Below are 144,179 nucleotides of genomic sequence, written 5' to 3'. Positions count from 1 at the left end.
CTCATTGTGGTTTTGATTTGCCTTTCTCTAATAATTAGCATGATGAGCATCTTTTCAAAAACAGAATTCTTTAATAGCCGTGGATTTGGCAAATCTTTCCAACTGCTTACAGTCCAGAAGCCACGACATAAAAGATGGATAAAAACCAACTAGATTCTAAAAACAATAACGACACGTTTGCACTGTGAAACGAAAACACCAAAGAGAGGGAAAAAACTAGGAAAACTTCTCAACTCTTATCACAGATATATGGCTAATAATACGTTAACATGTAAACTTACAGAAATCCTAAAAAAAGAAATCAACAACACTGTAGAAGAATCAGCAACACTTCTAAATGGACAGCACACACACAAAAGGAAATTTAAATGATTCTAAAACATGTGAAAAGATGCTCAACCTCATTCACTCAGTAAGAAAAGTAAAAATGTACTATGACTGTGAAACCTCAAAGCAGCAAAGATCTAGAATCTGATCACATGCTGTGGGTTACAAAACGACACAGTGTCTGGGAGGGGCAATTTGGCAGTTCAGATAAATTTGCATTCCTGGTTATACACTGTAGATTTGTGCAAAGAGCAAAAGATGAGAAACTGTGGTGCCCATCAATAGGGGGCTCATTAAGTAAGTTATGGGGTACTGTGTAGCAAATGAGGAGGCTGTCCAGTGTGCCTTTATGGAAAGATCTCCAGGAGGCCATTGCTAAGGGTACTTTACATCTGGGTATAAAAGGGAAAATAAGCATTTATTTATATTTGCTTGCATACAGAAAACCTGTAAGGACAAACAAGAAACTAATAACTGACTGTTTTTTCACTGTGAACCTTCTCCCACTTTTTAGCTTTATTCAAATCACGTGAATGCAGAAATTAGAAACATAAACTGGATTTGGAAAGACTGTACTATGGGCTCAGTCCAGAGTCACCTTTGCAGACCAAGTTCTGGCTTTCTATATGACATCTATTAGCAGTATAATTTTATATGAATTGAGTAAAAATCCAAAAATAACAGTTAGGTCATTTGAAAACTTATGCCTCAGGTGCCCACTAAATGTGCTTTTCAATATATGTTTTGTTCAGAATGTGGTCAGACCGGCCCTGGATGGGTACTTCCATTAAGTAAGATACTGTGACTGTTCTGAGGGGAATGCTGCTCCGTTTGCCCATTGCTCTGTCACTTCATCACCTGCCCCCGGCCCAGCCAGCTGCTCTGTTAAATATGAATGCCACGTATGTCTCAAAACTACAGGTGAAGAAATTCAATGAACTGTCTGGCCATAGATTATGTCATGATTCTGGGGGGTTTTTTTCCCCTGCCTGGAGCCAGAGGTCTTTTACTTGGGTTGAGACTTCAAGAATTTACTTGCTGAATGCCCTTTCATTTTCTTTTTTAAAAGCTGCCAATTAGCACCTACTTTATTGACATCACTACCACCCCCCCCCCCCCCCCCCCGCCAGACAGAGCTCCTTCTTTGAAAGACAAAGATGACTGTTTCTTAGTCTTTCTGGAAACAAAATTACTAACTTCTCTCCTCCTCTCCATTTACTTTTTTCTTTGTAAGGAGGAGAAGGTTAGAAATCTTATTCATGCTTTCATTCTCTGCATGAGGTAAGAGACTGAGCTAGAAGGGCAGGGTGGGTGGCGATGCTTCACAGTTATTCCTTCACCTGGGACTGAAGGCCATTCGTGTCAGCAACTCTGTCCTGCTCAGTCAGCACTTGTTTTTATTTAAGTCCAAAGAAAGGCACATCCAAGGAAGGGCAAGAAGGTACCCTGAGCAGAGCCCAGGTGTCTAGCCCTTAAGACATCCTCCCTTGTCATCTTACTAGGAATGAAAATATTTTAAATAGTTAAAAAAAAATTTTTTTTTGTATCTCTCCCCCCCTCTTGAAAGTTAGATTTAGTCAACTTTCAGACTTCACAGTTTGCATCTTTCGACATTCCATTGCAAAGCTAGGAAAACTGCAGTTTACAAATTCACACGGTTTACAGGTTTTCCGTTAGGAGGCGTGACCCCACAAGCATTTATATTATATTTATGAGTGGAAACATTTGCATTTTTTTCTTCCAATAATCATTCTGGTGGTGACCGTTTAACCTGCCCCAGTCCTTTTATGGATGCTCCCAGCCCTTCTGGGCAGGTGGAGGCAGGAGGCAAAGACAAGGCAGGCAAGGCAGTGGTGCTGGGAGACGTACCAGTCTGGGCCGCTTCAGGAAACACCCCAGTGTGTTCTCCTTGCTTGTAGGTTATCGCAAAATAATCCAAACTGTGTTGGCGTGGACAGCATGTCTTTCGTCGGTGTTTAGGATTGCTAATAGCTCCATAAATTGTTAAAAGCAAGAAGGGTGGAGTAGAAGCTAATAATAGGGGCCCCATGTTTTGAAAGCACACAACCAAATCCGTCACCTAGATCCCCAGCACTGTCACTGATTTGGGCTAAGTGGGGTTTATAGTGAGCCTGACAGGCAGGGAACCGGTGAAAAGAGAAACAGAAGCGTGTGAAGCAAACTGGGGCATAGGGATCCCAGCGGGCCTCACACGCACAGGTGGTGACGTAGACAGGAGTCTGTGCGCATGCGTGCACCCCGGAAACGAGTTGGGGAAGAGAAGAAACAGATGGAGAGGGGTGGGAAGAGGGGAGTGTGCAGGGGGCAGTGGGTGATGCCACCAGGTAACGGTACCTCAGCAGCCTCCACAGAGCTGAGTGCTCTGTTCTGGATGTGGGCGTCCTCCATCCTTGGAACGACCTTCTGGCCTCCATCGTTGAGGGGATAATTGACCTACGAGTCCCATAGCTGGGGAACAGCAGAGCTGGGGTTTGAACTCCTGTCCGTCTGAAGAGCCCAGACCCTTAACCTCCGGGCAGCTCTTTGCATTAAGTGGCATCTGTGGCACGTCATTGGTCACCTCTCCAGAGCTAAAAGCTGAGGGTTCAATCCTGAAATGGGCCAAGGGCAAGACCTTCATAATTCCCTTGCCGATCACATTTCAAGCTTAACGCTCTCCGAAAATTGGGGCCAGAAGGGGCCACGTGCTGGGGTGAAAGTGTAGAGCGTGGCGGGCCTGAATACATGGCCTCTTTCGGAGAAATACGTTACAATGCAACTCTCCCTAATAATAGTTTAGAAGCATCCTTTTCACAGATCAAGAACAGCCCATCTTGATCTTTATAATCACTTTTAGTTCCAACTCTGGGCTTTGGGAAGTCTGATATGTGCATTGGTTTTAGATTAAAACGTGACATGTGGCGTTTTGGAAAACAAAGTGGACAAATAAAACTCTAGGGGGGATTTTTTTTTTTTTTAAATGCCTTTTCTTGGGAACTTATTTGTGCTGGTGTTGTTAGCGATTTTCCTTGGATGACAAACTTATATAATTGTAGTAAGATACAATTGTATCTTAGTAATTGTAGTAAGATGTTTCTGAGATACCGAGGATGAAAACCGCGACAAAATATAAACCTTTCAAGTCAGCACGTGAGTACTGTATATTAATGCAGAAACGGAGCCAGGGAGGGGGATTTTAAAGAACGAACATGGCAGATATCAGGGGTGCCCTGCGTCCTGTGGTTATATTGTATGGGATTTCTAGAAGTGAGTTGCTTACCATCTGAGTGTTAGAAATAAACCAGAACATGATCATAGAATGCATTAGTGTAACTTGGGTCAGCCAGTCCTTCTAATTAAAAGCTCCTTCAAAGGCTCTCACAGCACAGAGCCCTAGGAGGCGGCTGTATGCCAATGCAACAGTGGGATTTTAGTTAGGATGACCTGGAATTGTCTCATCCGCTGCTTTCCCTGGTTCACTGGAAACTCATTGGTTGTGTTTTTTTCGTGATTCCGGTCCGTAATGTTTGAGTGAGGTCCTTTATTCCCTCAAGTGCTGGGACTGATAAAATTCAAATCGCGTATTGTCTAATAATATTTGTTTAAATGCACCACCACGCAACAAACTTTACTATGAAAATGATGCTGGTGTTTAAAAAAAGAACCTGAGTTCTTACGGCCTCGATTTTGCTGCTGCTGCCCTCGTGGCCAACCTGTACGTTCCTCCATCAAAAGAGCCTGTTCAGTTAGCCTCGGTTCTGACCCTGGGCTGTACCCTGAGTCACCTGGGGTGCCTCACAAGATCCCTGAGCCTGGGTTCCACCTAGAGATCCTGGGGCCATGAGTCTGGGTGTGGCAGGGGCGGGAAAGTCTCCAGACCCTGGGAAGAGTCTCACCCTCAGCTCTAGTGGAGAAACTAAACCAGAGGATTTCTACAGCCAGGACTAACCCTAAAGGTCACCTGACCTCGAGGTCCTAAATGAATGTGACTGCCCCTTTCTGATTTCTAGCCTGTGTCATATATAACTAATGTCCAGAGTTCAGTTGAATTTCTCAGTGATCCTTGTAAGAACCTCGCCTAGCCCGAAGTACTCAGTAGTGACGCATCTTTTCTGCCACTTGCAGTGTCATTTTGTCAGTTCATTCATGGGCTACATGTAAATGATATCCTAATCCTGCCTGCATTCAGCCTAGCAAACCACACAGAAGAGGACACGTACGAACATGAGATCTATACTTGCTTAACAACTTACATTGGCTGTAAATTACATTCGCCCTGTGGCCAGGGATCTTTCATCTCTGGTGAGAAACCCAATTCTTGTCCATGTGACCTCCTGGGAATTGATTTTATTATTTTGCTTCCCACCAGAGGACTGAAAAAAAAATTTTAAAACAAAGACTGAGCAAACACTGGAGAAAAAAAAAAAAAAAAAAAAAAAAACGACAGAGATTCTTGGGATTCAGAACTTGTTGTAAATTTTCTGGGCTAGACAAAAAAAAACAGCTATTATCCTGTGAGTTTGCCTGAGGGTCAAAGTGAGGCTGAGGAGTGAAGCATCGTCCTCAGTGTTGGGATATCAGTCCCTCACAGTCTGCCTGAGACCCATCCCTGACTTGCTGAAACTAGTTATTGCAGAGATGAAATATTCCTGCTTACAGAGCACTGTTTTTTCTTGGCCACATCAGCGTGATCAAATATTTCTAAAGCTAAACAGAATGACATACTGGTTTGCAAGGATTCTCCACACCCTCCCATCAATTTAAAAAAAAAAAAAAAAAGGAAGAAAGAAAGAAAAGCTGCTGAGAGGAGTAGGGCGAGGCAAATTTTGTGCTCAGAAAGGTGCCCTGAGGCAGCCGTAGATAGTATTGTTCTCCTTCAGCTTTGGCTGGGCTGCTGTGTTGCTTTATTAGCTCATGTTCCAAATCTGTCACCAGAAGAATGTAGTGAGAATCTTGTTTCAATCTTTTGTCTCTCACTTCTCCCTTTCCTCAGAGTCCAGCATCTACACAGCCATGATCGCCAAGACTCCAAAGCAGCAGTTTTGAATAAAACCTAACAGGCTTTTCACATGATTCTTAAGAAGAAACGGTGGTTTTTCTCCCACTCACCCCAGACACACGTTTGCAGGCCCTTTTTCCCACTCACCCCAAAGGTAGTGGCTGCTGAGTTTTAGAACACGTGGGATCATCCTTTCTGTGGTATCTGCAAGTCTCCATTGAGGCTGGAGTGAGGGGGAAAGAGAGAGAAGGGAGGGGGAGAGAGAGAGAGAGAGAGAGAGAGAGATTGCAATTCAGGCTGGTCATCTCTGCCTTTAAGAGCTCAAGCTGGAATGCAGGGACCACACAGCGCTCCCTCCACCATGTACAGAACCCACTGGTTAACTGTTTGTTTCCCTCATCTCTCAACGAACGCTGTGTTTTTAACATCTGGAGGGCAGTTTTGTGACCTGTGATATGGGGGTGGATACCCACCGTCGTGGCGGCAGGCTCACCTGAAGGCAGGTGCACTTAAGCACGTTGTAAATTAGAGAACGCTTTACTGTGAAGTGCAGCTGGGGGCAGCGAAGATGAGATGAGCCACCGAAAGCACTGTGTCTGCAGTTAAGACGGGTTCCAGTCGTGAGGAGATAGGGAAGAGGGCAGTGCGGGAGAGGATGGGGTGACCCCCTCTGGCCGGACAGCCAGTGGGCCGGACCCCGATACCTCTTTAGCTGTGGCATCACTTCCCAGACCCCTTGACCTCTCCACGGCCGATGGCTTGCTGAAATGCTCCCACCGTGAGCTCTGCATCCAGCGGGAAGGGACTTTTCTAAAGACAGAGGCCAGGTGGGTGCACCCAGCACAGCCGAGCTCTGACTGGAGGAGGGGCTCCCCCAAGAAAAAGGGTCACACGGCACAGCCTGTGTACACTCAGACGTGAGACCCACTGCCCGAGCCATCGCTGTGAAGACAGGGCAGTTAACCCCGCAGAAGAGGGAGTCCTGGACCCTTCGCTGAGCACGGCCTGCCCAGGGATGAGTCCACAGGCTACGGGGCCACCGGGCGGGAAGGACAGCCACCGTTGCCCGAGGGGCCTCTGCCCCGGCGCGGGTGAAGGGGCCCGGGTGATGGCTGCGGGATACAGCAGGAGCGCCTGGGCCGGGGCCGTGGAGGGTGCAGCAGGTCACGCGCGTGAAGCAGGCACGTGAGGATGCATGTGTCCCAGTGGGGCGCAGACCCAGCCATGTGGCAGAAACAGGGAAGCACCGAAATGCAGAACAAGGACCAGCTGTAGCGTCCCCTTTGCCATGTGTATTTTTGTCTTGAAAAATAAGTTTAAAAGGTCGGCCCGCCAGAACGTGTTTTGCTCTGTTTTTACATCATCAGTTGTTTTTCTTCCCCCCATCAAGAAACTGGTTAGAAGGATGAGTGGGACTCGCTTGCTCTGCCCCTCGACTGGACGGCTCTGGCCCGTGTGTTCCGACGTCACCGTCCTTTGTAAATATCGTAACATCCTTTGTCGGTGCTGCCGGGGCCCCGTGCCCTCGGCGTGGAGGGGCCGAGCCCAGGCGCCCTGCCTGACTGCCCCTGCACGCCCGCCCAGCCGAGCCCGGGGCGGCCAGCTCTCTGGGTGAACCTCACTGCACTGCTTCCCGGGCAGCTGCGGTAGCCTCAGGCTTCAGCCCGAGAAGCGTGGAGGGGGCTGCTTCCAGGGGCCCCGCGTGCAAGAATCCATGAGGCGGAGGCCCATCTAGCGCCGACGCTCACGTCCCGGGTTAGCTGCTGTCAGGTAGCAAAGACAAACCTTAGGGGACGCCAGGGTGTCCTCCCCCACCCGACCAGCTCCCCATCCTCTCTCCCTGGTGTGGGCTTAACTTTCCAGAAGCTTCTCAGCAGCTTCTCACCAGGGGCTGGGGGATCAGACAGCCAAGCTCTTTAGAACTGGGTGTGCATTAAGAATAAAAGGACTTCTTGAATCTCCAGGGATAGGAATTTGGAGTCAATGCGTTTAACAACATACTGTTTTTTTAAAAAAAAAAAATCTATAGGATTTATATGTTGACTGTACCTTAATATGTGGATAGTATTAAATATTCTTAGTGCAATTTGACACATGGTCCAAGATACCATGTTGCTAATCTGGGCAGTTCCATAATGTATTGTTCTTTCATTAGAGAGTTTGGGCTGCAGGTGAAAAGCGCTGTGAATTCCTGCAAGTGATAAAGGAAGCAGGGCAGCCAGGGGAGCAGGCGTCTGGCTTGTCTGGGTTTGGATAACCAGCCTGGCCAGAGGTTAGTGAAGACAGCCCGGTTTCTGAGGACCTCAGTGTGATGGGCAGGTAACCGGGACCGCCCCCCCCCCCCCCCCTCCATGGCTTCCCTGGAGTCTCCCTGGAGGGCAGGAAGAGCGTGAGATGAAGCCCTCAGGTTGCCAATTGAAATACTTCGGGAATTTCAGGGACAGAAGCCTGTCTTCATGGAAAGGTTTCAGGACCAGCTTCAGGCACTTACCAGTTTACCTCCCACTGCCATCGGCTCCTGGCAGAGCCCACAGGGGACCGGAGGACAGTGTGTGCCTGGTTTGTACTTTTAAAATAGTGTGAAATTTTTCTAAGACGTTGCATCATAATACAGTTTTAGTTTAAAATTACAGAACCCCTCCTTTTTCGCAAGTGCCTCTTAACTACACAGATGATTAGCACGGCTGTGATCGAAAACTGTAACCATAACACAGAGATTAAATAATCTTCAGATATGTTTAGGCCTGGATCACCATACTTGATGACTTTCAATGTGACCTCAAATATCCAAAGTCCTGCTATTATTTAAAATTACAGTTTAACAAATCAATCATTTAAAACCTGGGAGATATTTTGCTTTCAAGATAGACACTGAGTTGAAATTCAACGTTATTTCCAGCCACCCCTTTTATAGCCGTAAAAAACGAGGCAGAATCCAAAGTGAGTAGAATGAAGTTTAACCTAGGCCTTAGCCATGAAAGAAACATTTAAGTAAATTATTTGAAGTTTGTTTGGACTTCCAGTGTGATTGTCACACAGATTTCGCTTGAAAATCAACTTGGCTCTTTTTTCCAAGACGACATTTTACCCAACAAAACTCACTCTGCGTATTTTAACAGTGGTTGTCGGTGTGTGTGGTTAAGTTGGATCACGTGTTAGGTCTTGCAGAATACCACCTTCCTGCATAAGTGTCAGAGATGGAACCGTGGGCCCCTTGACGTTGAAAGCTGCATCCTCACCCTTCACTGGAACCATCTTGGCAAGAGGAAGCTGAACAGGTTAGGGTTGGGGTTAGTTCAGGTAGGATTTCGACGGAAGTGAGAATCTCCCTGGACTCAGCTTTTGTGAGAGTTTATGCTCCTAAGGGACTCTGTTGCTCCTCGTGAAATATTCAAGTGGCTTTATTTTCTTATCTGAAGATATGTAATAGGTTGAAAAAGAGAATATGTGTCTGGCACTTAGGCACTTAAAAACGTTAGCGCTGTTTCCAAGAACCTCTTAACATGCCTGAGCGTTAGAGCGCTACCTAGGACTGGTGTAAAGGAGCAGAGATGGGTGGTGTGGCAGGTACCCTGCCCGTCCCCCCCTCTGGGCCCAGGGCTGATGTCAGCAGCCACCCAGCGAGCACTGGGTTTCCCCACACGCGGCTGGGTAAGACCCCGTGTCGGCGTGGGCTTCACACAGCCAAGACCTGGGTTTCAAAGTGGCAACAGCGTGCTCTCGGCCGCCCTGGTGTGTCCTGTAACCCCCGGTGTTCCCACATTCTGTAAGAACTCACACATTTAGGACCATTCGTTCTGACGCTGCCAGCTTAAAAAAAGAGGAGGATGGAAGGAATAAAGCAGTAGCGTCTGCCGCTTTGGAATTTATGATTATTGTTTCATCAGCTGTGCGATTCTGGATACAATGTCCCCGGCATGGTAATGTTTATCTACCAAAGAATATATGATTGTGGTGTATTATTGCCTTAGACCTGGGACTTTTTTATGAGCTACCTCAGCTTTCTAGCTCTCAGTATTTTAGTTGATAATAAGGAGAGCTGGGAACAGTGAAAGCCCTTTTAGTTCGCTGGTCACGAAGCCTTGTTAGTTTGGATTGCATACGGGTACTTACAGGCCACAGTCATTTTCTTCAGCAGATACTGAGGTCGCAGGTGGAAAGTTCTGGGCCTGCCTGGGAAGAAGGGAGGTAAAAGCAGGTGGGGAGGACAGTCCAGGAGTTGAACCTGCAATCCAAAACCAGTAGCGTTTCAGAGTATTTGATATTTAGGTCACGTAACATACGTTTCGTGTACATTAAAATAAAAGGCCACTGGGCATGTGGGACATTATGTCAGACCTTTGTTTTAGTTGTTTATTGCTAGAACGGAACCTTCTCACTGTATCCTCCGGAACGGGGCTTGGTCTGTAGGGTGCTCAGCGCACATTTGTTGAGTAATTGAATGAAGTAATTTGCTAACATTTAAGCCTTCCATATCTTAGAGACATTAAAGCTGCTATAAACAAAATTGTCCTGACTTCAGGCTTTCCACGAAGAGTGGTATTTGTAAAATTGACTTGGGGAAGTGCATCAACTCCTCTCCGCCACTAGGGGACGACATAGGGCAGTTAAGGAATCCAGTTTCAATGACTTTTTTAAAGAGAGGTGAGTACTTGAACTGATACTTGTGGATGTGGGTAACTGACTAGTAAATCAGTACTGCAGGAGGAGGTTTAACGCTATATCAGCATATTTTGCGCTGAACATGGGATAAGCGTGTGCCCAGGTTAAAAACATATCCATAAAAATAGCCTGATGATGTGCTTAAAAATCAAGTATTTTATGAAAAGGTGGCAAGTGAAGCTTTAGTGCTTACTCGTTTTCAAATCGCTTTCTGCCACCCAATCAAATTGCATCTATGGTCTAATAGCAAAACAGCTGTAATGTAATGTTAAAGAGAACGTTCTTTCCTCTTCTGAACAAGAAAAGATCTGATAAAAATCCCTCATCTGCTGATTTCAGGGGGGAAATGCAGTGGTTCTAGTTCTGCTACATGGCTGTTGACTAAATATATACCTTCAAAACCGAGTGTCAGCTGCTCGCCTAGCGTAGTCAAGTCTATGAATAGATCTCTTGTGTGGAAACCCGTTGGACAACCCGCTGAAGACAGAAGTGCCCATGGGAGGCGAGGTCAGGGAGTGTCTGCACTGTTAAGGACAGGGTCACAGGAACAGGGAGGGAGGGATTTTCTCTCATTATGACCTTACGTTTAATTAGCATAATCGTGAGATTGGCTCAGTAGTCTTGGCTGGTAATCTGAGAAATTTATTCTTTTTTCCTCTCCTCCAGCCTTCAGTTTATCATTCCGACCGTCCTGAGGTGCGGCCTCCTAACCTCTTGCAGGGCAGATTCAGGCCACCCCAGCCTCTTGCTGCAGCGTCCTCCCTGCAAGGGGTCTCGGTGGACAAAGCACGTGGCCGGTAGCTAAGGCCTCTCGCCTTTTTTCTTTTCATGGCCTCGTCCCTGGTGGAGGGCTAATTCGGAATCGGACAGCCGCAGAGCTGTGGCGCTGGAGGGAGGAGGGGGTGGGTGCAGCAGTGGCCTGGCTCTCTCACTGGGCCTTAAATAATGGGAATTAAGCTTCATGGGAGTAAAGTAATCGCAAAAGCCAAGCGGTTCAGGGGTTGCCAGCTCGGGCTGCCTTCCCTTTCCAGGGGTGACGGGGATCCGAGAGCAGCTCTCCGCCCCTCCAGGCTCTGGCCCTGCCTGGCCCTCCCCTGCTTTGCGTGATTCCAAGGCCATAAAGGAGAGAGCGAGCCAGTCCCGTCAGAGTCCAGGTCGCAAGGAGGGCAGCGGCAGGTTTGGGCCAGGTGGGGGTGGATGGTCCTTTCTTAAACTCTGCATTCCAAGGCTGCTCCCAAGCTTTCCGTCTTCAGTATCACCCTTCTCACCCTCTTGCTCTTTGCCAGGAATATCTAGACAGGAATTTCCTAATATCTCTGTTAGAGAATCGCCCCCGCCCCCGGGACTGAATAGGTAAACGCTGGATTCATGGAAACCAAAACTTGATCTGATATTTACATGCCCAGCACTTTAGCACGGACGAGGCCTCCGTTTCTCGTGACTCTGGTTTCAGCCCCTCCGAACTCCATTCCTGTGAGAAGCAAGAGGACGGCTGCTCTGTGTTCACTGGGGCTCTGAGCCATTCAAAAGGAGGCCAAGTTCACAGGGAAAAAGTTCACGTTGGACGTGAGCACAAGGGGGAGGGTGGAAGGATGTGGCTTTTGGGTTAGTGTTCTTTGCCGTAATCCATCAGCATCTCGGCTGTATATGTGGCTTCACGTGTGAACGAGTGGTTGGGGTGGGGGGGACCCGTCCTCCAGGTTTGCTGTTTCCTGCTCCCTGACCCCTCTTTATCTCGCATCGGCAGTCCACTGGTGAAACTCGGAATTCTGGTAGCGTTGGAAACTCTGTGGGGACGTATCAGATTTGGGTGAGCCAGCAGGTGGACCACCTTCTGAAGGACAGACCGATGGCTAAAAGCAAAAGGCAACTGGAGCCACGGGTGAACGTGCTGTCATTAATCACACAGACACGGTCTCGTCCTTGTATGCGTAAGAGTCCAAGGCGCCCAGACCGGAACAGAAATGGAAGTAAGGAATGCTGGTATTCAGGTGTGGTTTGGCTAACAGTTCACACTCTTTATTTGAAAATACAGGAGTTTATTTTCCCAGAATGCTAAGCGTTGTTCCTACACCTGACCCACTGACCCCCTTTTAAGGACCCAGGACACGCAACCTATTTGGAGACAGTCAGCAGCTGTTTTTGAAGTCGGGGTGTCTGGGAGAGTCAGGATGCATGCCACAGAGGTTGCTCCAAAGCCAGCCGGTGCGCGCTCTCTGACGGAGCCTGGAGGGGCCCGGGGAAGGCAGAGGCAAAGAGGTTTCCCTTGCACAGCCTCCCTGGCCCCAGGCCCCAGCTGAAGTTCCTTTAGCCCAGAAAGCCATCAGATCTGGAGGCTGGCAGACTCGGCAGCAGGCTCTATTATTATGTAAATGGACCAACTGGGCAGGCTTTTAAGAGCTTTGGCAAAGGGTGACCCTTTGTCTGCCCAAAGGTAGGCTCTGGCTTTGCTTGTGAACCTCGGAGTCTGTACGGTGAACAGTGGGTGACCTAAAAGCCAGCCAGCCCGTCAACTTGCACACGGCCTCATTAGGCAGACCAGCAGGCCGAGAAGGCCGGCGCCTGGGGACAGGCCAGCGCAGCGAGTGGCGGTGGGCTGCGTCCTGTGAGGAGCCCAGACCCTGGAGACGCGGCCTAGTACTGCTCAGTTAATTCTGGGGCGGTGATGTCAGAACAGGCACGCTCCTTGGCAGACACGCTTTATGGTGTGGCTGGAAAAGAGGAGGTGACTTCCCAAAGGACAGAGGGGCATGGCTCGTTTTCCTGGTGCTCCACTTACTGTGAAGCTTGTGCTGTCGAGTCCTGGGTCAGGACTTACTCGATGAAGTGTGGACTTAACCAGGAAACGTTTAACGGTTTCCTTTAAGTCCAGGATGTTCTGGCAAGTCAGAATCTTGCTGGCGTTTTATTGTCTTTCTCGGGGAGAGGTCACGTGTGGGGGAGCTGTCACCGGGCAGCAAGGTGGCACCGTGCAAAGGACAGTCCTGGGAGCAGGGGACCTGAGTTCTAGGGCTGCCACAAACGGGCATAGGACCTTGGATCAGTCACTTCCATTGCTCCCTGTAAAATGCAGGTTTGACTGACAAGCTCTGAAATGACCTCTCCATGGAAATTTCTCTTCCAAAATGACGTTCCTTACATCCTCTTTGTTTCTCTTCAGTAATAAGGTCTAATGAGCCTTGGTGGATGGTAGCCACAGCTCAGCATCCAAGGGAAATATCTAACTTGATTGAACTTTTTACGCTGAGTCCATCTTTTTTTTCTCTTTTGCATTTTTTCCCCCCAAAACTGGATGCGGTAGCTAGAAAGTAGGGAAGACGGCGCTTTTCTATACTGAAACTTTTGCTCAGGTGTCTCACGTTCCTGAGTTTACGCAGCTGCTGACCCAGAGCTGTGGGGGACGGGGAGGGGCGGGATTGGCCAGAGGAGAGTTCAAGCTCGTGTCTCTGCTCTAAGCCGGTTCCTTCTCTCCCGTCTGCACCTGATGCAGGCGCTGGACCACCCGCCAAGAAGGAAGGCACCTACAGCAGGTGTTCCAGCTGCCCCATCGCCCGCTCAGGTGACTCCCTCCAGAAGCTCACCGACCGCCTCTGTGAACAAGGGACTCTCTTCCGCCTGGGGTCAGATTGGGCTCCTGTGTGTGGACTTTCACCGCAGGGCCAGAGGGCGTGTTTGACCTTGTTAGCGTCCTTTCATCGACTTACCTCTGCTTCTTGTCCTTCAGGAAAAGGGTGAAATGCCTTTCCCCTTCCTGTTAAAGAAATCCTTTCTTTTTTCTTTTCCTGTTTAAAGTGTCCATTTCCATCTCCGTGGACTCTGCTTAGCTGATTGGCCCCCCAAGGCATGGGCTGTGGCTTTGAGATACTTTTCTTAATACATAAACCTCTGACCTCTTCAAAAAGGGACCTGTTAGCTTGGTGCTGAGCTCTGCCGGGACGTTATAAGACCCTGGGACTCGATGCCAAGCTCATTGCCCAGGGGGAAAATGATTGCCCTTCAGATTTTTTTTCAACATCTTTATTGGAGTATAATTGCTTTACAATGTTGTGTTAGTTTCTGCTGTATGACAAAGTGAATCAGCTGTACATATACATATATCCCCATATCCCCTCCCTCCCTATCCCACCCCTCTAGGTGGTCACAAAGCACCGAGCTCATCTCCCTGTGCTATGCAGCTGCTTCCCACTAGCTCTCAGTTTTACATTTGGTAGTGTATGTAAGTCCATGCCACTCCCTCACTTCGTCCCAGCTCACCCTTCCCCCTCCCCGTATCCTCAACTCCATTCTCTAGCAGGTCTGCATCTTTATTCCCGTCTTGCCCCAGGTTCTTCATGACCACTTTTTTTCTTTTTAGATTCCATATATATGTGTTAGCATAGGGTATTTGTCTTTCTCCTTCTGACTTACTTCACTCTGTAGGACAGACTCTAGGTCCATCCAGCTCAGTACAAATAACTCAGTTCCGTTTCTTTTTATGGCTAATATTCCATTGTATATATTGCACTTCAAATTTTAAAGAGAAGAAGATGAACTGTGTCTAGGGTGAGAGGGAGCAGAGAAGTCTCTCAAGTGGGGATGTTTTCTTTATGCCTCACAAAGGTGTCGGGAGAAGGGAAGAGGCTTCCCGTAAGAACGTGCAACGTGAGGCTGTGTATTAGAAGCCGCAAAAGTCTGCTGCATCGTAAGTTCCCAGACTATCGCTTGAAGCTTTGACATCCTAGGTACGTTGAATGTGGAAGTTAGAATTTTAGCGGGTGGGCAACTGAGTTTTCCCATTTGATTTTAAAATACATGGATATCGCTTTAATGATAAATGGGTGTTTGATTTTGAGGCATAGTCACTGGTTTTGCAAAGTGGAAGTGTCGCCTTTTTCAAAGAGGAGGAAAATGACTTAATCACTGACTCACGTCGATCGTACTGCTTTAACCAACTGTGTTTGATTAGCCCTTGATCACCTCAATAAGTGATTAGCTACGGTGGAGCCACAGTAAATATTCACTCCAAATCAGTCTAAATGTAGAAAGCCATACGATAATTTACTTGTCTAGGGCTCCACAGTTACGTGCTTACTTCCATGCTCTGTCACAGCGGAAATGCTTCAGCTCGCGTCACTGGGTGGGTTGAAGGCCAAGAGGAGGAAGACGGAGTCGTCGGTTCTCTGTTACGGGGACTGAGTCCCTGCAGGACCCCTGCACTGTTTTCCTTCAATTCCGCTCGTGCTCTCGGTTGGTCTAAAGCTCGTGGAACGTCCTCTCATTAGACCCAGGAAGAGTAGCGTACCTGGGAAGACAAATGCACGTACTTGATGGGAGTAATGGAAGAAGCAGGGAAACTTTCAAAGAGTCGGAGATACCAGGGGGAAAAGGACTGTGGTGCCATGTACAAGCATCCACCCTTGATGGAGTAGGTGATTTCCTCATCCCGACTGTGAACTGATTCACGGTACCGACGCCCTGGTGCCTGACCTCTAGCAGTTGCTCAGTGAATCCTGTGTGAGAAGAGATGGGACCAGAGGTCTAAAGACCTCTGTCTCACCGGCTTCAAGTGGCTGGGACGTGAAGGCTGGCTGGTCACGTCTAATGCAGATCAAGCCCCAGGAGCGCTGTGGGCAGCCAGGTTGGGGAGGGGTCACAGTCCCGAGGTTCTTAATCCCCAGAATGTGGTTTGTAGAAGCTTTTGCATTTCACTGTCTACAGTCCCATTTCAGAGGCTGAAATGCTAAGAGGCACACAGGCCACATGTTAGGAGATGTCGGCCAGCCCCTCTCTGTTCCCGAGAGAGGGTTTGTTCTCTCTTCACCTGCAGACCGTGCAGTGTGACATTTCAGCTTGGTGTCCGGCTGTGAAGGGGACCCGACATTTCTTTTTCTGCTTGGGCTGCAGTGACAGCTCCCATGTTTCTTCACAGCACATGTATTCCCCCATCCCAATCCAGGAGGCTCTCTGTTGCAACCCCTACCTCTGAATGGCCTGGTGGGGCCCCCCCTCAGCTCCTGGATGGGGCTCCATTTAAGCTCGCACCTCCTTTAAGCATCATTCTCATCCCATTTCCCATGCTTTTGTCCCCTCCTCCTCCTGCCATGTCCAGCCCTCTCCTCGCCACTCGCAAGGCTCACCAGTCACCGTATATAGAAACCTTCCTTCATCAAACTCGTCCTCTGATTCTATTTCCTCACCTCACAGATGGCATGGACCAGTGGTTTCCGAACTTCCGACCATCTCGGAATCGTCTGCGGCAGGGGGACCTTCATTTTATTTTTTTAAATATAACTACAGCTCTGTTATATATATTATATATATAATTATAATTATATATATAATCACAGCTCTGTTATATATATTATATATATAATTATAATTATAATTATATATATAATCACAGCTCTGTTATATATATTATATATATAATTATAATTATATATATAATCACAGCTCTGTTATATATATTATATATATAATTATAATTATAATTATATATATAACTACAGCTCTGTTATATATATTTTTTCTTTTTTAAAATTTTTTGGCCACAGCGCGCAGCACTTGGGATCTTAGTTCCCCGACCAGGGATCGGACCCGCTCCCCCTGCATTGGGAGCACAGAGCCTTTTTTTTTTTTTTTTTTTAAGATTATTTATTTATTTATTTATTTATTTGGGTTGCATTGGGTCTTCGTTGCTGAGTGCAGGCTTTCTCTAGTTGCGGCGAGCGGGGGCTACCCTTTGTTGCGGTGCGCGGGCTTCTCGTTGCGGTGGCTTCTCTTGTTGCGGAGAAATTCCCATCATGATTTTGCCCTGGATTTTTAGGCCAGCTCTAAGCCTTGGGATCTCAGAAGGACCTCTTACCTTCATCTTCATTTGTGCTTAATTGTTTTGATAATTATAGAAGCTATTCATGCCTATTGTGGAAACTTTGGAAATAGAGAGGGGAAAACATGGAGAGTGTTATCTCTGAGTTGGGAGATAATTAATGCTTTGGGATGTTTATTGTCTTTTTGATAAGGTCTGTGTGTGTGTGTATCTCACATATCATGAAAGATTTTCAGATCACCAGTGGAGTTTCAGATCTGGTTTTCTTGTGTGATTTGTTTACCCATTCTCCACGGCCCCCTGTGTGGGCTGGTTCCAGCTTTATACGTGTATAAACACAACTGTGGTAACTATCCTTCTCCTCCTTCCTTGGGTACATTTCCAGAAGTAGAATTCCTGAGTCACTGTTCTATACACTCTTCAAAGTTGCTAATAACATCTGTACCTTGTCCTTCTGCCATAAGGTGAGGGCCTTGGGAAGGGGAGGAGAAATCAGAGACTTACCAGCCGCCTACTTGGTTCGTGACACTCACCCACACCAGGCACGTTGGCTTCCGTCTTTGCTTTGGGTCTCAGATATGCCCTAGTTACTCACGTCTGGAGTCAACAGCCCTGGTCTCGATGAACATCTGTGGCACCAAAACCAGACCAGGAAATCACGTGAGATTTGTAAAAAGCAGCCAGCAGCTGGCTTGCCTCCTCTTCTTGGGGTCAGACTGATCTTTTTGCCAATTAAGGCAACCCGGGCTCTTGGGCTGGGGGACACCATGACGTCAGTCCAGGACGAGTTTATAGCAGTGACCCCCGTTCTTTTGTGCCCAGGCTAATGTGGGACTCACCCTGGGGAGAGTGAGAGGGTGTGGACTTCCAGCCTGGCATTGCCACACCACGAGCTGTGTGGTCCTGAGAGAGTACTCTGACACTGTGCAAAAAGAAAGGCAGGTGTGGGAATGTCAGCTGGTGCAGCCACTGCGGAGAACAGCACGGAGCGTCCTCAGAAAACTAAAAATAGAGCTACCCTACGATCCTGCAATCCCACTCCTGGGCATATATCTGGGCAAAACTGTGATTTAAAAAGATACATGCATCGCCGTGTTCATAGTAGCTCTATTTACAATAGCCAAGACATGGAAACAACCTAAACGTCCGTCGACAGAGGAATGGATAAAGAAGATGCAGGGAATGTATATACACACAGTGGAATACTACTCAGCCATAAAAAAGAATGAAATGATACCATTTGCAGCAACATGGATGGACCTGGAGATTATCAACAAAGGGAAGTAAGTCAGAAAGAAACAGACAAATATCATACGATATCACTTTTATGTGGAACCTAAAATATGACACAAATGAACTTTTCTACTAAACAGAAACAGACTCACAGACATAGAGAACAGACTGGTGGCTGCCAAGGCGGGGAAGGATGGATTGGGAGTTTGGGGTTTAGCAGTTGCAAACTAGTATGTATAGAATGGGTGAAAAACAAGGTCCTACTGTATAGCACAGGAAACTATATCCAATATCCTGGGAGAAACCATAATGGAAAAGAATATGAAAAAGAGTGTATGTATATGTATAACTGAATCACTTTGCTGTACGGCAGAAATCAAACACAACATTATAAGCCAACTATACTTCAATAAAATTTTTTAAAAATTTAAAATAAAAATAAAAAAGAAGGGCAAGTGATCAGAAAGGCCTCTTCAGCTCCAGTTGTCCCAGACTCCAAGATTTTGGGTTTACCAAGGCCTGTTCAGTCGTCTTACTGATTCCACTGTGGGACGTCGGCATCTTGGTGGCCCATCCACAGTCCTTCCTGGTCATCTAGCGCCCCTCCAGCCACCACCCACGCGTCCTGACACGACGTGCCCAGGCCTGCGATGGCGACCTCCCTCCGCCCCTCCCGTTCACACATTGATGCCCCTCGTGCCACAGCTTTTCTGCATGCTCATCTACCGGAAGCTTAAGCATTGGCTTCATTCCTTTTTAACGTCAAGATTAAAACTTCAAAAACATCCAATAAAATATTTACTTCCATAAAGAATTGCTTCTGAGTATTGCAGGTTTTAGCGCTTTGAAAAAGGAAAAGAAGTGTTTCTCAGTGGACCTAGTGGCAGAGAATTGTGTGTGTCTCGTGTACCACCAGTAATTCCATGATGTTGCTGGAAAGGAAATGCGGTATTTCCCCTACACACGAACGTTCGAGTTGCGAACTTTCAAAGTTGCGAATGTGCCCCCGTGTGCCAGCTGTTGTGCTGCTCTGCTGTACTTTCCGAGGTACTGTTTTGTGAGATTAAAAATGTTTATCTTTTGTGTTTGTTTTTTATGTATTGTTTGCGTGAAAAGTATTATAAACCTATTACAGTACAGTACCGTATAGCTGATTGTGTCAGTTGGGTACCTAGGCTGACTTTGTTGGACTTAGGATCAGAACTCGCTCGTTTGTAGGGGGCTCACTGTACAGCACCATCACAGTTTTAAATTAAGATATCTTCTCCCTGAAATTTAAGAAAATCACAGTCACAACTTACAGCTTTCTCTTCAGATCAGTAGAACATGTTCACCTACAAAATGATGTAAGGAAACGGTTGCCTACTTTGCAGCTCCCTGTGTGAAAGAGCCAGCCTAAAATAACATAACAATTATTAAATATATAATTATTATATTATTATTCATAGTATTATTTCTAATTATTGGAGAGTGAATGAAAAAATTCCATGGCCACTTTCTACTGATGTAAGATGTAGCTTTCTTTGTAGTCTTTTCTGGTTTCATATGGATGGGGTACTCAAATAGGTCAAGTTGCATATCCGTAGTTTAATAAAGACTTTTGTGCTTTTTCTTTTTAACCATGAAGCCGTATTTAAATCTGTGTGCTTTGTATCCTAACTGATGGGCGAGGTAGGTCATCCTAGGAAGATCCCATGACCAATTTAAAGAGAATATCCAAATTCATTTTATTCTGTACTGGAATTGCATTTTAAAAATTTAAGCCAGAATTATTCCATAATAATAATTCGAAAGAAACATTTAGAGTCACTTAGGATAATTCTAATTGAGAGTAGTTTTCAGGACTGTAAATACTGTGCTTTATAAATGAAATTCTTTACCAAGGGTTCTTTATAAACACAGACATCATTCCATCTTATCTAATTATTCATTTTCAGAATCAGTTGCTCCTACAGTCCCCCCTCCTCTTTTTCCTACAGCTCCTTTGCCTTCTTTCTCCTCCTTTAGCCATGGCCTGACAATAAAGTTTCCGCTTCGACTATCCGGAGCGCTTCTGTTGTTCCTTGCTGAGTTTTCTTCACCCGCCCTATTTGCCATTTCATCCCAACTTTAGGAGAGTTGGAGTGATCAGCGGTAAAGAGAAAATGCCAAATGCCACTGCTGCCCCATGGAGCGGCCAGTGTGCCTTCCGTTGCCGCGCCTTAATGAATTTGCCGCATAAGTCTTCCTTTCCACGTGAAGTTTGTCGCTTAGAAATCATTTTAAATCAGTCTGGCTTGAAAGCAGCATATAAATTCAATGCAAATCATTTTAGAATGGCACCTCTAGCCTTTAGGAAAAGAGTATTCCATTATTTCCTATGACCGTTCAGCAAACATCCACTGCAGGCCAGCTCTGCAGCAGGTACGTGTTCAGTACTAAACATACAAAGATGGACCGACTCAGGGTCGCTGCCTCCTGGAGCGGGGTGGCGGTGAATGGGGGCAAATCATGTCTCCATCCCACCTCTCCCCTCAGGACCCTACGGCTCCATCACTCAGCAAGTGTGTACCCAGCACAAGTTGCTTCTCTAGTCCTCTGTTTCCTCCTCACCTTGTGAAGGAGACGATTGTCCTAGGCTCTCTTCAGTGCTCCTTTTGGCTGTCAGATGGTCAGAGTCCCTAATCATTGCGTGTTTGTCTTGGAGTTGCCTTATCACTGCTTAGCCCCACCAGCTACACGTTGCGGTTAAAAATCAACAGCAGACTCCAGCATTTCCGGTTCTGCATGTAAGGAGCTTGGAAGTCACCACTTCATCCCAACAACAAGTACAAAGCTGAGCAGACGGAAAAATCAACAGTTCTTCTTGGGTCCGTAAGAATTGGGAGGAGCAAACCACTGCCTCTAAGATTAGCGATACAGGCAGATACAGGGAGTCGTGTCTTACCTAAAGGAGCAGAGACTCCCAAGCAAAACAATGGAGCAGACATAGTTTCTTCAGCCAGCGGTGCTGGGACAACTGGACATTCACATGTTTAAAAAAAAAAAAAAGAATCTAGACACAGACCTTACACCCGGCATGGAAAATAACTCAAAATGGATCATAAACGTAAATGTAAAACACAAAACTATAAAACTGCCAGAAGATTACCTAGGAGAAAACCTCGATGACCTTGGGTATGCTGATGCCTTGTTAGATGCAACACCAAAGACACGATCCATGAAAAAAATAATATAATGCACATCGTTAAAATTAAAAACTTCGGTTCTGGGAAAGACAATATCAAGAGAATTAGGAAAACCACAGACTGGGAGAAAATATTTGCAAAAGATGCATCCGATAAAGAACTGTTATCCAAAATATACAAAAGACTCTTAAAACTCAACAATAAGAAAACAAACAACTGAATAAAATTTGGGCCAAAGACCTGAACAGGCACCTCACCAAGGAATAGATACAGATGGCAGATAAGCCCTTGAAAAGGTGCTCCACACCATAGGTCATCAGGGAGATGGAAATGAAAGCAACAGTACGATGCCACGACACACCTATCAGAGTGGCCAGAACCAGAGCACTGACGCCACGCGATGCTGGCGAGAGGCTGGGGAGCAACAAGAGCGCTCGTCGCTGCTGGGGGGGCGCAATGGTGCAGCCACTCTGGGAGACACTTCGGCAGCTCCTTACAAAACTAAACACGCTCTTACCGTGAAATCCGACAACCACACTCCTTGGTATTTACCCAAAGGAGCTGAAAATGTATAGCCTACACAGAAACCTACAGTGGATGTTTAGAGCAGCTGTATTCATAACTGCCCAAACTTGGAAGCAACCAAGATGTCTTTCAGTAGGCAAATGGAAAAATAAACTGTGCTACACCCAGTTATAATCCAGAATATTATTCAGCACTAAAAAGAAATGAGCTGGGCTTCCCTGGTGGCGCAGTGGTTGGGGGTCTGCCTGCCGATGCAGGGGACACGGGTTCGTGCCCCGGTCCGGGAAGATCCCACATGCCGCGGAGCAGCTGGGCCCGTGAGCCATGGCCGCTGAGCCTGCGTGTCCGGAGCCTGTGCTCCACAACGGGAGAGTTCGCAACAGTGAGAGGCCCGTGTACTGCAGAAAAAAAAAAAAAAAAAAAAAAAAAGAAATGAGCTGTTAAGCCATGAAAAGACGTGGAGCACCCTTAAGTGCGTACTACATACAAAGTGAAAGAAGCTGATCTGAAAAGGCTACGTACTGTATGATTCCAACTCTATGACATTCTGGAAAAGGCAGAACTATGGAGACAGAAAAACATCAGTGGTCTCCAAGGGAGGGAGATGAATAGGCAGAGTGCAGAGGATTTCGAGGGCAGAGAAAACGATGGGTACGTGTCATTGTATGTTTGTCCAAGCTCATAGAATGTACAACACCAAGAGTGAACCTTGCGGTTAAACTGTGATGATTATGATATCAGTGTTACCAGGGTTCACCCTTGGTAACATATAGCATCTGGTGGGAGATGTCGAAGATGGGGAGGGCTGTGTACGTGTGGGGTGGGGAGTATGTGAGAACTTCGCTTTTGTAGTAAACCCAAACCTGCTCTAAAAAATGTCCTTAAAGCAGGTTTGGGTTTACTACAAAACTGAAGTTCTCACATCCTGGTGGCGCAGTGGTTAAGAATCCACCTGCCAATGCAGGAGACACGGGTTCGAGCCCTGGTCTGGGAAGATCCCACATGCCGGGGAGCAGTTAAGCCCGTGTGCCACGACTACTGAGCCTGAGCCCTAGAGCCCACAAACCACAACTGCTGAGCCCGCGAGCCACAACTACTGAGGCCTGCGTGCCACAACTGCTGAGCCTGAGCTCTAGAGCCTATGAGCCACAACTACTGGGCCCATGAGCCACAACTACTGAGCCCATGAGCCACAACTACTGGAGCCCGTGCACCACAACTACTGATCCTGCGAGCCACAACTGCTGAAGCCTGCGCGCCTAGAGCCCGTGCTCCGCAACAAGAGAAGCCACCGCAATGAGAAGCCCACACACCGCAATGAAGACCCAATGCAGCCAAAAATAAATAAATAATAAATAAATTTAAAAATGTTTTTTTAAAAAGTAAAATAAACAGGGTCAGTGGAATAAGTAATTCTTAAGAGCTTCTGTCTCAAATTAAAATTTTTGAACCTCTAGTAATATCTGTCCTTTCTTTTCCCACAATTTCACTCATATGTTGTTCATAATCTTAACTCTTAACTATGGGATTTTGGCTCCCTGTTCGGTAAAGTATTTCATTGAACTTAGCCAAAGCCAGACTCGGAGCGGCCTGGGAATAGTTAGGAGTCTTCCCTTCTTCCCAGTACATGGAGAGGCTTTGTATGGTTTCGTTTTTATTTGTTTGTTTCTTTTTAAGGCAGGGAGGAGTTGTCCTGACTCTCCCCATGGTAGTTAGGTTACGGCATTGTCTCCTAAGCGGAAGCTGTGATTTGCCCATGGCTTTGAAGTAGTAACCTCATAAATGTCCCATCCCTGGAATCCAGTCTATTTCAGCATCCACAGGCCTAATTTCTGCTTGTAATCTGATTACGGGGTTTGAGCTCTTCTAGCCTGCAGTCTCTTGCTTTGCGTTTACTATACTGTCAAGGACACCAGTGCCTGATTGCTGTAGCCCTGCGCTGGGAAAAGCTCAACCTAGTTTTGCTCAGACAGGCCGCAGGCCGTGGCTGGTTGAGAATTAGGTGTGGAGCAGGCTCTGTCCCTGAACTTTCTGTGTGCAACCATGTTCAGAAGCCCAGGGATTTCTAGCTACTTGGGAGCTTTCAAGTTCTCTGAGAAACAAGGTAAGGCAAGAGAAATGCAAAATGCACTGAAGTGTCTATTTCGTGACGTTGGGAACGTCTTGCATTCTCCATCGTATCTTGGATGCCCCTGTTACACGGTTCTGTGGTTTTCTCAAAGGATACCTTAAATGTCTCATTGACTTGATAAGTTAGCTTATCTTGTGATTGCTGAGAAACATGACTTTTTTTTTTCTGTTGTAAGTTAAAGATATTGCTAAACCCCTAAAGCCTTTATGGAGGAAACACTGCAGATTAAATTGGAATGCCCAAACTTTGGATTAAGTTCTGGATGTGCTGTACTTTGGCTAAAATATTTTTCTAAACCAAATGTTATATCTACTAAATTATTTCCAGTAGGCAGTGGTGGTTGTCTTTTTACGAAATCTTCATGGGAGACTGTTTGGAACAAAATGTTGTCTTTTTAGTGGCTTCCTTTTGAGCCCAGAGGAAAAGATGTGCTTTCGGTGTAACTACTGAAGTGACATCTCAGATTCAGTTCACTGATTAAACCAAAAGGAGATGCTTAGGTTATCTTGAATGACACATTGGAAATTCAGCCATTGTCTATAAAAGCATTTTCTAGCCCAAATGCACGGTTAGGAAGTGATTTGAACAGTTGAGGCATCAGATTCAGGAATTTTCTTCTACAGTATTTGATAGCTTTTTTTTTTTTCAACATCTTTATTGGAGTATAATTGCTTCACAATGCTGTGCTAGTTTCTGTTGTACAGCAAAGTGAATCAGTTATACGCATACATATGTCCCCATATCCCCTTCCTCTTGAACCTCCCTCCCACCCTCCCTATCCCACCCATCTAGGTCGACACAAAGCACCAAGCTGATCTCCCTGTGCTTTGATAGCTTTTCGAACTGAGTTCTCTTTTTCTAAATGTGACACAAAGATATTTGTGTAATTAGCAGAAAAGCCTAGATGTTTAACTGGCAATATACATTTCATTTTACTGTATGTCTCTAGTTGGTCGGAATTTCCAAATTCCGGGATTCAGGGTGTATTTTAATGACTAATGACATGTCGGCATCTGGTATATCTTGTACCTCCTTTTCCTCAAGCTTCTGCCCCCAAATATTAAACAGTAAAAGGAATTTCCATGGGGGAAAGAATTTCTGTAAGTGGTCTAATTGTGGTTTTCTGGGTGGACAAACGGTTGCTATATGCCAAAACTTGTAAAACAGATTACTTACCCAAGGCTGGCTGTACATTTGTCTGTGCCTGGTTTTCATTAACCAACTCACTCAATGTGTGTTTTTGCTGGATGGGATTGTTACCAGCTGTCTTTGCATAATATGTGTCTTGTCTTCAAAAATAAATAAGTGGCGAATTCGATGTATTGTTATTATTTAGATCTTAATGAAGGCAATAAAAACACACCTGAAGTGCTCCCGCCCCCCATTCATCAGCCCCTCACGTGCCTGCCCCCCACCATGCATTCTTTAAAAGCATCTCAAATAGATCAGGCAGTGATGACTTTCAACCTTCCTGGTTACCTGGACCAAAATTGTTCAATTTTTTTCACTCCTTTTTTTTTTTTTTTTCCTGAGGATAATATCCATGTTTTTCAGTATTTAATTGCTTTGAGTTACTCTTGTAGCCATAGAGAATTTAAATGATAGCATTGAACTATGCCAGAATTTTTTTTTTTAACCCATGGAGTATCTTGGCTACTATCAACCAAAACCAAAACCAAAAATACTTGCCTAAGCAAAATGTATGTGGTGGAATTTGATTCATAAAGGTGTCCTTTTTGTATTCACATTTCTGGTTCATGGTTTCCTTTTTCTTAAATGCTCTCAAAGGGAGGCTGAAGAATTTTTTTTCCCATTGGAGTGTTTTCTTTTGGTCTTAACTGACTGTGTGGGTATTTCAATCTTATATTATTTCTTTCCCCTTAGATTTGAACAAGAAAAACGTAAGCCTTGCTGGATTCCCACGTCAAAGAATAGTTCCAAGGTAAAGTAGTCTTTGCTCAAGGAATCTTAAGTTTTGAAGATTTGTAAGAGCTTTTGAAATTATTCTCCTACATTCCTAATTCATGAGTTTTAAATGTTTGAAAAAAAAAATGTTTTTTTCCCCAGAGTTTGACTCGTTAAAACATGCGAAGCGAGCTGACTTAGTACACTCAGCTAGCAAAGATTCTTTTTGTGTTTAATGCCTTTTATGGGAACTATTTGCAAAACCGGCTATTGGTATCTCTATAATTACAAACTTGTCAAGGGCTATTATCTTTTCTGTCTCACACCTGCCTCTAAGCATGGGATGTCCTTATCGCAGTCTATCCCTCCAGTAAGGGAGCTCTTCATTTTTTAAGAAAGGATCTAGCCTGTTCCTCCTCTCTCTCTCCCTTCCTTCTGCCCTTTCTTCTCCCCTTACTTCCCTCCCTCCACCCATCCACCCACTCCCCTGTCCAGGTGAGTTCTTGCTGCCTGGTCTCTTAACCTTTCTGCACTTCAATTCCATTGGCTGCAGGATGTTATGGGTGCTAATCTGATTTACCTGATGCAGTACATCATAACTGATATGAGATAATACAAAAATTAAAAGTTTGTACCAAACAAGGCAGCTGTATCTCAGGTGCCTCCTGGTACATCGCTGTCCCTAACGGGTTTTGAGATTTTCAATTAGAGGCACAAAATAACTATCTCTTACACAGCCAGGTGTGGCTTTCAACATACACTTTATTATGCTAGAAGGACCCAACCCAGATCTACCCCTCATTCCACACGGATGTGCTTGTTCCTAATGTGTTATGTAAGACATCGTTTCTTTCCTTGAAAAGTCTGTATCTCAGTAGCATCGGGATAAACAGTTGTGTCACCGCTGTCCTCGTCAGGCGGAGCCTGGCTCTGTGTTTGAAAATGTTAGCATTGGCCTTAGTGAACGCACTGGACGGGGTAAAGCTTTGATGAATTGCGTGCACATCTTGGCGTCAGGTGGGGAGGCAGAGTTATCAGTAAGGTTGTCTTACCTGACTCATGAAATCTCACTCTTGTGGTGCTTGACACAATCTCCCGTATTTCTCATCTTCTCCATCTTTTTAATAGAAGCTAAGGCTTATGTCTTAGTTCGTCCAGGCTACCATTGACTGGGTGGCTGATAAACAATAGAAATTTATTTCTCACATCCAGAGGCTGGAAGTCCAAGATCAGGGTGCACCGCGGTGGGGTGAGGGTCCTCTTCCGGGTTGTCCACTGCTGATTTCTTATATCTGCTCTTAGTGGAATGGGCCAGGGAGCTCTCTGGGTTTCTTTTTATAAGGGCGCTAATCTCTTTCATGAGGGCTCCACCGTGATGACCTAATCACCTTCCAAAGGCCCCACCTCCTAATACTATCACCTTTGGGTGTCAGGATTTCAACCTATGGATTTGGGGGAACACAGACATTCAGGCCACAGCAGCTTCATTCCCGATACGTCCCTAGCAGGTTGGTTTAGCTGTAATAGACCTAATAAGTGACTAAGAGAATGGAACAACAGGAAGGGAGTTGGGAAGGAGAAGTATGAACTATGAATGCAGGTCAGTCACTTCAGTGGAGAGGGACTCAGAGGACACAGCCGTTCTAAAACGGTGTTATTTCACGTGTACCTATTAAAACAGTGGCCCCCTTGCTATGCTCCTAAGTGTAAACTGGGCTGGAAATACAAGAACCTGCCTCCTTCAAAGAAATCTAGTCACCCAGACACCAGAGGTGAGAATACGAGGTAATGGATTTCATCTGTCTTGTAACTTAAACTGCAATAGAAGAGTGAGCAGATGTCGGGGAGCCCTTCACTGTGTGGATATGCTGAACAGTTACTGTAATACTGTATCCCACGTTGTGTAAAAGATAGGAGGTAATGACAGCAGGATATCCTGCTCTCACTTTAATAAAATTTCCCCTTGTTGCTATTGCTGGGCATTTAAGTAGGTTAATGGGACACATTAAAAAAAAATTATCATGGAAGCAAAGGGCAAGCTCTTTTTAGATTACTGAAGCAGACGGAAAGAGCTAGAAGCATGAAAATAATTAGTCATGAAGAGTGAGCTCCATTTCAGAGGAGATGAAGGTAAATAAGACATATTAAAGGTGTTTCTTCATACTAGAAGCTTTTGAAATTATAATTCCAAAAAATGAAGACTGTAGCATGTCTTCATTATATATGGAGAGATAGTTTCATGCTGAAATAGAGGATCCCACCTGGAGCTGTGGCAACCCACCAAGACCCACAGAGGTTGTCCAGGCGGAGACCCCTGGTCCCCGGGTGGGTGACGATGAGGAAGAAAGCAACCCAGCATCCAAAACTTAGGTTTGGAGTCGCCAGCTGAAGATGGGCTCCACCAGTGAGGCTGCTCTGGGTGCCTCTGATTCAGAAAAGCAAGAGGACGCGCTGTTAGGACTTTGGGGGAGGGGCGGCCTTTGTAAGTGTCTCACCGGCCGTGGTGATCAGAAGGGGTGACTCATTCATGAAGAGTCCATACTTCTTTACCAGCGTGTCTTGCAAGCATTTTCGCTGCTGCCTCATACCCTCAGGCGTCGAAAGTCCAGGGCAGAGACGTGACCTTTTTCAAAACCTGGTTCCACGTCGATTTGGGGGATCTTGTGTCAGTCACAGCTCTGTGACAATCTCAAGTCAGGGTCATTGGTTCCGACCCATCCTCCTTATTCGTTCGACCTGCTCATCTGCTTCCTCAGAAGTTAGCAGCCGTTTGGTGGACACAGGAGAGAGAGGCAGTAGAAGCAAGAACAAAATGTGACGATGACATGTGGATTCCAATGAGAAAAGTTTAGCTCGAAGATGGAGACTTGAAAAATGGAATACTTCATACGCAGGCAAACATACACATATTTTCATACGTGCATGCCAGGTGGGCAAAGGTAATAAGGAGAGATGCTTTCCCAATTATATGTTATTCTAAAGAAGAAAGGAGGAGAGGAAGAAAGGAAGGAAGGGAGGGAGAAAGCAAGCTTATAACTGATGTGATTGAATACGTGCCCTTCTAATTAGTCTCAGTATCTCTAACGCTGTTTGCCCCATCACATCAGCAGTGTATAAAATGTGTACGTAAAACACTTCAGAGCGAGTCATACTAGACATCTGAAATATTTTACTGGAGCCATTCCTTCATTCATTCCCTATACGTTTATTGATTTTTAAAAAATATTCTTAAAATCAGTAATTGAAAGTGAGCCACTTGTAATATGTTCTGTAAATAGGAAAACAGGGTAACACGAGAGAAAATAACAGAGGTGCATAATATAGACTCGGCTCTGGTGGGACAGACACTGGGTCAGAGGGTTCTTTCTTAAGGAAACAACCTTAAACTGAGGCCCAGACCAGAAGCAGGACTCAGCCAGGATGGAAGGAAGCAGGAGAGGTGAGAATTCACACGGAAACAGCATTTCCAGTGAACCACGCGAGGAGGCCGGAGAGATTTTCCTAATGTGCTCCTGGTTTTCCATTGGTTTCTGACCACCTGTAAGAGGCTGTCCTTCCCATCGGCACAAACACATTTGTAGTTTGTTTCAAGAAAGTAAGTGTGCGTGAAGCCAGGGGTGTAGGGTGATGGCTTGTGAACCCCACTCTGTAAAAGTTTAACTAGGGGGTAGTTTCTTAGTCTTTATTAGCGGCTTCATCGAGCTTTTTGATGAGCAGATGAAAGGGGAAAAGTAGAAACACACACGTTTATTTTTGAAAATATGAGATAATACATTTGTACCCCAAGGTTAGTGGCTACAGGACCTGACTGTTTCAGGGGCTGCCTCATTTCACTGTAATACAGGATTTTTTCCCTGAGATTTTCATTTCCCAAAGACAGTACAGAACTTCTTCCGGATATTCCAAGCATTTAAACAGTCAGTTCAAATAGCGTGCCATTCCTCAAGTAGGGTACCTTTCTGCAGTTGTTCAGATTTTTAAGTTTAGACTACATCATACCTCTGATAAAAACACTGAGAACGGTCACTGCGTTACGATTCACTCTTGAGAAGTCAGGGCTAATTCCTAGTTTCTGACCTCGGCAGGTGTCTTAGGATCTTCAGGCCAACTGGAGTGTGCTTTACAAACACTACTCATTCTCAAGTCTCTTGATGTGAACGTGGCACTCATCACCCATTCCCATTCCACATTTATAAGCAATAACTAAGGTTTGAGATGAGCTTGGCTCTAGGAAGACGGGATGGCCATATTTTGGAATGTGCAGGCGATCCTTGAAATTTAATTTAACTTACGTATGGGATGTAGGTAATCCACGCGCCCCCTCACATGGCACGCACAGCACTTCCTCAGTCTCCCCTCGGGCCTCTGTGGACACGCACCCTTGCCAGGCACAAGCACAGACAGGGGACCGTCAACAGGGAAGGTCGGCTTCGCGCTGGGTGTGTCTGCAGACCTGTTGCCGCCTCTCCAGAGGTGATCGTGTCGCTGGGGAAGATGGGTTTCCTGTTTCCCTAGGTTCGTTTTCTTCCTGCGAGGCAGCAGCTCTGTCTCGCCGAGCTCCAGCCACGTCCCCACGGAGACCTTGAACTTGTGGGTACTGAGTCTTGGGGCGACGGCACACAGTGTAGGAGCCTGAGCGAGATGTGCGCCTCATGTACTGTTCTCGCCGCATGGGCAAAGCCTCGAACGGTTTCGTGATCCGGAAGCCGAGGCTGACAGTAGTTCCGGGGGTGTTGGGACTGGCTCGCACCCCTCTCCCCCAGCGAGTGTGCCCCCGTCACTGAGCCACGGGGGAGCTGGGAGAGTGGCAGTGCCAGGGGAGGGGAGTGTTTACGCTACCAGCCAATGCTGCCCAACAGGTGCTTTGCGGGGCTGCGGGCAGGGTGGGCGGAGGAGGGAGTCGGCTGTTAAGCCTGCACCGGCACAGCGCTCAGGAGGTCACACCCCAGAGGGTCTTGTGAAGCTAGCTCCTACCCGGGATGGCTTCCTGTAGAAGGCAAGTGCGAAGCAAGCGCTCAGTTCCTTTCTTCGTCTCCCCTTTTCGATTCTTGTTTTTCCCAGACAAGTTTTCATCAACCTTTCAGACCTCTTCACCATGCTTTGATTTCTTGTTCGTTTGAAGGCATTTGTTCCTTTGATTTCAACCCAGAGGAAAGCATGTAGATCACCTAGACAAGCTGCTGATCTTCTGAGGAAGGCTGTAGCACAGAGAGGTTGAATGAGTAATCCAAGCTTGCACAGCTCTTGGTGACTCTTGAAGAGGTGGTCGGTCTGAACCAAGGCATTGGACTCCCAGCGCAGCCATGTTTCCACCCCCCTAGGCCACGCCCCCGCCTATGCCGATGTGATTATCTAGCTGCACCCAGAAATCATATTAGCAAAATCATAAATAATTGAGAAAAGGTACCAGTTAACTCCCCCAAACAAAACTGTTCACTTGTGATCTACACACACATGTTTAACTATGTATAACAGTAGCATAATGTTTACATTCTGCACTGTTTGGGTTCATATCAGATACCGGGGTTTAAAATGACTTTAAACATTTTCTTAATGGAATTCTTTTTAGCTTTCAGGAAGAGTTCTTGCTTGAAGACAAAGAACCGCTTGCTAACCACAAAAGAGGAATCGATGCTCAGCTTTTAGCTGCCCTCCCTAAAGGTGAGGCTTCTAGATGGTTGACAAGTGTCCAGTGTGTATAAGTGTTGTGTGACCTGACTTTCTTGAAGGAGGCCCCTACGCTGACCTCCAGCTCTGCTCTCCTCTGTGCACCTTTCTGTCTCTTCCAGGAATCAACCTCAAAGTACCTCTCTTGTTGCATGGTTAGACCTCACCTTTCCACAAGTTCCCTCCTTTCGCTTCAGGCAACCCTAGGTTTTCACTGGAGGCTGGTGCCGAGGATGAGAGCGGGCTTCTAGAATCAGCCTCACCTCATCTCTCTCCTACCTTTCACCTTCTCCACGGGTGGTGGGTTCCGCTCATTTGCCCATTTCTTCTCCACCCCTTCCCACTGCTTCCAGCCCCTGACGCTTTCCAGTGCTAGGAAAGGCATTTACACTTGATATCTCGCAGCTCCCAACTGGGGTACACACTGGGCAAGCAGTGCAGACTGCATCGGAAACATCTCTCTTCTCACCCAAGTAGGTACTCACACGTTTGGCGAATTCGTATGTTCATTGGGTTAGACGCATAAGCAGTCACATACGTGCATCAGCCACCAGCCCATGTGCCTAGTTCTGCCCGTGAGATGACGTGAACGTTACCTGGACTTCGTTTCTACCAGATGTAACACTGACGCAGGGGAGTGCCAGCTCACAAGCTGTCTTCATCCCAGATGAGCTGCGTAACCCTTACTTCAGAGGAAGCAGCTTTTCCAGCAATCCCACTCCTGGGCATATGCCCAGAAAAGAGGAAAACTCTAATTCAAAAAGATTCCGGCACCCCTGTGTTCATAGCAGCTCTATTTACAGTAGCCAAGACATGGAAGTGACCTAAATGTCCATTGACAGAGGAGTGGATAAAGAAGATGCAGTACATACATACGATGGAATACTACTCGGCCATAAAAAAGAATGAAATAATGCCATTTGCAGTAACATGCCTGGGCCTAGAGATGATCATACGAAGTGAAGTCAGACAGAGAAAGACAAATATCAGATATCGCTTATATGTGGAATCTAAACACTGATACAAATGAACTTATTTACAAAACAGACTCACAGACGTAGAAAACAAACTTATGGTTACCAAAGGGGAAAGCAGGGGTGGGGGGTGGGGATAAATTAGGAGTTTGGAGTTAATAGATACACACTACTATATATGAAATAGATAAACAACAAGGACCTATAGCACAGGGAACTATATTCAGTATCTTGTAGTAACCTATGATAGAAAAGCATCTGCAAAGTCATATATATATATGACTGAATCACTTTGCTGTACACCTGACACATTGTAAATCAACTCTACAACTATACTTCAATAAAAAATAAGTTAAAAAAAGAAGAAACAGCTTTGGTGAGAAGTCAGAATTTTTTTCTATTCTGAAAAAAAACAAAACCAAAAAAAAGCAGCAACAAAACACATGAGATCAAGCCCAGAAGAAATTAGACCAGAAAAAAAATAGTCTTTTAATAGAAACGAAATCCAGTTTATACAGGCCCACTGGCAAATTTGCATGTATCATTAGGAACTGAGTGGGTCGTACGCCCGGACACAGGGTGACAAAGATGGATACTTGAAGGACCCCAGGGATCTGGCCCGGTGGAAACAAACAGGGAAAATTTTTCAGTTTTCAAGTACTTAACAACACTGTCAGCTGAAATGGAGGCTTATTCTATGTTGCTCCGGAGGCCAAAGTTAAGAAGAATGTCTAGAATTACAAGGAGGCGGGTGAAATTTTGTGGGAGAAGGAAAATTCTGATAGTCCATAGTACGTCGAAGTGAAATGCACTGCGTTGTGATCTCATTCGTTCTGCGTTAACTGTTCAAGTCAGGTCATAAGCCACGTAGTCAAGGGTAGGACAGATGCCGTGAAGGGTTCCCACCTGGAACCCCAAGTATGAAATGGAAAGGTCCTTCTGATTTTTTAAGACTGTTCGTGAAAGACAAACTCAATTTAATCTGAGCCAAATGTAAAAGTCTATGAAGACGATCAAAGCAAAGAATAAGAATGAACGACTTGATTTTAGCGATAGCTTAGACTTGACTGATTATAAAGCTAAAGTTTTCCCTCTTCCTCTCTCCCCTGCCCCCAGCTCCTTGATGAATAATAGACAATATTAAGATCATAAAAATTAAGAACAGTATGAGAGCCTAGATTCCTTAAGCTTCAACGACTTGGAACTCTACATATATCAAAAATTTTAAATGCATAAGCTTATTAACCAGTTTAATTAAACATGTTACCATAATTGGTAATAAAAATCATGATTTTCACCAATCAAAGATCATTAACTTTATGTACTCACCAGATTTATGTTTCTAAGTTAACAAGGCCTTTAAAACATGCTTTTAAAGTGTCAGAGTCCCTGTTCCCCTGAATTTCGTCTAAATTCCCGTAGTCTTATTTTACAGTCTTTACTGTTTCTCAGTTTGGGCAGGCATGGTCGCAAAGACCCAGGTATAACCAGTGAACTTTCCACTTCCACGTTTGTTATTCTCCCGGTTCTTAGCAATAGCAGGTTAAAAGTAGGAATTGATTGTGACTTTTAGTGGCATGGAGTTACATGTATGTTTATAAGTTTACAGAAGTCTCTTCCTGTTCATTTAGTGAGGGGTTTTTGCTTCCGTGAAATTGAGCTCTAAAATGATCATTGATTTTTCTGTAAGGAACTTCCTTTAACTGTGTGTCACAAACAGGTAATCAAGGGATTAAGACGCTTTACCTGTGTAAAACTTATCATATTAAAATAGATTTTCCATTAAGGAATTATGAAATGGACCAAATATATGACTCTCCTTTTTTTTTAACAGTTTCACTGAGACGTCATTCCTATACCATACAATGCATCCATTTAAAGTGAGCAGTTCAGTGGCTTTTGGTAGAGTCACATAATCGTGCATTGATCGGCAGAGTCAATTTTAGAACATTTTTATTTTCCCCAAAAAAACCCTTCTCTTAGCCATCAGGTCTCCCCCTCATTCCTCTAGGTGCGTGATGACTTATTTTAGAAGTCGCTGGTCTTTATATTAGTGGCTGCCATCCACATGTAAAAGTTAAAGGGGATTTACTCCTGGAGAAGAAAGAGAAGTCTTCAGAATATTCTGGATCTGGCCTGTGGTATCAAATGCAGGCAGGGAGAGAGCTGTTCCTGGCAGTCCCCCTGCCACTTACACTTCTTTGGAAGATTCTGCTGTACTCAGGCTTGGGAGACTGAACTCAACAATAACTTGACCAGAAAGCCTGTTCTCAGAACTAACTGAAGAAACCATGTTTCCTAAAAAAAGCACCTAACAGAACCAATCATCCTGAGTATTGGTATTCTATATTATTACAAAGTATATGAGGCAGTTAAATATTTTTTATAAAGTATTATAGCCCTGATGTCAAAGTCCCTTAAACTGCCTTACTTGGAAAATGACCAACCCAAGGCCCAGCCGAAATAACTGAAGAACTAGACTCACAGAGTCCGTATTGTGAGACAAGGGCAGCGGACTAAAATCCCAGGTGTAAAGGGTAGAAGTCTCAATGCACTTGAAAGCGAAGTAGAAAATTTGTTACAACAGAAGTTAGATCAGCTGTGCTAGTTTCTCTCTGGATTTATGTTGATGAATATCACTGTTTTCTGAACCATGTTTTAGTTATATACATATGACACAGCATACCATCAATTGAATTATGGCTTTTGCATCTAATTTTTAAAAAATTCTTATTCCTTGTTTTGAGGAAATAGACACTGAAAAATTTAGAGGTAAAAAGGGCATCAGGCTGCAGCCTACTCTTAAATGATTCAGAAAGATTAATATGTAAATATGTGCATTTGTACGCATGTGTATATACACAAAAATGTACATATGGAGAGAGAAAAAGAGGGTCAAAAACTCAATCAAATGTAGTGACAAATGTTAACGTATGAAAGATGTCTTTTAATTTTTCTGAGTCTGAAATTATATAAAAATTTTAAAGGAAGGAAACCTTTTGGGAGATTATAAATAATAATAAACTATATTCAGGACTGGCAGAAGATAACAATGATAGAAGAGTCCGTGGTCTCTATACCTGATCCATGGAGTGATGACATGTTTCCACAGTCGGGGCAATTCCCATGGTTTTTTAGTATTAGCTTCTTTTCCAGTGTTTTATAATACACCCAACCAAAACTCGGGAGGGGGGCTGCCTAATAAGGACTGCACGTGCCCGTATGAAGGTGTTCTGTTTCCTGGAAAGGAATGAAAAAAGTGCACATACACATCAGCCATTGAAATAAAGCATCCTTCTCTTTTATACAACCGACATGTTTTCACATGGAATAGGTATACCTGAGTAATTACGTTACATGTGTGTTTTACTAAGTTTGCTTTTAAATGGTAGACTTGGAGAAGGGAAACCAAACTCCAGATGTCTCTCTGTTCCTTCTTCTTGCCTTCCACACCATTTCTTTTCTCTGTTGTCTCGTGTCTGTAGCAGTGAGGCAGGTCTTGGTCCTCAAGAATTAATTTGTTAGAAAGAATAGACGGAGAGGTAACTTATTTACTGGAGGGATTTTTTATTTTCCTAGAAGATTCACTGTAGATTTCCACGAAGAATTAACAAGCTCGCGGGCCCATTTAAAGTATAGCTTGGTTTATGACCTTATTTTGTTCCCCAGTAAATGATCAGGGACACTGCTCTAAGCCACACTTCCTCCAAAGGCAGGAGGTACCATGGTCACCAAACCCTTGCCTTTTACAGCAAACACGAGAAGCCAGACGCCCACCCCCAGCTACTGGTGCCTGTGAAGGCCACTGGACGGACAGACTTGTGAAGCCAACTGTCCTTTGAAAACAGTCAGTCCAGCTAACTGTTCAGGTGGCCGTCATTTAAAAACAAGTTAATAAATAGAAAGATGGCTGGTATCTCTGAACACAGTCAAAGGACAGTATAAAAGTCGTGTGTGCACGCACATGTGAGGTTTTGACTCACTACTAAAAATAACCACTTAGGGACTTCCCTGGTGGTCCAGTGGTTAGGATTCGGGGCTCTCACTGCCGTGGATTGGATTCAGTCCCTGGTCGGGGAACTGAGATCCCACAAGCCACGCGGCAGAGCCAAAAATAAAAATAACCGCTTAAAACAATCCAATGGAAATTGAAGCAGCTGAAAATTAAATTCTGTGCACTCATACCCTATCCTGTGAGTTTCGGCTTTGACTCAGCCTTGCAAATGTTTCGTGGGCCCCAGGGCTGTCACAGCCCTCTGTTCCTAGGACCTCGGTGGGAGCTGGTCAGACGAGCCCTTATGAATTCACGTGATTGAGGAGGACGCGAGGAGAGAGACCTCGATTCTCTGCCAAGTTTGGCCATTTCTCCAGAGAAACCATTGGCCTCTCAGTGCAATATCTCTGTGGCCAGTGTCACGGGAGACCCTCGCAACATGAGTAGGACGCTCGTCGATCTCCCAGCGTTGCCGGGAGAGTAGGGGCCATTACATTTTCCATCGTCCACCTGAATTACAGCCGGGAAGCAAATGTTAAGATTTCCTTCCAGGGAAAGCCTGTAAGGGGAGGCATGGGAACTGGGTTAATCTAAACTGTAGTTGATCAAGGTGTGCAGTCACGCACCGTTAGAAACCCCACCTGGTAGTTACAGATCTCTACAGGTCAGTGATGGGTGACGTAGGAGTGGTGTGAGCTCCTGACCGGTGGGGCTTGCTGGTGGCACATGGGGGTTCATAGTACTTTAGTCTCTACTTTTGCACGTTTGCAGTTTTGCATGATGGAAAGCTTGAACTGCTGTTCTAAACCTAATAAAACTGAAAAACAGGTAGCGAGATTTGTGCTGGCTGGAGAGGGATTCAGGGCTAGGCTTCCTCTGGCTCCCCTGGATGGAATAGAACTCTTATTACTCCATGGTTCTACTTCTTAGACCAGCCTGTGACGTGTGTGTGTGTGTGTGTGTGTGTGTGTGTGTACACGTACTCATCTGGTATCTGCCTCCCCCTCTTATAAGACAGTCTGCAGGAACTCTGTCCGTTTTGTGTATCACTGTTGCGTGGGAGCCATGAATCAATGAATGAACAAAATGAACGCATGACGACTAAACACTGGACTGTCTTTTTCTTCTTTATTGTCTCATTTTAGTTGCAGAATTAAGAAAACTCTTTGAACCAAAGAGGAAAGAATTTTCAGACATGAAAAGGTAAGGCGTTCGTTGTACGTAATCAGGAAGTAGAAGAGTTTGCAAAGCAGTGTCCAGTGTTGCCTGAGAACTGATGTCCGTGGCTCACCACGCCTTTGCTGGTGTCTTGCACAGAAAAGAAAGAATTGCCAGGCGCCTAGAAGGAATCGAAGCCGACACGCAGCCCATCCTCTTGCAGAGCTGCACGGGCTTAGTGAGTCATCGTCTGCTGGAGGAGGACCTGCCCAGATACACGCGCGCCACAGACCCAGCCAGTCCTCACATCGGTGAGCTTGCGGCCCGGCGGCCCGTCATCAGCCTTTTCTATCCAGCACTGCTGGAAAATGAGATGTTCCAAGAGCGTGAATTGTGTAGATGTAAAATGTGTATTAAATCTGTGGGTTTGTTCAAACCAGCAGCAACACCTGTGTCAGCTCTGCCACACGCCCCAGGTGTGGTCCTCCAGTGTCACAGAAATGACCCCCCAGTTGGTTAATTGATGCCCAGTCATTTGTCTCCCGCACCTCCACCCCCCACGCACACCGCCCCAGACCATCCCAGGGCAGGAACTGTGTCTCTCTCTCCACCCGCTTAGGGCCCCAGCTGTCAGAGACCCTCAGGTTTGTTTGGGAAAGGGCTAAGACAGGCATCTCTTACAGTAGATTTAAATAGAATGCCCAGATGCCCAGCACAGGACAGCGTTGCTCTCGGCAGGGAGCCTGGAAGAGCAAAGCTGGACCTCGAATGACTGGGGCTCTTACTCTGTGTGTTTAAGCATCCTATTTAAGTTATTTTAATAGGTGTAATTTTAAATGCATTGTGTATCTATCTCATGTTAAACAGTATGTCAGACATGACAGCTTTTCCTTGGTTACTCAGACGTTACTGTAGTATCAGATAATCCACGTGACCTCGGAAGAGGGTGACGCGCGTGGGGCTGCCCCTCCTGCCCTCCCCGTCCCTGGCTCTGCGGCTCTGTGCTGCTGCTCTTATATCCGGTGTTTTCTGGTTCCTTCGTCAGAGAGAGATGCTGGTCTCCCTTCGTGATGTGATAAGTTTGCCTGTCTCTACAGTTTCTTGTTTTCTGTGGTCAGAAAACTAGAGAACTAAGATTCTTTTTTACATACGTGAAGAAGCAAGAGTAGACAGGGTACCAAGATATATGGCCAGAAATCAACCCCAGTGTATATAACATGTTAATCCATGTATTATATGATCATTGAAGCATCACGTTAGTAAGAAAAGGAAGAATTATTTAATAAACCGGTAATGGGAAAAATGGGATAGCAGTGGGGAGGAACTATGCCCCCTCCTCACTTCCTACCCAAAACAAAAATAAGGTCCAATTAATCACGATTAATTTTAAGAGAATAATTAAAAACACGAAAACAAAGGTGAGTATTTAGTTCCAGCTGAATGGAAAAGGACTTTCAAAACACTGAAACAGCTGTAGAAATCACCAATGACTAGGTCAATTGACTTGACTACATAATAATTAACATCTGTGCTTCAAAGAAAATCTTTGACTTCACAAAAAATTAAGGAAGTTTAAAAATATCCATGAAGAAGATAAAGAGCTCATATTCCTATAAAATTTTACACAAAACAATAAAAATGACACTGTGAATCAAAAGAATATAGAGCAGTAAGCTTGACCAGATATTCCAGAGAAGAAAAAGATAATGATACAAATGGCTACTAAATAATTGAAAAATGCATGCATCCTCTTTTTCTAGTAATCAAAGGCAATTTTTAATTTAATTAAAAAAAATTTTTTTGAGAAACAGGACATCATGATAAACATTTTTTAAAATGTGGAACTGGGCTTCCCTGGTGGCGCAGTGGTTGAGAGTCCGCCTGCCAATGCAGGGGACACAGGTTCGTGCCCCGGTCCGGGAAGATCCCACATGCCGCGGAGCGGCTGGGCCTGTGAGCCATGGCCGCTGAGCCTGCGCGTCCGGAGCCTGTGCTCCGCAACGGGAGAGGCCACAGCAGTGAGAGGCCCACGTACCACAAAAAAAAAAAAAAAAAAGTGGAACTATTTATATAAATCCAAAATAGAGATATAAAAATGAAGTACAACAGATACAGATAGATAATAAATTATTTGATAGTCTCATGTATAGTTTTATATATTACGTATATGCTTTCTTAAATTTTTTAATTGAAGTATAGTTGATTTAAAATGTGTTAATTTCTGCTGTACAGCAAAGTGATTCAGTTATACATATGTATACATTCTTTTTCATATTCTCAAAGGCGAGTTTTAAAATTAACATTCGGTGTTAGTGAGAGCATACATTGCAGGTTCCAGTGTAAATCGATTCAAGCTTTACAAAAATTAATTTGACAGTCTAGCACGTGTCTTAGAATGATGTACCTACTGAGAAAGCAATTCCACTTTTATGCAACTATCTTTTGTAATAGTAATCAGAAAATAAGATGGGTTAAAAGTTAGAGTCAACTTCAGTGCCCAGAAATATGAGAATGGTTAAATTGATTCTGGAATGCCTATAGTATGAAATATTATGAAGCCTTAAAATGATGTCTTCAAAAAATGTTTTATGTAGGACATTAAGGTTACATAAAATATGAGTTATTTTATATAGAAAAAAAGAAAGCACATATATAAAAGACTAGAAAGAGTATATAGAAAAGTTTAGCAAATTATCCATTTATTTATTACTGATTATTGTATGTTAGTGATTATTGGTGATTTGGAGGTTAACCTTCCTGTGTTTTCACTGTAGACCTTTTCTACATCAAGCATGCAGAGTATAATTGGAAAAAGCCACTTCTGTTAAAAAAAATAGCAAAACGAAAAACACAGCCACACCTGGCGGATGTTGACGTGGACCATTATTGTTATGGTTACTATCAGATCCTGTGTGGTTTCCCATGAAAGCACTATCCATCACTCGTCAAATTACAGCAGTTCGAATATCTGTTATCTTTTCTAGAGGAGTCTGAACTCGTCCTCTGGCCTCACACATGAAACATTAAACTCAAAAGCAGAAAAGTAAATAAGGGGAAATAGGCACTGAACTAGAGCGAGGGCTGTCGGGACTGAGCTGTAGCTGCGGCCATGCTTGACCCAGCTTATGCAGCCCATAGAACGTCACAGCCTTTATGTATTTCACGGCAGACCTCAAACTTCTTCAGCATCCCAGGTAAATCATTTTAGGAAGCTGCACGTAAGTGAGAAATTAGACCTTCACAGCCTGGGCGCTCGGAGCATATCGTGTACGGAACAGAGTAGAATAACCACATTTTATTATTTGCTTGAAATCTGTGTGTGTGATCTTCTTGTAGGCCAATCAAATGAAGAGGAAGAAACTTTGGATTCTTCCTTAGAAAAGCAGACTCGATCCAAACACTGCACAGAATCCTCGAGCATCCATGGTGACTCCCCCTACGGTTCCAGCATCATGGACACCCAGAGCCTAGAATCCAAAGCCGAAAGGATCGCCAGATACAAAGCAGAGAGGAGACGGCAGCTGGCAGAAAAGTATGGGCTCACCCTGGACCCGGAAGGCGACGCCGAATCTCCATCTCGATACAGCAAGTCCAGGAAGGACCCTGAGACTGCTGAGAAAAGGGGAGGAAAAAGTGACCGCTCTGCTGAGTCCAGCAAAGATTCGGGCGCTTCCTACTCCAGGACCGAGATCCCGGGGCTCAGGAGCTGCGTGGCTGGGTCCAAGGACCATGCCCTCCACCGGCGCGATGGTGTTTCCGACACAGAGGTGCTGCTCAACGTAGAAAACCAAAGACGAGGTCAAGAGCCCAGTGCCACCGGGCCAGCCCAAGACCTGCCCCCCGCGGGGGAGGGCTCCGCATCCTTCCCATTCTCCGGGCGAGACTGCGCCCTCGGTGAAGTGCCAAGGTCCCCAAAGCCAATGCACAGCCTGCCCAGCCCGTCACCTGGGCAGCCAGCCTCTCCGAGCCACTCCACAGGTGACCTGCCACTCCCTGCCGAGGCTCGAGCCAGGTAAGTGCTGACCTGCGGACACCTGCGTCCCCTCTGCCACTGCTGTGTCTGGGATCTGGGGGTCCTCAGCGCTCTGCGGAAGTCTGGGCTCACCGCAGAAATAACGCGATTTATGGTTTTTTAATTTCCGTAGTCTCAGCACAGGTTCTACGGAAGCAGAAAGCTTCCTGGTCTTTTTGATTTATATAATTCTTGGTGTGTTCTTTTTTCAAAGAATAGATTGAACAGGTGTCATGGGGACACACTTTCAGGACCTTTTTCTTTTTTTAACATCTTTATTGGAGTATAATTGCTTTACATTGTTGTGTTAGTTGCCGCTGTATAACAAAGTGAATCAGCTTTACGTACACATATATCCCCATATCTCCTCCCTCTCGCGTCTCCCTCTTGAACCTCCCTACCCCACCCCTCTAGGTGGACACAAAACACTGAGCTGATCTCCCTGTGCTATGCGGCTGCTTCCCACTAGCTACCTGTTTTACATTTGGTAGTGTATATATGTCCATGCCACTCTCTCACTTCGTCCCAGCTTACCCTTCCCCCTCCCCGTGTCCTCAAGTCCATTCTCTACGTCATATGTTCCTATTATCATTTTCTTAACTGTTTTGGGTTTATTATTGTAGGTCTTTTCCTGCTCTTGTGTTTCCTGCCTAGAGAAGTTCCCTTGGCATTTGTTGTAAAGCTGGTTTGGTGGTGCTGAATTCTCTTAGCTTTTGCTTGTCGGTAAAGGTTTTAATTTCTCTGTCAAATCTGAATGAGATTCACGCTGCGTAGAGTAATCTTGGTTGTAGGTTTTCCCTTTCATCACTTTAAATATGTCCTGCCACCCGCTTCTGGCTTGCAGAGTTTCCGCTGAAAGATCAGCTGTTAACCTTATGGGGATTCCCTTATACATCATCTGTTGCTTTTCCCTTGCTGCTTTTAATATTTTTCTTTGTATTTAATTTTTGACAGTTTCATTAATATGTGTCTTGGCGTGTTTCTCCTTGGATTTATCCTGTATGGGACTCTCTGCACTTCCTGGACTTGATTGACTATTTCCTTTCCCATATTAGGGAAGTTTTCAACTATAATCTCTTCAAATATTTTCTCAGTCCCTTTCTTTTTCTCTTCTTCTTCTGGGACCCCTATAATTCGAATGTTGGTGCGTTTAATGTTGTCCCAGAGGTCTCTGAGACTGTCCTAGTTCTTTTCATTCTTTTTTCTTTATTCTGCTCTGCAGTAGTTATTTCCACTACTTTATCTTCCAGCTCACTTATCCATTCTTCTGCCTCAGTTATTCTGCTATTGATTCCTTCTAGAGAATTTTTAATTTCATTTATTGTGTTGTTCATCATTGTTTGTTTCCTCTTTAGTTCCTCTAGGTCCTTGTTAAATGTTTCTTGCATTTTGTCTATTCTATTTCCAAGATTTTGGATCATCTTTACTATCATTATTCTGAATTCTTTTTCAGGTAGACTGCCTATTTCCTCTTCATTTGTTTGGTCTGGCGGGTTTTTGCCTTGCTCCTTCATCTGCTGTGTGTTCTTCTGTCTTCTCATTCTGCTTATCTTACTGTGTTTGGGGCCTCCTTTTTGCAGGCTGTAGGTTCGTAGTTCCCGTTGTTTTTGGTGTCTGTCCCCAGTGGCTAAGGTTGGTTCAGTGGGTTGTGTAGGCTTCCTGGTGGAGGGGACTAATGCCTGTATTCTGGTGGATGAGGCTGGATCTTGTCTTTCTGGTGGGCAGGTCCACTTCTGGTGGTGATTTTTGGCATGTCTGTGACCTTATTATGAATTTTGGCAGCGTCTCTACTAATGAGTGGGTCTGTGTTCCTGTCTTGCTAGTTGTTTGGCATGGGGTGTCCAGCACTGGAGCTTGCTGGTCGTTGGGTGGAGCTGGGTCTTAGCGGTGAGACAGAGATCTCTGGGAGCACTCTCACCGATTGATATTACATGGAGCTGGGAGGTCTCTGGTGGTCCAATGTCCTGAACTCGGCTCTCCCACCTCAGAGGCTCAGGCCTGACACCCGGCCAGAGCACCAAGACCCTGTCAGCCCCACGGCCGGTATGTGGGGAGTTTCTTGCCTTTTGGGAAGTGTGAGGTCTTAGGTGTTCTGTAGGAGTTGTTCCACGTGTAGAAGTATTTTTGATGTATTTGTGGGGATTGCCACGTCTCACTCCTCCACCATCTTGAAGGTCCCCCTCATGACCTTTCTTCTTACTGTGTTTCTCGCTCGCCTTTAACAACTGTCTTTTTCTTTGTTTTTCTGTGGTCATACCCAAGACTTTGGGGCGATCGTTCTTGTTGCAGTCGTTTAAAGTCACCAAGCAGAAGGACACCACTAACCAATTTCCACTGGGTCTCAGTTTAGGGTATGAAGTGTGACTGTAATATACGCTGAATATAACTGTAACATATGTTTTGTAAGTATATTGGCACGCTAAGAAAACAGCTGTGTATACGAGCACCTCATTGAAAAGATCAGCCAGTAGGAGAAATCGCTGTGTCATAGGGTCAACCTATGGAAAATCAGAAAAGGAATAAAATCAAAAAGTCAGATGCCAGAGAGGGTATGTGTTTCTTTCTCAATTTAAATATCTAAATTTAAATTTAAGTTCAGTTTAGATATTTAAATCTGATAAGTGTGATGACCAATTAAAATGCAGTCTACTTAAACATCCTACATAACGGTTTGGGATAATTGTCTAGACAGACTCCGACATGTATTTTTTCAGTTCAAACAGGCATTAGCTTTGCAGATGAATTGAGGAAGGATGAGAACCCGAGATAAAGCAAATTTATTCTGGAAGAAAAAAAAGGATGTTGGAAAATACTCCTGTTTATTCCACATTGGAACGGAGCAGTAAATATGGTCATCTTCATATGGCAGTGGTATATCTAAAGCAGCTTATTTTAGTTATTGAAGTATGTTGACCTCAAGACCTGTCACCACTTGCTTGATCATCTATACTAGAATATTTAGGGATATTAGTTTCTAAGAGAATTCAATAGTATGGATCCTGATTGTATTTTGAGGGCCTTTGTTCAGCCTTTGAACTTAACTGCTTAAAATTTAGGGACCTATCGTCTCGTACTTTGAAAGGGAAGTCTGTTGTTTGGGAAATTTGCTTTTCGTAGAAGAAGCAGTGTTTTGGCGTTAGTTACGCTCTATCAAAGCAAACTCTTCATGGGCTGTGTGAGCAGGACAGACAAACTTAACATGGCAGTTTGATTACATGGCTTAAAAAATAATGAGGAATCTAATTTCTGAGTGCCATATCATGAAAACTGTTTATTATCATGGTGTCTAGGTTAACCGTCTAGATCACATATAGTAGATGAGATTTTGAAGCAGTTGTAATAATAATTAAAACCATGTTGAGTATTCCAGGTAAAATGACAGGATTCTTAATAGTTCTCTGTGAGTTAAAATCTCAATATTCAAAAATATATATCACTTAAAATCTCAAGAGCCCATTTCCTTCTAGATTATTTGAAGAGGCATGTTACCTGGAAATTTTCGTAAGCCTTAGCCTGACAGCACCTTACTTTTGTGGAAGAAAGGCTTAAAAGTATTGAGAAGTTGTAAAGGAGTTCACAAGGAAGCACGTGCCTTATTTTTTTTGAAGCCACTCAAGGCATACAATTCCATGACTTACAGGCAAAGAAACACAAATCACTTCATACATATAAGGAAAATACCTCAGATGTATTTACATTAAAAAAGGATGGAAAATAATGTGTGACAGGTATGATGTTAAAATAGCGTTGGGATTTATTTGGCAATGATTCTGTTTATTCACCTTTTAAAGATGGATTTAAATGGATGAACATTCTGCTAGTTGTCCTTTCTCTAGAGCCAGGAAATTCAGGTGTCAGAAGGTCATTGTTGTCTCACTTCCGTTTGGGGAGAAGAAAGACAAAAATTACTTTGTGAACTAAAACAGTAACCAGAGAACCCTCGGTGACTCAGTAACCATAAGTGAAAGTAAGATGGTGTCTGACCTGGAAATATGTGACAGAGAAGTTTAGAAGATTAAGGAATGGCCAAAACTAATTATCTACAGATAACAAAACAGTCGAATACCGTACTTAATCATGGATTTGTCCTATCACTGAAATGGAGTGTTTTTCTCACTGCTGTGTTTTACTTTCATCACCTAGCTCTACCAGGATTTGGAAGTATTCGTCTCTGAATTAAGTCATTCCCATTCCATCGTTTCATTTTGTGCTCACGAGAAAGAGGCTCTTTTTGTTTCATTAATTAAATAGGAATACATCACTCATGAACTATAACGTCAAAAGACTGCCCGTGGTGTCCTAAATTTCAAATGTGAGCCAGATATCGAGTGCATAGTTTTTGTATGTTCTCATATGTGCTAATGCAGAGATGTATGTACACACGGGGTGATCATTAGTTCTTTCGCTGTGCTATACTGTTTCTAAGCATTATAAGCTCCGTAACAATCTCTAGGGCAGTATTTAGCTGAGTAGTAAGTTTATTTTAGAATTATTTAACGTTCAGTTTATATGATAAAGAACATATGTATGTGTATGTGTGTATGTTAATGTATGTATGTGTATGTATGTTAGTCACAGGGTCTTCAGTTCAGAAACCCTGTTAGTTTCCCAGGAAGTCAGGTGAAAACATTGTTCTGTAGCAAACTAAGAATGTACGTAGTAACAGAGCAGTATATATATACCACATCATATATGTGTGTGTGTGTGTATGTATATATATATATATATATATATATATATATATATGCTATATTATATCAGTAATAGAGCATAAAACACCTCCCAACCACCATTCCCCCAATCCTGCCAAATCCTGTTAAGTCTGGGATTTCAGGAACTATGTTTTCTGACGAGGTGGTGTTACTGATACGAACCATTCTTTTGTTACTTTAGCCACTGTGAATTTTAGAATAAAATTCAAAGGGATCGGGGGCCTATGAATTATTATTCAAAAATTTAAAAATCTGAGCTCTATTAGAAATCCTAAATTCAAAGCTCTTGTTGAATTTGCTCCTTGGCGTGTCTCTTAATATTAAAAGCAATAAGAGGTACCATCTCGGTTACTTCTTTGCGTGAAGGGACTCAGTCACTACCCCGAGTCCCACAGCTGCTGTTCTCCTGAGCATCTATACTTCCCTACATGACTGGAAGGAAGAGAATCACACCTAATCTCCTAGCGGTGACCTGCTCTGGAAAACCCTTGTTTTTGTTTGTTTGTTTGTTTATTACTCCACTGGGATCCCCATCACACCTTCTCCCACATAGCAAACTGTATCGTTCGTGGCCAGAAAATGAGGATGGGGGTTTCATGCAGAGCTGATGCTGACATTTGACCGGGGGCAGCCGCCATTGGTGATTTGATGGTTTAGACTGGGCTTCCCTTGCAATGGAGCATTGGCCAGGAAGATAGGCCAGGGTATATCCTCCAGAATGATCTGTTTCTGCAACACTGTGGCGTGCAGACTCTGGCCAACTAGGAAGGAAGGGGGATTACGCTGCAGTCTTTCTTTCTTTTTAATTCAAAAAACTTTTTTTGTTTTGTTTTCAATTTTATTGAAGTTTAGTTGATTTACAAAGGTGTGTTAATTTCTGCTATACAGGAAAGTTATACATTCAGTTATACATATATTCAGTTATACATATACATATTCAGTTATACATGTATATATTCTTTTTCATATTCTTTTCATTGTGGTTTATCACAGGATATTGAATATAGTTCCCTGTGCTGTACAGTAGGACCTTGTGGCTTATCCATCATATTACATAATAGTTTGCATCTGCTCATCCCAAATTCCCAGTCCATCCCTCTCCCTCCCCACCTCCCCTTTGGCTACCACAAGTCTGATCTCTATGTCTGTAGGTCAGTTTCTGTTTTGTAGATATGTTCATTTGTGTCATATTTTAGATTCCACATATAAGTGATGTCATATATTTGTCTTTCCGTTTCTGACTTACTTCACTTAGTAGGATAATTTCTCGGACCATCCACGTTGCTGCAAATGGCATTGTTTCATTCTTTTTCAAGGCTGAGTAATACTCCATTGTGTGTGTGTGTATGTGTGTGCACACAGATATATACCACACCTTCTTCATCCATTCCTCTGTCGATGGACACAGGTTGTTTAAATGTCCTGGCTGTTGTAAATAGTGCTGCTGTGAACGCAGGGGTGCACGTATCATTTTGAATTAGAGTTTATTTCTGATTGTTTGGGCATCTCCCAGTGAGAGGTTTGCATCTAAAAACCATCTCCAGAGCCTGAAGCTCATTGTTTTGGTTAATTAGAGAGATGCTGAGGAAGGCACCTGCCTCTGGACCATCTGTGTTCCTGGGTCAGCTCCTGTCTCTACCAGGGCAGGAAGGTTCCTAACAGAGACTCTGCGTCAGGGCAGAATGTCATAAGAACAGAGATCTCCGAGGATCTACTCTCTAAAGAGACCGCTGGGTACTTCTCACGTGTCTATTTTTGTATCAGCACAGGATCGCTTTCACCTTTCAGTCCCTGTATCCCCAAACATCAGTCCTTGCCGTGTTCTTCTAAATTTGGGCTATTTTTATGGTTAACTCATTGCCATTTTTTTCCGTTTTATTCTATTTTCACTGGCAAGTATCCGTTTCTGTCCGTTGAAAGAAATAAGACTGCGTCACCCCCAGTACTAGCTGGTTTGTCCTAAAAATGCAAAAGTCTGCCAGATTTTAAAACGTAAAATTGGGCTTCCCAATTGGTGGCGCAGTGGCTGAGAGTCCGCCTGCCGATGCAGGGGACACGGGTTCGTGCCCCGGTCCGGGAAGATCCCACATGCCGTGGAGCGGCTGCGCCCGTGAGCCATGGCCGCTGAGCCTGCGCGTCCGGAGCCTGTGCTCCGCAACGGGAGAGGCCGCAACAGTGAGAGGCCTGCGTACCGCAAAAAAAAAAAAAAAAAACGTAAAATTGTGCCTGTGTGCGTGTGCCTTTTTGCACATTCGTAACGTATGCATAGTAGCGTACATACTCACTGCTAATGAACACAGAGAAACAGCTGTCAGCAAATAAACTTTTAATTTTAATGAGATGCCGAAGTTAACAACTGTTCTTCCTAAGCTGAACCATGTGTTATCATTAGGAGCTGTTATATAATTAGAGCTGGACACCCACAGGGTGAAACTAATTTTACTGTGCTGGATTTGACTTCATTTTGGTGGCAGGAAGCATTTTTTGTCTGTTAACTCTTAGGGGTTATTGGGAGTTAAAGCATGTCATCGTATTGTATACTTAGGGATACAAACCCAGAGCACCTCCTGTCTTTGACAGCTTTGGGTGAATTCTTATTTCTTGGTGATACAGTACTCTGCCAGACAGTTGCCACATCATTAAAAAGTTCTGTTAACACTCAAGGTCACCGTCGCATCCACAGTGATCCTATAGCCCTCTCCCGAGAGGTAACCTCTGCCCTATGGAGAGCTGGCTCACCCCAGGACCCCACAAAATAGATATCCTATGTTAAAGAACTTTAAACTCTCAGAACCAGAAGTAACCCGGGAGATTATTTAGTTTAAAAATCTATTTTATACGTGAAAAAAACTCTGAAGATTATATGGTCCATATAAGACCATATAGCTGAGTCCATGATCTGGTCATTCAAGGTCTCCGAGTCCATCAGAGTTCTTTCCATGACACGCTGCTCTTGTTATTAATGTCAGTTCTATTTTCCATCATAGTGGAAAAGAGGGTTTGCTGTTTTTGACCTTTGAAGGTTAGAAACTTGAGGAAAGAAGGTCAGGGATATTATAGAAACCACTTATGTGGATTTACATAAGGTATTTAAAAGCCTCATCCTCATAAACAAGATGAAAACATATAGTCTGAGGGAACTCAAACTCAATAGATATCTGTCCATCCACCCAGACCTCAGAAGTCTTGATTTATGGGTTAATTTCAGCTCTGAAGTAGTTTAAGAAAGCTGTCTTGTGCCAGGCACTATGCTCTTGGGTGGGCATGTCTTTTTTTTTTTAAGTGTGGGAGATACAGCTGCAACACAGCGAGGTTGATAAGGTTATACAGCTCAAGGCCGGGTGCCATGGGAACACCAAGATGAGGTATTCAACCTTCTCCCTTGGAGAAGCGGGCATAGTAGAACCAAGTCCTTAAGGATGTGGTGAGTTTGCTAGACGTGGAGGGGAGGCTGCTTCAGGTGACCTAGAAGGAGGGGGACGGGATGAAACAGGAGAGCCAGGTGGGGACCAACCATAGAGCATCTTACGACAAGGCATTTGGCCTTCTCCTTGTGGACAGTACAGCGGGAAGTGTCTGAAGGATTTTAAAACAAGTATGCTCGATGATGTACTTTAGAAAGATAGCGCTGGAGGAGTGGGGGGTGATTGGTCTGAAGGAGAATTGATTCCAGTCAGGGAGGTCACTAAAGAGGTGGTTGCAGTTACCCAGGCATGAGGTGATGGAGTCTCTGGTTCCAAGTTGGGCTTCGTCCTTAACTTGGTCCTGTTTGGCATTTCATTAGATGATCTGGGAGATGCCAGTGATAGGGTGGTCAGATTTCTAGAGGAGGGACTGTGTAAATAAATTGGATGATAGCAAAAGAGAGAGAGAGGGGAGAGGGAGGGATGGAGAGAGAAGAGATTAGAGGGAGGGTGAGAGAGAGAGAAGGAAGAGAGAACATGAGCATGGAGGCAAGAGAGCACATGTACCTGGAACGATGGCTGGAAACTAACAAGATGAAATTTAAGAAAGTCCTGTATTTAGAAGGGGAAAAAAAAATCAGTGTACAAGTTCAGGATTGGGGAAACCTGATTTAATAGCGGTTCCTGGGAAACAGACCTAGAACTTTTAGTTGACAGTAAGTCCTTTATTTGACTGCCAAAATGGCTAGTCCAATCTTAGGGACATTAATGAACATGAACCGTCAATAGCACAGGTAGCACTGGTCCACCTGTGCTCTGCAGTGCTCAGATCACATCTGGGGATCTCATTCTCCTCGGGCTATCAACCTATGAGAGCACGTTCAGAGAGTCCGCCTTCCCATCTGCCTGCTTTCTTGACCTCTCCAAGTTTGTATAACCTTTTGTCTGTCTTAGGAGAAACCTAAGAGTCATTTTGGGAGTCTCTTACACGTTCTCTGGTGCTTAGATTCCCAAAGCAGTCTGTTCTTCTCATTATCAGATTGTCCTTTTCCCAGCACGGTTATAAAGCTGTAGCTTGAATTGGTACAGGGAGCCCTAGTGTTACCAGTCTGGCCTCTGGTTGATGGTGATTCTGCCAAAAGGGGGAGAGGAGAGAAAGAGCTCAGGAGCCAAATGAGGCGTCTCACAAATGCAGCTTCAGCTACACCTCATGTCTCAGGAAGAGGGACATTTCAGTGCCCAACATCCTACAACAAAGCTGGCACACCCAGACAAGGACGTTCACGATTTTGTCAGGAGTCCCCCAAACATGGCGCCTTGAATCCGGTACTAAGCCGATCTGTAAGATTGGTAAGGACGATCTCAGTGATAGCATTGCTTTAGTAGAAGCCTTACAGGAAGGGTAGATACCGTGTCTCAGTCACTTTCCTATCCCCTTCCCAGCATCTAACACATACCAAGGGGCCCCATCAGTCATTTCTGAATGAATGTTCTGCTGTTTTCCATGTCTTCATAAAGTGTCAGGAGACGATAGCAGTGCCACCTGAAATAGCCAATCTGCAAATGGTTTATCAGCCCGCAACGTATAAGGGACTTGCAGGGAATGTAAGTCGTGGGTCATTTCCTTCCTCAGGAAAGCTGGGAAGAAGATGCCACGGAACTGCACAGCAGACTCAGGGATGGTCATTTACATTCTGGTCCAAGCCTTTCACCTGTGGACCAGGGACCCCAATCAGCAGAGTACGCTTGGAGTAGCCCTTGCTTATACCACCAGGCTCTTTCCACTTTGTCTGGGCTTAGAATCCTTATATGTGGTCTTGAGTCCACATAAATACTGTTCGGCTGTGAGTGGGGATCGTGATGCGTGAGCCAAGAAGCCGCTGGCTGCTTTGACAAGCTGCTGGCCTTGTCAATGCAATCTCCAGCCCCGAAAGGCTGATTCTAGGCTGGTCTCTGACCAAGGCAGTTGAATCCCTGCATTACTTTGCTTGGTTACTTCATTAGAAGCCAAGCGGGAGATGTGGAAACCCAAATGGATCTGGGAACAGGAAACTTGATCCCCCTCGGAAGGCCACTCCAGCCCCTGCCGCAGACTCAACCCTTCCCTCAGCCCTCCGTCCTTCCACCCTTTCTTGGCCGAGACTGCAGCGTTCAGCGTTTAGCACTGAGATGAGCGCCGAGGGAGCCTGGAAGAAATTGGTTATATCTCACACGTTTATCTTGCTTCTGCCCCAAGAAGACTCTATTTCTACCTTTTGATTACTCAAGAAAGCTTCACTCTATAATCTGGCGGTGAGATATTTTAAAAATAATTTTTGAGGTAGAGTTGATTTACAGTGTTGTGTTAATTTCTGCTGTACAGCAAAGGGACTCAGTTAGACACACACACATTCTTTTTCATCCTCTTTTCCATGATGGTTCATCACAGGATATTGAATACAGTTCCCTGTGCTCTACGGTAGGACCTTGTTGTGGATCCATCCTACACATAATAGTTTGCCTCTGCTCACCCCACACTCCCACTCCTTCCTCCCCACACCCGCTTGGCAACCACAAGTCTGTTCTCCATGTCCCAACAGTGACATATATATATATATATTTTTTTTTTTTGCGGTACGCGGGCCTCTCACTGCTGTGGCCTCTCCCGTTGCGGAGCACAGGCTCCGGACGCGCAGGCTCAGCGGCCATGACTCACGGGCCCAGCCGCTCCGCGGCATGTGGGATCTTCCCGGACCGGGGCACGAACCCGTGTCCCCTGCATCGGCAGGTGGACTCTCAACCACTGCGCCACCAGGGAAGCCCCAACAGTGATATATTTTTAAATTGAGGGATAATTTACATCAAACTGCATGTAGTATCTTAAGGACACAGGCTGGTGAATTGGGGAAATGTGTAAGCATTACCCCTGTCTAGAGAGAAAAAGTTTCGTCACCGCTGTGCCTCTCTCCACCTACATCGGTTCTTGACTTTGTAAGGACCTCACTTAGCTCTCCTACATAGGCTGGTAGTGTCATATATTCACCTCATTATGTTTGTATGACACTAATCCTTCCCACTGTTAGCTTGTTAACCGAGCGTAATTATTAAAAAAGAGTTAAGTGTAATGTTAAGAGAGATAAAATAACAACATCCATGCAAGATTTAAAAAACAAAGAGAAAAGAACCCGTGGCTTCATTGCCACTCTCCAGATGTGATCTCTTTTTTTTTCCCATATTTTAAAACACTCTCCTGCTATTATTATGTCTTCAAAACAATGCCCCCCCAGGCCCCAGAAATAAATTTTGTCCCTTAATAAAATGATGTATCTTTTCATCTGAGCCTGGGCCTCCCCTAGCTCCATGGTGGAGAGCTTGGTCCCAAACTTCCATCATGTTCCCTAGGTTTGGGAGCCTGTGGATTAGCGAGATCAGTGTTGCACTTCAATTCACCATTTTGGGGAGCCAGGGCATACCTTTAATCGAAAGGAAGAGACTGACACAGACATGGAGAACAGACTGGTGGCTGCCGAGGGGGAGGGGGCTGGGGGAGGGATGGAGTGGGAGTGTGGGGTGAGCAGATGCAAACTAGTGCCTACAGGATGGATAAACAGCAAGGTCCTACTGTAGAGCACTGGGGACCATATTCAGTATCCTGTGATAAACCTAACTGACTTTGCTGTACAGGAGAAATTAATACAACATTGTAAATCGACTATACTTCAAGGAATAGAAAATAATTCAATTTTTTAAAAATCATGATTAAAAAAAGGAAGCGATTGGGGCTGCTATTTGATATTAAAGTGGTTAGGAAAGTCTCTCTGATAAGATAGCAGTAGAGCAGAGACCGACATAAAGAGAGGTAGTGAGCCATGCAGCTCTGGAGGCGGACGGTTCCAGGGAGAAACAGCCCCTGCAAAGGCCCGAGTGGACACCACGTGTGGAGCGTTTGAGGCAACCCCCAGTCACCAGTGAGGCAGGAGCCTGGAGGGGGGTGGAGTGATGGGGTGACATCGGTGAGATGTGTCAGGTGAGGTGGGCAGATCAGTGGGGACCTATTGCCCACCGTGAGGGCTTTGGGTTTTGCTCTAGATGATGTGTGCAGCCATATAAGGGTTTCCAGGAAAAGAATGACCAGTCCGCCTCCCATTTTAAGACGATGACTGTGGCTGTGGAACTGGTAGGTGGGCAAGCATGAGAACAGGTAGAATAATTAAGAGGTCATCTCAGTAATCTAGGTGAGAGAGGGCGGTGGCTTGAACTTGCGTGAACGCGGCACAGGTCGTGAAAAGAGGTCATCTTTTGAAGGGAACCAGTAGGATTTGCTGATGGCTTGGATGTGACGCAAGAGGGAAACAGAGGAGTTAAAGGTGAGTCTCGGTTTTCTGGCCGGGGCAGCTCAGAGCAGGGCGTTGCCATTTGCTGAAATAGGGAAGACACCAGTACAAGCTGAGTTTGGAGGGAAATCGAGAGTTCATGTTTGGACACGTAAACTTTAAGGTGTCTGTTAGGTGCCCAAATGGAAATGAACCCAAGAGCCTGAGTTCAAGGGAGGGAGCAGATGGGGAGAAACCACTGGCAGACGGTCCGCAGGGGAGTGAAAGCTGGTGAGATCGTCACGGCCTTGATTATTGAGGAGGAAAGGAGACAGAGCCGTGGAGCCCCCTGAGCTTTAGAGGGGCAGGCGGGGAGGCAGAGTCGACAGGGACGGTGAGGAGTGAAGGAGGGGCAGGTGAAGGGGGCGACCGCCGGCTGCAGTGGGTGAGTCAGAGAAGGGTGGAGAAGCGGCCACACTCTGTGACACGGAGCAGACCAAGTGCCCAGGACAGCCTTGTGGACAGTGAACGTCTCTCCCCACCTGCCCCACCTTCTTTCTGGATTGGATGGCAGAAAACCTCACCCCAGTAAGTGCCTTGGCCGATCTCAAGGGTCCTGAAAGCCTTACTTGGAGAAATGCTCTTCCAAATCCCTCCTGCTTTGAATTGACTTAGGGCGAACTCAGGCTGGACCCACTCTCCTTACGTGTGGGAGGTGATTCACCAGGAGCTCACAGATGTGCAGTGCTGTGTCGTCTTGGAGAGGAAAGGCAAGGAGGAGACCAGCATCGTGAAGGGCTCACTGCGGTCAACACGTGATGTCTTCACATTCGTTTATGTCTTGTCACATACATTTGTGTTTATCATAGGTGAAGCGTCAAGCTTTGAGTACCCACCACGATGGTAGTGGTTATTTGGCTTTTTGGCTAGTCCCACATCTAAGTTGTGATGGATAAATGGGTCCCAGCAGATCCCCCAGGTCTGGGTATGATTTCATTTTACAAATGCTGACCTCAGCCTATTCTTAAACAACCCCCTGATAAGTTTGTTTGCTTTTGTTTGTCTTTGCTTTTATCTTTATTTTCTTCTTCTAGTTTTATTGAGATATAGTTGACATACAGCACTGTGTAAGTTTCAGGTGTGCAACGTCGTGAGTTGACGTATACACATCATGAAACGATGACCAGAGTGAGTGTACATCATCATCTCGTATAGATACAAAATCAAAGAGATAGAAAAAATATAGTCTTCCTTGTGATGAGAACTCTTAGGACTTACTCTTAACAACTTTCATATATAAAATACAGCAGTGTTCATTATATTTACCGTGTTGTACATTACATCCTGAGAACTTATTGGTCTCATAAGTGGCCTGATAAGTTTTTAGGGCAGTGCTGACCAAGGTTTATTCTGATTAATGAAGGTTATATTCAGAAAGTTGTATAGCATATGTCACAGTTTGCAAAGCATTCTATCGTACAAAAAGCATTTGAGCCTTAAAATGACTCTGGGATGTAGGCGTATGAGTTACTCACTGATGATTTCCAAAGCAGGCATCCATCGCTCTCACTTCTTCCTCTGTATCCGGAGCCACATCAGTTGCCTCCTTTCCGGGCCACAGAGGCTATGCCAGACTCTTCCTACGTTTAAATAAATGTCGAGAAATTAGACCCTTTATTGTTGGAAATAAGATGGCTTCCCATACATCTGACTTTTTTTATTTACCCCGGGCTAAATGGCTATAAGACTGGAGATGGGGAGGGGTGGAGAGGTAATTGCTTTGGGTGTAGCAAGACTGGGGAACACCTAGTTCCACACCTAGCTGTGACAGATTTCAGTGGCCGCAACAAGATGCAGGGTAGTGATGATCGACAGGTTCTTGCCTGTGAGCTCAAACCAAAACCCAAATTAAAATGATTTTAGAAAATTAAGAGAATTTTATTTTAATTATTATTCTATTCTATTCTTTTGGAAATTACTTTGATCTGAAATGTGTTTCCAGCCTGGTCTTGAAGGACTCTTACAGGTAGGTTGGCAAGGTTTTGAGCTGGTAAACATTTTAACTAGCCTGTAGAATTTCCATGCTTTCGTTTTACATTGTGAGAAGGTACAGGTCGGTGGTTTGAGTATTCCTCCTGTGTCTTGCTCTACATAATGACCACAAGGTTTTCCTTGCCTATGAGTTTTTGGTAAGATATCTTCAGCCTGGCGTTATTACTTTGTCACATTCAGGCTTGCATTATATTCGATTGTGCGTTGAGGAGTGAATGTATAAATCCTATTTTATCCTGCCTAGCACGGTGTAAGTTTTTTAATGGCCGGCATGGTACTGATTCACCTTTGCTACTTCTCAGAGCCCAGCTCAGTGCTTTGTACGTAGTTGGAACTCAGTAAACATTTATCAGATGGACTTGCATTAGTATTTGGTAACTGTTATGTTGGCTGCATTGTTCAATGACAAATATAAAAGGAAAATATAGACTGGCAATTAAAGATATGAGCTTATTGAATTTCTTTATTACCTTTATTTGATATGTACTATTTTGCATGGGCACTATTTTTTTTTTTTTTTTTTTTTTTTTTTTTTTTGCGGTACGCGGGCCTCTCACCGCTGTGGCCTCTCCCATTGCGGAGCACAGGCTCTGGACACGCAGGCTCAGCAGCCATGGCGCACGGGCCCAGCCGCCCCGCGGCATGTGGGATCCTCCCGGACCGGGGCACGAACCCGCGTCCCCTGCATCGGCAGGCGGACTCTCAACCACTGTGCCACCAGGGAGGCCCATGGACGCTATTTTTATATTTCGCTATTTACCAGTGTACCGTAACACAATTATAGGTGATAAATTAATTGATATTTTTAATCCAGCTTCTTACAAGAGAATTGTCTGCTATTTGTGGGCAGAGTGTGACTCCTGATACTTTTAAATGACCCAAAAAACACTTTATTTGGTGGCTTCAGATATACTTAGTCGATCTCTTGATTTCAGTACTGAACCAGACGTCCTAGAAATTCCGTGAACTGAATAGAAACCCCATGGCAAAACGTGCTTAGACATTTTCAAAAGCCAGAATTATTCTTTACTTAAGAAAAATCAGCCTTGAGAGTTTTTTAAATTATAATAATTAAGTCTGTGTATATGTCAACATTTTCATAGACATTACCTGAAGTTTTGTTTTTTGTACACAATAGTACCGGGAAACCCAAGCATGAGTGGTTTCTCCAGAAAGATTCCGAAGGGGACACACCTTCACTTATCAACTGGCCTTCCAGGTATCTCCCGAGCTCTCGGCTTGCGTTTAGCGACTGCATCTCTGGTCCAGCTGCCTTATGTCCCGCACATCACCGAAACTAACTCTTCTTTGCCCTCTTTTTGGTGGCAGGGCTTTTAAAAGTCATGTGTTCCAAAGGGGCTGCTGGAAATTACCTTCCAATCACTTGCTTTTCTCTTTCTCCTGCCCTAATCCCTGCTAATGTCAATAGTATTTCCCTCAGCTTCTCTTTTGGAAAATCTTTTGGCTACACCTCTGGCTTTTTCTCCTTTCTCACGGTCACGTGCTGCCAGGAAGGGGCAGTAGTGACGATGTAACCAGCATCTCTGGGCTGCTCCCCTGAACCAGGCTAACCGGCTAGTGTCCTGTCTTGTCAGCAGCTGCCCCTGCCCCGCCCTGCCCTGCCCATCCAGCCTCCTCCTCTCCGTGTTGCCTGTCCCTCAACCATCTGTTTCATTTGCACAGCTACATTTAGGGCATGTGGTTTTCAAAGCAGACAAAACCCCTCTCGTTTCATTGTTAAGGCTGGGGGCAGGGAGAGACAGAAGGAGTTAGAATGAATAAGTCATTGGGAGGACAAAACACCCGTATATTGAGTTTCTGACAGTCACTTTGTTCTTGGCCAAGGACAACGTTCAGATTGTCTCTGATGAGAAGGACACACATTCCGCAGGAGAACTTGAACCACGTTTCAGCCGCCTTTTGATTAACAAAGATTATAAATATGAAAACATCCCGCACTGGCTGGTCTCTGGGAAGAGTAACAACCCAGAATGCTTTCTTTCCCCCTCTGAATTGTTCACAGTAACTGCCTTTTAGGTGTCTTTGATTTTTTTTTTTTTTTAATGAAATATAGATAGATACCTTGCATCTTACGCTGAAAAACATGTAGGCATTTATATCAAATTTAGCAGGGTGCCTTTGTCATTTAAGGAAATAGTCCCTTCCAAAAAATAAATACCAGAAGCAATTATTCTTGCTGAGTAATCTTGAGTAAGTAAAGGTTTTACATTCCGCAAGAAATCGCTTTTCCCACTTCAAAAGCATTTCTTTATTTTTTAAAGATTATCCCCAGGAAGGAATCCATTCCTAAGCAGTCTGAATGGTTTCTTCTTCCTCACTATGTGGTATTTTAAAAGAGTAAAAACAAGAACTAGTTTGCACCATCGGACATTTACTCTTTGCTTAAACACTAAACCGCGAACTTTGCAGACATCACATTATTTCCGTTTAAAAGGTGAAGCAGCTGGGGCAGGTAGGTTACCTGAGACCATACAGCTGGAACTGGCTGAGTCAGGCTTTGCAAAGAGGTCTCCTGGGACCCACAGCCAGCGCTCTTGGCTACAGTCATAAGAAAAGGTTGGTAGCTTGAAATGGATTTCAGTTTTGCTCTCAGATATTTAAATAGCTCTAGAAACAACCAAAGCCCTCCCTTTTTAGATTAGTTTTCAACTGAGGGCCTAATGGCAATTCCAGAGGGGAGAAAATGTTCAGTGCATTAATTCTTTCAACAAATATCTTTTTTTTCTAACGTTCTTCTTAGCGCTCGCATCGCTAGACGTCATGGTGTCTTAACTGGTCACATGTTCTCTGAATGATTGAATGTAGTCCGCATGGCATGAAAAAGTTTGTGACTGTTGAGTGCTTGAAAAGAGGTAACCGTCTGATATATCTTGAGCTCAATAAAAAATAATAATAATCACGAATGCTCTGACATTTACAGGAGACAATGAAATTTTTTTTCAGTGGGAATCTACAGTTTTTATTAATCATATTCATACACAAAAATAGAAGGGGCTCACAGAAATATCACTTTCAATACATATCTCATAAATGCCTACAGTTTGTGCTTTAACTTACGAGAGGGAATAGGTGCTAGGGCAAAGGGATTTTGCTAAGGTACCACAAAAAGCTTAGAACAAACGAGTGGAGAGCTAACTACTGAAAGTAGGAATTAGTCTCATATCCACACCGGAGGTCTGCACACAGCTGATCTTCAATAAATGCAAAACTACCACAAATAAAATTTTCTTAGACCTCAGACCAACGAGCACCAAGCTTTTCTGAATGTAAATATAATCTTGAGCGGTAAACAAGGTCGAGCGGGGAGACAGTGAAATTACATATGGTCTGTAGGCTTGTAAATGCCTGGAAGCTGCCCCTGCCCCTTACACTGGGCCTGTCCATGTGGAACATGTACCAATCCATAGCCCAGCCTCAGCGTGCCCTGGTGCATACCCGTGGTGCCTATTAATGGATCGTTCTGAGTAGTCATGTAGTCGGAAGGCATCCATTCTCTCCCAGGATAGCATCTGACCCCTCCTAGCTTTACAGAAGGAAGGGTGAGTCTGGCATTTGGAAACTCAACTCAGACTCCTTCCTCTGGCAAACAGTAGTGGGTTTCTGACACGGACTCCACCCGCCCCCGCCCCCGCCCAAGATGCTCTTCCATCCTCTGGGCATCCCTGATCTGTACACGCATGCTCTCTTCCCCTTAAGCAGTTACTGCACTTAAATCCTTTTTCTCTCTTAAAGAGTTAAAGTTAGAGAAAAACTGGTGAGAGAGGAGAGTGCTCGCAGCAGCCCTGAACTTGTCCCTGAGTCCTTAACTCAGAGGAGACACCAGCCAGTGCCAGGCCATTACCTGGCCTTTCGGTCAGAGAACTCAGCCTTCGATAGGGTCTCGGGCAAGGCAGCCAGCTCTGCACGACAGCCCATCCACGGCTACGTCCAGCCGGCAGATCCCAGTCACACCATCACGCTGGCGACCTCGGACACCCCAGAAAGCGCATCCGAGTACAGCTGGGTGGAGTCGGCCACCCAGACCGTCACAAAGCCTCCCCCCTCGAAGGTTCTAGAAGGTGAGAGAAGAGATACCCCGGTTCTCCATATTTGTGAATCAAAAGCAGAGGACGATGTGCTCTTCTCTGAAGCTCTGGAGAAAAGCAGGAAAACGCTTTTCGCTTTGGAGGATCGTGGGCCTGGGAGAAGCCGGGAAGACCCCTCTGGAACCGAGGACTCGGGTAAGCCTGCTGCTAGCACAGTCACCTCGGAACCTCAGAAGGAACCTGAAAGCCTGGCCCGCCCACCTCCAGCTCAGCAGCCCATGGAGAGGATGGGCCGAAGCGAAATGGTTGTGTACGTTCAGAGCGAGTCTGTGTCCCAAGGTCACAGGAAGGAGGCAGAGCCCACGAGGAAGCGCAAGGTCCTCACCCGCTCGCTGTCTGACTACACGGGCCCGCCTCAGCTGCAGGCTGCGAAGGCCACGGCCCCGGCTTCCAAGCGCGACCCGGAGCCGCAGACGTCCAAGGCTGAGTCGGAAGTGGGCCTGCTGGACACCAAGGTCTCCGTCGCCCAGCTCTGCGGTGTGTTCCTGCAGTCAGCCAGGGCCAGCAAGAGGCCTGAGCTGTAGGTGATGCCCACGCGTCCCCCCGATGTGTCACCTGCATGTCCTTGGCAGAGTTAATTCACTTCTCGATTTGTGTGGTGTCCTGCCTTGAGTCTTACTAGCTTAGCTCACAAGTGTGTGCAGGGCAGACCGTCCAGGACATGGCTCCACGACTACCAGTCTGCTTTCGCCTACTAACGGGGAGCTCTAGAGTGTCGGGTCTCGCAGTGTTCCATCTCCCGACGTGCATGGTAGAGGCATGCAGTGGGATCTGGCGGTGTTCGTGCCTTGACTCACCGAGAGGCATAAACCTGTGCTTTCTTCCCTCTCTCTGTCTCCCCGTCACCCTTCTGTCTACCTTCTCCCCACGACTGTAAAAGCCATTCGCGGGTCGAGGGGTCAAGCGAAGGTGCTGGCTTGCCTACCAGCGTGGAACGGGAGAGAGGGTCCCGGAAACCAAGACGCTATTTTTCTCCTGGTGAAAGTAGAAAGACTTCTGAGAGATTTAGAACTCAACCCATAACCTCAGCAGAACGAAAGGAATCGGATAGGTAGGCATGTGTCTGTCAAGTTCCCTGGTCTAGGAACTTAGAAGAAATCCTGTGGGAATTTCTGTCCCAGGGATGGTCCCGATACGGTTTCAGTGGGATGCGATGACTCCGTAATTCTCCCATCTAAGCTATACGGGATATTTATTTGGCTCGTGTAAATGTATCTTTAAAGAACGTTGACCATGACGACACTATCACCACGTAGTTTTCAGTTGCGTTCAAATGGTAAGAAGTGAGAGACGTTATTCATTTAAGGGTATAAAATTTTTATGCCCTTGTTAAGTTAGAATCCAGATGGACCGTCCACCAGATGTTACAGTGAAAATAAGGGATTTTATATTCAGTTTATAAACGTCTACCTGCGTGTTGTCTGTGAGTTTTTAATCTTATCGTATGCGAATGCAGAGAAGTGAAAGGGTTCGTCCAAAGGGTGATGATCAGCCGTCTTTAATGAGTCGTACCTCGTCCTGGTTTGCACAAGGTGAAACACCTAGCCGGTCTGTGTGCACACGTAGCCCACGGTGTCCATACCTGTCCACGCGTGTCCATAGCTGTCCACGCGTGTCCACAGCTGTCCACGCGTGTCCACAGCTAGAATTGCTACCAGGGGGATATTCTTTAAGAGACTTTAATTGCAGTTTTATTTTCACTTTTAATTTGGTCCTTGGATCTTCCATTCCCACCAGCTAATTGTTAGTTATTATTTTTTTGCTAATGTCTTTCCCAGGTCAACTTCAAATTCAGAAATGCCAGCTGCCGAGGGCAAGTATCTGTCTTTTTCTTCTTTATCATCTCACCCAGATTAGATTTAGATAATAAGATTTTTGCTTCTGGAAAGAATGAGATGATGGAACATACTGCGTTCTTTCTGGCAGGTTTTCTTCCTGTGAATACAATAAAGCCTAGTTGAGATTTTCACACGAACTTTCCCTTAGTTCCAAGAGAGAGAGCTGAGACGTGAACCATGTTAAAACAACTGATTTGAATCGAAGAAGCAGATTTTTCTTGTTGCTTTCTTGTTACTATTTAACAATAAAGAAGAGAAGTTCCTTCCATAAAATCTCTTCTTAATTCCATAATATCTATACTTAAGTCAAATATTATAGTAGAAAATTATGGCCTAGACAGGAGCTCCGTTTGGTTAATTGCGATGGGAACTAGTACCTTTTCAGAAGCAGAAGGATAGCCTCCCCCGCCAAGGGGAAAATATTGCCTGTTGTCATTTTTAGTATATCTAAGAATTCTCACATTCAGAGGATTTCCAGGTCAGCCCTGGGAAACTTTTCACAGGCTTTCCCTACGTTTTCTAATGACATCCGGTTTTCACCTGTGACCTTTTACAGATGAAGAGAAGGTCGATGAGCGAGCCAGGCTGAGCGTTGCTGCGAAGAGGCTGCTCTTCAGGGTAAGATGTGCTGAAGGGCTGTCGGAGAAGCCGTCACCTCTGTGGGCGGCCCCGCGGCCAGCCTGCTGCCTGCGCCGGCCCTGGGCCCACCTGCGCTTCTCTCCTCCGGTGTGGCTGGTGTGTGCACTGCTGACGCCGATGCTGCCTCTCGGGGTGCCCCTCCTCTAGGTCCTGCAGGGGAACAGAGTCGTGACATTCTGCAGCCCCGACTCCCTTTCCCCCAACTTATCAGGATCCACACTGTTTCCAATCTTAGGAAATGGAAAAGTCATTTGACGAGAAGAACGTCCCGAAGCGCCGCTCCAGGAACGCAGCCGTAGAGCAGAGGCTACGGCGTCTGCAGGACCGATCCCACACGCAGCCTGTCACCACCGAGGAGGTGGTCATCGCAGCCACGTAAGTGCCCCTGGGGCCTCTGGGCCTTGGCTGTAAGGTCTTCTTTTTAAAGAAAGATTTAAAGACTTTTAAAATGAGGAGGTCGGAAGACGGTTCAGTTAGAAGCCACGGAGGAGTAGGTGTTTAGGGATTTCCTTGCTCTGGTGTCTCTGAACTTTGTAAAGGGATGTGTTACCTATTGTATCTCCTAGAAGAACATGAAGAGGAATTTTGTTTAATTTTTTTTTTTTTTTTTTTTTGCCTGTGCATTTTTTTAATCTCTTTGCAATGGAAAATTTAAATCAGAAGAGTAGATGGGGTAATATCATGAGCCTTCGTGTCCCCGTCACTCAGCCAACAACCCCCGGCCCCCCTTGCTCTACCTGTATTCTCACCCACATGCCACTTCCTGCTGCAGTATTTTCTGGCAAACCCCAGGTATCATTTCAGCCATAAATATTTCAGTCTGTATCTCAAAAAGATAAGGGTTCTCTTGATTTGTTTTTAAATAATCACGAATTTTTAAAGATTAATTGGAAGTTTGATAACTTTCCAAACCGTGGGAGGTAGGCTTTGAGCATTGTCCCAATGTGTTCAGAATGAATCTCCCAAAGTAACTCATCCAGGGATTACTGCTTCCATTAAAGTGAAAACTTTTACCAGTTTTTTTAAAGTTGTTTTCCCCCCAGACACACACATATACACACCCTTCCTGAAAAAATGAAGTTCATCTCAGCGAGGGCATCAACAGCCCAACTGTGAACCTGCTGTTAACTTAGCTGCCCTAACTTCCTTCACTTCTCTGTGGATTTGTGGACAAGTACATCTTGTATTCATTGGGAACTCTTAGCAAATCAGTTTTTTGTTTTTGTTTTTAATATTTGAGCGGCTATTGTAAAGTAAGAAGCAACTGCCCCTGGGAGCAAAACAGTAAATATAAGCAAAAATGATCCCCTTGTCAGACTTGCTGAATGTACTTTGATGTGCTTATCGGTTATACGAGGACCCTGACTCTTTAAAAATAGCTTAGAACAACATTGTAAAACACGGACACAACCTACTGCTTTGCTGGTGGTTGGTTAATACTAGCTTTCTTGAAAGTTTTTTTAAACCGGGAACTTACTCTAAATATTCTAAATCCTTTCCAAGCTCTGAAAACCTATTCTTATTCCACTGACTTTGGTCACCTCTGTCTCTTATTTCCTAAGTTTGTAATTGCTTTTCAAGTTCTTTTGTGATCTTTCCCTAAGAAATGAGCAAAGGATTTTGTTCCAGTATTTTTTGATTTAATGTTTCTGAATTGAAAACTACACCTTCCTTAATGCTTCTTTTCTTCTCTCTCCTTATGAATGTTCCATCTTTGGCAATTGCTTTTAAAGCGAACCTACCCCTGCTTCGTGCTCTGTGGCCACCCACCCTGTAATGACAAGACATCCTAGTCCCACTGTAGCTAAGAGCCCCGGGCAGCCTGCCAGGTACTGGACAGAAGTAGCTGCATGTCACACTGAGAGCAGAGGTGCATTTTCAGGTCTTCAATGCCTGTCATTTGTTTGACAAACAAGGAGTTGTCCCAGGGAACGTGGGGCATTTTACTTTGTCACCCTGGGGACTTCACGTCGGCCTGTATATGACAGCATTTCATCCACGGCCTTTCATTACGTCTTGGAACTCGGATCCCACTAACCCACTTATCCGTTTGTTTTGTTTGTTTTTCATAACCCTGGTCATCCCTAAAAAGTTTCATTCTTCATCTAAAACACTAGCACTTACTAAAGATTAACAGAAAAATAGGACGTTAACCTGAATGTTGAAAGTCTGATAATACCTAGGTTTTTTTAAAACACTTCTAGACATAAATACATGTTTAAAAACAATCCTACCTGTTTCTAATGGATAGAGAGACAATGCCGTTATATTTGGGGATTGGGACAGTAACAGTTTATAGTGTCTGAACTTAGATGTTTTACTGTTATGTTTTCAACGGTGGTGTTTTAAAATGATGTCCTTAAGGCATGTAAATATCCCCTCTGTTTTACTATTATGGGCCAAATGCAAAGGCTAAAGCTAAAATTAAAAGAAGGAAAATGACAGTGCAGAAGTAGAGCTGGCCTCGTCCAGAAGGGGGGCTCTCTTTGGGGAAGCGGGTTGCCATCATTCCTAGTTCTTTGCTGGACCTCAGGAAAGATGCCAAGACTCAGGTCCCCTTACTCCCATCCTCACTGTGCCCTGGAAAACTGACACTGCTCTCGTCTGGGACAACTTGTGAGGCGCTGGTTAATCAGAGTCGAGGCAGAATAGATTTTTCACTGGATTTAGAATTAGATTTTCCAGTGGCAGAAGGGACATTGTCTTAGACCTTCAAAGATGAACTGACCTGGTAACTAGAAGCCTTCTCCTCTACCTGGAAGTGGGAGGGATTTATCAGCCCCGACATTTCCTTCACTTTGCAAGTTACCTGGAATTTCAGATTTAGCTACCTTTCAGGAAACAGGTAGAAACGTATGAGAGAAAATACTAGACTAAAAAGAGGGAGAGAATCTTTACAATTAAGCTATTTGTGTTTAGCAAGTGAAACGCAAAACCCTGCGTTGTAGATAGCGCTGTTGATAGAATGACTGCGTTATTTCCTAATTATTTAAGATGTAAAGACCACCTGCTGAACCACACCTTTAGATAATGTCTAAATGTGCCGTAGGTAATGTCTGCGGACTCCCTTTAGCCGTATTTATTGTTGATACTAACAGTACAGCTCAGCTCTCCAAGATAAGGTATACCAAGGCGACTTTAATTCCTTAAATAGGCAATTCAATTTTTAGAAATAATTCAGAGCTGAAAATCTGCTCTGTGTGATACTGACCACGTGAGGGTCCCCAGCCTACGCTGTCGTCTTGTTAATAGCTAACCAGCTGCCGGGAAAAATGAGCCCTTTTTCCAATCGAAGTGACACTTTGAAGAAAGTTAACAGACGAACCTAGCAGTGGGGCTTCTGTTTGTCTCCCTGTGTGTGGTTGACTTTTCCCCCCTTTCAGACTGCAGGCATCTGCTCACCAGAAGGCGTTAGCCAGAGACCAGGCGAATGAGGGCAAAGATTCTGCCGAGCAAGGAGAACCTGACCTCTCCACCCTGAGCTTAGCGGAGAAGTTGGCCTTGTTTAACAAACTGTCCCAGCCGGTCTCAAAAGCGATTTCAACGCGGAACAGATTAGATGTGAGACACAGGAGGATGAATGCTCGCTATCAGACCCAGCCGGTCACGCTTGGAGAGGTGGAACAGGTGGGTGCCTGTGATCCAGCTCCGGTTCGCACGTATGTCCTTAAAATATGGGAACACGGTGTCCCTCTGAGGTTAGCGGTATAGCTAGGGCGTCTACCTGTAAACTGTGTCACCTGTCGTTACTTGGTAATAGCTTCGTTCTTAAGGAGGATATAACCATGCCGAGGATGTATCTCTTCTCTTGCTCGCATCATGGCTGAGATCATCTGGAGTTGGGTCCCTTTCGGGGAGAAAAATAGGGCTCATGACCTGCTTTTCACCCAAATGATTTGATTAACGAGACGCATCTGTACGTCTACGTCTAGGATTGGTTTCTCACCCAGAGAAGCAGGAAAACTGCCCCAAGTGTAGTGTCTCCATCCGTGTCAATCCATACAGCAGTATTTACGTAGGCGGTGTTTTTATTTTTTAATATTTATTTATTTATTTGGCTGCACCAGGTCTGAGTTGCGGCATGCAGGATCTTTAGTTGCAGATCTAGTTCCCTGACCAGGGATCAACCCTGCCACCCCCCCCCCCCCCACCGCCCCGGGCCCCCTGCATTGGGAGTGCGGAGTTCCTAACCACTGGACCGCCAGGGAGTTCCCTAGGTGGTGTTTTTAAATCAGCGTTTTCCTTTTGAACTGTGTCCTCCCAGGTGCAAAGTGGCAAGCTCAGCCCTTTCTGCCCCACTGTTAACACATCTGTGTCCACCCCGGCATCTACCGTCACCCCCACGTACGCAGGGAATCTTCGGACAAAGCCACCGCTGGATGACAGCTCCGGTGCCGCTGAGCAGAAGTTTCCTTCTTCGCTAGAAAGTTCGGACTCTCCAGTTAGAAGCATCCTGAAATCCCAGGGCTGGCAGTCTTCGGTAGAGGCTGGTGGGAGCAAAGGAATGTCGAGAGAATTTGAAGAGACAGAAAGCAAAGGAGTCTTGACAGGTGGAGATGGTGGTGTTACAAAGTACGGGTCCTTCGAGGAGGCAGAGCCATCCTACCCCATGCTTAGCAGAGTCCGGGAAGGAAATGGCCATAAGGAACCCATCTATGCTGTTCCGAGAAAGGGAAGCCTGGAGCTCGCCCATCCTCCCGCGGCTCAGTTCGGCGACGAACCGAAGGAATTTTCCACTGCACAAAGCACCGCACAGGGGAGCCCGGACTGGAAGGACAGGCAGCTCTTTGAAGAGAAGGTGGACGTGGAGAATGTCACGAAGAGGAAGTTTTCGCTGAAAGGTAGCTTAGCACTTACTGCTCCTTTCCTTCCTGCTTGGCGGGTCGCATGTGTTTGGGATTGTTTTTAACTGAATTATGAAGGCAGTTGACGACTAAGTGTTAAGTGTTGATTGAAAGTCTAGTGTGAATCGTACCCTCCCCTTGGACCCGACTTGTTTGGTGGACTCATCAACGTTTCTGCCATAAAAATACCCGAAGCGCTTCCCCACATCTTGATAAGGGTTTTTGATGACTTTTGTCACGTTAACTGACACGACAGCCTTGTGAACCCCTAGCTCTTTTGGCCCCTTTTAGAAATTGGTGACCCCAAAGGTCCCAGGCTGGGTGAGCATATAGGGGATAGGGCTGGAACCCAGTCTCTGGGTTTCAGGTTCTCTTCCTAGGTCCTTCTCGTGCAGACTGGCAAGCCGTGCTGCGTGGGACTGTGATTCTCTTTCTGCATTTCCATAAAATGATAGTGTGGCAGTTATAATAGTGGCTTTGCTTTGGGAGTGTGACCCACGGGAAATGTCAAAGTATTGTCTTGGAGGCGTAGAAACATTCTGCAGCGTGTAGTCCAAACCGACTTCCTGTGTGTCACACGCAGGAAAAGACCAGTTGTCACAAAAGAAGTCGCTGGGTGGAGTCATCCACTGGGAAGTTTGGTTTTCTCAGGGACTAGAGCATGCCCCGGATTTGCATAAATCCAAGTGGATTGGGTAGCCTGCCATGTGCCCACGGATTGAACTCCAAGTGCGGGTCATCCGGGGTCGGGGTCGGGGTGAAGGGCTCGAAGAATGCTTGCGCAGGGGAGTAAGTGCTGACAGGGCTCCGTTGCTTCCCAGCGGCAGAGTTCATGGATCCCACTTCTGAGCAGACAGGCGCAGCTGCTGGGAGACCGGTCGCTCAGACTGCAACCCCCGTGTCCTGGAAGCAGCAAGATCCCTCTGAACAGCCGCAGGAGAAGCGCTGTCGGAGTCCGTGTGCAGTGTTTGCTGCTGAAGAGATCAAAGCACCAGCGGCGGAGGGCATCCTCGACTCTCCCAGCAAAACCATGTCCATTAAAGAAAGGTAAGGAGATTTAATGATTGAGAAGGAACTCTACTGGTGGGAGGGCGTCGTACAACTTACTTTTAGAAAAAGATCTGAGGAATGGGCAAAGAGAGAAACTCATGAATCCAGCTACCAGAGGGACTGTGCGCTCAGGGCATCTGAGAGGAAACCGCGTTTATCCCCATGCCTGGTTTCCTGACGCTGGGAGATGCTGCTTCAAGACTCAGACGAGGAGACAAACAGAAACAGGCTTTTGCCTGCTTCTTTTGTTGCTGCTTCTGTTTTCTTTTTTTATACTCGGTTCTCTGACCAGCCGGTGACGGGAGCAGAGATCTGGGCTCTTTCCCTTTCGGATACACATGGCTTGAAATTGAATGTGTCCACTGCTTGTGACTGTTTGTCAGTGTAAATTATATGTGGAGGGAATGGATAAAAATTAACATTTAGGACAGAAATCTTCCGGATTAGAATCTGAGTTTTGTTTATTTCACAGAAAGTAAAATGGATGACTCTTCTGCCCTGCATTTAGACATTTCCTGTCAGGTAATAGCTATGAAAGACTACATTTGAGGATTAAATAACACTGAGCGCTCATTTCATTCCAAGAGTCACGGAGGGTTCAGAGGAGATAAAGGGGACAGATACAAAGAATCCGAGTGAAATATTCGGGGTTGTATTTTCTGTGTCAGCCTTTAGCGGAGGATGTGAGCGGCAGGAGGACTGGGTCCGGAATGTTCTCGTGAATTTCCCAATTTGATTGGCAGAAGTATGGTTCTGCCCACGCTGATCCCTCCTTAGCACCTCCACCGTTCAGGAGTTTTCTTGCTCTGAGCGGCACTGACCAGACTGAGGAGGCGTGGGTGTTGGGGCCAAAGGGGTGGAGCTAAATACAGGGAGTGACACTTGGATCAGGGAAGCAGTTTGGCCCATTCTGGAATGAAGTCCTCTCCACAGAAACTGGCTCAAAGAGGGTTTGATCCCAGATACCTCACTTTTTTTTTTAAATTGAAGTATAGTTGATTTACAATATTGTGTTAGTTTTAGGTGTACAGCAGAGTGATTCAGTTACATGTTCATTTTTTTCAGATTCTTTTCCATTATAGGTTATTATAAGATGTAGAATATAGTTCCCTGTGCTATACAGCAGGGTTTGTTTATCTCATATATAGTGGTGTGTATATGTTAATCCCATACTTCTAATTTATCCCTCCCCCCCACTTTTCCCCTTTGATAACCATAAGTTTGTTTTCTATGAGTCTGTTTTGTAAACAAGCTCATTTGTATTATTTTTTTAGGTTCCACGTATAAGTGATATCATATAATATTTGTCTTTCTCTGTCTGACCTACTTCACTTAGTATGATAATGTCTAACCGCAACCATGTTGCTGCAAATGGCGTTATTTCATTCTTGTTTGTGGCTGAGTAATATTCCACTGTGTATATGTACCACATCTTCTTTATCCATTCATCTGTCGATGGACATTTAGGTTGTTTCCATGTCTTGGCTTCTGTGAATACTGCTGCTGTGAACATAGGGCTTCATGTATCTTTTCGAATTATAGTTTTCTCTGGATATATGCCCAGGAGTGGGATTGCAGGATCATATGGTAGCTCTATTTTTAGTTTTTTGAGGAGCCTCCATGGTGTCCTCCATAGTGGCTGCAGCAGTTTACGTTCCCACCAACAGTGTAGGACGGTTCCCTTTTCTTCTCCACACCCTCCAGAGACCCAACCATTGATAACTGGTTAGGTGAGAAGGACGAGGTCCCATTTAAGGGAAATAATGGTTAAGTATCCACTTATACACAAGTTCTGATGCTTTACCCATCAGAAAACATCCTTGGGGTAAAATTCCAGTAGAAAATAATAATATACCCCTTCTCTCAAAGGCTTTTAAAGAGATTCCCCATCTTGGGGTATATTCTGTCTGTTAGACAAAACAACTTCATCAGATGTCCTATCTGCTATGCAGTCATTCTTGGTTCACTTGCCTGTTTTTAGTGAATTTTAGTTTCTCTCTTTCTGAAAACAGTTTCAATCCTGCTGTAAAATCGTAATTTTTAAAAAACGCGAGATGCGGTAAAGGTGCATCTCCCTAACCCGGGCTTTGTAGATGTCTGAGGAGATGAAGGGTGGCTGTAAGGTTGCTGTGAGCTGCCTGGAGGGGTGTTCAAAGCCGGATGCGTACACACGGACCTCCTGGCTGGTGGGAGGTAGCGCTTCTCACAGATCCAACGGGCTGCTGGTCCCAGCCTGTCCGGAGCATGACCATGATAATGCTTCTTAAATTTTCAGCTATTCAGTTTAATTGTCAAACTGTACATTTAACAAAGGAGGAGGGACGCTTTATTTAGCATTTATGTTTGTAATAAATTACGCCAAAACAAAATATATTGCCAGAGATCTTACCCCCCCCCCCCCCTTATGTTGATGGTTCTTTTATGTGTACTTTGCTAAAGCTATATAACTTTACGGTCCATATGCGATAGCTTTTCCCCAAGGGCGGGGGTCTCTATTACTCCCTTCTGTTAAAATAAAATAATGAAGCTTGACCATTAGAAATAAGTACTCTCTTCTTATATTCATTTGGGCTTTCTTTTTCTGAGATGACATACAAAACAGAACTTTTAAACCTTATTCTAATTCCTCTGACCGCCTCATTTCGCGGAAGGCGAGGTTGAATTCCAGTGGCCTCTGGGGCCACGTGGCCAATAGGACCACCCCCAGGGGCTGGTCGTCAACTCTTCCCCTCAGTACACGTGACAAGGCTGCCGTGTGTTCAGGTCAGCGTTTCAGCAACTGACGTGTGTTCTCACGGGGGGACATCGGTTAGAGGGCAGAAATTCTAACTGGACAGCAGTGCTCGGAGGAGTACACCCTCCTCCTGTGCTAATTTTCTCAACTCACGTGTTCTTGGCATCACTTGTTTCAAATTTCACTTTCGTGTTTCGGACTCTTCGGAAGTAGTGACGGGACTTTGTCAATTTCCTTCATCGTTTCTTCTAATCAGCCGCAGCCTGAGGATGTGGTCCTGCCTTCCTTGATCTTGTGCGTCTGTCTCTTTCCTGCTCAGGACTTGAGCATCTTAAGTCCTCCGTACCGAGGACCACCGAGGCTCCTAGGCTGCCCAAGGCATTTCCCCGGTGTGACCTTATTGAGGGCTGAAGACAGCCCTTCGAAGGAGGCAGTACTATCCCCATTTCGTAGATATAAACTAAGACTTACGAAAGGGTAGCAACTGAGAAATTAGAGGAAATCCTCCATACCTTCCTATTTTAGAACATGTTTGACGGTCGGGGAAACATATCTAAAAGGTCCTTTTCTTTCTTCATCTGTTCCGACATCTCGAGCGTCAAGTTTGGATCATAACTAATATCAAGTTAAGGATATATCTTGCTTTTCCCATTGGATTAATAAAACCACTGTTTCATAACTGCCTACGTGGTTTGGGTTTAAATTGTCCCTTGTGGGGCACGTCTTTGAAAACCATGGTAAATCGAATATATTTTGTGCTATTTAGGGATAAAACCTTTGACACCTCTTTAGAAGTTTATCAGGCTTTTAGAAATCTTTTTTCCACCGTTACTGAAACAACTGCTCTGTGTTTTCATTTTCGGGGGGGGAGAAGATGACTAAAAAAGGCAGAAGAGCCGTCCTTCCACCGGGAAATTGACGGAGCGTAAGGATGTATTGAACTCCCAGGAATGTTGAAGAGGCCGCCCATGCCTCTGGCTGAGCCTGCAGACTCCTGCCTTATAGGGCCTGGCTGGGGTCCCCCTGTGTTCCCCGCGAGCCCCACCTTCCACCCAGTCAGACTCGAGGTTCTTACCTTGCGGCCCAGAGATTTCAGCCCCTGGAGGGCCCCAGATTTGTGTTGGCATTACGGACAGAGGTGTCTTTCCTTTGCTGCCTCCTTTTCTGATCTTTGATTTGACCTCATATAAAAGCCATATTAGTTCACTCCTCCAGCCTATAAACCAGCCGAGGCCAAGATCTGATCTAAGGACCAACCCGTGCTGTTCAGCCTTATCGGTGTGATGTCTGCGATTCTCTGAAACGAGGGGGCATTTTTAAAGGAGGGAGGAGAAAAAAGTACTGCATCTTAGAGGCACTCAGTTTGCCGGGCCCGTATCTGACCCAGCCCTGGCTGCCGTGAGCCTGCAAAACTTGTTGCAATCGAGCAGGGCTGTCAGAGCATTGCTGCTGAAACAGCCCGCCTCAGGCCAGTATTCCCTGCTGGGAAAGCAGGGGCTGTGGCTGGAGGGAGAGCCTTTTCCCCAGTGGCCTGGCAAGCACCCATCATGGTGGCCCCGGCCGGGCCTTGGGCTGAAGAACTCACGGGTTCTCAGCCTCAGACTAAGCAGATGCCCAGGTTCTCAACATCCCAGCCCTGCAAATAGCACTTGGACTTGGCGGACGTTAAAAGTGCTGACCGCTGTTTGAGTTGCATAGGCCGTAATTTATGGTATGTGCAGGACCAGACGCTTGCCCCCCGACCCACCCCAGCCCTCTGCAGTGCACGGTGGTCTGCGGGGACTCAGAAGCGTCATGAGATTGCAGGAGAGAAGGCACCCGCCCTCCTCAGCTTGTTCAGCACCAGGTCGGAAATCTAAGCGGGCAGGAATAATACGTGTATGTTTCAGCGCGTGTTACTTGTTTTCCGTCACTTGCACTCGGCAGGCTCCGGCTGGGCCTAATACCAGGTGGGCTCAACTGAAGCACCGCTTCTTCCATATTATTCTGGTTACTCTGTAGTCTCCGCAAGTTCCTGAGGATGGCCCTGCCAGCGTATCTGATAGCAAGATTCCAGGCTCTCGGAACGGAGGAACTCTTTGAAGGCTATCCCAAGAGGGGGGAATATATAAAAAAGCCAGGATTACAGTGTAGTTCCCAACACGAGAGCGAAAACGTGCCTGGGCAGCTTCCACACGACTGGTGAAACAAGCCAGGATGTGCCGGGGTTGGAACCAGAGCTCCCTGCCTCAGCGACATGCAGGGTGACCTGGGTCAGTGACGTCCTTGGCCTGTGTGTGCACCCGTGTCTCTTTCGGAGCAACAATATCCAGTTTCTTAGAGGTTGCTGAGGAGATCAGCAGAGTGGGTACGCGGGGGACTACGAAGTGTTACAGATCCATACTTCGCCTTTCTCTAAATCAGTTTTCCATTCCTCCGTGCAGCCACTAGGGTAACCACGTGATTGTTTAGATGATGTTGGCGTGGCTTCAGACATTTGGGACCTTATTTTTGAGAACGCCCTTAAAGACCATAGTGCATTCTTGTTAATAAATGCAACTTCTGAGGCTGCATTTGATTTTTTTAATATCTCTGAAATCACTTGGACTCTAATCTGATTACAAAGGTAAGGTAGCCAAGATGAATAACTACTGTTCTAGGGCAAGGGTGAAGTCAGAGCTGGTTCTGAGCGGTAAGGAGAGTATCCATGAGATGAATGTCCATGTTCACAAGATGAGGCATTGGAAATACATCTTCATTTGGGTGGTACTGGCATGCTTACATTTTGGAAGTCTCCTTTATAGACGCTTTGAAAGCTCTACTGCAGCGTGCAGATACTCATGGTTTCTTTTCATGATTTGATTTTATTTGATTATTTTTTCCTGTTAGAATATAACTGACTCACTCAGAATAATTGGAGGAAAGATAAATCTTAGTCCTTACATAGTCTGACATTTAGATGGAAACCCTTAAAGGAAATTAGAATCTGTTTTCAAGTACATGAACCAGCCCTTGTAGATGCAGAGTACTGCCAAGCGTCATAGATTATAGACTTTGGGGCTCACTGAGAGCAAGTAGGGTCTTAGATATAAGATTCTGACTCTAGTTTCCAGTGTGGACTTTTTCCCTCACCATCAAGCCATTGTCTGACACCAGCTGGGTGTCCTACAGTTCCACCCAGTTCTGCTGCTGTCTACCCGGAGACAGCATCAGACCCCACAGGGTAAGCGCCCTGTCCCACAACACCGCCCCTCCCCCTTTCTGCAGACACCAGTGGCAAGTCCAGACTGTCACCTGTGCTTCTGACCTACCAACCGGCTACAGACTGGAGGTTCCAACAACCTTCTCCTTGGACTCAATTACTTTGCTAGAGTGGCTCACAGGACTCAGAGAAATATATTTATTTACTAGACTTCAAGTTTATTACCAAAGAACGTAACTAAGGCACAGCCAGATAGAAGAGATGCACAGGCGAGGTGTGAGGAGATGGTGTGGAGTTTCATGCCCTCACGAGGTGCACCACCCTCCCCAAACCTCCGCCTGTCTGCTATCCCAAGAACTCTTGGAACCCTGTCCTTTTGGCTTTTTTATGGAGGCTTCATTACATAGGCCTGATTGAGTTGAATCACCAATGGCCAATGATGTAGTTAATCTCCAGCCCCTCCCTCCTCCCTGGAGGTCAGCAGGGGGGCGACTGAAAGTTCCAACCCTCTGATCACAGGGTTGGTTCTCCTGGCAACAAGCCCACACTTAGATGCTTCCAAAAGTCACCTCATCCACATAAGATAGCATTACCACTCTCATCATTCAGGAAATTCCAGAAGTTGTAGGAGCTCTGTGCCAGGAAAGGGGGCAAAGACCAAGTATATATTTATTATAAATCACAATATCACAGGTAAATGAGGCGGCGTTATACCAGCTTTGTGGAGTGAACATTGGGTCTTATCTGCTGTCACATAGCAGGAGAGAAGGGAAGGAAGAGGAAGAGGTCGGGAAAGGGGAGAGGTCCAGAGTTTGAAGCCCTTGCCCCCCTTGAACTCCTTGGGGAGTTCTTTATAGCTTGCTTTCCATTATTTGACTGAGCGAATCCAAATATACAGTATGATCCTGTATGAATTTGTAGATGGACACGGAGTCACATTTACTGCAAAATCTGTTTTCTTATTTGCTTAGCTAAACTTTTATCGTGGAGTATGATATGTTTCATCCCATCTCCAATTCCGATATTTAATGGAGTCGGGACACTCGGTAGAAGGGCCCTTAGAAACCATCTAGTTCAGTTCCCACTGTGACCAGTAAGGAACGGAGCCCGGGTTATTTGACAGGAGTTAACAGCCAAATAAATGAGCGTTGATGTGTTGCTTAAAATACACTCTTTATGGACACGCATTAATGAATGTTTAAAAGACCTAGCCCAGCAGACTCACCATAAGGGAAAGGAGTCCAGTCATTGTTTTCCCTAACGTTTACATTTTTTGAGCATCAGCTCAAATGAGTTTAATGATCACCACTTTTGTGCCTTTTATACTTTCCTGGGTTTGTCCAACTTAAATGCCCGAGACTGAAAGAGCCTCCTGTCCGTGAGAATAGCCTTTCATAGATTTTAACACCCAAGCAGCTTTTTATCAAGTCACACCATAGTTGAACTAAAGTAGGTTAGGTAAAAACCTCAGTTAATTAGGTTCTGTTTTTGTATATAGCTTTCCCCTGAGGAAAGTTGAAATGATAATTTTTAAAATGGGTTTCTAGAGAAGTTTCTGTATTGAGAAGGCAGATTGGAAAGACCAAGTTCATTTGGAAGAAAAGAACAGGACTTAGAATACAGGACGTCTTAGCATCATCTTTTACCTGTAATTAAAACGTGATATTCAGAGACTGTCAATAGCTTTAAATTTTTAAACCCATTTCTGCTATCCAGCTTTAGTCACTAAACGTTAATTCATCAAGTGACCAGAAGGGATCGCTCGAAGACATTTTTCTCTGGGGACGTTTACTTTTATTTTCCTTCCTGCTCTCAGCCCAAAGGCAAGGAAAAAAACAGAGCTATTCCTTTGGTAGAATGTTGTTGCCTCTTTTATCTGGGAAAGTCAGTTTTCGGCTTTGCACTTCAATCCGATTTTAAGTTTGTTGGGGCCATCTTAGAAAATATAATAATCTACATAATATAGTCATCTGTACTACTTTTCCAGACAGACTTTCTTCAGAATAAGTGACATTCAGAATGATTCAAATTAGGCAGCTGTGGTCATTTCTTGGGCAAAGACTTCTGGGTGACTTAAACTGTGGTTCCGTTACCAGGAAGGGCTGGTGCTGAACTCTTTTTGGTCTTCCCCTTAGATTAGCACTGTTGAAGAAAAGTGGTGAGGAAGACTGGAGAAACAGACTTAACAGGAAGCAGGAGTATGGCAAAGCGTCCGTCACCAGCAGCCTGCACATCCAGGAAACGGGACAGTCGCTCAAGAAGAAGGTAACGTTGTCCGTGCACGGGAAAAGCGTTCTAACTAACATCACGCTTGGACGTGCACCCACCAGGCGGGCATGCATAACTTAACCGGTTACTACCCCGGGAAGCACAGCACTCTCTCGCCACGAGGGTCCACACTTAAAGTCTGTCCCACAGAGGCTTCAGTTGATCACCAGGTAGAGTCTTGAGATGTTCTAGAACTGTGAACAGCACCATGTACCTAATGCATCAGCAGGCAAGTTCCTAAATTTGGAAGTGTGCATTTTTACTTTGGTTTCAGACCTCCTTAAATGAAGTCTGACTTTACAATGTTATTAAAGTCTTTAGAATGAAAAACAGTCATTGACCGCTAACCGTTTCTAAGTTGCATATAAAACATGGGCTTGAGTGTCCTATGCCGAGGTTGAAAACGGGAGTATACAAGAGCAGGACACGATTGTGGTCGGTGAGGACTTATTTCATAATTGAAGACATGTTTCATGATGAGCAGGTAAGCCTTTTATTGAGAAGGCACGGCAAAGTACGTTACAAGTTTCGAGAAAAGTAATACACTTGTTGATACGGGCAGGCATTTCTTCATAGGCAAATGTAATTGTTAAATTGCTAGTAATGATGACCGGCTTTGACCAGTCAGTGCACACTTTGAAAGCGGACGGTGACTTGCCCACTGCATGGCCCTGTGATTGCCAACGCACCTGCTGGCTGGGGGCAAAGTAGATGCTGTAACACACCCCCACTGGCCAACTTCTAGGATCAAAAGTCTTCAAACAAAAAGGAAAACAAAATACTTACAACCAGATGATCACCTGGACCCCTTCTAATCTAAAACAATTTAATACGCATCCGTGGAACGTGACCTTCAGGCGTTCAGAAACTTACATTAAAAGGAGGTGTGTCCACAGGGCTGCGAGGAGAGAGTTCTGACACTGTTTCCTGTGGCACCTCTGTGTTTTCATAGGTTGAACTGAAACAGCAATTTGAATTCTCTTTTTTGAGACAGACGTGACATTAAAGATAATGACTAAAGACAGTTAAAGCTCAGCCATTTGCAAAGTTCTCAAATCTAATTGGATATTACAGCACCTATGTAGGAAATTTGGATTTCCAGAATGAGACCCGGAAGTGAAAGAAAACTCTGTCCCTCAAATCATTGATCCCCACTGCCCACAAACTTTATTTAAAAACTTGATTTGAAATCATTGGTTCACACATAACTTTAGCGCTTCATTCTTGGTCATGTCAAAAGATGCAAAGAAACCTTCCCTAGCAGGTCCCACACGGCACGGTGAAAAGTAAAGCTACAAAACACCAAGCCAGGTAGAGCACTCGTGAATAGTGGAATCGATTTCAGCGCTCTACCCACTTTGGAGACAGAGATCATCCGAGGCTGGGTAACCCAGAGGCTGGGAGTAGCGGGTGAGAACAGAATGGCCTTAACACTAGGCGGAGGTTCTCAGGAGGTGAGAGATGGGAGGAGGGGACTGCGGTTGCCCCTGGCTTGAGTGGGAAGTGGTGTCTTGGGCTCACAGACGAGGCGGGTTCTGCACCAGCAGTGAACTCACTGTCGCTCTCCCGCTGAGTGACCTAGTTCACTTCGGCCCAAGACAATAAGCTCTTTGAAGTTAAAATAAGCCCACCTATTTTCAGTTTTTGTAGCAGGCATTGGGAAATCGCAAGTTCTGTTGAGGTCGGGTGGTTTTCCCATGGCCTCTAATAAGCCCTTAGCTTCATGTCTTCCCAAGGGCAGGCCGTGTATTTCAGCCACGCCTTCGCCAGCTCAGGTGAAGCAGGAGAGCTGCCGTGAACCTGATCTGCCTTAAGACAGTCCCCCGGGGCAGCTGGTGGTGGGGGGAGGTGCTTGAGACATGGCCAGGGCTTGCTGGGTGTCCAGACGCTTCTCGGGAGAAGGAAGGACATTCATGACATGTGCTCCATGCAGATGGGAGCTTGCTGCCTGGGCTGGAGCTAGACTTGCTAGGGGCACAGGCTCTGGAACCTTCCATCTTTTGCACCAAGGGACAAGGGACTAGATTTACAGTCAGCTCATCACTTCCTGCACAGTTTCTGAGTTCATCAAATGCACATATCCGTGGTTACGAAACATTTTACCCTTTGGCCTCCTCGAGCTTTTGTGTGCAGTGAGCAGGGTCCCACGGGTTACAGCCTGTGGAGAAGCAGAGCAAGCAGGAGATGGAGACCGGCCTCTATATAAATCACTTCCCCTGTGAAAATCCACGCTGTCCAGTAAAAATATAATGCGAGCCACACGAGTAATTAGAGACTGTCATGCGGCCACATGAAAAAAAATGATGTAAAGGATGCCTTGAAAATCTAAAACAGTTTTTGTTTCTGTCAAAGGGTTTGTCCCAAAACAAAACAAAGTTTCGGTGCTCTAACCCGCATCTCACCGGGGGTCCTATATGGAAGAAAATACTCTTTTGGTCCATGAATAGATTTGAGGTTAGATTTTAGGTTAGTTAGAGTTTTCCTTTCCCTTCTGAAAGATCAGTCATGTCTCAGGAGCTGAGGTCACTTAACATCAGTTCCCTGCTTTCTAAATTTATCCCCCCGAAATCAGGACTGACGATTTGGAGCTTAACAGTGCTAATCGTTTACCTGGCGGACCCTGTCGTTTCCTACGACAAACAGCTTGGGTTTTCTCTCTCTCGCCGCCCCTCTTCCCTTCCTCCTGTTCGTGGTTTAGGGCATTGCTAACCTGACTTACACATGTTTGCCCTTGTAGCGTACAGAATTAGTTCTAAAGATGGCAAAGCCCATTGGTTTGTAGGTACGGCCAGGCTTTTAGTGCTGGGAATGTGTCCACTGGAGCATGGTATGTGGACAGCTTCCTTCAGAGGAACTCATCCCATCCCAAGAGTGAGAGAGATGAAATGAAGCCAAGTTCGAAAGAAAAGGGATTTGGCAGGAGTCTCTCTGTTTCAACTGAATTGCAGTTATGTATTTGCACCAGATCATTAGTTAAAAGTCCAACCCCATTTTGGCGTCTTCAGTATTAAAGGCAGAGATGTGACTCCTGTTCCCTTGGGTCAAGGTAATCGTCGTGTTTCAGACTTTTTCAGGAAATAAAAACCCTGTATAGACTTTGTGGTTACAGCCCCGAGTCCACATCTGAGTCACAGACCAGGATCTGATATCTGGCTGTGCTTCCATCAGCGTGTCAGGTCAGTGAATCAAGCTAAGGTCTGTGCTGTCCCCAGGACAAGTCCTTGAAAATTCTAGGAAGATCAGTCCGCCACATTCGTGTCCTGATTGACTCTGTCATTGAAATTCGAAATCACAATTCAAGAGTGTGAAGTCAGTTGAAGGAACGAGGCTAAGAGGGCAAGGAAGGCTGTTGGTATGACCCCCAAATTAAAGATTATTGTCCCACTGATGAGTGATGAGTTCACTTGGTGTTTGTGCCACCCGATCGTGTGGGCATGTGCATGCTTTTCCTGGAACCCAGCACAGAGTTCTCGGAGATGATTGTGACGCCATAACCCGATCCTACCCTTCCAGCCCTCTGCAGTGTCTCCTATTTGTTTTAACCTGTAGGAAGAAGGAGCATTGACAGATGATAATGCCGTTTCTAATCTGCTCTGGGTAAGCCTGACTCTCGCATAGATCTCCTCGCCACGTGTAAATCTCATCCCCGACGGTTCCCCTTGGTGCCCCTCTCTGTTTGGTTTTCTTATCCCGAGGCAAGATGCCACCTTGATCCAGAGTGGAGCGCTATCCTGTTTCCTGCAATTTTGTTTCAACCGTAGAATGAAAAAACTTGAAAGACGTTAAAGAAGATATTTTATATTCGATGTTAAAACGGTCCATGAAAGTCAGGGTTCCCCTGTATGGCACGGAATATCTTCTGTAAACGGCAGTAATCTTGCCAGTAACTCAATTACTGCACAGAGCTGACTTGGGTCTATTTACTGTGCTTGTGTGGGGATTTCTGTTAGCATTCTAAAAAACTAAACAAGTAGGACAGACTCTTTTGGGAAGCGAATTGAAATTGCAATGAGTAAATTAACTTTCTGTGAGAGAAATCCTTGTTTTTGTCCCTCCCCCTTCCCCACCCCGCTGTGATAAATCTTCTCTTTTCACCTCTAATCCTCTTGCTTTGCTCTATAGGAACCTGTGTATGCTTCTACTTATTCTCCTGCTATACCTGCTGCCCATAAATACCTGTCTTTTGTATCTATTAATCAGGTGAGGAATTGCCTACACGTATTAAGCCTCATTGCAATTTCTGAGCAGCAGGGAGAAACGTGTTTCATTTGGGGAAGTAACTCCTGCTGCATTTCTGTGTGTGTGTGTGCGCGCGCGCGTGTGTGTGTGTGCGCGCACAGATGTAATTGCTACTTCATATATTTAGGGTCAGTCACCCACATCTCAGCTTTCGCTCAGACCCCTAGGGAGACCTATGGTGTTAATTCATCTCATAGTCACGTAACTGGTTGAAGAGGAAAGTCCCCCATTTTAATCTCCAAGGTTTATATCCTAAATTGAGTCAGGAGCCCAAGAAAGGACCCCGGGGCTATCTTGATAAAGTAGGAGGAGGTGGCCCAGGTGCTTTGGGGCGTGGAAGAGACAGGATGGAAGAGGCGGTCCTGATGGGAGCTAACTGCCATGGTGCTGTTGGCATGGCAACCACAGCCCTCCTTCCCCACTCTCCACCTCCACTGCACCCCGTCCGAACCCCGCCACAGAAGGGAGACCTAGCCTGGGCTGATATGATACATTGGTACATAATATGTGATGATGCTTAAAGCTAAAAATACCAGTGATTGTTCGTTATTCCCCTTGGAATGTCCCTGGGGTCAAAGCAGCTAGAAACAGTGGCTGCATCCCCTTTGCCGCGAGCCCCAGGTGCTAGTTGCCTTCCGTCTGTGGGCCCTGGCCGGTCACTCCCCTCTTAGGGTTTCTGTCTCCTCACCAGCCCTGGGACCACGCCTCTCAGGTGGCCTCCAACTAGAAGTCTCATGACTGTTCTGTTCCTTTAGGACTAGTGGTGACCAAACAGGTCTCTGACGGAGAGGCACAGGGTTTCAGCCAGAGGAAGGGTCTGGTGGGTCCTCCCGGCTTCATGTGGCATCTTCACAAGTAGAAACTCCCCGTTTCTCTCCCGAAGGCGGCCGTTCCCTCGCTCTTCTTAGTGCCTTTCCTCTGAAGTTAGGGATGCGGGTCTGTGGGAGCCCAGCCCTGCATTGCCAGCTGGGGTCCACCCCAAAAAAGAGGCTGAAATCTGGAGCGAACCTGCCGTTCCATCACTAAGGGGGGAAATGCCTGTTTGCTTCTAAATAAGTCAATGTGAAACTTTAAAAGAAAAGATATATTGCTCAAGTCTTTAAATATAACTTATGTATATTATATAATACACATGTCGTGTGTGTGTATATATATATATATATATATATATATATGGTATACTTTTTTTTTATAGACTTCACTTTTTAGAGCAGTTTTAGGGTCACAGCAAAATTGAGCAGGAAGTGCAGAGACTTCCCCTAACCGCCCCCCCCGCCCCCGCCACACAGCCTCCCCCGTTATCAGCGTACCCCACCGGATGGCATGTTTATTGCAGTTGACAAGTTGTCATCCCTCAGTGCCCATCATTTCTATTTGGGTTCACTCTTGGTGTCATACATTCTCTGGATTTTGACAAATGTATAATGACGTGTATCCATGATTGTAACATCACACAGAGTAGTTTCACTGCCCTAAAAACCCTCTGTGGGGACCTCCCTGGCGGTCCAGTGGTTGAGACTCCACACTTGCACTGCGGGGGGTGCAGGTTCGATCCTTGGTCGAGGAACTAAGATCCCATGTGCCGTGGAGCGCGGCCCAAAAAAAAAAAAAACCAAACAGAAAACAAAAACCCTCTGTGCTCTGCCTCTTCATCCCTGCCTCTTCCCCCCACCCCTTCCCTTGGCAACCACTGCTAGTTTTACTGCCTCCACAGTTTTGGTCTTTTCCAGGATGTCGTATTGTTAGAATCGCACAGCATGTGGCCTTTTCAGATTGGCCTCTTTCAGTTAGTACTATGCATTTAAGGTTCCCCCATGTATTTTCATGGCTTGGTAACTCACTTCTTTTTACCACTAAATAATCGTCCTTGTCTGGATGGACCAGTTTATCCATTTGCTTACTGAAGGTCATCTTGCTTGCTTCCAAGTTTTGGCAATTGTGAATTAAACTGCTATAAACATCCATTGCAGGTTTTTGTGTGGGCATGAGTTTTCAACTCATTTGGATACCAAAGAGTATGATTGCTGGATCTGATGGTAAGAGTATGTTTAGTTTTGTAAGAAACTGCTAAACTGTCTTCCAAAGTGGCTGTGCCGTTTTGCACTCCCACCAGCAGTGATGAGAGTTCCTGTTGCTCCACAGCCTCGCCAGCATTTGGTGGTGTCAGTGGTTTGGATTTTGGCCATTCTGATAGGTGTGTAGACGTATCTTGTTGTTTTAAGTAGCATTTTTCTGATGACATAGGATGTTGAACATCTTTTCATCTGTACATCTTCTTTGGTGAAGTGTCTGTTCAGATCATTTGCCCATTTTTAAATTGGTTGTTTTCTTCTTGTTGAGTTTTGAGAGTTCTTTGTATTTTTTGGATAGCAGTTCTTTATCAGATATGTCTTTTGCAAATATTTTCTCCCAGTGTGTGGCTTGTCTTCTCATTCACTTGACAGTGTCTTTCACAGAGCAAAAGTTTTTAATTTCAATGAAGTCCAGCTTATTAGCTATTTCTTTCATGGATCATGCATTTAGTGTTGTATCTAAAAAGTCATCACTGAACCCAGGGTCATCTAGATTTTTTTCTATGTGATCTACAAGTCTTATAGTTTTGCATCTTACATTTAGGTCTATGAGCCATTTTGAGTTAATTTTTGTGAAGGGTACAAAACCTGTGTCTAGATTCTTTTGTTTTGCCTGTGGATGTCCAGTCATTTGTTGAAAAGACTATGAAAAGACTGTCTTTTCTCCAGTGTATTACCTTTGCTTCTTTCAAAGATTAGTTGAGCATATTTGTGTGGGTATATTTCTGGGCTCTCTACTCTGTTCTCTTGATCTATTTGTGTGTTTTTTCACTAGTACCACACTGCCTTGGTAGTAATGGTACTTTTGTAGTAGCTTTACAGTAAGTCTTGAAGTTGGGGAGTGTCAGTCTTCTGACTTTTTTCTTCCCCTTCAATATTGTGTCGGCTAATCTGGGTCTTTTGCTCCTCCATATAAGCTTGTCTGTTCATCAATACCCACAAAATAACTTGCTGGGATTTTGATTAGAATCGCACCAAATCTATTAATCAAGTTGGAAAGAACTGACATCTTGACAAGATGGCATCTCCCCGTCCATGAACATGGACTATCTCTCCTTATATTTTTAAGTTTAAAGAAAAATAACATTTACCAGAGGCAATCTATGTCTTATCACTTCAAAATTAAAATGGCCTAAAAATCCTGTATTTTTACTTCTGGACAACTTTCCCAGGTAAATGTTTTACATACCAGTGATGGGGCACTAGCTCCTCAGTGTTCCTGGAGATCCTTTCCTCCAGCAGTCCTGGTATAAATATTCAACAATGCAGGGGCTCAGAGAGGGAAACAGAGCATTTAAACAGCACACAAGCTCTGTCTAAATGGACTCTTTGTCTCTTGTCAGTCCTCAACCCACGTTTTCTTCTTCCTCACATGCCTCAGGGCTGTATTAGAATAAGATTTTCCTTGTTCCCTTCCTTTCACCTTAGTTGCTGGGAAAGGGTGACAAGGTCAGATTATAGTCACTTTGAGGTCCAAACCTAGTTGAGATCTTTTTCCATGTTTTGTTCAGGCCACGTGAGGCTCTGGGCACTGATGATGGATGGAAATCACTTAAAGAGATGGCAGAGCTCAGTTTCCTTAACGGTGCACAGGATTCGAAATGGTGATAGCAGTTTTGAAAACTGAGACGTGACGATTTGTCACTGCGCCTTATTTCTCTTAACACGTGATTCTGTGATTTCTTCCTGTGATGTAGTTTCACTAGAGGTGAATAAGATAAAAACTTAAAAGTCAGATCACAGTATTTTCTATCTGTGAAGCTCTCCACTTATAGAAGAATTTTACCCTTAGATCTGCACTAATCCTAGTCACACATGTTAGTTCTCTCTCGTGTATCACGTCCTGTGTCAGAAACGCTTAGTGAGGTTTGCACAGTGATTTCTCAGGTGTACAGAGGCAAACCCATCAGTAGCAGTGTGGTAAGCTGAAAACATTTTTGCAGCTCAACCCTTTGCACAGTTTCTAGCTGTGTCCTACCAAGTCTCTGTCCATCCCTAAGACCGTCCTTTCCTCCCAACTGTTTCACTACCTTCTCCTCCCCTTCTCCTTCCCCTTCTCCTTCCCCTTCTCCTTCCCCTTCTCCTTCCCCTTCTCCTTCCCCTTCTCCTTCCCCTTCTCCTTCCCCTTCTCCTTCCCCTTCTCCTTCCCCTTCTCCTTCCCCTTCTCCTTCTTCTCCCTCGTCTTCTCCTTCTTCTTTTCTCCTTCTCTCTCTCTCTCATTCCCTCTCTCTCCCTCCCCATCTTTCTGCATCACGTTCATGAGAGCTATATTTGAAAGAGTAAAAGATAGATTGGGTAGGGCTTCTATTCACATTATGCCCCAACTCCCTTACTCTCCCAGTCAATCCTAAATACCATCAGCTAAACCTAGGGAAACCTGAAAAACGACACAGTGCTTACTATACTGTGTGTTATGTCCTTCTCTAAATGAGGAAAGAACGCCTTCGAAGGGAAAAGCAAGACAATCACGAAGTTTTAAGCTACAAAAAAAAAAAGTACGTAGACGAAGATGTCTGTCTTGCCTGTTTTCACATTTTGAGTTCTAAAATTTAATAGCAACCTGTGATACATTCTTTTAATTTCTAAAGGGAATAAACTGTGTATATTTGTACATATAACGCACGCATACGATATACATACAAGATATGTATAAGATATATATACACACATTATATATATCTTACTGCATTATAGAACCATTTAAAGTCAGATAAGGGGAATCAGGGGCCTCTAGACCAACCCTACTAAGTGGCAAAGTTAAGGTGAAACTTCTAGAGAAGCAAAAACGTTTATGTTTAACAACATCATTTAGAGGTGAGTGAAACGCGTGCTCCTTAACGTAGATCTGGCAAACCACCGGGCACTTTGAATCCTGGGACACCTGTATCATCCCAGGGCTTCCGTGCATCACGTTCTCCCTGGAGCTGCGGGAGAATCCAGGTGCCTTGGGAAATGGAATTGTTGATCCGGGGACACCGTTCCTCTGAGTCCTGAACCGCACTTCCCGGGCACCAGGGCTCTGGAGATTTCGCTGAGCTGACCATAGCACTGCTGATGTCTGGATCTGCGGAGAAGAACACTTTCTTGGCACTTTATATGTTTTTGAAAATATTTCAAGGCGCGTGTCCTATTGATTTGATTAAAATTCACTTCTGAAACTTCATTTTCCAAGAAAACTTATCCTCTTTTCTGAATTTTGATGAGGTTTTCCTAGCAGGTCCACCTCATAGTTTATAAGGGCCTGTGATTCAGAGAATTACTTGGATTTAGGGTCATCTCACCACTCATGAGTAGGAAGGACCTGGAGATAGAAGCTCTTTCTGTTCTGGGGACGATGCTTTTCTTTCCTCTGCACTAGCTTCCACGGCTCCTGCCCTCCCCCTGTGCGCCCCACCCCCATACCCAGGGGGATTTTGTAGTGAAAGGAGGGACGGGTGAAGGAGGAGAGAAAGGAGACTTTCTCCAGCCAGCATTCCAGCACCTCCCGGGCCGGTGTCAGCCTGCTACGGTCAACCACTCTCTCGGCCACGCCCCTTCCTCTGCACTGGTCTTCGGCTCCGTCCTCGGCCTCCTTCCTGCCCATCTCCCTCCTTTCCTGGTCTCCCTCAAGTCGCCCCCCACCTCCAGCTTCTGCCTTTTAGGCCAAATGAGTGTCACCAACGGCTTAGAAATTGAAGAGGCACCTATCTCCAGAACCCCAATTAGAAGCATTTGAATGCCTTTTTTAGGTAGAACTGTTACTATGTATGTAGGTTATCTCTATAGCACAACTCAGCCCCAGTGTCAGATATTCTGTGACTTAAAAGTCACTTTTATGGGCTTGACCTGGTTGCCTAACTGCCCATGTAACGTAGTTGCTCTAGGAAAAAGCACGTGAGTTCCAGGAAGCCTTCTGATAGCACATCCTCCCCTAATCAGCTTTCCTTCCTTTATGATTGACCATGTTCCTCGTGAACTTAAGAGGGTAAGATCTTCTAGACCCACCGTGCTCTTTGTGAGTATAATGGATAGAGAGTCCTAGTCAACTGCGTTTAACTAGATAAGTAAAACAGAGCAACTTTAAAACCCTGTAAAATTTATGGCAGGAAGACAGTCTATTTTTGTTTCTTTTTACAGAGTATCATTTTGATATTCCAGCGTTGCAAACAAATAAGTGAAAAACAAAGTTCTAACCTACAGTTCCCGCGTTGGTGGTGGCGATCTCTAACCCAAGCTGGAAATAGGGAAGCCCAGACTATTTCAGCGAGAACAGCTGGGACGTGTGGGGACGATGCACGGCTGCTCTCTGCCTGCTTCTCAGCTCACGGGGGGGGGGGGGGGGCTGCGCGCTAACGCTTCTGTCTCTGTGATTTGCTCTCCTGTTTTCTTCTGGGTAAACAGCGGGTCACAGAAAGTCGAGAGAGCCAGATGACGATTGAAGAGAGGAAGCATCTCATCACCGTGAGAGAGGACGCCTGGAAGACCAGAGGCCGAGGGGCAGCCAACGACTCCACCCAGTTTACCGTGGCCGGCAGGATGGTGAAGCGAGGTCAGGATGCGTGTGCGCGCTCCGTCGCCCCCCGCACCCCACCCCCATCCCCGCCACGGAGGGGACGTGGCCGGGGAGGGCTCAGTGTAAAAAATGAGGCCGCAGTCCGCTCTGGCTTTCACTCTCACTGAAACTGTGCACACGTTTTCTGGGTAGGTTTTGTGAGATATTCCTACCGAAAGCATTGTCCCACGACACCGTCATCTTCGACGTCAGACGCGTAATGCAATTAGTCACGTTTCAAAACAGCCATTTGGAGATGGAGCCCAGGTTTCAAAAGCGATTTTGCAAATCTGCTAACAAATCTTAGTCCTTTCCTGTCATTGCTTTGAAATTATTTCCATTTTCTTGCCATCTGGCAGTCAGTTCACCCAAATAAGCCTTTTTCTCATTGAAGGAGGAGTTTCTGCCTTCTTCCTTTTAGGGTAATTCCCAGGTCTCTTTCCATCAAACCAGAGTTCCCTGGCTTCGGAAGCCCCATTTCCAGCGATGTTTTAATAGCTGTCCAAAGGATGGTTCCACTTCCACAGGGAAGTGAGATTTCCCTACAGATGGGCAGTCTGCCTGCAGCTGAGCTCTTGGAACTAATTTGCAGCGGGGAATCCAAAGATGTATGAAAGTGACGAATCACGTGGTTAGAAGTCACCAGAGAGCTGAGGGGCTCCACATCCTGTAGGAGACGGTTAAAATCTGGGGTCCTTTTTCACCTGCGTGCACGTACCTTCATTTTCTAAGCTGTGGCTTAAGCAAATTTCTTAACTTAGTGATAAAGGTTTTCACATTCAGGTAGAGTTAACTTACGCTGATGTCTGCTTTCTAGGTTTGCAGTTCGCTTTCCTCAAAACCTTTCAGGATCCTCACTCAAAGACAGTGCCTAGCTCGTTGTAGTCTCATGATAAATATTTGCAGAAGGAAAGGAGGGAGGCAGGGAGGGAGGGAGAAAGGAAGGGAAGGAGGGAGGGGAAAGCCCTGAACTGAGATGAACCCAGATCTCGGTGGAAAAATCCTTTGTAACAAATTTATTCTTTTCTTGGAATTGTCAAGGATAACAGAGATAATTTACTCTCAGAATGAGGTGGCATTTGAATATGTTCTGTATACTTTACGTGACCCCCATCCCTATGTTAACTAAAGCAGATTAAGGCCCACGTTGGTTAAGAAGAACTCGAGCTGAGAACTTGAACCTGAGCTCAGACCTGCCAGCTTCTAGCCCAACTTTGGTTTCCTCTTTCCTCTTCCATCTGAAAAGACGGTCATTTATTTGAAGTCGGGCCCTTACCACCAGATACCGCTGCCCTTGTCCACAGGAATGTCAGAGGAAGTAGCTTTGCTCTTAGGCAGGTTTGGAGAGTAAAGTCAGAGACGTTCCTCTCCCTTAGTGGACGAGTTCGCGTTCACGTGTTTCTGAATAAATCAGGGATCTTGATTTAACGGGTGTGATATGACTTTGCTCAGGAAAAAATTTTCTTGGACTTTCAATCTAATGGAAAAACTGTGCCCTGTTTTTCTAATATCTGTTACCACCTACACAGTGATGTGTTTCACTCGGTCACCGCTCTTTCGGATTTGCAGTGATAGGGCGTCCAATGTCCTACACTCGCCAAAGAATTAGTAGTCCCCACGCTGCAGCCACCAAGGTTTCCCATGTCCTCGGGGTACCATGTACCTGCGAGTTGCCAAGAGGCATGCCGTACCCTGATTTTCATTCTCTCACCCCAGAACACTCTCTTCTCCCCAGCCTCGCCAGGACTGTCTCCCTTTTTCTTATTCCTAGACGCTGCATAACAGTGAGTACGCCACAGATTTCTGTGGTATTCTAGAATTCTCCTGGAAGGAAGGTACTCAGAGTGCACCTTTGAATAAGAGAGATGTGAAATGTTCCCGAAGAGAGCAGGTGACTGGTTATTGCCTGTAGAATTCACTGAAAAGAGGTGTGGGGAATGCTTTGTTTTGTTTTAACATCGTGAAATTTAAATCTGTGTGCCCTCCCCCACTATGGATGAACCCTAAATCTCTCCAGGAAGGAGCTGGTCCACCTCTGGGAGCTCAGCGCTGCAGCCTGAATAGGCAGCAGGGCACGCCGCGACAGCACGAGGGGCCGGTGTCCTGGTCGGCTTGAGTCAGGCCTGTTTTATTGGCTTTAGAGTTAATGACCCTCTGTGCTCATGAAATCTTCCCATGCCTCTTACGCACCCTCTTAGCAGGTGATGGTTTACTGCCCCAGCCGGTGATACCAAAGTTCACTTATCCTTTTAGCATCTTTCAAGAAAGTTGACTTTCTCACTGATAGAAACCCTTTGCAGTTCCGGTAAAGAAATAATTTTTTTAAATGTTGTTGACATCATTAAGGAAGTATACGTACATGTTGACATGTTGAGAAGTACTTCTAGAATATCACCTAAAACTTAAGTTGTAAACTGCATTTCAGTATTTTTCCTTAAAAATTTTATGCTGTAGCATATCCCTCTCCACCTCACAGGAGGGAGGGGCAGATCCATTCACTTCAGTGATTCTTTTTCCCTGTAAGTGACAGTGATTTACATATTCTCCCTTTGTGGTTCTCGGAGCGATACTTAACGTGGCAACGTCACCTAAGGGTTTCTCGTTTCTTACAAACAGAGACAAAGAATATTAAGGTCTCATTTTGTTCTTTGTAACTAATTACTTTCCTTTCGAATCCCTTCTAAGGTTAGGGAAGAATACTCATCTTTGTCTTTATTAAGGTTTCTTATTCTAATCAGATGCCTTCTTCAGGCTGGAACGTCTGTCTTTCCCTCTCATGTGTCTTTTACCATTTCTCCGTTGAAAGATTCCCCATCCTGCTTCTTGGTAGATGCAGGTGGAAGCATGTCCCTAGCTCCCAGCCACACCTGACATGGGTGCGATCCTCCAACAGTCACGAATCAGTACAAATGGCTCCTCTTGTGCCTTTCTTACAAAGCTTAGCACCCTCTGCATTATTGCCTAATAGGACCACACTCTGAGTGACGCCCCCAAAGGCAAGACTGTCCCCATGTCCCCTCAGCTGGGAGGGACACTGCGGGGCACTTCCCGGCCAGCGTGGCAAGCCCGGTCTCCTCCATCCTCTGCGGGATGGTGCAGAAACAACTGGCCGTCCGCATCCTCGCGTTCCACAGCCACGAATACAACCAACCGTGATCAAAAAACAATTTTAATTCCAGAGAATTCCCAAAAGCAAAACTGGAATTTGCCACCTCAGCTCTTTACACAGCATTTACATTGTCTGAGGTACAATGAGGCATCCAGAGATGATCTAGAGTATACGGGAGGATGTACCTAGATTGTATGCAAATATGCCGTCTTGTATAAGAGACTTGAGCATCTGTGGATTTTGGTACCCACAGCGGGTCCTGGAACCAATCCCTGTGGATACCAAGGGACGACTGTATACTTTCTCTTCAGCTACCTCCACTGCCCCCAAAGCCTCCAGACATCACCGTTTCATCTGTTCGAGGACATTCTGGTTGCCTTCGTGTCTTCGTGGTTCAGTATGGAATGGCAGCCTGACAGCCGCTGCAGGCCTTAGAAACAATGATACCCTGTCTCCATTGGCAGGTGTCCTACACGTGTGGGCACGATCCCTGACAGATGCACATATGTGTGTCCCACGCGTGTGTGTAAATTCTGTGAATTGTTAGATCTCCGTTGGGACTCGTGGCCGTCCCTCAGGGTCCTGGGGACTTCCGGAAGTTTCCTCAGACGCTCAATAGCTCCTTTGTCTGCTCTGCAGGTCTGGCGTCCCCCACTGCCATCACCCCAGTAGCGTCCCCTATCTGCAGTAGAACGAGGGGCACCACGCCAGTTTCCAGACCCCTGGAAGGTGAGTCACCAGGCACCCAATGTGCCAAGAGGTCTGTGATCAGAAGAGCCCTCCGTGCTTCTCTCACCTGTGTTTTCTACTTGCCTAGATATCGAAGCCAGACCAGACATGCAGTTAGAATCAGACCTCAAGTTGGACAGGCTGGAAACCTTTCTAAGAAGGCTGAATAACAAAGGTACACGCCAGGAGCCAGAGGGAAGCTTGGGTTCATGTGCTTGTAGCCAGTGTGACTCGGGTTTCAGCGGGTAGCTCAGGAAGCCTAGGAACACCTGCCCTGCTCTCAGAGTCTCTAAATCCCAAGCGGCGTTGCTTTTTCTCCTCAGCTCAATTGTCCTCTGTTATGATGTCACGAGTTCACACTGTAAGCGTTATCTTTGTTGTTAGGTTTTAAGAAATGAGGTTATTGGTCACCATTGATTAGATTACCAAACTCTGATTCACTTGGTAATGAACTCAGTAGGGAGCCCCCAATAACCCATTTGTTCCTGGATCTAAACCCTTGGGATGGACTTCCCTGGTGGCGCAGTGGTTAAGAATCCGCCTGCCAATGCAGGGGACACGGGTTTGAGCCCTGGTCCGGGAAGATCCCACATGCCGCGGAGCAGCTAAGCCCGTGCGCCACAACTACTGAGCCCGCGCTCTAGAGCCTGCAAGCCACTACTGAGCCCACACGGCACAACTACTGAAGCCCGCATGCCTAGAGCCCGTGCTCCGCAACAAGAGAAGCCACCGCAACGAGAAGCCCGCGCACAGCAACGAAGAGTAGCCCCCGCTCGCTGCAACTAGAGGAAGCACGTGTGTAGCAATGAAGACCCAACGTGGCCAAAAATAAAATCAATCAATAAATAAATTTATGAAAAAGAAGTAAATAAACCCTTGGGATGTCATCCAATCAGGATTGTAGACTCGGTAGTTTTGCCCTTAACCCTGAAAGCAGATTATTACACGAAATCAACTTGAACTTGGGCCTGATGAACTTTCAGTCGTATGTGTCGGTTTCCAGTAAGGTAGCAGCTGCTATTATAATCACAAATGATTTCTAAAAGAAATTTCTAGTGGATAAATAAAGATTTCAATACAAAAGTCCATGAAGTATATATAATAGAAAAGTAACATGCAGAAACAGCCTCATCTCTTGATGAAAATGTCCAGTACTTGCAATTCATCAAATACCAAGCACTGGAGCCCCTACTATCGACAATGACCCCTGTAGGTTGAAAATAATACAGACAACCACCTGAAACCAGAAATACGAAAGTGTGCTATAACAACAAAGCTGGCAAGGCAAAGAATGCAAACGAGTCAGAGTTTATTACCTACATGTAACGGTGAGCTAGCCCGGGGGTCGGCAAACGAATCCAGCTCACCTCCCCTCTTTGTAAATAAAGTTTTATTGGAACACAGTCGTGCCCATTCCTTAGCATATTGGTAATAGTTGCTTTTGTACTATAGCAGCAGGGTCACGTAAGGGGCAACACAGGTCAAATAGACTCCTGTGCAAAGCCTAAAATGTTTACTACGTGACCCTTTGCAGGAAAAGTTTTCACCAAGCCCTGATCTAGAACGAGGCTGAGCTAGTTCTGCGTCCAAAAGAGCAAAAAGAGCAGGCTCAGAAATTCCCGGTGTGCTGGAGCCTCCATCCCTCCTAGCACTCACAGTGCACGCTCTGTTCAGACGGGAAGTCCTCTCCTGAGAAGCCAGCGGATACCCAGGAAGCATCTACAGAACCCTGGACATCCCTGTCATGTTTGCTCCACTCCTGGACCTTAGCAGGAAGAAAATCATTTTTAAGATTCAGTGAAGCATAGTTGGAGTCATGTTTTTACACAAATCTCAGGTCATTGATTTGCTTGTTTGTCCGTAGTTGGTGGGATGCAAGAAACGGTCCTCACCGTCACCGGGAAATCCGTGAAAGAGGTGATGAAGCCGGACGATGAGGAAACCTTTGCCAAGTTCTACCGCAGCATGGATTCCGCTCTACCGAGAAGCCCCGTGGAGCTGGACGAGGACTTTGATGTCATTTTCGATCCTTATGCCCCCAAGTGAGTTATTTCATTTTCCATCTTTCACCCCTGGAGAACAGATTCCTTCACTGGTCTCCACACAGCACTTCCTCGAGAATCTTCTCTCACTGTTACGTCCTTCTGCGATAGAACTTCATTACAGCCAGATTGACACCAACCAGGGTTCTTGGCCTCCCCCAATCAATAGAAATTGATAAGAGGCCAGACAAGAAGCTCAGGCAAGGCTTTATTGGGGCCCCTGCTGCAGCAGGGAGGAAGAGTAACAGGTTCCCTTGCTCGCTTCCCGAGGGGGTTGAGCTGCTTATATGGGGAGAGGGCAGGGGCGGGTCCAGGGGTCAGGCTGGAGGCGAGGCTTAGGTGGCTTGCCCACCCCTTTGGTGGTGGTGTGTGTATAGGGCATGGGCAGTGCCCTGCTTTGGGTCCTGGTACCCTGTTTTTGCTCCCTGCTCTTCAGAAGCAGCAGTTGGGTTTTTTGGTCTTTTTGTATCCTTTGTCCATAATTTGGCCCAATTGCACGTGCACAGTTATTTTTAGTCCCTTATCGTTTTTTGTATTTTGTTGCTTGAGAAGAGGCGTGTGTCTAGGTGCAAGCCCTGCAGCAAAGGGTCTCAGGTCCCAGGTCCCAGCCCGTCTCAAACTCACTATTCTCTAGAACCAGACACTGGGCTAGATAGAGCTTGCGTACCCAGGACAGACGTCCCCTCCGGCAGAAAGCCTTGCATCCCCACCACATGCCTGGTCCTTAAAAACAAAGTGACTGTGTTTATCACGTCACTCGAATATTGTTTTGCAGACTTTATGAACACTGGTTAGCAGAAACTTCTATGCCTTTCTTCACTTGACATGTCAGATTCTTACTCAACTTTGCAAACTGTTTGGATCACCTGGGATCTAATGAATACAGCTAACTAGAAAATCAATGAAACGCGTTACTTAATTTGCAATCATTGATAAGATCAATAGATCTGAGGGTTTTCTCAGTGATGTCCCAGGGTCCCTCTTCATGCAGGAACGTGACTAAACCACCAAAGAGTGTTCATGGTGTTAGGATTCCCTTGGTTGTGATTGCCACAAAGAAAGCCAAGTCCAGCTGGCTTCAGCAGAAGAGAGGCATGGAGGGATTTACAGGTTCACCCCTTGAAAAGCGCAGGCATGAACTCAGGTTCCAGGGGCTCAGAATGAGGTCTCTCGCACCTGGTTCCTTTAGGCTGGCTTTCCTCTCAGTCAGGCTGTCACCACGTGGTAGATGGTCACCCCTCACTCCGGATTTATATCCCATCTCCTTGGCCACCACCAGCGCAGGCAGCTGATCTGCCCAGCCTTCCCAGAAGAAGTTCCAGGCTTGATTTTCTTGGGTTTGCATCCAGCCCTACAGCCATCATTGTGGCCAAGGGGATGGAAGATGCTGATTGGCCAGCAGTGGGTGGTCTTTGGATCCCCCTCCTGAGCCAGGGTAGGGGACAGGGCATGGAGGGAGATGGTTCCCCCAAAGGAAAGTCAAGGAGCTCTTAGAGAAGCAGGGAGAATGTGCTGGGTGAGCTAACAACCCCACGGCCATCCACCACGTGTATCTGTTGCCCACAAATTTTTCAGTGCCCGTCTCTTCCGGAAGTCTGCGTGGTTATCATAAATGTTTCCTTAAGCCGCTCCTGATACCTGTTTTGCATTTTTCCATGTGTCCTGTTTTTTTCAACTTGCTACCTTAAGAAAATGAACAGTTTTCCATTCCTCACCTTTAAGTGATATTTTGGGTATTTGCATACTTTGGTAGTGAACCATTGCTCAATCTTCTCCTCACCCATATGTCATTGTTTACATGGTTACATGTAATTTAAACATTGATATGTATGTTTACACACACGACAACGTTATGTATGAAAGAGGATCTCCAGGTACAGAGATCCATGCACTTAAGACATTAAAAGCAGCTGGACTCTGCTGGGAAACCATGTGACTGGGTCCACCCCTCTCCCGGTGTCTGGTCTTCTGCCCCAGAGAGCTGAGAGTGTGTGTGTGAGGGTCATAGTTGGTTTTGTGGGCCTCTTTCATTTCAACATATTTTTCAAAATGGTGCTTATTTTCCAGAGGGGGCAGTGGGTCGAGAAGAGGCTCGTGATGGGGAACTTGGGGAGGGAACTGGAAAACTTGCATGCAGAGAAAGCTGAGTCTGGTGGAGAGAGGGTTAAATCCAGAAGCAGTGGCTGGCTGTCCATCCGCGGAGGGCTTACTGGAGCCCAAAGGAGGAGAGGTGGTCCTATTCCGGCAGGAGAAGTAGTGATCAGCGTGTTGTGGGTGCGATGAGAGGGAAGGACCGCACCCTTCAGGGCTGTCCAGGAGGGGGATGGGCTGCCCCAGAGGCACTGGCCGCTCCTCCAGCTGGAGACCACGGGGCGTGGTGAGAGCGGGGCTCCAGGCGTGGGCCGGCATCTGGAACTAAATGGGCTTCAGTCTCCCACCTCCGAGGTCCTCAGCGGAGGGGTGATGGGAGGGAAGGAACTGTACGATTGTAACGAAGTCAGGAACTCAAATCGCGGCGCCTGCCGCTTCAGCTCGGACGCACGCAAGCCACCAGGCGCGGGTGGCACTGCAGCCCCGGGCCACGCCAGCTCTGCTCTGCCTCTTAGGTTGACATCCTCTGTGGCTGAGCACAAGCGTGCAGTGAGGCCCAAGCGCCGGGTTCAGGCTTCCAAAAACCCCCTGAAGATGCTGGCGGCAAGGGAAGATCTCCTCCAGGGGTACACGGAGCAGAGACTGAACGTGGCCTTCGTGGAATCAAAGCGTATGAAAGTCGAAAAGAGTGAGTATCAGGGCCATCCCCAGCTGTGCGCTCGGGAACCGGGGAGCAGGTGACTCTGTCCTCTCCTTCCCCTGCCTTGCAAAGGCCAATGACAGCGCCCAGAGACTCTGGTGCAAGAAAAATGAGCAAGTCTGTACACACACGTGCACACCTGTAGAAACTCTGCTTGGAACGGAAAGGCTTGCGGTGTGGCCCATCTGTTCACTGAGATCAAATTATCCTGTTTTGTTGAGTTTTCTTTCAAGAGGTTGGAGGAAAGGGAGGTTGCTGGGCTTTGCAATTCAACCCATTTCCAAACACAGCAGTTCTTCACTTGATCTTATTCTAGAGCAAATGATTCGATCTCTCGTGGGCAAGTGTCCCAAATCTCTGTTTTGCCTAATCCGAGATTTCTACATTATTAATTAATGCAGAAACCGGTGCTCTTCACATTGTTTTGGGCAGGACCCTCGGGCTCCTTGGAGCTGGGATGTGGGCTGGGGGGAGTCGGGAGACTTGGGATGGGGCAGTGAAAGGAGCGTGGGAGCAGGCCCGGGGTTTTCATCCCACTTCGGGCTAAACCGTTGGCTTTCATCTGCCCGGTCATGTGGGGCTCCCCGGTTCTCAGAGTGGTTTTCCCAGCGGAGCTAATGGCATGCATAATCTTGTTATTTTGAAGATTCTTGCTGTCATTTTTATTTTCCTATAGCACTCATAAACCAACTTACTAAAGGTTTTTTTTAGAAATAGTCTTTGGATGAAGTGGTTGAGTCTTTCCATTATAACTGGTTTACTAAATAAGATATTACAAAATCTCTATGCCATACGAGTTGTCAGGTAGTGTTATATTTCTTCAGTGTTAGAACCTCATCCCAGCAAAATAATTTTCTGAGTTTCTCTCTAGCATATGCATAGTTTTTTAAACAATGAGCTGGAGAAATAAAGGTTTATTGGCACAAGTTTTATGTACTTTAACTGTATCTCCACTTTTGGGGGACACATATACACTTGTTGGTCCACACTGAAAATCCAGCATCTTGTTACAATCTTAAATCTGAGAGCAAGCCATCTCAAGAGATCATGATAGCCTCCAGAGAAAGATGAGAACTAAACCATGCCTTACAGGGTGCCTGCTTTTCTGCATATAAAGACTTTGGATGGAAGATGTCTAACAGTCTCCCTTAGGAATGCGTTTTCAGCATCTAACACTGTTAGGAATGATAACAGCTTTAGTGGAATTGCAGCGCGAGTCCAGCTCCTGATTTTATACTGATGTGGCTGGTCCACAGTGCCACTCAATTCTTGTCTCTCCGCATGGCCAGGGTGACACTCTTCAGCAAGCATTTACACTTTCAATCCTATGTTTAATTCTTAGCACAAGCTTCACTGCATAGTTAATCAGACTGGAGTACGTTTTCCCCATCAGGATTAACTTGAAAGGAAAACAGGAGTGAGTCACTTATGCATGATCGCTGGGGGTAAACACTGTCATTTCTCCCGAATGTCTTGCTTCCCCTGCACTGTGTTTCCTCCTTTGACCCTCCCAGTGTCTGCCAGCTCCAACTTCTCCGAAGTCACCCTGGCGGGATTAGCCAGCAAAGAAAACTTCAGCAACGTCAGCCTGCGGAGCGTCAACCTGACGGAACAGAATTCCAACAATAGCGCGGTGCCCTACAAAAAGCTGATGCTGTTACAGATTAAAGGTATTTAGAGAGAATTACACACGACCAGGGATTTTAGTCTGGTAACATCGGGAGGCCTGACTTCCCCCTACTCGCCCGAAGGGAGAAGGGAACGCGTGCTTTTGGCGAGCCCGCCGGGTGCCACCTCATCTCACATCAGCATCACAAAATCCCACTAGGTGGGAAACATTACGCCCGCGTGGTAGCGCTTCCTGATGCGCCCGAGGCCCCAGCAGCGGCTGAGCAGCACGGCTGGCTTTGAGCCCTGGTCTGTCTGATTCCAGAACCTCAGCTTTTGCTGCTGCTCCGCTTCCCGTGGCCCCGGCCGCACACTGCGTGCGGTCACCAGGCACCCCCTCAGCCACCAGAGTGCTCCCTCCATCTGTCCTCCTCGCCAGGGTCAGCAGGAGTTAGGGCAGCGGGGCGGAGAGAGGGCCGTCCTTGAGCAAGGGAGCAAGGGAGCATGGGGCAGGGGGTCTCAGCGGCTCCAGCACCCTCCCTCCCCCTCCCGCCCTCCCTCTCCCTCCCTCCCCCTCCCTCCCTCTCCCTCCCTCCCCCTCCCTCCCTCTCCCTCCCTCTCCCTCCCTCCCCCTCCCTCCCTCCCCCTCCCTCCCTCTCCCTCCCTCCCTCTCCCTCCCTCCCCCTCCCTCCCTCTCCCTCCCTCCCCCCTCCCTCCCCTCCCCCTCCCCTCCCTCCCCTCCCTCCCCTCCCTCCCTCCTCCCTCCCCTCCCTCCCTCCTCCCTCCCTCCCCTCCTCCCTCCCTCCTCCCTCCCTCCTCCCTCCCCCTCCCTCCTCCCCTCCCTCCCCTCCCGCCCTCCTCCCTCCCCTCCTGCCCTCCTCCCTCCCCCTCCCTCTCCCGCCCTCCCCCTCCTGCCCTCCCTCTCCCTCCCTCCCCCCCCTCCCTCCTCCCTCCCCTCCCTCCCTCCTCCCTCCCCTCCCTCCCTCCTCCCTCCCCCTCTTCCCTCCCCCTCCCTCCTCCCTCCCTCCCTCCTCCCTTCTTCTCTCTCTCTCCCTCTCTCTCCCTCCCTCTCTCCCTCTTTCTCTCTCTCCCTCCCTCCCTCCCACCCTCTCTCTCTCTTTCTCTCCTTTTCCTTTCTTCCTTCCTGTCTTCCTTCCTTCCTTTCTTTCCTTCCTTCTTTCTCTCTCCCTTCCCTCCCTCCCTCCCCCTCCCTCCCTCTCCCTCCCCTCCCCCCTCCCTCCCCTCCCCCCTCCCTCCCTCCCCTCCCTCCCCTCCCTCCCTCCTCCCTCCCCTCCCTCCCTCACTCCCCTCCCTCCCCTCCCTCCCTCCCTCCTCCCTCCCCTCCTCCCTCCCTCCCCCTCCCTCCCTCCCCTCCCTCCTCCCTCCCTCCCTCCCTCCCTCCCTCCCTCCCCCTCCCTCCCCTCCCTCCCCTCCCTCCTCCCTCCCTCCCCTCCCTCCCTCCCTCCTCCCTCCCTCTCTTCCCTCCCTCCTCCCTCCCCCTCTTCCCTCCCCCTCCCTCCCTCCTCCCTTCCTCTCTCTCTCTCCCTCTCTCTCCCTCCCTCTCTTCCTCTTTTTCTCTCTCCCTCCCTCCCTCCCACCCTCTCTCTTTCTCTCTTTCTCTACTTTTCCTTTCTTCCTCCCTGTCTTCCTTCCTTCCTTTCTTTCCTTCCTTCTTTCTCTCTCCCTTCCCTCCCTCCCTCCCTGTCTCTCTCCCTCTCTTCCTCTATCTCTTTTCCTTTCTTCCTTCCCTCCCTCTCTCTCTGTAGCAAGGAGCCCTAACCCACAACCAGGGGAGCTCTGGCTCTGCCCCAGTGACTTAGCTGCCTCGGGCAGCACTGCTGTGAATTAATGCTCAAGAAAAGCATTACCTGTCCTCTGCTTCGCTGGGGGTTTGCAGGGTGTGTCTGCATGGCCACTGTCCTTTCTAGTGTATTTAAAAGACCCGTGAAAAGTGCACACCACCCGCCTCCATTCCTACGTTGTGGTGCAGAGACTACACCATCAGTGTGATTGTGGAAAGATGGAAACCATTTAGGAGGAGTTGGAAGCCGCACAAGGCAGTGCTTCCCTCTGAGCTGAGTCCTCTCCAGACTCAAGTTTTCAGTTTGGAGAAGAACTCCCAAGGATGCAGAGGCTCCCTGAAGGCCCTCGCCTTGCCCCGGCCCGCAGAGGCTGTTAAGTGTAGGAGGTGGGCTGAGTGGAGAGAGACCAGGAGATGAGCGGGGGAGGGGAAAGGAGGTGTTTGCTGGTGTCCCTGGGGGAGGGAACCTTAATTAATCCATTCACGTGCTGTCAAGGGACACTGCTAATGGTCCTGGGAAACATGGTGACCTCTGGGAACCTGCCACCAGGGAAGGTCATCGACAAGGCTATGCCTCTAAGTGCCCCGGGTCATGGGAACTCACGTGAGCAGATGAGGCTGTTCAGGACGGGAAGTCGGGGGCGGGGATGCTTCGGACACGGGGTGCTTCCCGGTCGGCCCTGCCGGGACTGCGGGACAGCGCTCGTCTCTGGGGAGACGGTGACCCCGTGCCTCGTGCTCAGGAAGAAGACACGTGCAGACGCGGCTGGTGGAACCTCGCGCCTCTTCCCTCAACAGCGGGGACTGCTTCCTCGCGCTGTCCCCCCACCACTGCTTCCTGTGGGTCGGAGAGTTTGCCAACGTCATAGAGAAGGCGAAGGTCGGTATCTGAGGAACGAAAGTGGTCTCGCTTTGCATCTCCTTTAGACACAGGTAGAATGTTCTTCCAGTGGCCAGATCCCTAGAAAGCTTCTTAAACGTCCAATGTTTCGTTCAAGCGAGGGGGGACAGGCGTGTTTATTGTCCAGAAGGTCTCTGAAACGAGCTCCTGGTAAGTGCTTAAGGGGGATGTTTTAAAAGGAGTCTGACCTGGGCCTCCAGGTTGAAAGTTCTGGCTCATCCTTCCTTCTGTGGAGAAAAAGAACTGGCCCATCACTTCCAAGTTGTTTATCCTAGGTGTCTAGGAAGTCCTGCTGTGGATCTATTGAATGAGTCTATTGAAAGAGACTTAGTGGGAAAAGACCAGGGAGTCGGTATTTTTATTTTGGGGTTTTTTTCCCCTTTATTTATTTTTAATTGAAGCCGAGTTGATTTACAATGTTAATTTCTGCTGTATAGCAAAGTGATTCAGTTATATATATGTGTGTATATCTATATACACATATATATATGCTTTTTCATATTCTTTTCCATGACAGTTTATCACAGGCTGTTGAATATAGTTCCCTGTGCTCTACAGTAGGACCTTGTTGTTCATCCATCCTCTATATGATGGCTTGCATCTGTTCGTCCCACACTCCCACTCCATCCCTCCCCCACCCGCCCCCTCGCCCTTGGCAACCACAAGTCTGTTCTCTGTCTGTGAGTCTGTTTGTCCTTTGCAGATAAGTTCACTTGTGCCATATTTTAGATTCCACATATAAGTGACGTCATATGGCATTTGTCTTTCTCCGTCTGACTCACTTCACTCACTATGATCATCTCTAGGTCCATCCATGTTGCTGCAAATGGCGTGATTTTGTTCTTTTATATGGCTGAGTAGTGGGATGGGTATTCTTAAAAAGCTTCACGAATGATCTTTTGAATGTGAAGATGCACAGGTGTTGCTGTAAAGAATGGATACCCCCAGTCCTTTCGTTACATTTTCTTGGCTTTTACACAGTCCCCAACCACCAGTGCCCCCGGACCCTGTGGTCACAAGTTTTCCTTCCAGACACGCTGTCTCTCTGCTCTGATTTCAGTGTTGCCCCTCCATCTGGCCATGGGCTTGTCTGCCCAGGTAACTGTGTACCTCTCTCTTTTTAGGCCTCAGAACTCGCAAGTTTAATTCAGACCAAGAGGGAACTTGGTTGTAGAGCTACTTATATCCAAACTATCGAAGAAGGAATTAACACACACACTCATGCAGCCAAAGACTTCTGGAAGCTTCTGGGTGGCCAAACCAGTTACCAGTGTAAGCGTTTACTGCATCTCAGAAAATGAGACTTGCCTACCTTTCCTCCTCGCTTGCTTCCTTCTTCCAAACCAGCCTCCCTCCAGTGGGAAACATAATGTCCTCTTCCCGTTCTTACCCCAAAGCTGCTGGAGACCCAAAGGAAGATGAGCTCTATGAAACGGCCATAATAGAAACCAACTGCATTTACCGACTAATGGATGACAAACTCGTTCCTGATGACGACTACTGGGGGAAGATTCCAAAGTGCTCCCTCCTGCAGGCAAGACAGGTACAGTGAGTGGTCTGCCCTTCGGCAGGAAAGCCCTTGGCCCCGGGCTGCCCGCTGAAACAGGCAGGAAGTACCGACAGACGCTGGCCAGGGATGGTACTCGCTGCACACCAGACATCTTTTTATTAACTTTTATCTTCCATTGGAGTCTAGTTGATTTACAGTGTTTTTTGAGTTCCCGGAGTACAGCAAAGTGATTCCGTTATACATATACATGTATCCTTTTACACATTCTTCTCCCGTTTAGGTTATTACGGAATATTGAGCAGAGTTCCCTGGGCTGTACAGTAGGTCCTTGTTGATTGTCTGTTTCAAATATAGTCGTGTGTACATGCAGAGACATCTTTATAAAGACTTATCTACCGATTTGTGATTTCAAACCATTACTGCCATCTTAGATGCTGATACAGAATTCCGAATGTTGTTCAGTGGAGGCATGGGTCATTGAAGGCTTTTCTGTTTTAGGCCAGATGGAAATATGACTTAGCCCCATCTCTTGATTTTTGTATGAACGTTAAATATCTTTCAGTCCTTAAGTTTCAGGAAAAGTAGGTGTATCTATAGTGTATGGGTTTGCCAAGTAGTATGCTCAGTTTTCCTCTCACACCAGCACATATTCATTTTTACAAAATTACATATATTTCCAGCACCACTAAGTTTTTTGTTGTTGTTTTTTTTTTTTTTTTTTGGCTGCGGGGATCTTAGTTCCCCGACCAGGGATCGAACCCGAGCCCCTGGCAGTGGAAGCTGGAGTCCTAACTACTGGACCGCCAGGGAGGTCCCACCACTAAGTATTCTGAGTGTTGAGAAAAAAAATGGGAAGACACAAAAGGACTTTAAATTTCGTTGGGTAGAAGGATATCAGAAAGGATGTAATCCAAAGCTAGACTGATTGTATGACAAATTTGAACGGAGGAAAAATGTCACAGAAAAAGAAATAATCAGGAATGATTTTAAAGAGAAGGTGAAATTGAGCCTAGTTTGCAGTTAAGTAGAATTGGGATTGCTGGAAATGAAGAAAGGAATTATTCTAGGAAGAAAGTGTAGAACAAACCAACAGGTATGTAAATAAGAGCACTGAGGTCATGTATTCACTCACCAAACACTTAGTGAGCCCGACGGTAAATACATTAATAAGTACAGTACGATCTTTGCCCTTGACGGCCCTAGAATTGCATAGGGGAGAAAAGACATCACTGGGTCCTCAGTGCCATGTGGAGCGGCCCTTATGAGCTAAGCGAGTGAATGACAAAGGAGGAAAGGAGGAAGGAAGGGCGGGGCCCGGGAGGAAGACCTGCTTAAACAGCTGTTAGGAATCAGAAGTGTTGGGCAGCCCGAGTGTTGGAGGAGGGGCGTTAACTTGGGCATTTAGGACCACAAGACAGAACTCATCCCCACAGGGCAGAGGCTGGCTTGGCTGTGCTTGTACTGAATGCTCCGTTAGCATTTGAATCATCACCTGTTGGACTCACGGTCACTAGAGACCCTGGTTCAACGAGAACATGCCCTTGAAGTGAACGTGTTCTTCCGCGCCATTTCCCCAGGTCCTGGTGTTTGATTTTGGGAGCGAAGTTTACGTGTGGCACGGGAAAGAAGTCACATTAGCGCAACGGAAAATAGCCTTTCAGCTGGCAAAGCACTTATGGAACGGAACCTTTGACTACGAGAACTGTGACATCAACCCCCTGGACCCTGGAGAGTGCAACCCGCTCATTCCCAGGTACCGCTGGGGCCCTGGGCAGCGAAGGCTCCCACCGCAGTGTTTAGCCATCACCCTTCAGGGGTTTTAGTTTTCGTAAGTGATTGCAGTGCAGTACCACGAGTATTCACAACGAGAACAGTGCTTTAGCTTTTCCCTAAGAATACAGAAGTATGGATGGTGTAGTCGTCTGGAAGATGCTTCTGTTGTATTTCAGTTCTGGAAGGAAGCAAATCGATGGCACCTGCAGTACTCAGGCGCTGTTGTCACATATCATCTGTTGCTTAAACAAATGACTTGCTGACCTGAAAAGCTTGCCAGGTCCTGGAGTTCAGCCATGGATCTGAAGGTGCAAAAGCAACGCGTCTCTTTCTGATTTCACAGCTTCCCAGCCCAGCCCTTGAATTCCATTTATCTGGCAGTAGATGATGGCTTTTGGGGGGAGGGAGGATGCGGTATTGAAATAATGGCTGTAATTGTAATATTTCCGACAGTCTGCTGGACTTCTAAAAGTCATTTTGGCAAATCAGCCAAAGATGCACAAAACTCTCAGAAATATGGTCATGAAAACAAGAATTCTTACATGCAAAGGGTCATTGGTTTTTTATTTCTCAACCACCAGGAAGAAAGAGAAGTGCGTTTAAACTATGCATATGCCACATAATGGGTCAGAAATTGCTGTACCGCCGAATGGCACATTAAAACTGCTTTGTAATGTTTTCAGTTGAACTAACACACAGATTTCAACCTTCCTACCTAGTTTCCTGTTTTAAAATACAATTATTGATTTTATTCTTCATTGTCGTTATAGAAACAATTCAAAAGGATGTCAGTGTAGGTGAGAAGGCTTCAAATCCTTTTCAAGCGAGTGCGCGTTTAACATAAAATTAGTACCGAAACAACTAGTTTTGTAAGGCCTGAAGCTAAGACTAAAAAGAATGTTCTAGTTGGTGTAGTAGAAAAAAAACCATACTGAAGCGTAAAATCTGTGACGGACGATTTATATTTAGTCGTGACGTCATCCGAGATCTGAAGGTAGATGCGTGGGCACCTGACCCGCTGGCTCTCAACATCTCCCAGATCAGAAGCGCCGGAGAAGCTTGAAAACAAAAAAATGCATGTGCCGGTCCTGGCCCAGGAGCTGTGTTTTCAGTTTGGGTGGGGTGGGGTTTGTGTGTCAGTACGTCTTAAAAGCTCCCCCAGGGATTTTAAGGTACAGCCAAGGTAGAGCACCCCGCCCTTCTTCACCGAGGAGTCATGACTTAGCCCAGCTCAGACCTGCAAGTCAGGACGGAGGTAGAGAGCGTCCAGCTTCACACCCTCCTGCTGCAGACCTGCCCTCTGTGCTCCCTGACCTCACACGTCCAAGATGCATTGCTAAGCTGACACCAAGTGTCTTTCTATAGGCACCTTAGCAAGTCTGCCGAGTGGAATTTATACAAAAGACAGTCACTCAGCTATTTTCTGATAAGGACCACAGGCTTCAGGGTAGCCCTGAATTTTCCACAGTTGCTGGTATTTGGTTCCTAAGTCCCGGGAGCCTTGGCAGTGGAAGTATTTGCACACAGTGCCTTTTATCCTTTCAGTCCCCTTTGAAACGGGCAGCCCCCCTTGACGTGCCTTAGCCATGATGCCAGAAACTGTGGTCTGGACCAGACAGGACGTGACGAAGCACGTCAGGGGCCACCGCAGGGCCCAGGAAGCACTGCCCCTCGGTCTGATGGTCCCAATCCGCAAGCCAGGGTTGGTCTGGAAGGACGGGAAATACCCGCACCTTATCCTCAGGGCTCACCCCCTTCGGCACGTCTCTTCTTGGCTCTGCGCATTTCTAAGCGAGCCGTGTTCCGAGCTCAGCGTCAGACTCTGAGATCCCGAAGCGGTTCGGACCTCCCGACTGGGCTACGCTGCTTCCTTCCCCGTCTTTGTGCTCTGCCTGCCCGCTGTCCCGTCCGGTGGCCTAGACATCAATATGCACAAATTCACTTTATGATTTACGAGAGTATGTCCACTTCGGGAACAGAGGAGAATTTCCTGTTCCTGGAGACTGGACATCTCCATTGTAACATGACTTAAAAATAGGATTCAGGGTGAGCATAAATTCCTCCACCTGTTCACTGACCTGACGGAAACGCGGCGAGCCCCCGCGGGTGAGCACGGGTGGCGTAAAGGAGGCGAGGAAGACACGCGTGTGACTCCTGCCTGTGCTGAGCTCCCAGCCGAGCGTGCTGCCCCCCAGGGGACCCCAACACGAGAATTTGCTGGAACGCCAGGCAGGTCCAGTCCTGCCGTGGGTCACATCACATCCAGGCACATCAGCTCCAAGGACACAAAGCCCTGCAAGGCTTTGGGCTAAAATAGCAAAACGCCACTGATTGGGTCACATAAGTGAAAAGCGAACCGTTCACTCTGTCTACTGCCTACGTATTCTGCGTTCCTCTCACCCGCCACATGTGTTGGTTTTGGACTTCTCGGGCTCGGCATGACTTGTCTGATCTTGGTTCTTTTCCCCTCCCCTCCCCTCCCCTCCCCGACCCGCCCGACAGAAAAGGACAGGGGCGGCCGGACTGGGCGATATTTGGGAGACTTACAGAACACAACGAGACGATTTTGTTCAAAGAGAAATTTCTCGACTGGACGGAACTGAAGAGACCTAACGAGAAGAACGCCAGCGAACTTGCCCAGCACAAGGTATGTGGGACGATCAAGCCCCCAACCTCAGGGCTTGGTCTGGGTCCCGGCAGAGGGGCCTGGATGCTAAAAGCCTTTCTGGGGTTTTACTAGGACAGCAAACCGGCCTCCAGTCATGTTCTGACTTCAGGAGGTGAAAGCAGCCGTGTTTGCGGCTCCAGGTTTATCGGCGGCCCGTTCACAGTCGTGGCTGTCTGTCCCCTAAACGCAGCCTTTCTTTAAGTGCCCCGAGACAGCCTGAGCGCTGTACTTGAGGCCGTCCCACCGCCAGTGCAGCAGTGTGGAGTGCGACAGGCTGCCGCCGAGCATCTCTGCGTTCTCTCCTAGGACGACCCGCGGGCGGAGGTCAAGCCTTACGACGTGAGGCGGATGGTGCCGGTGCCCCAGACGACAGCCGGCACCGTGCTAGACGGGGTCAACGTGGGCCGGGGCTACGGCCTGGTGCAAGGGGACGACTGCAGGCAGTTGGAGATCGCCAGCCTGTCGGTGGACGTCTGGCACATCCTGGAATTCGACTACAGCAGGCTCCCCAAGCAGAGCATTGGGCAGTTCCACGAGGGCGACGCCTACGTGGTCAAGTGGAAGTTCATCGTGAGCACGGCAGGTGAGTGAGCCACTCGCGTGTCCCTCGAGCCCCGCCGCGGGGATCGTGGCTGCCAGATACGGAGCGCGCGCCGTGTCTGCCCCAGCCGCGGGCGGAGGACCGGTCGAGGCCTATTCCCTTTGAGAACCTCCTCGTAAACCTCGTGGATAGATTCCTAACACCCCACCGTGGCCCACAGCTGTGACGTCTCCCTCTAGAAGCCGACTGGCGTGCTAAGGTTTCTCTGCCGCCCTCGCCCCTCCCCTGCCCCGTCCCCAGAGGCTTCCTAGGGACCTGATGATCTGTCCTCACATGATGGTCACCACGTGGCTGGATGCTGCCGAAATGAAAGCCATTAAGTAACACAGAGCCGACGCGTCAGAGCTGAAGCAAAAGGGTGCCATGACGTCACAGTAAATCCACGCACAGGAGACGCATTCAGAATGAAAGACGCATTTCCTCTGAGGCCGAGAGCGCTGACCGTGCTCTGTGGGTCTGGCGGAATAAAGACACGGTCAGAACGCCTTGTGGTTCCCACGAGTGCTGTGCTCTTGGTGGCGAAACAACACACTCCGTGCTGTGCTCTGCGCTGGAGACAGTGAGGGTGGACAGCAGCAGATCTGGGAGAAATAATCCCTTTTTCCTGCCAAGAAGAAAGCACGAACCAGGCCGTGCACAGTGTCCCTCAGCCCGGCGCATTTAGGAGACAGTTTATGACACAACTCGGTGGCTCCGAGATTCACTTGCCGAGGGAGTTGGTTCACCTCTTTCCAGCCGCATTGCCGTCCGGGTGTGGCTGCCCCCGCCGGGCACAGGGCGGAGGCCACTGTTAGCTGATCAAACACCTGCAGGCTTAGAGCCGTTTGGTTTCTTTCCTAGTGTATCTCTGTGGGTAAGACACCTTTTAAGATGTATCTTATGGAAACATAGTTGATTCACAACGTGGTGTTAGTTTCTGCTGCCCAGCCACGTGACTCAGTCATACGTAGATATGCTTTGTCACTGGATCTTGAAGAGAGTCCCCTGTGCTCTGTAGTAGGACCGTGTTGTTTATCCATCCTGCAGGCACTAGTTTGCATCTGCTCACCCCACCTCCCAGTCCCTCCCTCACCCCGCTGGCAACCACAAGTCTGTTCTCTGTGTCTGTGAGTCTGTTTCCATTTCACAGATAGGTTCATCTGTGTCGTATTCTAGATTCTACCTATAAGTGATATCGTATGGTATTTGTCTTTCTCTGTCTGACTTACTTCGGTTAGTTTGGTAATCTCTAGGTCCATCCATGCTGCTGCCAATGGCACGATTTTGTTCTTTTTTATGGTTGAGTAATACTCCATTGTGTGTATGTGTATGCATATGTGTGTGTGTGTGTATATATATACACACACACATACATACATACACACCACATCTTCTTGATCCGCTCATCTGTCAATGGACATTTAGGGTGCTACCATGTCCTGGCCGTTGTGAATAGTGCTGCTATGAACATTGGGGTGCAGGTATCTTTTTGAAGTATAGTTTTGTCCAGGTATATTCCCAGTAGTGGGATTGCTGGATCATATGGTAGTTCTATTTTTAGGTTTTCAAGGAACCTCCATCCTGTTCCCCATAGTGGCTGTATCAACTTCCATTCCCACCAGCAGTGTAGAAGGATTCCCTTTTCTCCACACCCTCTCCAGCATCTGTTACTTGTAGAGGTTTTAATGATGGCCATTCTGACCGGTGTGAGCTGGTACCTCATTGTGGTTTTGATTTGCCTTTCTCTGATAATTAGCCATGTTGAGCATCTTTTCATGTGCCTGTTGGCCATCTGTATGTCTTTTTTTTTTTTTTTTTTTTTGCGGTACGCGGGCCTCTCACCGCCGTGGCCTCTCCCGTTGCGGAGCACAGGCTCCGGACGCGCAGGCCCAGCGGCCACGGCTCACGGGCCCAGCCGCTCCGCGGCACGTGGGATCCTCCCGGACCGGGGCACGAACCCGTGTCCCCTGCATCAGCAGGCGGACTCAACCACTGCACCACCAGGGAAGCCCTGTATGTCTTCTTTGGGGAAATGTCTATTTAGGTCTTCTGCCCGTTTTTCAATTGGGTTGCTGATTTTTTGTTGTTGTTGAGTTGTATGAGCTCTTTGTATATTTTGGAAATTAAGCCCTCGTCAGTCACATCGTTTGCAAATATTTCCTCCCAGTCCATAGCTGTCTTTCGTTTTGTTGATGGCTTCCTTTGCTGCTCAAAAGCTTGTACGTCTGATTAGGTCCCATTTGTTTATGTTTGCTTTTATTTCTATTGCCTTGGGAGATTGACCTAAGAAAACATTGGTACGATTTATGCCAGAGAATGTTTTGCCTGTGTTCTCTTCTAGGAGTTTTACGGTCTTATGTTTAAGGAATAAGACCCTTTTTTTGGGTGTCAGTAAATATTCCTGGCCCTGCCTTCCAGAAGCATACGGTATAAATGACGGGGGGCAAGTATGGAAGAGGTGCTTGCCTCCTGCTGGGGTAGGAGAGCTCCGTTCCCTGAATAGGATCTGGTGGCTGTGGGAAAGCCCAGCCGCCGATGGGCAGGCATCGCGGGTGGGGAGGCGGACCGCGGGCCTAGAGGCACCACTCTGGGCTTCACCACCCGCGCTAGGTGAGTGCCTCACGGAGGCTCCACGGGATGTGTTCTGTCCTTTCGCCAACTTCTCAGGAGAGGAACAAGACACCAAGATTAAGGAACGCCCCCTGCAGTCACACGGCTAGGAGAGAACAGGGCTGGACACTAAAAGCCCCTTTTTCTACCCAAGGAGGCCTTATAGCCTGGGTCTCAGTCTTCTCTCAGGCCCCAAGTGCCAGCTGTGCAACTTGGGGAAAGCGACTTAACCTGTCTGAGCCTCGGTTTTCTCACCTGGAAAACAGAGCTTCTAAGACCCAGCCCGCAGGGTCCTAGGATCTGGTGCGTGGTGTTTAGCGCAGAGCCGACCGCTTACTTACGTGAGGCTACAGGAAATCATCGTCGCTGACGTTTCCAGCAGCCAGTGCATAGTTCCTGCACTGAACCTGAAGATCGGACAGATGACGTGGACCCACCCCAAACGACAGCAGTCCGCAGAGGGCCTCTGTTGCGGGTTTAGGCTCTGCTGAGCGTGTGCAGAGTTGGCAAGCTGCGTACGGAGCTGCACCGCTTGGCAACAAAGACGATAAGAGAGAATTTAGTGGGGAAGGATCTACTGACCGTTGGTGTCGTGGACCTGCACCCAGCGGATAAGAGAGAATTTAGTGGGGAAGGATCTACTGACCGTTGGTGTCATGGACCTGCACCCAGCGGATAAGAGAGAATTTAGTGGGGAAAGATCTACTGACCGTTGGTGTCGTGGACCTGCACCCAGCGGATAAGAGAGAATTTAGTGGGGAAAGATCTACTGACCGTTGGTGTCGTGGACCTGCACCCAGCGGATAAGAGAGAATTTAGTGGGGAAAGATCTACTGACCGTTGGTGTCGTGGACCTGCACCCAGCGTTCTCCTCCTTAAGATACAGGAAGTGAGGGGACTTGGCGTTTTACAAAACCACGCTGGGCACTACAGTTCGAAATTCAGTCGTTTCCGTACCTCAGCTGTTAGATATAAAACAAGAAGTCATGGTCAGTGAAAGGATGACTAAAACAATATGAAAATGAATGAATTTTAAAAACATCTCAGGTTTCTGAGGTCTTCCTTGACGATTTACTTGGAGACCCCTAAGAAGCGCTGATCTGACCCAGGCAAATGCTTGCTGTATTTCTCCCCGGCGAACACAAGGTACGTGTCACGGCCTGATCCAGCAGCTCCGTAATGGGCGAAGTGACAGCTTTGACCAGGCCCAGCTGCGGAGGATTAAGTGAGGCCGGGCAGCGCTCAGATTCCAGGCCGTCCCTCGGGGGGCAGAAAAGCGCGGCCCGATGGCACCCGCAGCTGCCCCATGGTCGTCACGGAAGCCCCGGCCCCGCGGTGTCAGCTGGTCCAGCCCTCACGCTGCTCAGACCCCACAGGGGCCGCACCTGCCAACGGGGCTGAGCCCGGGGCCCCTCTGGGGCGGGCCCAGCAGACAGCAGTCCCGGGGGACACAGCGCAGTCGCCCTCTCGGCAGATGCCGGGCAGCCTGCTCTTGGGAAGTGAACTGTGGCCCCCAGACTAGGGAGCCCAGAGGCCCCGGTGGTCAGTGTCCTGCCCCAGAGGCTGCCTCAGGCGCTGCAGGGTGTGACTCGTGTCCCCCCAGGGTCAGCAGACAGGCAGCTCTGGGCACCCAGAGACACTGCGTCAGGCCACGCTGGAGCGCCATCCAGGGGCCAAGTTCCTGTAGTAGGGGGTCGGTAAATGGGGTCCGGCTGCAAGACGGCGCCAAGAGCAGCTCGCTCTTCGTACCTCGGTTTTCTGTTACTTCGTAAACGCAGCTGCTGGCGGTGAACTTCCTCTTGAAAGCAGGGTGGACGGCGGGATGCAGTGACACGCTCAATGCGGCCTCGGGGCCAGGCCGCAAAGATGATAGCCCAGCAGCTGTTACTATATAGCTTAGCCTTTGATTTGCTAAAATTAAAACGAAAGAAATGAGTCAAAAAGTAAGTTGTACATAGGATTAAAGTTGGGGTGTGCTGAAGAAAACTGCAAGGAAAATTCATGAAAACTTTCATGGGATATTTTTGAGGAACTATCCTATTTTAGGTATATACACACAAGCCCATTTTTGAATGTCAGGATGTAAAACATTGGTTGGTTATTCAAGCGTGAATGTATATTTACACAAAGTGCTCCCCAATTCCAAGATACGTGTCAGCTGCTGTGATCTGTCATCTGTTTCATGCATATCTCTCCCCAGTAATCTAGTTGACATGAGAGTGCGGGATTGCTAATCAAAGGTAAGCGTTTGTTCCTACCTAAGTTAGCGGAAGTTTCAGTGGAGTGGCTTCCAGGTTAACAGTGGACATGTACCTATTCCTGGATGGTTCCTGTTCACTTTGCCCACTTCAGACTACACAGGCTTGACCGCTTCAGGTTCACAGTAGAAGGCACTAAGGGCTGAGCTTGGTCAGAGTCCTTTAAGAATTCTCATAATCATTTGTGAAAATTGTTCTAGAGGACTTTGATAAAGGGCCCCCGCAAAAAATATCACCTAAGTATGGCCCCCAACCTCTTAAGAACTTGAAAACAATGAACTTTCTTCTTACCTTCAAACCTCAAGACAGCTGTGACTTTGTCAGTGGGACTGGAGCTGAGGAGGACTGAGGTCGTATAGAACCAGGGGATCCAGTTCTTCTTTTTTTTTTAAATTAATTTATTTTATTTATTTTTGGCTGTGTTGGATCTTCACTGCTGCGCGGGCTTTCTCTAGTTGCAGTGAGCGGGGGCTACTCTTCGTTGCGGTGTGTGGGCTTCTCATTGCGGTGGCTTCTCTTGTTGCGGAGCACGGGCTCTAGGCGCGCGGGCTCAGTAGTTGTGGCTCATGGGCTGTAGAGCACAGGCTCAGTAGGTGTGGCATGTGGGCTCAGTAGTTGTGGTGCATGGGCTCAGCAGTTGTGGCTCGCGGGCTCTAGAGCGCAGGCTCAGTAGTTGTGGTGCACAGGCTTCGTTGCTCCACGGCATGTGGGATCTTCCTGGACCAGGGCTCGAACCCGTGTCCCCTGCATTGGCAGGCAGATTCTTAACCACTGCGCCACCAGGGAAGCCCCAGTTATTATTTTTGATTGTTAACACGCGTGGGTACCATAGCCACCTGCATCCTCCCTGGGTTGACCCCACCTGGGGCCGCCCGGGCATCTGAGTCAAGAACTTAGTCTCCGGATGCCACTCGGCCTAGAAGGCTCTGCCCCATGGTCGCTGCCACTCGGGCCTCTGCTCACGCACCTCCTCGGAAAGGCCTTCCCCCACCAGGCACTCGCAGCAGCCCTCCCCCGCCCCGTGTCACATCCCGTCTTTTCCTCACGGCGCTTCCCACCCTCCGAAGCTGCCTTGCTCAGTGCCGTGGCCCCAGTATCCTGAAGAGTCCTTGGCACATAGTAGGTGCTCAGTAAGTATCTGCTGAATGAAGAAATGAGAGAAATCTGGAGAGAGATCTACTCCTAAAGGTTGCAGTTTGGGGTCTGAAATACCATCTGAAACGACCACTTGCCCAAAGAACTTTCCGTGACTGCCCTTCAGTGGGGTCTGTGTTCTGTGTGCTGCTGACATGTATCCAGTGCCTGCGAGGTCCCAGACAGTGAGGATAACCAGCCCTTAATCCTGGCTACAGCCCTGGTGGCCGATATCATTTAAATCCCAGATTATTTTGTGAAAGCCATAGGTCAGCAATTTCTCTCTCCCCTTTCTGACACAACTTGGAGACTTCAAAGCGGTTTTTTTTACTAGAATAGTCTTAGCAGACTGCATTTTCCCCTTCGTGCTTAAAGCTGGCCCAGCAGTCGTTTGCAGTGTCTTTCCTCCCCCAGCTAATCTTCTGCCAAAGGATGGTGTAATGTGGAAAATGCGTCTGTGTCTTCGGGAGCCCTTGACCCTGCTCTGGCGTCCCCACTTTTCTCTGTCACACACTTGGATGGTCTGCCACCTCCCCCAGGATGACAGGTGTTTGTCTTAGGGTATCAGGAGGGCCCTGGAGATCATTTTTCTCCAGTTTGGAGGCTCAGGATCCGTTCGCTAGAAGAAAGGCGGTTTCTCTCTCCTCCGAAGCCACGATCGACGTTCCCTCCAGCTGTGAATGCCTTTTCTCCCCAGCGCTGCGCCTCTACTGTCCATCCTCACAGGGCCTGGAGGCCTGAGCTGGCACTGGCTCTCCTTGGGCTTTGCCTGCTGCTCACCCCGCCCTCTGCTCTCGTGTGTGTCCGCAGTGGGAAGTCGGCAGAAGGGCGAGCACCCGGTCAGGGTGGTCGGCAAAGAGAAGCGTGTCTACTTCTTCTGGCAAGGCCGGCAGTCGACTGTGAGTGAGAAGGGCACGTCGGCTCTGATGACGGTGCAGCTGGACGAGGAAAGGGGAGCCCAGGTAAGTCCTGGAGGCAGATGCGCCGGAAATGAGGGAGCTGGCCTTTCCGGGAGCCGGAGGGTGTGTGGCCTGGTCCCCTAAACACAAAGACAGTATCGTCCAAAGCCCCTTTAGTCCTGGTCTGGCTTCTCCAGGTGTCAGGGTCTGCCTCATCTTTCATCTCCCCACCCCCTCACCAGGAAGGCAGACCTCTCGCCATAGGACCTTAAAGTACACCTGCAAATAGTAAATCCACAAAACAAGTGCAGGGAGCCCATGGGTGGTTTTTATCTTAAGTTTCCACTGGACTGATCATCAAGGAACTAAAACAAAGAGATGCCATTTTCCACGCCTCAAATGGCGGAGGTTTTTAAAGAACAGATCCAGGGCTGGCAGGGATTCAGTAGGATGGGTGCCCGTGCCTGCTTCCACTGAGAAGTGTAAACTACCCATCCTGAAAGCAACCACGGCTTAGGAACCTTGAGATGCTCATACACTTTGATCAGTGATTCCACTTACACAAACCCATCCTAAGGAGGTATCAGGGACTGATGTAAACATCGAGTCCGCCCACCATCTGCGTTCCTCACAGCAGCCTGAGTGATTTTTCTAGGAAACGTCAGATGGTGCCCCTCCTTGTCCTTCATCACACTCGGACTACCATCCGAGGGTCTCCCCGGGGGTCAGCCCTGCACCCCGCTCCAACCTCCCTCTTCTTGCACCTGGTCAGGCCACTCCCACCTCCTTGCAGTTCCTAGACACACCTCTTTCCGCCCCCCCCCCCCACCCCAGGGCCTTTGCACTGATTCCGCGGCCTGGAACACTCCCCCTGAAACCTTACACGATTCGGGTTTCTGTTTGAATGTCGCCTCCATGTTTTATCCACATCCCTCCCCATTTTCCCGTCCTTCTCTGTCCCTTCGCTCTGCTTTATTTTTTCATAGCACTTATACCTACGTAAAACAACATTCATTTTGTTTACTTATTTTATTCTTTGTCTTCCCCGTGAGCATGAAAGAGACTCTGTCTGTCCTGGTCTTACCCACCGTTATAACCCCAGGGCCTGCATGACGCCTGGCAGGTACCACTACCCCAAGTCAAGGTTTTGAAAGCATTTCTTTTTAATGTTTTGTCCCTTCCTTTATTACCAGTAATTAAGAGTTAACTCTGGGGTTTGGGGGACCATAACACCCTGTGCAGATCCTTTTACTGTCTTGGATGAATAGTTAAAACTAACATCAGGAAAGAGAACAGAGGAATTTTCTCCAGAAATAGATCCACACTCACTCAGCCTTCCAGGTTCCTAAGAACCAGTCCTCTTCCCTAAAAAGTGTTTAATGCACATGTTCCACTATGGACTGTATTTTCCAAATAGCTTTCAGGGACAAACAGTTGTTCATTTATTCCTCATAGTGGATCATTTCAACTCTTTTTTTCCCCTCTTTTTCTCGTAAAGGCTGTGAACGAGTATGTTTTATCTTGCCTTCAAAATCATCCTTAGAGTTCTGAGTCTTAATCTAATTGGAGCATTTAATTTTTTTTAACAATCCAACGGATGGAAAAAATCACTGCAGAAATAGAAAACACTGCCACAGGATGGCTCTTAATGACACAGAAGGGGCCCTGAGATAAGTTTTAACTCATGGTGAGAAATGTGTCCTACCTTTCAACGCTCCCCGACCGCCAGGCTCAGTAAACACTTCCTTGTCTAAGGGGATAGACCTTGGCAAAGTGAGAGTCAGCTGACTCGGCCCTACGTACGTTCCTGTTAGCTGCGTCTCACGCCGACGTGTGACTGTTGTGTTGACGGAGGCGCCGCGGAGTGACAGGCCCTGTGAGTGGACCAGAGCCTGCAAGAGACAGTTCCTTTCCCCGGAGTCACTAAGTCAGTGATTAGTCATTCTCACTGCTGAGAGATTTTCTTTATTAAAAACATGTTTAAATTATTAATCACGTTATATCCGTACCGTGGAACACGACCATTAAAATATCAAAATTCACGTTAAGAATCTTACGTGATGACAGAAAAACGTCAGCTGAAGGAAATCTGGGGATAAAGCAACATAAAAAACAGCGATACTATTTGGGAAAAATGTATACCTGAAAAATACTTTGTATTATAGGAAAGCTACACGCCAGAACTGTAGTAGCGTTCTCGATAAATCACAGTAGTATCAGTGGCTTTTATTTGTACTTCTCAGTATTTTTCAGATTTTCGACAACAGGCACGTGTTATTTTTATGACTCCCCAAAACCAGGACACGTGGCTCACTATAATGTGTTTAAATCGGAAGGTCCAGGTCCTGCAGGGCAAGGAGCCCCCCTGTTTTCTGCAGTGTTTCCAGGGAGGGATGGTGGTCCACTCCGGGAGACGGGAGGAGGAGGAAGACAACGCACAGAGTGAGTCACTTTTGCTGCTGGAATTCGACTCTGTTCTCCTCTCCGGGAAGGTATTTTTATAGGCGTGGGCTTTAGAGTAACTCTTCACGTAGCTGCGGCCTGACGAGCGAAGGCCTCCTGATGTCTGCCTTATAAATCAGCTTCCTGGGTGCCTCTCTCCCCCTTCCTTCCACGGAGTTGCCTTCAGAAAGCAGCTTTGCATGAAGGAGGCCGCAAGATGACTCGACCTTAAACTGGATCCTGGAGGGGGAAAAAAAAAAAAACCAGTGATCTCTTCTAAATTATGAGATTTTTGTTGACCAGCATCCAAAAAACAAAAAAGAAATCATAGTTTCAGAGCCTCTTAAAAAATATGCCTGTTATGACTTACCTAGATCTTTATAAATAAATTATGTAAAACTGGTTTTTCTGCATCGTGCACTCCGGGCAGCCTGCTTCTAACTATAACTCAACAAAAGGGGCTTCCCGGGACTCAGAAAGACCGCAGCCTGGCCTCGCCTCCACCTGCCCCTCCAGACACAGAAAGGAGGCGGGGCGTGGGCTGCCCTGCAGGCTCCCCTTCCCTCCAGGCCCCCTCCCCGCGCCGCCACGTCCTGACTGTGCCACCGGTGCCCCCTGCAGGCGAGTGGAGGCTGTACTGCGTGCGCGGAGAAGTGCCCGTGGAAGGGAACTTGCTGGAGGTGGCCTGTCACTGCAGCAGCCTGAGGTCCAGGACGTCCATGGTCGTCCTCAACGTCCACAAAGCCCTCATCTACCTATGGCACGGATGCAAAGCCCAGGCCCACACGAAGGAGGTCGGAAGGACCGCGGCCAATAAAATCAAGGAACAGTGAGTGCCGTGTGTGTGAGCACCTCTCCCAGGGGCTTCCCGGGTGCAGGCTAAGGGTCCTGAGGTCCCCGTGGACGCCCCGTGTGCCCAGAGGGACTCAACGTGGGGAGCTGAGCCCCACGTGGTCAGGGGCCCTGAAGGTCCAAGTTCATGTGACACGTGTCCAGCCCAAACCTCTCCCCCGTGAGGGCCTCCCCGCTTCCTGAGGACTTACCTGCCTCCGTAAACGGCACAGGACCCCCAGCAGCTTCTCTGAAGGTGTGATTTGGCTTTTGAATTGTCAACCTGGAGTCCTTGGCTATTTAAAGAGAGCAAATTTCAAATATTTAGGGGAGCAGAGTTGGTTGTATCAGAGCAGTGGAAGGTTTAAGGGCATTTAGCCAAAGACAGTTGGGAGACCACCCACTGTGTCAGACCGAGGAACGCCCCCTCCTTCGGGGACAAGTGTGTTTCCCAGCATCCGAGGCAGCTGCCCGAGTGCTGGGGGCCCTTCCTTTCCCAGACAGGCACCCACAGGTGCCCACGACCCAGAGACAGCACACCGTGACAGCGCTAGGTGAGGACCCACCCTGGGGAGGGGAAGGCGGGGAGAGCCCAGAAGAAGCTGTGCCGCCCACCACCTGCCCAGGTGCCTCTGTGCATCCCGGGCAGCCAAAGAGCCCAGTGCCCCCTCGAGCTGAGACCTGGGAGGACCTTGGTGACACCCGTACAGTGGAAAGGAAGAGTCTCCCGGGGCCACACCCCACCAGGTGCCATCTGGTAAAATTCATTCTCTGGGCACCAAAGCGGTGCGGTCAGGGTCTGCTTCCCCGACGGCACACACGTGACCCAGCGCACGTGGAGAGCGGGCGGGGGCGGGGGGCACCTTTCCGTTGTGGACAGCTGTGAAGCGAGATGCTTCATCTCCCGTCGTCATTCTGAGAGCCAGCAAGCTAGATGATAGACAGACAGGGTTCAGCCAGGTCTCACATGGCACTGAGGCCCATCAGGTTCGCCCCTGGACCCCTGAGAAAAAACAAAATGAGTAACGAACACTTACGAGCCGCCGCCTGAAGTCACGCACAGATCTAGGGACCAGGGCCGTGCGAGGCGCCACACCCAGCCCCGGGCCGAGGAACGTCACGGCTTCTCTGTAAGCCGGCCCCTCCCTGCCGCGCACACTCAGGTAGCACAGAGCGGGTTTTGATTCGTTACAAGAATTGTTCTCGTTAGAGAGTGGGAGCGAGCGGGGGACCGGTCTGCAGGTCTGGCTCTGGGCCGCCCTCACTCTCGGGTCTCGTGCAGGTGTCCCCTGGAGGCGGGGCTGCACTGCAGCAGCAAAGTGGCGGTTCACGAGTGTGACGAAGGATCGGAGCCCCCGGGATTCTGGGGCGCCCTGGGCAGGAGGGACCGGAAGGCCTACGACTGCATGCTCCAAGGTAACCCCCGGCCCCGGCGCCCCGGCTCTCTCGGCGCGCGTTTACGCGGGAGCCGCGCCCAGGCCGACGCCTCTGGGGCCAACAAGGAGGCTGAACGATGCGTAAGGCTGATCGTGATGCCAAGGAGAAGCCGCGTGTGTCAGAAAATAGCTACGGGTGACAGAGGTGGAGAGCTAAGAAAGAAAGACTTCTTCCTCCAGGAGAAAATCACACAGGGCTCCGTGGAAGACAGCACGTACCGGAGCCCTGGAGGTGTAGGTGTGGCTTGGACAGAAGTGAAGGAGGGGGGAGATTCCAGGAGGCGAGCTGAGCACAGCGTGAACCTCTGGAACAAGACACTCTCGGTGTAGCCGGCGTCCAGGCTGCAGGGAAACAGTGGGGTTTAAGTGAGAGAGTGGGTCGGTCTTGTCTTTAAATACACAAGATACAGGTCGACATACGTGCAGAATAACATCGGAAAGAAAGCGAACGATCACTAAGCCGTTAAGGCAGGCCAGGCCCTGTCTAAACACCTGCTGGACGTTCACTCACTCAGTGCTCACAACCCAACAAGCTGCCCTGGTCACCGATGGGGAAACTGAGGCCTGGGGTGGTTAACCAGCTTGCCCGGGTTGGATAACAGCGGGATGTCCTCATGACCGCACCACCATACTGCCTTCTCAGCTTTTACAAACTTTTACATAGGTTTTTAAAGTACAGTTGACCCTTGAACAACATGGGGGTTAAGGGCCAACCCCGCATGCGCACACGCGCGCACACACACACACACACACACACACACACACACACACAGTCGAAAATCCACATGTAACTTATAACTCCCACCAAACTTCTCTACTCACAGCCCACTGCTGACCGAGAACCTTACCGAGAACATAAAGAGTTACATACAGTTTGCAGGTTATATGTATTAAATACTTACCATAAAGTACGCTGGAGAAAAGCAGATGTTAAGACAATCATAAGGAAGAGGAATTACATTACTGTATCGTATTTATCGATAACGTAAATTTCCATCATGTTTACGAAATGAATCATTTGTCAGTACCTACATCAATATTCTTAGATGATACAAAACACTATAGATGTTATACGTATTACTAACACTAGACATCAAAAGTGAAGATACACGTATGTTCCCATATCTCTTCCCTCTATGTATATGTGTAACTGATTCACTTTGTTATAAAGCAGAAACTAACACACCATTGTAAAGCAGTTATACGCCAATAAAGATGTTAAACAAAAAAAAAGAAAAGATAACGTGAAAAAGAAATTCCTATATACAGGTGTAAACGAAGCAGCAGCAATGTGATTACTTTACAGTCGGCCAGTGTCCCTGATACAATTGCCTCGCAGCAGCCCAGCCTATGCACTAATGAACAGTTATAACATTTTTATGGCATACGGTGTTACAGTCCCCTTCATAATAAAGTACCGGAAACATTGTTACGTTTTTATAAAAATCACTTACCCGTCATGATAGGCTGATACACAGCTTCCCCAATTAGAGAGAGGCATACTGTACGGTAATGTAATTCTCTGAAAGCGAAGGTATAAAACAGTAAGAAAACTAACACATTTTATTTCAACTATCACCTCATGCCTATGTAAGGACAGGCTAGTATCTACGTATGTTTGATGCATTCATGACATACCTAACTTTTCTTACTTTTTTCAATATTTCTAGGCTATTCGGTTTGCCCGCAGGTTTTCTTCAGTGTCACAAATCTCCAAAACATTTTTCCAATATATTTGTTGAAAACTCTCCACGTATTGGACCTGTGTGTACAGTTCAAACCTGTGTTGTTCAGGGGTTAACTGTCCCGCATGTTGACGGTGGGCAATGTTTGAAAGTACAAAGAAACTAAGAAAAAATAAGATCCTTATAATGACGTCTTCCAAAGATGCGAACCAGAATTAACATTTCCTTATGCAGTAAATACTTATTTTTTAAAATAAAATCTGGATAGCATTCTTCATACACACTGTTTTGCAACCTGCTTTTTCCCTTTAATTTATTGTGAACAATTTCCCAAATCCGATTTTAATATTTAGACTTTTAATGGCTGCAGGGTATTTCACGAGTATATCTGCGACTCTCTACTTAGCCTGTGTCCTAGAGTTGGAGAGCTGAGTTCTTTCCAGTTTTCCTCTAACGATAATAAAGTTGCAAATAATTTTCAAAAGAATCAACTGCGTTCATTTCTCGTTAAGGTAAATTCCTAGACACGATCTCCTTTGCTGAAGGTAGTATAAAAGCCTTACAGATCAGCAAGTGTCCCCAGAACACTGGCGCCAAATGCCACTCTCACCAGCAGTTTACAGACGTGCGTTTCACAGCACAATCATGCACTCGGTTACTTTTTCCTGTTTGCCAACATTGATGGTAGAAATTGCTGTAATTTAATGTTTTCAATTAGAATGTTAAATGCTTTCTATATGTATTTTTTAGCCATCTGTACTTCCGTTTAGGTGAATGTTTTCTTTGTGCCTTCACACTTTTTAGATATTTATTGTTTCATTATTATCTTCCTTTACAGACTACTAAGGATATTAACAGGTTTCCGTATTTCCCATCTTGTCACTTGCCTTTTAGTTTTCTTCGGTTGGGGGTGCTTTTTGTAGAATGTAATTTTTCATTTATGCCTAAATCTCTTCTCCTTGAATTACACTTCTTTCATAATTATGATTAAAAAGGCCTTCCCCACCTCCAAGTTCAGATAAACCTCACCTCTTTTTACACTTTACAATGCTTTGATCATTTCACGTCTAACAGACATTAATTCTCCAATCCACCTGGAATTTACTTTGGTGCATATTTTGTCTTTAGCTTTTGTTCTCTTTTCTTTCAAAGATCCTGGAAATTTTAACTTCACACCCCGCCTGTTCATCCTCAGTAGCTCCTCTGGCGACTTCTCAGCCACCGAGTTCATGTATCCAGCCCGAGACCCCTCTGTGGTCAATTCTATGCCCTTCCTGCAGGAAGACCTGTACAGCGCCCCGCAACCAGGTATGGCCCACAGAAGGGGGTAGTCGTGCCGAGCCAGCAGAAGGCACGCCTTCCAAAAGGCTTTTTACTTTTGCATCTAGTAAGCAGTTTTTAATTTGCCAAGTACACTTAATATTATCTCACTTAATCTTTATATTATCTCATTTAATCCTCACACCTCCCCCCCCAAAGGAAGTTGACATCAGTCACATATTATAGTGTAAAAAACTGACCCTCAGTTACTCAACTCACCCAAATTCGTCAGTTAAGAGTAGGTTGAGTGCAACTGTGTCAGGCATGCGTCTCTGCTGTTCTCTCAGCCTTCCCTCCAGCTTGCTGCTTCATAGTCTCCATGTGGCTGCCCCTGCTCCAGCCATCATGTTTCTGTTCAAAACAGAAGGAAGAGTAGGGAAAAGGGCAATGATGATGGCCATGTCTCTCTCTCACCAGATAAAGCAAAAGCTTTCCCAGAAGCCCCCAGCAGACTTCCATTTACATCCCCCTGGCCAGAGCTCTGTCCCATGGCCACCCACCAGCTGCAAGGGAACCTTGCAAGAGTCCAAGGAGCAGGGGGTTGGGAGTATCTGTGGAGTGAGCAAAAGAGCAGTGTCTGCCATGCTGCACAGCAGGGCCAAGGCCCGTGTCTTCTGATTCCAAGGTCAGGGCTGTACCCACTTGACTGCCACCTCAAGGCAGAGGCTGTGCGCTCTTGTCGTGGGACAGTCACAGCCACCAGAGACCAGGCAGTAGAGACAGCTGAGGCTGAGGTCGGCCGCCCCGGCCTCACGGCATCTCTGCTCTCATATTACAAGAGCCTGGAGCGGCACCAGGAACTTCCCGGACCCTGGCAGCCCCGATCACCACCTTAAAACCTCGATGGTGCACGCGGTCGGCCAGTGTCTTAAAAGGGGCTGCTACCGACCTCTCCGTCCTGCGGCTCAGCTGGGGCAGCCTCCGCTGGGCTTTTCAGAATTCTGAGATGCAGGCTACGAAAGGACTCAGGCGGGCTGGGCTGGCGGGTGTGAGAGCCCTTGACCACGTGGAAGAGTCAGGCTGACGGTCTGCTGAAGGGAAAAGGGGGCAACACTTGATTTCCAAAGCCCATTCCTCCCTGAAAGAACCATGGACTTAGATCGCCTGCAAAGCAGTCCTACGTGGGGCATGACCACTGATGACCCAAGGGCCAGCGTGATGTACTTTCAGTACGCATTTTGGGGATCAGCGGCGCTGACAACCCCTTGGGGGTCACGTGTGTCATCTGTCCCACTCTTCTCAACCGGCCAGGACCCAGAGGGCGGCTGCAGGAGGGGCAGAGGGGGAAGGAATGGGGGGAGAGGGAGGAAAGAGCCCACCTCATCAACGCCATCTCTCTGCCTCGAGGCATCTCCTGCTTCACCGTTCAAAGGGCCAAGACATCGGGGGCACCCTCCCTGTGGCCCCGAGTTTACCTGCCAAGTGGATTCTCGCACTGACCGAGGCGGCAGGGAGGGAGGCGTCGGTTCGCTGTGGGGCAGAGCCCCTGACTAGACGTCTGCTCTGCTCCGCCCTCGCAGCACTTTTCCTTGTTGACAATCACCACGAGGTGTACCTCTGGCAGGGCTGGTGGCCCGTGGAGAACAAGATCACCGGCTCCGCCCGCATCCGCTGGGCCTCGGACCGGAAGAGCGCCATGGAGACGGTGCTGCAGTACTGCCGAGGTGAGGCCGCGGCGGCGGCGGGTGGTGGGGGGGGGGGGCGGCCCGGATACACGCTTCCCTTTCCACGGGTGCCAGCAGCCTGGATAAAGCCGGCAGACAGCCCCGAAACCGACTGCTTTCCCTTGAACTCTTTTGAGGCTTTACTTTTGAGATTAGTACTTTCTCAGCTGCCAGCATGAATGAGATTTCATTTTTCTCTTTCTTAAATTGAAGTAGAGTTGATGTAGAATATTATGTTACAGGTATACAATGTAGTGATTCACAACTTTTAAAGGCTGTACTCCATTTATATTTATTATAGAATATTGGCCTCTACTCCCGGTGTTGTACAGTATACCCTGGTGGCAGACTTTATACCTAATAGTTTGTACCTTTTAACCCACTCCCCCTATCTGGCCCCTCCCCGCTTCAACAAACTAGTGAATATCATTTTTCTCTTTTATATTATGAGGCCGAATAACCTGTCACCCTCGAGGTTAACGGCCGAGTTGTGGGATGCCTGGCCTGGTTAAAACCCTTCTGCACTCAGGGTCAATCATGCTGTGGGACACCAGGCCCCATCCACGCACTGTCCACACGCAGTGTCACCCCCGTCGGAGGGTAGAGGGCGCCCCCCCATGGCAACTTTTCTGTCATCTGTTACTCTGTTTAGTGTTTTACCTAAGTCAATTCATGGCTCTTCTACTATACCATCCACCTAAAACGTCTGGTCTTTTATATAAAACGAAGATGCCAGTGATTAATTTCTTACCTGAAATTTTAAGATTTCATTGATTAGTATTACTGAATATACACAGCTGATTTTCTCTTGGAAAGCTCTTTCGTAAAAAATAACTTAATAAACTTCCCACCAAATGTTTAAGCTAAAGTAGCTTGTAAAATGCTGCCATTAGCTGGTAATTCACACCGAACTCAAGGCTGGGTTAGGCAATCAGAGGAATACTTCACAGGTGAGTCCAGGAGGGACGGTCCCACCCAGACGCCAGAGAGGCTTGCTTTTCTCCCATCCAGGGACCCAGAAGTGTTTGTTGGGTTCAGCAAGTTCAAAGTCAGGTCGATCCCATGCAATTTCAGCCACAGTCACACGCATGAAATTAACATTTTTTGTAAACATCGTGGCGGGGAGGGGCTACAAACGCATAACTTCCATTTTAACCCTTAAGTCAAGAGATGCAAACGGAAAAAATTACAGGGGAAAAGCCAGGGCCATCGGGGCCATGCTGGGTCTGTGACATCTGCCTTCTGTGTGACCGCAGGAAAAAACCTCAAGAAGCCGCCCCCCAAGTCTTACCTCATCCACGCCGGTCTGGAGCCCCTGACCTTCACCAACATGTTTCCCAGCTGGGAGCACAGAGAAGACATTGCAGAAATCACAGAAATGGTGAGCACGCCCCTTCCCCGTCCAGGGGGCCCCCTGCCTTCCGGGCTGTGGGAGGACCTCACCTGGGAGAAGCAGCCAATTGCATCTCACGTGGGAACACGTTTCCTTGGTCACAACACGTTCACCAGTCTCGCAGAATCAGCTCAGGAAGAGGAGGGGCCTAAGGAGAAGTCAGTGGACATATTTTAGTAATCTACACACGGCTTACGTTCTGTCTCTTAAACGCAAAGGTGAGTTTAATTAATTTGGAGCAGCCGTCTCTTCCTCCTGTTATAGCTGAAGATCCGCTGCTTCTCCGAGTCCATATGAGGCACCGCAAAAGCGCCCCGGGTCTCAGACCCCAACCTTGGGTCAGAGGAGACGCGAAATAAGCCCGTGGGGAAGTCCCTGCTCGGCCGCGTTAGGGAGTGGAGGTGTTGTGAGCCCGTCCTGAGGGGGATATGGCTCGTCATGAGCCAGAGCGTTGCCCTTTCCAGCTGCACCGAAAAGAGGAAGCTTACTGCCGCTGTGTACAATTTCTCAGTGTATGAGCTTTGAACGCTGCTTGCAGTAGCAATCCCAAGGGCATTTTTGGTGTTGCGGGAGACAGGTTTGTTCCGTTCAGACTTTCTCACTGTGTAGGAGGAGGGCCACTTCCCTGGCAGAGATGACGTGGAGGGGTATTTGATAGGAGGTCTGGATAAGTTTAAACAAACAGCAAAAGTGTGCCGCTTCTCGACCACGGAGAGGGCCTGCTTCATCTCTGCTGGTGGCCCTAAGCTCGCTCCCTGGAGCCCAGTGGACTTGACCTTCACAGACGGGGGCTCAGGCCGCCCGGGAGCCGACAGGCCCCGTTGCTGCGGTCCAAGTTCAATTACATGAATCACTGCCGTTGTCCCGTGTGCCCTGCAGACCCCCGGGGGCTGGCCGGGGGGCTCTGGGGAGTCCTGTACAGCCTGCGGGCCATCGGCCAGGTCGTGATGAGAATTCACTAAGGGCCGCTCTGTGCCAGGCACTGCTCCGAACACCGCACTCAGCTTCGCCTTTAATTTTCACAACAGTCCACTAAGATCCAGCTGCTTCTTACCCCATTTCACCGGCGAACTAGCCGAGGCATGGACACTCGGAGAAGCGCGCCCCGATCTCTGACGCGTTCCCTCCGCCACTCGCCCTCGATCCCTGGTCTGTATGCAGCTGAATTCACATCATTCCCCACACACACCTCCACCCAAAGGAGGTGGCCCACTGGGGGGTACCAGGTTTAACAGAGGAAGCTCGTTCACCCGGAATAACCTGTTCAGATGAAATGCACACAGTGGTTTCAAAACAAAGAAGACCTCAATTCAGCGCCAGCAAATTCTAGATGCATTTTCTTACCTCCTTTTTCTACTGACCATTAAGAGATGGGGTCTGAGGGGGTGGAGGCGGTGATTCCTTTTAAGGTTAACTGTTTTTAAATATCTGTAAACAAGTTCCATTATTTGCATGCTTCCAGCGTTTCAACTTCACGTTTAATCATCTTCTGGATAACTCACTCGTGTGATAGTCCCTAAACTTTCTCCTGATGTATGTGAAATGCCGTGCAGGTGAGATGGCATCTCAGAGCCTCGTCTCCCTGAGCGGGGTCTCCAGGCTGCCGTGCCGGGGGGCCGGGGGGGCATGTTTTCAGGCACGTGATGAAACGTGTTCAGATGTGGGACACGGAGGTCCCCCTCTCTGCCCCCTCCTCTTCTCCAGGACACGGAAGTTTCAAATCAGATCACCCTGGTGGAGGATGTCTTAGCCAAGCTGTGCAAAACCATTTATCCACTGGCTGACCTCCTAGCCAGGCCCCTGCCCGAGGGAGTTGACCCTCTGAAGCTGGAGATTTATCTCACCGACGAGGACTTCGAGGTAAGCGCTTCTTCAGGTGGGACAGCATTTGAACACAGCATGCGTGGCTTGTCGGAGGGTCCTTTCACTCAGGGCGTTTCTTTCCCTCCTTCCAGTTTGCACTAGACATGACCCGAGACGAATACAATGCACTGCCTGCCTGGAAGCAGGTGAACCTGAAGAAAGCAAAAGGTCTGTTCTGAGTCATGAGATGCTGGAGGAAACCTCTGTTGTCACTTTCAATACTGTTGGACCAGGAAAATGGATGTGTTTTGTTTTTGGAAGCGGGGTATGGCTAGTCCTTTAAAAAATATTTTTACATCTGCGTTTTCGAGACCTGAAGCGATCAGCTCTCCTGCTTGTTTGGGAGTTGTGCATTTTGTAAATGTTCCAGAAAACTCTCTGGAAACACACCTTCCACGATTGAGCAGACGATGTTTATAAGGCATCCGCAGCCCCACGCGCGCTCACGCAGGGGGTCCTCAGCGAAGGCCACGGCACTGCCCTCCTGGTCCTGCTAAGCGCTGCCTGTTATTACTTTTTAAGCGGTTCCCTTTATAAATTGTTATTTTGATAGTTTGTGGATTCTAAATATATATATATTTATATAAACACCGTATAAATCAAATATGTATTTAACAAAGCAATACGTATTCATTCACTTTTAAGGGTTTTTTTCGTGTCAAAATAACATTAAAAGGTAGTTGCTTCTGTTGAATTAGTTCTGCCACCAACGCGTACCTTCACCCACGTTCAGAGGCGCCTCCTTCAGCATTAAGTCGGACTCGTTCCGAGTGCTGCTTCCGGTGCTAAGTTGAACAAAGAACCTATACTTCCAGGCACAGGCTCTTAAGAATCTGTGCGAATCCACCTTTCTACCTTAATATCGCCCCCGAATGTATAGTGCCTTGTGTTATGTACAGTTTATATACAGAAGAGTTTGCTCTGCATTTTTTGACGATGGTTTGGAACATCATCTACAATTTTACGCTGAAATGGTAGAAATTTTAAAAAGAATCTCAATTTCTAATACCTGTTGTAAAAATTAAATGTGTCATTCGGCGATGGAAGACTCCAAAATAAAAGCTTCAGAATAAACACGACTATGAATTGATTAGTTCACACTGAGTTCCTTTCTGAAAAATATTTTTTTGTAAATGTTAACCTAGTACCAATATTCCACGATTCAGTATTAACTGCCGAAACTCTTAATTTAGCTCAGGGCAAGATGTCGTACGAGGCTATAAGGCTAAATAGACAGACATGCGGCCCGTAAAGCAAGCTGTAAGTCCTACGCCGAAGAACATACTTTTGCAAGTCATCATTCAACAGAAGCCCTTTACCCTCAACTGTAGCTGCATCTCAAATTCAAGAGCTCAGCGCCTTTTTAAAAACACTGCAGACACAAGGCATTTAGAAAGCGTTAAAAGCTCCTCACCAGGGCTTCCCTGGTGGCGCAGTGGTTGAGAGTCCACCTGCCGATGCAGGGGACAGGGGTTCGTGCCCCGGTCCGGGAAGATCCCACGTGCCGCGGAGCGGCTGGGCCCGTGAGCCATGGCCGCTGAGCCTGCGTGTCCAGAGCCTGTGCTCCGCAACGGGAGAGGCCACGACAGTGAGAGGCCCACGTACCGCAAAAAAAAACAAAAACAAAAAAAAACAACGCCTCACCAGCTCTTATGTTCTTAAACTCCTAGGTCCAAGGGAAAAAAATTTGAAAAAGAAACTAACACAACATTGTAAAGCAACTACACCCCAATAAAAAGAAAAAGAATATGTATAACTGGCTCACTTTGCTGTACACCTGAAACTAACACAACACTGTAAATCAGCTGTACTTCAGTCAGTCAGTCAAACCCCAAATCCCTGGTTTTGAACAAAGACCACAGAGCCCGCTGTGAGTTACCACCATCCGCCTTGGTCTTAGTTCACACATCGATCACAGAATTTCCTTAAACTCCGTCGCTGACTCATGAGCACCCCCCCCCCCCGCCCCATGCCCCAGGCCTGTGCCGGGTCAGGGGTCTCTACCTGCTCTGGCCCTACCACTTGATGACTGCGTGACATTGGGCAGGCATGGAACTGTCCCATCTCGATCTCTTTTTAAGGAAAAGAAATCAATCCTATAACTGCCCACCTCCCAGGATTGATTCTTGGCGAGGAGGGCTAGATCCCCACTGCTACCAATGTTACCGTCATGGCAGTGGACTTAGGAAAGCAAGAGCGTTGACATTAAGGAACACAGTCACGCACTTAGAAACGACAGGTTCGACCCAAGCAAGTGGAACCTTCCAAAGAAAAAATGTAGAAGGAAAAGTAGAGGGAGCGGTTCAGACTGTGTGTCCCATGGGTAGTAGGCAAAGAGGAGCAGAGGGGGGCGCACAGAGCCAGGAGGACAACCAGTGAGTGTCAGAGAGGCAGGGCTGCCTGCGTCGTGACCGTCCAAGGAAATCACCTGGATCCTTAGATGCACAGAAAGTAACCAGGGCTGTGATAAGAACTTCCAGAGGACAGCCTGCTGTAGGTGTGATGAATAACACAGAGTCATCAGCAATACCCATTACCCCAAACTGTCCCAAATGCTTTAAAACCGCGTACATCCACTGGTACTAAACACTGTCCCCCAGCGCTGTGCTCTGTCTGCCTCTCGCCTCTTCTCTGTAAACAGGGAACCCTGTCTTGCATTTCATAATTACTTCTCGCCTCTTTTCTTGAGCTGTTCCCAACTCTCTCTCTGGCCTGCAGGACTAGATCCTCTCGTATGTGGCTTTGTGATCCTTTTCCCTTCGTAGCAGGACATGACCTTTGCATCCTGGGAAAGGACCCCACCTGAACATATGACATGCTAAATCTCAGCAACTCAACCACCTGGGCTGTACCCCTTCTCCGGTGCCACTCCAAGGCAAACCATCTGGGTAATTTTTTTTTTTCTGCGGTACGCGGGCCTCTCACTGTTGTAGCCTCTCCCGCTCCCTCTGCAGAGCCTCAGGACACACGTGACATCTTGTCTCCACCCAGATATCCGTTCCCCTCTTTAAAAGTCCTTGAGTTCAAAAGCAGCAAATGAAGAAAACACCAACTGTTTTTAATAAAAATTCCCGCAGAAATACAAGCAGGTTCCAAAGGACAGGAGCCATTGCCCCAATATGTCCTTCTCGGGCTGTGCCCGGGTCAGGGTCAAAGACTGCTCAGGAGCCCACTTCATTCTCTCCTTATTTTAAAACTTCAACCCCACTTGTGGCAGAGCTCCCATTCTGGTAAAAGGAGGTGCACTCCAGAAACAGCTTGAGAATCCGTTTTGGCCCTTCACTTTTGTTTTTCTTGCCTTCTGATTATAAAAGTAACACTGTCTGGGCTTCCCTGGTGGCGCAGTGGTTGAGAGTCCGCCTGCCGATGCAGGGGACACGGGTTCGTGCCCCGGTCCGGGAGGATCCCACATGCCGCGGAGCGGCTGGGCCCGTGAGCCACGGCCGCTGAGCCTGCGCGTCCGGAGCCTGTGCTCTGCAACAGGAGGGGCCGCAACAGTGAGATGCCCGCGTACCGCAAAAAAAAAAAGTAACACTGTCTACACAGAGACTTGTAGTACACAAATGTTCACGGCAGCATCATTGATAATAACCCAAACCTGTAAACAGCCCACCTGTCCATTGGCTGAGAAACAGGTAAACAAAACGTGGTACATCCACACAATGAAATACTATCCAACAGCAAAGTGAACAAAGCACTGGTCCACACGGCGACATGCATGGACCTCAGAAACATCGTCATTCAAGGACTGGGAGTTGGGGATTAGCAGACGCAAACTATTATATATAGGATGGGTAAACAACGAGGTCCAACTGTAGAGCACAGGGAACTATGTTCAGTATCCTGAGATAAACCATCATGGAAAAGAAAATGAAAAAATATATGTGTAACTGAATCATTTTGCTGGACAGCATAAATTAACAAAACAAAAAGACAACTCACAGAATATGAGAAAATATTTGCAAATGAAGCGACCAACAGGGGATTAATCTCCAAGATACACAGATAGCTCATACAGCTCTATGTCAAAAAAATAAACAACCAAGTCAGAAAATGAGCAGGAGATCTAAATAGACGTTTTTCCAAAGAAGACATACAGACGGCCAAAAAGCATATGAAAAGATTCTCAACATCGCTAATTATCAGAGAAATGCAAATCAAAACTACACTGAAGTATCACCTCAGACTGGTCAGAATGGCCATCATCAAAAAGTCTACAAACAAATGCTGGAGAGGGTGTGGAGAAAAGGGAACCCTCTTGCACTGCTGGTGGGAATGTAAACTGATAAAGTCACTATGGAGAACAGTACGGAGGTTCCTTAAAAAACTAAAAATAGACCTACCATATGATCCCACAATCCCACTTCTGGGCAGGTATCTGGAGAAAATCATAATTTGAAAAGATGCCTGCACCCCTACGTTCATAGCAGCACTATTTACAGTAGCCAAGACATGGAAGCAACCGAAATGTCCATCGACAGAGGAATGGATAAAGAAGATGTGGCACACATATACAATGGAATATTACTCAGCCATAAAAAAGAACAAAATAATGCCATTTGCAGCAACCTGGATGGACCCAGAGATTATCACACTAAATGAAGTAAGTCATAGAAAGACAAATATATGATATCACTCATATGTGGAATCTAATTTTTTTAAAAATGATACAAATGAACTTATTTACAAAACAGAAACAGACTTAGAGATATTGAAAACAAACTTAGGGTTACCAAAGGGAAGAATGGGGGGAAGGGATAGGATAAATCAGGAGCTTGGGATTAACATACACACACCACTACTATATATAGGATAGATAATCGACAAGGACCTACTGCGTAGCACAGGGAACTCTACTCAATACTCTGTGATAACCTATATGGGAAAAGAACCTGAAAAAGAATGAATATATGTACATGTATAACTGAATCACTTTGCCGTACACCTGAAACTAACACAACATTGTAAATCAACCACACTCCATAACATTTAAATAAATAAACGGGGGGGGGGGGAAGAAACGTCATTCAATGAAAGAAGACGGACACAAAAGGCTACATATTGTTCAATTCCATTATACGGAATTTCCTGAAAAGGCAAACCCATTCAGACACATGAGTGGCGGCTCAAGATGGAGATGGGAGTGAAGGGGACTGGGGATGAGCCCCAGGGAACTTTTCTGGGGGGCGGGGGGCTGACGGAAACAGTCTAGAGCTGGATTCTGGTCGTGGCGGCACAACTCTGCAAAAGCACTGAGCCGTGCACTCACGTGGGCGTATTTTACCGCATCCGATATCACGCCGCGAGGGTGCTGCTTCAGAAAAAGAGTAACACTGATCTATGTGGAAAATGTCAGCATTGTAAGGATATATAATTTAGGGATGGAAAATCATAGCTATTCTTGCTGTTAAAGAAACGATCACTCATGACACTGGTCAAGACAGTAAGGCAGGAACTTCCCTGGTGGTCTGGTGGTTAGGACTCAGCGCTTCCACTGCAGGAGGCCCCGGTTCAATCTCTGGTTGGGGAACTAAGATCCCACAAGCTGTGAGCTGTGCCCCCCCACCCCCCCAAAAAAAGACAGTACGGCAGACGTTACTCAGAACAATCATGATAGGTGTAGGGGCCACTGCTGAAGGGGAGAGAGACTGGGCTCAACTCCAGATACAGAAGGAAGAGTGGGGATTTATAGTGAAGAAGCAGAGGTGGGGTGTGGGCATCAGTGGATGGAGAATCACTAAGAGGAAACATCAGGGTAAGGGGCGGATCTGGTCATATCAACCTAAGAGGACTCTTGCTGAGTGCAGGTCAGGGTGACCAGACACCGCCTCGGGGGATGGTGGAGACACCCGATCAGATATCGAGGGTGATGAGACATCAAGGGTGAGGATCTTGCTACATGTGGGCCTGTCCTGGAGGCCATGCCCGAGGACAGGCTCAGAGTAGCCTGACTCAAGTTGGCCAAAGACAGTGTCTTCATCACCACTTCCCATACACAAGTACTTCAGTGGTTTGATTTACAGTCTTCCAGATTCTTCTTTACATCAACTAACATAGAGATGTGTGCTCACGTTCGGGGTTTTTCCAAGGGAAAACTTGCATTTGCTCCCATCAGCAGTAGCGCTCAGACGCTGGTCTCTGGATGTTGACCGGCCGTGTGTGAGGCTCTGCGGTCACGCGGGGCGCAGTGTGAAGGCCCCGGTCAGCATTCAGTGCTCCTCAGAGGGTGGGCGGCATCCAGCCAGGGCCCAGACGGAGGTTTGGGGATTGGTTTTCAAAGGCCGCTCTTGATCTGAGGTCCGGATCCAGAGTCGGGGCCAGAAGCCTCCAAACAGGCTCTGTGCAAAGCAGATCAGCAGTGTAGTGAGGGACTAGTAAGGGTCAGGGGGACAGTAACACGTCAAGGTCATGATTCACATGCAAACAATGGAGGGTCAAATTGAAAACTGAAATAATCAGAAATTGAATACACTGGTACAGTATTTGACCCAAAGAAAAAGCCCTACTTTACTTCCTCCTTTACTTGTAAGAAGTCAGTGCAGGGGGAGCGATGAAGGTGGAGTTGCTGCAGGACGCGGAGCTCACCTTCCCCCACAGATACGTCAGCGCCGCATCGACACGTGGGACGAGTCGCACAGAATACCCGCTGAACGCTGGCGGAAGACCTCGGACTGCTGAAAGGGCGAGAAAACCTCCACGCACCGGGGTAGGAAAAAAGAAAGAAAGGAAGAAAGGAATCGGGATGGGACCTGTGCCCGGGGGAGGAAGCTATGGAAGAGGAGACGGGGAGAGCAGCCAGGACACAGGGGAGCTTCAGAGCCTCAGAGGAGGGCACGGCGGCCGGTCTGCGGCAGCCAGAGCAGAGGGAGAACCGCACAGTCAGTGCTGCCGCGCTGCATTCCCCAGCCTGAGGCGCGAGTCCGCCGGTGCAGGTGGGGGCTGGGGGCTGGAACTCGGGCTTCGGAGGTCGGACCCAGAGAGGGGACTTGGGTTGGCTGTGCAGACGCAGCCCGGGCAGGCTGGCATCTGGTGCAACCGCACCTGAGGGTGTGGACAGAGGAAGCATGGGCCGCCTTAGAGGCCAGGCGCGATTGTTTGGGGGGTGCACGAAGGAAGGGGTGGGACCCGGATTGTAGCCTTTTTCCCTGTGCACGCACTCGCAGAGGGCAGGACGCTGCCTGCACGGGTTCCGGGAGTGGTCGAGAGCCACCTCCACTCCCATCGCATGCTCCGCGGGCAGGCCTGGGCCTCCACAGCCACCCAGAACCCCAGGACTGGGCACCAGCCACCACGTCTGCACACCCCCGATCAAGGAGATAGTAGTGATCAGTACATGCTGAGGAAGTAGGCGACGGGCATCGATACAGAAAACAGCCCTGGGCTGCCCTGGGGGAGCAGTGGTTGGGAGTCCGCCTGCCGATGCAGGGGACGCGGGTTCGTGCCCCGGTCCAGGAAGATCCCACGTGCCAGGAGCGGCTGGGCCCGTGAGCCATGGCCGCTGGGCCTGCGCGTCCGGAGCCTGTGCTCCGCAACGGGAGAGGCCACAACAGTGAGAGGCCTGCGTACCGCAAAAAAAAAAAACAAAAAAAACAGCCTTCATACCAAATATATTAAACCCACACAAGCTACACAGGGTCACTCCCAAATATAAACAGCCCTCCAAGACCACAGTAGATAATTGCTTCTCCTAAACTCACAGAGTAAGAGAAAGATGAGTGAAATGAAGAAGCAGGGGAACCACTACACCAGCGAAAGGACCAAGAGAATTCCCCAGAAATAACCAACATTGAAACAGACCTCTTCAGTTTAATAAACACCAATTTCCAAAAGGAGATAATGAAAATACTGAAGGAATTAAGAAAGGCTATCGACAGAAAGGCAGATTACTGTAAAAAGGAACTAGAAGATATAATGAGTAAGCAAGAAAAATTAGAAAACCCATTTGCAGAGATGAAAGCTAAGCTAAAGGCAATGAACAGCAGAATTAATAATGCAGAAGAAAGAAGAAGTGACCTGGAAGATAGAATAATGGAAATCACCCAATCAGGATAGCCAACAGAAAGCCAAATTAAAAAAAAAAAAAAAAATGAAAGCAATATGAGACCTATGGGATAATATAAAGTGTGCCAATCTACGTGTAATAGGGATTCCAAAAGGAGAAGAAAGAGAAAAGGGGATCCAAAATGTATTTGAAGAAATTATGGCAGAAAACTTCCCAAACCTAAAGAAGAAAACAGGTCCAGGAAGCACGGAGGGTCCCAAACAAAATAAACCAAAACAGACCTACACCAAGACATATTATAATAAAAATGGCAAAAGTTAAAGATAAAGAGAGGATTCTAAAGGCAGCAAGAGAAACACAAAGAGGTAACCCCCGTAAGGCTATCAGCTGACTTCTCTACAGAAACGTTGCGGGCCAGAAGGGAGTGGCTAGGTTTATTCAAAGTCCTGAAAGGGAAAAATTCTCCAGCTTAGGGTACTCTACCCAGCAAGATTATCATTTAGAATAGGAGGAGAGTTAAAGAGTTTCTCAGACAAGCAAAAACTAAAAGAGTACAGCAATACTAAACCTGTTCTAAAGGAAATATTGAAAGGTCTTTTCTAAACAGAAAACAAGTAAGAATCTATACCAAAGAGGAAGTCACAATTGGAAAGAAAATCACTTAAATGAGCCAGTACACAGATTAAAAAAACAAAAATCAAATCAAAAAATTTCTATGAAAGTGATGATAACCACAATGAACAGCAGAAGGACAAACACGAAGGTGTAAAAGAGGACGCGTCAAAATCATAAAGTGAGGGGGAGAAGGGTAAGAAAATGTAAATTTTTTTTTTCCTAGAATGTGTTTGAGCTTATATGACTGCCAGTCTAAGGCAAGTAGATAATAGGAAGGGATTAACATACTTGAAAAGCAGGGTAACCACAAATTAAAAACATAAAATAGATTCACAAAATGAAAAAGAAAAGAACATAAGTATAATAAAAAAAAAAATCATCAAACCACAATAGGAAAAAGAAAAAGAGACAAGGAAGAAGTCTAAAATCAGTGCAAAAACAAGGTTTAAAATGGCAATAAATACATATCTATCAATAATTACCTTAAATGTCAATGGACTAAATGCTCCAATCAAAAGACACAGAATGGCAGACTGGATTTAAAAAAAAAAACTGGAACCTACGATATGCTGCCTACAAGAGACATACTTTAGGGCAAAGGACACATATATATTGAAAGTGAGGGAATGGAAAAAGGTATTTCATGCAAACAAAAATGACAAGAAAGCAGAGGTAGCAATACTCATATCAGACAAAATAGACTTTAAAACAAAGGCCATAAAGAAAGATAAAGAAGAACACTATATAATGATAAATGCATCAATACAAGAAGAGGATTTTACACTTGTCAACATATATACCCCTAATATAGGAGCACCCAAATACAACAAATGCGAACAGACATAAAGGGAGAAATTGATAGAAATACAATAATAGTAGGAAACTTTAACACCCCGTTCACATCAGTGCACACATCTTCCAGACAGAGAATCAATAAGGCAACAGAGATCCTAAATGATACAACAGAACAGTTAGACTTAATTGATATTTTCAGGACATTACATCCAAAAAAACCAGAATATACATTCTTTTCAAGTGCACATGGAACACTCTCTAGGATTGACCACATACTAGGGCACAAAACAAGCCTCAACAAATTTTAAGAGTATAGAAATTATCTCAAGCATGTTTTCTGACAACAACGACATGAAACTAGAAATTAACCACAGAAAAAGAAATGAGAAAAAAATGATTACATGGAGACTAAACAACAAGCTACTAAAACACCAATGGATCAAAGAGGAAATCAAAGAGGAAATTTAAAAATACCTTGAGACAAATGACAATGAAACTACAACTATACAAAATCTATGGGACGCAGCAAAAGTAGTTCTTAGAGGGAAGTTCATAATGATACAAGCCTTCCTCAAAAAACAAGAAAAATCTCAAATAAACAACCTAACCTACCACTTAAATAATTAGAAAAAGAAGAACAAGCAAAACCTAAAGTCAGCAGAAGGAAGTAAATAATAAGGATCAGAGAGGAAAAAAATAAAATAGAGATTAAAAACAATAGAAAAAAAAAGCAATAAAACCAAGAGCTGGTTCTTTAAAGGGTAAACAAGACTGACAAACCTCTGGCCAGGCTCACCAAGAAGAAAAGAGAGAGAACCCAAATAAACAAAATAAGAAATGAAAATGGAGAGAGAACAACTGATACTGCAGAAATACAAAAAATCACGAGGGAATACTATGAACAATTATATGCCAACAAATACAACAACCCAGAAGAAATGGACAAGTTTCTAGAAACATACAGCCCACCAAAACTGAATCAAGAAGAAACAGATAATTTGAACAGACCAATCACCAGAAGTGAGAGAGAATCTGTAATTAAAAAAAAAAAACATAAAAAAACTCCCTACAAACAGAAGTGCAGGACCAGGTGGCTTCACAGCGGAATTCTACCAAACACAGAAAGAAGAACTTATACTGATCCTTTTCAAACTCTTCCAAAAAACTGAAGAGGAGAGAACACTCCCAAAGACATTCTATGAAGCCACCATCACCCTGATACCAAAACCAGACAAAGATACCACCAAAAATGAAAAATTACAGGCCAATATCTTCGATGAATATATACACAAAAATTCTCAACAAAATATTAGCAAACTGAATCCAACAACACATAAAAAAGATCATACACCAGGACAAAGTGGAATTCATCCCTAGTTCACAAGGATGGTTTAGCATATGCAAATCAATCAATGTAATACACCACATAAACAAAAAAGACAAAAACCACATGATCACCTCAACAGATGCAGAAAAAGCATTCAACATTCATTCATGATAAAAAAAAAAAAACTCTTACCAAAGGCGATATAGAGGGAACACATCTCAATATAATAAAAGCTATTTATGACAAACCCACAGCCAATATAATACACAATGGTGAAAAGCTGAAAGCCTTCCTGCTAAAGTCTGGAACAAGACAAGGATGCCCACAATCACCTCTTCTATTCAACATAGTATTGGAAGTCCTACCCACAGCAATCAGACAAGAAAAAGAAAAGTTATTCCAATTGGAAGGGAAGAGGTAAAATTGTCACTATATACAGATGATATGATACTATATATAGAAAACCCTGAGAACTCCCCACGAAAACTACCAGAACTGATAAACGAATTCCGCAAGGTAGCAGGATACAAGATTAACATAGTTATCAGTTGCATTTCTTTACACCAAAAATGAAATATCAGAAACGGAATGTAAAAAAAATTGCACACCCCCCCGCAAAAAACATACATGGGAATAAACCTGGCCAAGGAGGTGAAAGGCTTATATGCTGAGAACTATAAAATTGCACCTATAAAATTGCAGTAGTAAAGGAAATTGAAGATGATTCAAAGAAATGGAAGAAAGATACCCCATGCTCTTGAACTGGAAGAATTAATATTGTTAAAATGGCAATACTACTCAAAGCAATCTACAGATTTAACACAATCCCTATCAAATTACCCATGACATTTTTCACAGAACTAGAACAAATAATCCAAAAATTTATATGGAACCATAAAAGACCCAGAAATGCCACAGCAATCCTGAGGGGGGATAACAAAGCAGGAGGCATAACTCTCCCAGAATTCAGACAATACTACAAAGCTACAGTAATCAAAACAGTGTGGTACTGGTACAAAAACAGAATATACGGATCAACGGAACAGAACACAGAGCACAGAAATAAACACACACCTACGGTCAATCTTCAACAAAGGAGGCAAGAATATAAAATGGGAAAAAGACAGTCTCTTTAGCAAGTGGTGCTGGGAAAGTTGGACAGCTGCATGTAAGTCAGTGAAGTTAGAACACACCCTCACACCATGCACAAAAATAAACTCAAAATGGATTAAAGACATATATAAGACATGGCACCATAAAACTCCTAGGAGAGAACATAGGCAAAACATTCTCTGACATAAATCATATCAGTGTTTTCTTATGTCAGTTTCCCAAGACAATAGAAACAAAAAGAAAAATAAACAAATGGGACCTAATCAAACTCAGAAGCTATTGCACAGCAAAGGAAACCATGAACAAAACGAAAAGACAACCTTTGGACTGGGAGAAAATATTTGCAAATGATGTGACTGACAAGGGCTTAATTTCCAAAATATACAAACAGCTTATACAACTCAACAATAAAAAAACAAACAACCTAATCGAAAAATGGGCAGAAAACCTAAATAGACATTTCTCCAAAGAAGACATACAGATGGCCAATAGGCACATGTAAAGCTGCTCAACATCACTAATTATTAGAGAAATGCAAATGAAAACTACAGTGAGGTACCAGCTCACACTGGTCAGAATGGCCATCATTAACAACTCTACAAATAACAAATGCTGGAGAGGGTGTGGAGAAAAGGGAACCCTCCTACGCTGTTGGTGGGAATGTAAGTTGGTGCAGCCACCATGGGGAACAGTATGAAGTTTCTTCAGAAAACTGAAAATACAGCTGCCAATATGATCCAGCAATCCCACTCCTGGGCATACATCTGGACAAAAGTATAATGCAAAAATATACATGCACCCCTAATGTTCATAGCAACGCTATCCACAATAGCCAAGACATGGACACAACCTAAATGTCCATCGACAGATGAATGGATAAAGAGGATGTGGCACATATATACAATGGAATATTACTCAACCGTGAAAAAGAACGAAATAATGCCATTTGCAGCAACATGGATGGATCTAGAGGTTACCATACTAAGTGAAGTCAGAGGAAGACAAATATGATATCGCTTGTATGTGGAACCTAAATTATGACACAAATGAACTTATCTATGAAACAGAAATGCACTCACAGACAGAGAGATCAGACTTGTGGTTGCTGGGGGTGTGGGGGGTGGGAGGGTGGTACAGAAAGGGATGGAGTGGGAGTTTGGGATGAGCAGATGCCAACTATTATATATAGGATGGATCAACAAGGTCCTACTGTAGAGCATAGGGAACTATACCTAGTCTTCTGGGATAAACAGTAATGGAAAAGAATATAAAAAAGAATGTACATATGTATAACTGAGTGACTTCGCTGTACAGAAGAAATTAGCACAACACTGTAAATCAACCATACTTCAATAAAATAAAGAAAAAAAGTACCCAATTCACCCACCCGTCCCCCAAACCCATTGCCTTCCACGTCGGAGGCTAAGATACCCGGCGGGGCTGTGGGTGCTGGAAACACAGTACCCGGGGCGGGGGGGGGGGGGAAGTTGGGGGGGTCATCCAAGGCAAGGAGCGCAGGCCCCGGACTCTCCGGTGCCCGTCCCTGTCCTGCCCCTTACAGCTGTTGACCTTGAGCAAATTCCTCACCCTCTCTGTGCCCCAGCTTTATTCCCACCCACAGGATGGGGTTGCCGATGGCAGTACCCTCCCCACATAAGGTTGTAGGAAATAACAGACTGGGTGCCAGCGAGTGCTTCCCGCGTGGCAGCAGCGGGGGAAGGAGAAGCTGAATCGCCTTGCCTTCTAGGAGAAAGGACCTGTCAGTCTGGGGAATAATTCAGAACTCACTCGGAGAACAAAAGAGGCTTCTCATCTCTGTGCACTTGGAGGAGGTAATAGAGACCCTGGGCGGGAGGGGTGGCGGTGCCAGGCCTCGCGGGGGGGCGGGGGGGTCTTCGCACAGCAGACCTGTAACTGCGCCAAAGCCCGCCATCTCTATCGGCGCCCCCCCCCCCCCCCGCAGCCCCAAGCAGGCGCGCAGCTTAAGGGAGAAAACAGCGCTCGCTATGCACAAACCCACGCCCAGACAGAGCGCTTCCCCCAGCGCCCCCCAGGGTGGAAGGGCTTCAGCGCCCCCGGGATAGGTGAGACCTCATTCCCGAGGGCCAGTCAAGCCTGAAATTTCTTCTTTAACACTGAATTTAACCCAGGGGTGATGTCTTAGGGGGAGATGTTTGCTGTTATATCCAAATGGTCCAATGGCCAATTTATATTAATTTTGAAATAACGTGTCAATTGCATTCTTCCGGCTGAAAAGCCAGAACTCAGAGCCTGGACTGGCCTGGGGAGGAAGTAGGGAAACGACAGAAGAAGGACGTCTGGCCCAGGGCCCGCAGCGCGGAGCGAAGAGCGGTGAGGCCAGCAGGCGGCGCTGTCGCTCGCAGCGGACGCGGAGGAGCCGGGCCGCCCCGCCCCCACTCCCCCACCCCGCCTCGCCCCGAGTCACCGTCCCTAAAGCAGCGCCCGCTCTTGGACACGGGGGTCGGGGTCGGGCTGGGGCTAAGACCTCCCCCGCAGGGCCCTATCTGACCCCGAGCGACCCCATCTCTGCCAGTTAATTTGTTTCCAGCACAGAGAACTTGAATCCGGTGACCCGAGGGGAGGGGCTCCCATCCCGCTGCTGCCTCCTCTCCATCCCTTGCTGCTCGCGCGCAGGGAACCTTCCCAGAAGCAAATCCACCTCGTGAGGCCAGCCCTGCGGTGAGACATTTCACAGTTAAATGAAACTGCCCCAAATCGGGGGGTTCCGTGGGCCACGGATCGTCTTGCTCTCAGCATCTGTCCCCTGTACACATTTTCTTTGCTGGCTCCTGTGAGTGTCTCCCCTTGGCCAGGTTTGCTGTCCATAGAAGGAAGGTGACACCTTTCTTAGAAGCAATTAGTTAATGTCAGGAAAGCTCTCTGTGGGTGAAAAGCGCTAAATTCTATTTACCAAATATTTAATCAGCCATGCGTGGGGGGAATGCGTCATAATCATCTATTGAACTTGCTGACTAACCAGAGAAGGCGGCATGATCAGGAAATTCATCTTAAACACAGGTCTGCATAGATTTTGTACCTGTCAGGACTACGAGGCAGAATTTTCAAATTAGCGCTCGGCTTCCTCCCTGCCTGTCCCCTTCCTCCTCAGCCCAGGGGGCCCAGCAGCAACATGGGGTGGTGGGCGGGGGAGCGTCTGGCCGCAGCTTCCCTGCCCAAGCTCCTCCGGGGCCTGGCGGGCCACAGCATCTCTTCTCCTCTGGTCCGTCTCCTCACGTCCCCTCTGTCACATGCCTGTCCCTTTCTGCCCTGGCACGGACCCTGTGAGGAGAAATGAGGTCGTGTGGGAGGCATGGGCGCTTTGAAATGAAAGGCACCAAACCAGCTCAGAGCGGAAGCGGTGGCAGAGGCCTTCCCGGTGCCTTTGAAGCAGCAGGGCCCGGTATGCACCAGACTCCCCGCTTGGGGAGGGAGCGAGCGAGGGAACCTGTTACTTGTTCTCACTCCCCCTGCTGCAGCAGGGGCCCCAGTAAACCCTTGCCTGCATTTCTTGTCTGGCCTCTTATCAATTTCAACTGATTAAGGAAGCCAAGAACCCTGGTCGGTGACACTGGGACTGGGGCACGCAGGTACACTGGCCAGGACAGCAGGTAAAATAATGAGCTGTCCTGTGCGCATGCCCAGGAATTGGGTTTTTGGGTTTTTTTGTTGGTTTGTTTTTTATAGTGAATGCAATAAAGAGCTGCGGAAGGATTTGTAATGAGAAAAATGAAAGGATTGATATTTTTGTTGATCGAGACCACCCTAGCTGAAGCGTGGACCGTGGATTGGAGGGAAACAGAGCTAGAATCAGCAGACGGGTCCCAAGGCCTCTGTTGTCATCTAGGTAGGAAGCCATGGTGCCAGGAGTGGCACAGTGACCACCAGGAACCAAGGAGATCACAGGGCACACGCCCAGGCTCTGGAGGCACCCAGTCTCAAAACCCGCCTGACTCCTTCATTCAGTCAACAAATCTTTACTGAGCACCTACTGTACGTCAGGCCCTGTCCGGACTCCAGAGCGACAGAAATGAAGAAGACGGATGCTCTCAGAGAGCCTACACAATCGTGGGGTCCCGGTAGGGCTGGGGCAGGCAGTAAGCAGCAAACACAAAGGGAGCTAGTTTAATTGTACCAAGCTTCCTGGATCTGCGGTTTGCCGTGTCATTAATTTCAAAAAGTTCTCTGCCATTATTACTTCAAATATTTCTTGCACTCAGTTCTCCATCTGGTATTCCCATCAGGTGCGTGTCACACCTTTTATAATTGTCTCCATCCTTGGATGTTTTAAAAAAATTCTTTGTTGTTGTATTTAAGTTTGGGAAGTTTCCACTGGTCTATCTTCAAGCTCATTGCTTCTTTCCTCAGCTGTGTTGAGTGTATTGGTGAATCCATCAAAGGCACTCATTCCTGTTTTTTTTTTTTTCCTAGCATTTCCTTTTGCGTCTTCCTTATCTCTCTTACATTCCCATCTGTACTTGCATGTGGTCTACTTTTTCCATTAGAGCCCTGAACAAATTAATCACAGTTAAATTCCCTGAATGATCATTTTTACCATCTGTGTTACATCTGAGTCTGCTTTTTTGATGCGTCTTTTGTCTCTTCAGACTGTTTTTCTTTGGTTTGGGGTGGAACTTATGATTATTTTTGTCAAAAGCTGGACGTGCTGCACTGGGTAATAGAAACTGAGGCAAAGAGGCCTCTTCTGTAAGGATTTATGATAATCTGGCTAGGAGTTGGCTTTGTTTAATGTTTTTTGCAGCTATAAGCGCCACAGACTTTAGATCCCCCTGGGGTCCACATGTCTGGTTTTTGTCTCCACTCTTGATCTTGGGCTTCTCTACATCCTCCTTCTCGGAGGGTGTCTTGTAACCCTTTCAGCTGCAACCCATTGTTGTTACAGGGAGCCCTGTTGGTGTGGAAAAGTGGAGGGGAGGGGAAAAGCGCCATCATCTTCTAACTAAATCTCAGCCCTGTAGGGGGTGTGTGCCTCTTGTCTGTGACCTTCACAAGTGTTTCTTTTTGTGTAGTGAGGCAGGAAGGCCTGGGGAGGGATGCTCTTCCCAGACCCGGGACAAGGCTAGCTATGGTGAAGCCACAGAGGGCACTCTGGGATATCTCACAAGGGCCACTCTTCCTTCACTTCAGCCATAGCCTTAGACCTTCGCCAGGACAACCCGGTGGGGTTTCTGGAGGTAAAGCTCGAAGAAGGGGGGGGCATCCCCTGAAGGCCGCACTCCCCAGGAATTGGGTGCTCTCACACAAGTGCATACCCAGCCTCCAGCAAGTCACTGAAACGGCCGTTGACGTGTCCCTACCAGTTCACGGGTCCAGCAGCTTTGGCTTTGGGTAACAACCTCTCAGCCGTGCCTCTCTGCATTCTCTGCAGATTTCAGGGCTGTGGTTTTCCCAGAAACCTCAGTTCTCTAATGCAGGGGTCCCCAACCTCCGGGCCGTGGACGGTAGCAGTCCACGGCCTTTTAGGGCCAGGCCGCACAGCAGGAGGTGAGCGGCGAGTGAGCACTGAAGCTCCATCTGCCGCTCCCCACCGCTCCCCGCCGCTCCCCCTCGCTCCCCGCCGCTCCCCCTCGCTCCCTGCCGCTCCCCGCCGCTCACATGACTGCCTAAGCCATCCCCTCCCACCCTGTCCGTGGAAAAACTGTCTTCCATGAAACCGGTCCCTGGTGCCAAAAAGGCTGGGGGCCGCTGCTCTAATGGGTCAAAGAAAAGGTGTTAAT

General features: G+C 46.9%; 1 protein-coding gene across 1 annotated transcript; it reads left to right on the top strand.

Moving 5' to 3' along the window:
• The first annotated feature begins 25,743 nt into the window (after positions 1-25,743).
• Positions 25,744-127,653, top strand: SVIL (supervillin). The gene is made up of 33 exons (XM_065873054.1): positions 25,744-25,794; positions 31,327-31,418; positions 37,538-37,595; positions 37,710-37,861; positions 40,887-41,562; positions 61,907-61,941; positions 62,523-62,584; positions 62,841-62,980; positions 65,989-66,232; positions 66,870-67,446; positions 68,271-68,496; positions 76,550-76,679; positions 87,374-87,521; positions 91,273-91,362; positions 91,451-91,537; positions 93,227-93,404; positions 96,011-96,183; positions 97,710-97,865; positions 100,348-100,484; positions 101,630-101,777; positions 101,903-102,048; positions 103,593-103,768; positions 106,291-106,435; positions 106,763-107,039; positions 113,849-114,000; positions 116,274-116,379; positions 117,001-117,208; positions 118,493-118,626; positions 121,484-121,639; positions 123,172-123,315; positions 124,572-124,696; positions 126,413-126,568; positions 126,664-127,653. The coding sequence occupies exons 3-33, from the start codon at positions 37,588-37,590 to the stop codon at positions 126,748-126,750; spliced, it is 5,379 nt and encodes a 1,792-aa protein (XP_065729126.1). The 5' UTR covers positions 25,744-25,794; positions 31,327-31,418; positions 37,538-37,587; the 3' UTR covers positions 126,751-127,653.
• Positions 127,654-144,179: the final 16,526 nt, after the last annotated feature.

This window comes from Phocoena phocoena, chromosome 2, assembly GCF_963924675.1.
Source record: "Phocoena phocoena chromosome 2, mPhoPho1.1, whole genome shotgun sequence".
NCBI classification, from domain to species: Eukaryota; Metazoa; Chordata; class Mammalia; order Artiodactyla; family Phocoenidae; genus Phocoena; species Phocoena phocoena.
The sequence above is the reverse complement of the archived record's forward strand: the minus strand, read 5'-3'. Positions and strand labels throughout refer to the sequence as shown.

Excerpts from the sequence above, each read along its gene's own strand:
- SVIL (XM_065873054.1), top strand. Across the intron at positions 93,405-96,010 it reads TTCGATCCTTATGCCCCCAA|GTTGACATCCTCTGTGGCTG; the intron begins GTGAGTTATTTC and ends TCTGCCTCTTAG. Across the intron at positions 126,569-126,663 it reads TCACCGACGAGGACTTCGAG|TTTGCACTAGACATGACCCG; the intron begins GTAAGCGCTTCT and ends CCCTCCTTCCAG.